The sequence below is a fragment of the Panicum virgatum genome, chromosome 4K (assembly GCF_016808335.1).
Source record: "Panicum virgatum strain AP13 chromosome 4K, P.virgatum_v5, whole genome shotgun sequence".
In the NCBI taxonomy this organism is placed as follows: Eukaryota; Viridiplantae; Streptophyta; class Magnoliopsida; order Poales; family Poaceae; genus Panicum; species Panicum virgatum.
This window is the reverse complement of record NC_053139.1, coordinates 5,683,053-5,823,323: the sequence shown is the minus strand read 5'-3', so window position 1 is coordinate 5,823,323 and position 140,271 is coordinate 5,683,053. Positions and strand designations below refer to the sequence as shown.

Genomic DNA, 140,271 nt, shown 5'->3' with positions numbered 1-140,271 from the left:
AAGCAAGGGATGGGAGAATGGATCAGAGATGCATCAGAAGTACTAGTAGTCTAGTAGAAGGTAATCTAGAGGAGGAAGAACAGTAGAGGAGGAGGAGGGTTGGGGAAGGAGGAGACGTATTCGTATGTTCAGTGTTGTATATATCGAATTATCGATGGATCGTTTCCTAACTGATTTTTTGTTTTGTTTTTTTGAGAATTTCCTCACTGATGACGATCTCGGCTCAGTGCTCCACCATTCATGTATTCTGTCCGTGTCCAGGAAAGCCAGCCCACTAGTCCAGTCTCGCAAATAGCCCACGGCCCAATGAGTTCCAGGTTCGTTTTGTTGGCAAGTCGGCACACGTACGTAGTTGTTGATGCCTTGATGATGATGATTCTCGCAACACGGTGGTGGCATGTGAGGAATTTTTGCAAAGATTAATTGCATGCTGTGCTTCAATTGTAACCAACACCTGTGCTGTGAAACCTATAGGCAGTAACTCAGAGTGTGTAGTTCTGCTTTTGAAACTGCTTTTGTTTTTTTTAAAAGTCAAAAGCCAACCAAACATTCTGAATTTTAAAAAATATTTTTTTTGCTAAAGCTGCTTTTCTTCTAGTACAAAATTGAAAGCAGTTCTCCCCTTGCTTTTTATTTGCTGTGGAGGTATGCAATTTCGAAAAAATTACCTATCCACCACCTTTAAAAAATTAATGGCTTCTGAACTTTTTCACTTATTACAGCTAATAATAATTTTTTTAAAAGTCATAACTCAACCAAACACATCCTCAATTATGTCCCTCTCCTCGATAGCTAAACTAGTTTGAGATGTGCACGGTGGAGGGAGGCCAAGACGACGACAGCCGGAGAGGAGCCGCGTGGAAACGTGCCATGAGGCACGAGCACGAACAGTGTGTTCCCGTGCTCCGTACCAGCCCAAAAGTAGCTGGGCGAAACGTGATTCAAGTCCATGGGCTATAGACCGTTTAGACTGCACGCGATCCTCTTACCTGACCGATCCTTGCGACTCCGGAGATGTTCAGGTCGGAGATCTTCAGAGCACAGTGAATCTTCAGCTCTCCGTCGAACAAACCCAACCTAAGGCCGAAGTTACCCGGGCCCAATGAAAGAACAAGAAATTTAAGGGGCTGATTGGTTACCTGCACGCGGACATACCAGGCTCGCTAGATGCAGAGCGCCTATGTTTGGATACCTGATCAAGGGATAGAGCCTGGCCCCAGAGATGCAGTGGAGGCCTCCCAGCCAGGCCCACGGGAGAAGCTCAAATCGGCCGTTTCTTGAGAGTCTGGCTGGGCGGGTGCGAGTTGCGTGCGCATGGGAGCTGCGAGCAGAAACAGCTCATGCACCCAAGCAACCAATCAGTTTCATGCTCGACCACCCTACATACGCACAGACAACCAAATGGTGAGCATTTGCATGTGCAGAACCTGCCTCACTGGTGCGAGCCTGGCTCGCGTGGGAAGACGACCAATCGGACCCAGATGGGATCCGGATGCCGGGAAACAAACGCTGGATGAGCAGCAGGCCGGGAGCCAAGCACAAGCAGAAAGGCTGGTGCAGCCGTGCAGGTGATTGGTCATATCTCCCTCCACTCATGCGCTGTCTGTCAACTGCTTCACCTTCCGGCCTTCTGGGCTGGGCGCTCATCATTGCAAGGCCCACAGGCAGCGACAGAAAGCTTCCTCTGCCGCCTGAGCCTGCGGCCACGCATCCGCGCACGCTCCGTCGTCCATCCGCAACGGGTCCCACCTGCCAGGACCCTGGACGCCCGCGCCGCGACGGCCCGTGCGCGCTCGCCCTGTCGCCGGGCCCTGGGCCCTCGACCTGCAGCCGCACGCCGCGGGCCCACGCGCAGCCCAGTGGCTCGTCCTCTCGGAGGTGAAAACATCATCTCGGATGTTTTTGACAGTTTGGGGTTGATCCGTACCGAAGTTAACTTAGCTGTGTTTAGATCCGTAAAATGGTGGTAAAAAAAGTCACTTTGGACATTGTAGCACACTGTAGCATTTTCGTTTGTTTGTGGTAATTATTGTCCTACCATGAACTAATTAGACTCAAAAAATTCGTCTCATCGTGTACATCAAAACTATACAATTAGTTTTTTTATTTACCTACATTTTATGCTCCATGCATGAGGCAAAAAAATTGATGTGACAGATGAATAGCGAAGTTTGAAAAGAGAAATTTTGGAACTTGGCTGTGTTTAGTTTCAAAATTTCTCTCTCTCCAAACTTCACTATTCATCTATCACATCAAATCTTTTGCCTCATGCATGGAGTATTAAATGTAGGTAAATAAAAAAACTAATTGTATAGTTTTGATGTACACGACGAGACGAATATTTTAAGCATAGTTAGGTCATGGTAGGACAATAATTACCAAAAGCAAACAAAAAAATGTTACAGTGTCCGATGTAATCCTTTTACCATCATTTTACGGATCTAAACACAGTCCTTATGGCTGTGCAAAGTAGAGAGCAGTGCAAGCGAGACCAGGGTCTCGCCGCCATGGTTTTTCACTGTGCGCGCTGTGCAAATGCAATGGCGAGCTTGACAAAAACAGGCAGACAGCAAGTTTTTTTAGCGAACGTGCCTGAGCACGTATTTTATTAAGAGAAGAGGAATAAAGAGGATACAATGACGAGATCATGAACCGCAGTTCATGACAGGCTAAGAGTTCAGTAGTAGGCAATTACAAAACAATTGTTAAGTGACCTACAAGCTGGGTAGGAATGATGTCACAACAAAAAAAGAAAAGGTTCCAGAGAAGCCTGCGTGCCGCCAGGACAAGGCTTCCTCAAAAATTAAGCTAACAACCTCATTCACCGAGCGAGAAGTATGATCAAAAGTTCGGCGATTCCGCTCTTTCCAAATAATCCAGAAAATGAGGATCACCAAACTGTCAGAGGTTGTTCGGCTTATCTAGGCTTGGCTTGTTTCGGTTTGTCTCCACTTATTTTCTCTCACAGGATACTATTTATTCTACCAACCTTACACTATTTATGCGGTCAGCCAAACAGGCTCAAAGCATTTACAATTTTGCCAAAAAAATTTGCGACTTGTCGACCACCGAAGATGGTGGCCGGGTGCTGTGGCGACACCGAATGCCACTGACCGCGCAGGACTCTGTACCACACTTGCCTTGAGAACGAGCAACCAACCAATAGATGTGAAATGGTTTCGGCAGACAGCAAGCTCATTTAGAGCTTGTTCGGTATGGATGGGATTGAGAGGGATTGGAGGTAGTACTCCGTAGTTAGGAGGAATAAAATCCCTAATAAAATTCCCCTCAATCCACTCCAATCCCTTCTAATTCTCTTGCGGAGGAGATTAGTTTTTGAGCTCTGAACATTGTGATGTTATTTTTTTTAGTTCTTTTCAGAAAAAATATATATCGAAAGGAATTAACAGTTGTCGATCTAGAAAGTACAATCGGCAAACTTAGTACTATGATCCGTGGGGTCAGCAATTTGATTGCACAATCTTGCCCCTCCATCTCCATCTCCACACACACACGCGTGTTACTGCAAGTCTGCAATAATTGAACTATATGATATGCGTGCGCTCAGCTAAGAGCTACTAGTAATCACTGTAGTAAACATACAGTGTGCTATGCTTCTAGATCCTAACCTGCCACTAACCCTAGCTCGCCACCTGCCACAGTGCTCCACTATAGTGCACTGCTCTTCAGGGTGTGACAAGATGCATCCACCCACGCGCGGAACCAGCAGGCCTCGGACACACACACACAGACAACCATCGCCATCAGATCGCAGGCCGAAGGACTGTTCAGGGGTAAAAGCGAACCGGCCCTGCCCGGCCGGCCATTGTCAACTGCTTGCCGCAGCTGGTGCGCAAGACAGGCAAGCAGGAAGGCCACACGCAAAGCCAAGCGCGGCAGCGCGCGGCCGGCAGCTGGCAGCGGCCGCGCGGCAGGCCGGGAAAAGAACAATCACTGGGAACGGCATGCGCCGCGTGGCTATTTAAGGAAGCCCCCTTGACCTCGCCGGCGTGCTGCCGCGCTGGGGTTGATTGGCGGCGGGTGTGCTGAAGTGGGGAGCGGCGCTCCGCCTCCACTCCGGGCACGCGGCTTCGCGAATGGAAATCCCATCGCCTGGGCAGGTGGGGTGGCCGGCCTTTGCTTAATTGCTTTGCTTGGCCGGGGACTGGACGCGGTGGTAGGGCAGTGTTTACAGCGAAGAAAGGAGGGAGAGCCAGCCGGTGCTGCAAAGTACTGGTACTGTGATTTGAGGCTTCAGGGCTCTTTGGCAGCGCCTTTTCATTTCGCCAGCAAAAGATCTACTCATTGCACCCCCTCCAGCAGCAGCTTTCGCTGGGCCACCTTTTCAATCACAGGCTGTTTAGTTCCCAAAATAAAATTTTTGGATGTTAAATCGACTATTTGATCAGATGTTGAGAGGGTTTTTTGGACACTAATTAAAAAAAACTAATTTCAGAACCCACCTGGAAATCGTGAGACGAATTTTTTGAGGCCTTTGACCGCATCATTAGTACATGTGGGTTACTGTAGCACTTATGGCTAATTATGCACTAATTAGGCTCAAAAGATTAGTCCCGTCATGTACATTCAAACTGTACAATTAGTTTTATTTTTTTAACTATATTTAATACTACATGCATGTGTTCGTGGTAAAAGGAGAGATAAAAATTTTTGGATGAAAATTTTTGGTAACTACGGGCTCTCAGTTTTCTTTTCGTTCAGAAAGCTGGGCTCTCTCCCTCTCTCACCCCCTCCCTACAGGGAAAACTGTAATAGTAATTGGCTGAGTTTTAAACAGACACTGCAAGAATGAAAAACATGATCGAGCAGTTAGTAAAATATATGGCACTGCAGGTACTTTGTGTTTTTCAAAAAGAAAGTCAAGAAAATATATGTGTAGAATCTTGAGTAATCTAGTCAGTCCATGCGTTATCGAGTGACAATAGTGTAGATATATTATGAAAAGAAGGAGCATGAACTACCCTTTAGTGGTAATATACATGATGAGTCTCAAAATAAGGTCAAGAAATAGGCTGTAGATTAGCAGTAAACAAATACAGAAAGAAGGGGAAACAGCAGCAATAGTAATATACTAACATGCTGCAAGCCTGCAAGCACCGTGTATTTAAAAAAACACAAATCTTGAAAAATTGAATTCAATATATGTGAAATCTTGAGTAATCTAGCCTGTCAATGCATTATCAAGTAAACATTTGATTGAGGAAAAAGGAGAATGGACACTGCCTTCACATAGACAGTGACCGGTGAGGGGGGCTACCTTAAGGATTTCTTTGAACTTCGAAATTTGTGAATGTTTTGTTGGTCCTCGTGGTCTAATTGCTCGATCTCAACCTATACATGGTTCAGCTAGTGCGTGGTGGCGTGATTTTCACACCGGAGTTGATTAAGCAGGTGTGCCTTTTCACTGAAACTCCCTATGGGAGGATCTTAAAATTGAACTGAATTTAGCGCCTGCTTTTTTGCTTTAGTTAAAACCTTCTTCCTGTCTTAAATAATGGCAAGCAAATCTCACTCTGGTTGAAGGTTTCCAAAAAAAAATGTGTCACTGCTCCCAACAAGAGAGAGAGAGAAATAACTTCTTGTAGGAAAATAAACAGAAGAACATGAACGTACTTCTCGATACTATTTGAGCATGAATTACACAGAGTAAAACTTAGAGGGAAAACCCCCATTATCAAAAGAAAATGTTAAACTGAAACACTGCCGGTTCCCCTGAAAAAATTAAAGATGCAGAAGAAACATCAAAGCATGGAGGAAAGCAAGCCATGGCAGGAGAGTACACATAGATCTTGCCTATTACCGAATTGGAGATAGACAAGATACCTCTCTATCGGTGCGTATACCTTCCCATGCAAGAGGCGGATCTATATTCTTCTCCGGGCACCGTGCATCTACAAGCGGAAAGGGTGCTCCACCGGCGACGCTGCTCAATTGGCCTCTCTCTGCAGTTTCCCACAGCTTTATTGAACTGCACGTGTTCATGCAAGTAGAAGGCGCATCCCTTTGCAGATGCAGTTCAAGAAAGCTGTGGAAGATCACAGAGGAGGCCATTCAGTGCTAGAGGAAGAAGAAGCAACACTGCCTTCTTGTAGTGTCAAGTGGGTGGAGGAGGAAGAGGGGGAGAGCAAGGGCTATTTATACAGGAAGAAAGATGGTGAGAGAGAGGAGCCCGGGGGGGGGGGGGGGGTGACTGGTAAGAGCAAGAGCAGGCCGGGGTTTGGTTGGGTTGGTGCGAGAGGCTAAGGACCCCAATCCCAAGAAGAATATAGAACCTGAACACTACTCCAAGCCAGCCACGCTGTGTGTGTGGACCCAGGAGCTGAGGGAGACTTTTGGGGCAGATCAATCCAAGGAGCTTTGTTCATGGCCGGGGAGACAAAGGGCAAATTCTTTAATCAACACTTGTAGCAAACGCACCAGTGTGCTTAGGCTTTAGTGTTGGTGGTGGCTTTGCGATTTTTCACGCACAAAAACATGCTTGTTCTGCGGTTAGGGACGATGATGCCAAAAGCGGTGGAAAGACGGAGCTTTTTATTCCAAATTCCCCCCGGTGGTCGATCAGCAGCGGCAGCGGCGAGTGGGATACAGTTCGGCTGCGTGGAGTGACCCGATCGACGGGACAGCGTTTCCACTGGCAATTCTAAAGCGAGATTTCTGCATGGGGCCTCGGCCGCGATCTTGCTGGGCCGGAGGGCCCGGGTGAGACCTTGCTTGGTTATACGGGATTTTTACTGGACTAGGAATAATAGGTATAACAAAAAGAACATGATAGGTGCAATAAAAGATCAGATTGATTCCACGCTCCTCGACTTATGGATTATTTCCGATTTTTATTGTACTATTATGAGTCTACTTTGTTGTGATTAGTTCTCAACTCGAAATAAATTCCGATCTCTTATTATATTTATTATATTTTTTGTATTTTACCTATTATCTGGAATAAATTTCATACAACCGAGCAAGCCTAGGAAAGCTCCCTCCTCCCGGAATGGCTGTGGCTTGGCTTGGCTTGTTCGTTTCCGGCAGCCGGGAGGAGTGTGGGGGTGGGTGGGTGGGTCGAGATTGAATGTTCAGCTTGTTTCCCGGGAAAGGCCACGAAGAGACGCCCCGCTGCCGGCCACATCGATCCTCCTCCTCGGGGATGCCAGCCTCAAAAGGAGCATGCTCTTGGGGATCGGCCACCAACGCGATCGATCGCGATCTTCGTCTCGGCGTCGCCCCCCCCCCCCCCCCCCCCCCCCCCAGCCATTGACTCGTCTAAACGTCCGATGCAATCGTTGATATCTTCTCCTCGATGACTCGATCGTTTTAGAGGGAGGAGTAGGTGCAGGATCTATCCTGACCTAATTCTAACCTTTTTATCCCTAATTCTTGTTCCTTTTAGCCTTGTGGCTTGTGTTGTTACGATCTGAAATCCGATAGCTCATCCGAGAAGCTGAATAGCTGGTTTCCTTGGCTCTCTTTGAGAACAGGTATTATATAGCCGGCGGGGAGTCGGCGAGATACCAGGTGGCGGGGAGAAAAATCAAGAGAGAGAAGAGAGCGAGTGAGTTGGGAGGCGCCGGCTTGAGCGGGCGAAGTGCACTGTCCGCTGTTGCTATTGGCTGACAGAGCTGTAGGGCATTAAATCTTCATGAGACCCGCCACCACATGCGCCGCCTTACCCCTCAGCCCGCTGCCGGCTGGATCATAAAACTTGCTCGGATGTGTGTTGTCCGGGTGGACCAGCTAGCGGCGAGAACCTAGAGAATAGCACCAGGATGCATGCATGCGGACGCGCCGCGTCGGTCCAACCGTGCTGCTGCTGCTGCGCGCTCGGAGAGCGCCGCCCCGCGAAACTTGGCTGCTCTCGGGCAGGGTTTACCTTTTCGTTTTTTTTTTCGAATCCCGCCGTTTGCCGGAAACGAAATTTCGGCCGAAATTTCGCCGAATTTCGCTAATTCCGAACGGAAAGAGAATTCAAATTCAAAAAACGAAATTTCGGTGAATTCCGACCGAAATTTCGGTGATTTCGACCGGGAAATGATGTCCGTTGTGATTTTCGTACGGTTCCCGAGGTCAAATGAAAAACTTTTGAATACCAACTTTGTTCAGTTTTTCGAGATCTACAACTTTTGTTTCAGGAACTTTTTCATTTGAGCAATGGTTTGAAAGTTATTTAATTATTTCAAAAACTACCAATTAAAAGTCTTGTCATTTCATGTGACAACTTTCATTTTCTCTCTTAGGCCTCAACTGGACTTATTATTCTTGTTATGGCGTATATTCCTATAAATTTTTAGGGACATTAGTTGATCCAATTGAAAGTTGTTTTAAATCCAGGACAAACATGATTTGAATTGGTTATCAATTCATGTGACAGTGTTTGAATTTTTTGTTTGATTCAATTTGTATAGAGAATTGTTAAAGCATTCTGAAAGGTGTGTTTTCCGGCAGTTTTCCAACGGAAAGTTTTTCCCTGCTCTATAGATGGTGACAATTCTCTTGTGGCCTAAGATTTTGGTCACATGCATGCTGTGGATGCAAGAATTTGATCTTCTCTTCTTATCCTCGGGACTGGAATGGCGTCGGAGGAAATTCACTGGAATCAAGGTTACAGTCACCGACCTACTATTGCAATGCAAAGCTTTCTTCCACGAAGTGGGGGCAGATCAAATGCCACAACTGACTTAATCTGCAGTTGCCAATGGAGAAGAATTACCAATGGAATTTAACACGTATCAGCAATGGCCACAACTTCAAAAAAAAAAACTCCCAAGTCTCCACAGTTACCGGCTACAAAGCTAGAAGAAGAGCCAGATCGAGGGCTGGTTAAGAATAATAGACTACAGCAGACAGAGGGCTTTAGCTGCCATCTCATTCGATCTCACCGCTACATACAAAAGAAAAGAGCTGCTAGATGATAATATAAAAGCAGATGCAAAAGGCAAAAGCGAAGCAAGATTGACGACGAGCCTAATTGGACAGCACGAGGAAACCAGATCTACTAGTCTACTGATGAGAGTATAGTCCACCCGGGCCGGCCGATGGATCATCATCCTAGTTGTAGGTATGCATATGAAATTGAATAGGTACCTCACCAATATCATGATAAACCAAAGTCTAGTTGAAGTCGAGGGGAGAAAACAAATTTTTGCACATGAAATGACGAGTCATTCAAATTACGGTTTCAAATGTTAATTTTAGCCTAGCAAATGATCTTAGATTTGAGTGTGTTCTAGTCCTATTTATTAGAAAAACACCTAATTTTTTATCATATTTTTTACATATTTTTTTACAAATTTTTTTGAATTTTTGAATTTTGAAACGAAATTTACCGAAATTTACCGAAATTCCACTTCCCAGTAACTACCGAAAACAAAAAAAATACCGAAATTTCGCCGAAATTTCACCGAAATTTTGAACCCTGCTCTCGGGGCATCGATCAGAGCGGCGAGCTCGTCCGGCCGGCTGCATGGGGCGCGGGCGCGTGCGCGATCGGGCTTCTTCCTCCCCATCCCCCGCCGGCCCCCTCCCCGTTCCGAGGCCGGTGGCAGCACGGTGTCAGAGCCGGCGGGGCGATCGGGCGGGCGCGCGGCCTCGATCGGGAACGCAGCGTGCGGACCGGAGTGTCCGGCCAGCGGCCATGGCGCGCGCGCCCGGATCAGACGCCGGCCGGCGCGCCGCGCGGGCCGGTGCCTCATCTGCCCGCACGGGCCGCTGCAGTATACTACTATTAGTAGTCGTCGGTCAGGCGGCCTGTCAGCCTTGTCAGCTAACTTACGTTGTTTGGAAGCAAGTTAGCCGGACAGTCGTGTCAGGCCGCCATCGTCGTCCGTGCGCGCGCGCATGGCCACTGACACGCAGCGTTTGCTTCTATACCGCAGGCCGGTCGCAGCAGAGGAGGCGTCTTTTGTTTAATTCAACCAATTATCCTCGCTCGGGCTCCAAGCGTGTCAGCTTAATAATCGGATGATACGTACCCATGGAGTGTTTGTACCCGTGACAGGGCGCGCGGTACACGGTTCCACGGCGACGGGCAGGGCAGGACCCACATGGGCACGGCTCGCGTGCTCGGCGCGCGGTGGTGCTGCCCACCCAAAGTCCACGTGATGTGATTGGGCAACCGAAAATGGGGGGCGTGGGGGTCTCGTTTCGTCCGTGTCCGACGCGAGGGAGTAGTCAGGGCAAGCAGGGGGGGATGGACTGGACGGCCGGCCGCGCACGCGCCGACGCGCGGGCAGCAGGAGGGATCGCGGTGGGTGGGGGAGCAGGCCGACCCCGCCCGCCCGTGCGACCAATCTTGGCCGCTTGCGGGCGTTGGGTTGTCCAGCGTGGGCGTGCTGGCATGGAGCGAGCGCGCGGCGACGGCGAGTGCGATGCCTGGCGCGGCCTGTGACAGAATCGTCAAGTTAAACAGTTTAATTAAGCATAATGGTCATCATTTAAACGCATCAGACGTATTAGCTTAATTAAGTGTAACCTGACAGCTTGTTTCCAACCCACAGGCCGATCGAAACACACCAGAAGTCTCGCGCGACGGCGAGCACAGACGGTACCAGCATAATATAATTTCACAAAAATAGATAATAACATAAATATTTACAAAACAACTTTAAATTTAGAATTTACATAAAATAAATGACAGCAGCGGAAGATAATATGACCTGAGAGAAGGAAATTTAATTGAGAACCAATAAAACAAAACGATAACTATGAACACGTGAGGACGTCACATCGAGCCCACTGATGCGAATCCCGATTAGGTTCTATACCTGAAACATGGTAAACAACAAACCCTGAGTATACTAATACTCAGCAAGACTTACCCGACTTTTGGGTATACTTAGCCCACATATCTAGACATGCAAAGTTTTCTGGCGGGTGGATTTATTTGCAGAAAAGCATCTAAGGGTAGATCCTTAATTTCAAAATTTTAGCTCCAAATTATAGTTATAAAGTTGCTACACATCTATGATTTGCAGATCTATAACAATCAATGTGAAAACATAATTGATTAAATAACATCAACATGTATCATATCATTTCGTTTCGTTTACTTACTACGATGTGACTCGGAGATCAAGGTGCCCATGTCCGAGAGCGTCTGACGGCGAATCGATCCGATTTAACCTTGCAAGGTGGACCTAACCAACACGGCACGTATTAGCCCCGTCGGACCATACGGACCAACCATTCCCCTCCCCGCCTCGAACTACAGAACCGCCCCACCTACATATAGTCAACCGGGCTCAACGAGAGACCACCAAAAGTAAACATATGCATCCCAATTCTCCGCGACTACCCGACTCGCCCTAAGGGGTGGTGATGAAGTTCCGTACTTTCGAAATGAGGCAGTACTAGGCTTACCGGTTTCGACTACCTCCTACTCTCGGTATGCAGTTAGTACAATTCAAACATGATCAGCAGGGCCAACAACGGTACGGTCCTCAATCGACACAGACGAGGCTAAGACACCAGAAACCCTGTCCTGTTGCCATACCTATATCTTATCATCATTCCCCCGTCCGGTCTCAAATTTCCAATCATTCCATATTGTATTCCATATCTCATATACTGGAATATAAAGATAACTATAAATCTCGCGAGTAACCGGAAATTACTCGACTTTTGCCCTATAACTCGCGAGTGACAGGAAATCACTCGACTTATAAATATCCTATATCTCGCGAGTAACCGGAAATTACTCGACTTCTAAGTATCCTATATCTCGCGAGTGCAAAAAGTCACTCGACTTCTATCGAGAAGTATTAAGCATAGCATTTCTATCGTCCTATACATACTAGTATAATTCAGGAAAACCTAGGGATCATGCAACTAGGATTCCAATCAACTCCTGAAACGTAATGCACAAGTAATAAATACATATATAGGTGTCATAATTTCAAATAATAGGATGTGCACCGGGGCTTGCCTAGGATTAACACTAAGTCAGTGTTAGTTAGATGATACTCGCTTGGCGAGCATCTTCCTTTGGTCATGCACATCGGGTTCCATCCATCCGTCTTCGGGATATGTCCACCATTCACCGTCTTGTGGTTCGGTTCCGTCAGCACGTGCCTCACATCCACGCATTGTATATCTAGCGTACCTAAATGATATGCAATGATACGAGTGCATGAATATAAGAAAAACAACACATGATGCAATGCAATGCGACTAATAGAAAAGATATGACTGGACAATTATTTACCGAGTAAACATAACAAACGACCTCACAAGGCAAATGGGTTGGGGCTGCAATACAAGAATTCATTCAACTTATTTTAACCTGAAGTGTTTCCTTCAAAAAGTATTACTAAACTTGCTTAGAACGACAAAGCAAATACACAGAGCAAGACGGGTAACTAGAGATTTTTATTCAACTAAAAAGCACATAAGACCAAGTGACATGAAAGTAACCCACAATCTGATCTTAGGAATTAACTTCAATTATGCAAGATCAATATAAATTATTGAAATTAAATCTGCAGAAAAAGATTGACTAGCAACAAGTATAACAGGAAAGCTAAGACTAGCAACTAATCAAAAGCAGAAACATGACTTACAGCTTTAAACTTGTAACCAAATTTTACCAACATGATATGCTACTGAGAAGGAGTGTAAAAATAATTAACCAACATTTTTTGATAACATAAAGTATTTATTTTATCCTCGACAAGACAAACTGAACAAAAATAGATTTACACACCATGTGCATAGCTTCCGGACATGAAATTTTTACAGTGAACTAAGCATGCAGATAATAAGCTACTACATAAATTTTATAATTTTTCAACATCCAAAACTGCAGATATTAAATAGACAAGCGTAAACAAGCATTAACCATGATTAAATCAATACATCATGAAAACCTTAAACAAACAGAAGGTTAAATATTTTTCCTAAGTTCTACATGCCAAATCAAAGCTAATCCAACTAGTTTTACATTTTTACCATTTTTCTACTATTTACTATGCATTTTCAAAGCTTGCAACCACTTAAACTAACATTTAAACTAGAGCAAAAACTATTTAGAAAATGAAGATAAACCTGTAAGGAAAGTTGTAGATCTTAGGACAAAGAATCCAACAAATTTTAGTTTGCATTTTTCTGATTTTTCTATGATTTACTATGATTTTTCAAAGTTTCAGCCAATTATTGCAAAACAACTCTTCGCAACACTATTCACCTGAGTCATGGACTTCGCAAAAAGGCCCCTGCACTTCTCTCTATTGTTGCCTGGGGTCCCTAGCCACGATTTTTGGAACAGAGGAGGCCCAGGGAGCTCGGTTCCGGCGAGCTCGCTCACCGGCGGCGAGAGCTAGGTGGGGGAGGAGCAAGAGGAGGTCACGGGCTACCTTGGGGTGGTCTTAGCTCGGCGGAGGGCGGCCGGAAGCGTGCTGTCCACGGGAGCAGTGCACGGCGGCGGTCGGCGACGGCGTGTGGCGGCGCTTCGGTGAGTGGCTGGCGACGGGGCGGCCATGGGAGGGTTCAGCAGGGCCGGACGAAGTGTGGGCGCTCGGCGGCGCGGTACAGAGGCGCGTGCGCGCGGCTTGCGGCGAGCAGCAGCATGCTGGCGGCGGCATGGCTCGGGAACGAGCGCGGAAATTCGCGGAACGCGCTGGAACGAGGAGAGCATGAGCATTAGTGCCTCACCTAGCTTCGATTTGAGCCGCTGGACGAAGAAAACGGTGGCCGGATGATGGAGTTCGACGTCGAGGTGGGGCTCGATGGCCATGGATGGCCGGTGGCCAGAGGATCCGTGATTCTCGGCTATACGGCGGTCGGAGCTCAGATCCAAGGGGCTGGGGAGGGAGCTAGGGAGGTGAGGGAGTTTCGGGTGCGAGTGATTTGAAGAGGATGGAGCGGAGGCCAGGGATTTGGCCGGCGGAACGCGAGCTGCTCGAGCTCGTTCGAGCTCTGCTCGAGGAAGAAGAAAGGGAGAGGAAGGAGAGGGCGTTGGCAGCTCGGATGAGGATGGCGAAGGAGGCAGTGCGGCATGGGCGGGGACACGCGTCGCGCACGGCGTTAGCGGGCGGCGTTCGTGGCGAACTTGGACACGGCTTGGTCTGTGTGTGTGGATGATTCCACCATTAGTGGTAATGATTATATCAATCTCTCAGTTAATCCTAATCAAGGTAATTATTACATGGGTTGTTACACGTCCGCTCGCGTCCCATCGCGCCGCGCCGCGCGCCCTGGCATGGCGCGCACGGGCGCCTGCTCCTCCGATCGGGGGCACACGGTCGCCGCGGGGGATCGGCGATCCTGGAACGTGTCCGCGGCGACCGGGGCAGACCCCTGATCCTGGGTGCTTTGTTCATCCACGAACAAATCAGAGACGTCTGCATCGCCTCGAAGACGCGGACTTCTCCCTGCCCCGGCAAGTTTGGTGCACACAGTGGCCTAGTGTCTGCGCCTCAGTGTGGCGTCGACGATACCCGGGGGGCCCGTGCGGAGCGAGCGAGATTTGCTAGTAGGAAGGATGGAAGGAATCGCTTCAATTTCCTGTTGAGAGGGGGAGACATATCCTGTGCAATCAAGTTTATAGTACAATCACCGTGCAATCCAACTAAAAAAGTCTCAAAAAATTCTGAAAAAAATCTTGAATGTGCATCTCAACCTACTTCATCTATATATATAATTTTAGGGTCAAATTCGTCCTCCTCTGAAAGTTACAAAAAAGACAAATTTAGGTTGCATTTGAACTATTACTTTTGTCAGAAAATTTGTCTTTTTTGTAACTTTCAGAGGAGGACGAATTTGACCCTGAAATTGTATATATAGATGAAGTAGGTTGAGATGCACATTCAAGATTTTTTTCAGAATTTTTTGAGACTTTTTTTAGTTGGATTGCACGGTGATTGCACCATAAGCTTGATTGCAGGATATGTCTCCTTGGGAGGGTGAGCGTGTAGAAAAAAATTCTGTCGCGGCTCGAAGCTGCTCGTACAGAGGACAGGAAAAAAATTCGCAAGAACGTTCTAACAGAGATGGGCCCAATACATTCGTAAACCCAAATGAGCCCACTACCGGGCCTAATACAGTTTTTTTTTTGAGCGGAGATCGGGGTATACAGTTGAACGGTAGACAGAAGGCACAAAACGGGAAAGAAAATGTGCGCACGCTATAAATTGTTTGCGGAAGGTCACTGAACCGAATATTTATCAACATTCAACAGAACGATTATTTTGCGCCTGACTATTCAGATGTATGATGGATGCCTCCAGTAAACTAGTGTGCTTAAAGTACACTCGACAAGGGACGTTTTGCTCCCGAAGGATTGTACTCCCTCCATTCTCTTTTGATAGTTCTATTTTTAAAACTCAAATATTTACAAATGATAGTCCTATTTACTATTGATAAGAGCCACGGCAATATAGCACCAGTAACGAGGAATTTCTAGTAAAGATATTGGAAGACTAGCAAAAAACCTTGTGCTATATTAATTAGATAATTAGCAAGATTGCTTTGCCTTGGTCGTTGTGTTAAGGTGAAATATAACTATCAATAGGAATGGAGGGAGTATTTAGATGTATGATGATAACTCAAGAAAATATGGTGCTTTGAGTTACACAGTGGATTGTATTTCAGTAAGGCACAAGAACAAGCCTGCGTCAGTCTGGCAAGGCGAGTGTGTATGTGTGTGTGTGTGTTTGTTTGTTTGTTTTGGCATCGACAGGCAAAGTTCCCGCAGGATCTAAGAACACGAGCTTTGTGACAACTAAATCCAGGACACCTATCTAAAAGAGAGCACGATAGCTTGATTTCTTCCGGGATTCGAACTAGGAGCTTGAAAAGCTTCAACAACTCGACGCAAAAGCAGCTTTCATTAGCACGGCAACAGAGTGCAGCGTTGTATCCAGTGATAGCAACGCAAAAGCAGATTTCATTAGCACTGCAAACAAGACTGAAAATAAACTGCTGTGCTTAATTTCAAAAGACATTCATGCCACCAGAAATTAAGTAAAACCATGCTATGCATGATGCTGCTGAATAGAAATTGCAAATTTGCAATGCATTGAGTACATATATAAGCACCAGGTTAAGAGAAGGATTACAGAAAGGCAAATGGAATGGCACTTATAACAACCACCTTCACATTAATCACATTTCACAACGTTCGACTGCCAAAGTCAAATTTACACTGTCCAACTATTTTTTTATTTTTGTCGTTAAAATGGCATTCATCGCCTCATAAGTCATAACACAACCGGGTTAGGGACGCACGCTGTGATTGGTGATCACTTCAAACTCAGAACAGAAAGTTTGCAAAGCTACTTGAGAGGAGTGATAAAACTCAACTCCTTGGATTCCAATAAGTTTGATCAATAGCAGAATCAAATTTCCAACAGCTGACAAGGCGCAAAAAGATACTCATATGCCAAAACATTTCCTGATTGCCATACTATTGTGCCCAATTTCAAATCACACAAGAGGAAGCTGGGACCTCATGTCATTTATGCTACAGAGGGAATGATGGAATGGCACAAGCAACAAGCTAGACAAGAATACATAATCAAGCAAGAACAAGCAAGAACACACCATAATTTCGCAACTCGACATTCCAATTACATTTCACACTGATTGACAGTCACAAGTTATTTTTACACACTAGACCAAGACTTCACCAGAACAATAATTTCAACAGAATAGTAGGCTCGGTTTCCCGATTACTGGGACTAGTACAAAAGTATCGAACGATATAGAAACTCTACCTATATGCCACACTGATTGACTGCCACATGTGTTTTTGACACTCTAGAACAGGACTACAATGGAACACAATAGTTTCAACAGAATAGTAGGCTGGGTTTCACCATAACCAAGACAAGTTCAGAAATACAGAACCATTTGGCAACTGCAACATTTCATACTTTGATCAGGATGCTTCGAAAACGCCTAAGGCAAACGGCCGCTTGCCGGTTTCCAGTAAGAGTGGAATCATAGAAGTAATGACATGTACAAAACTAACAGCATATAGAATTAAATTGATGATTCACAAAGAAACATGACAAGGCGGAGTGGCACATACCAAAACGCGCAGCACCATAAAGTTATGGGATCATATCATCATATCTCAAAATCTTAAACGGGGTACAGATACCATCTCAAGTTCCCATCTCATCACACGAACAACGAAACTGAAACTACAAAAGGTTCTTCCTTTGCTTGCACAACGAAACTACTACCGACAAGAGCATAAGCATACTGAGAACGGAATAGAGGAACCGGGGCGGGTCGAGCCGGCGGCTGCGCGGCGCGGCGCCTACTTCTCGGATGAGTTGGGCCCGCGCTTCTTGCCGAAGCCGACGACGGCGGTGACGAATCGGCGGTTGTACTGCATCCTCTTGTGCGCGCGGCCGCGGGGCTTCTTCTTCTTGTCCTGCTTCGCCACCTTGGGCGTCTGGCCCCGGACCTTCCCGGCACGGGCCAGCGATCCGTGCACCTTACCTGCGCAAGGCCACACGATAAACCCCGATCAGCGCGTCACTACACGATGAAGCAACAGCCGGAGAAGAGGGGGAGAGGGGAAGAGATGGTGGTTACCCATGGCTGAGGAAGCGGCGGCGACGGAGGCGCGGAGGGTGGGAGATGCGGCGGCGGCGGCGGCTGTAGGGAGGGAAGAGGAAACCCTAGGTGAGGGGGCTGGAATTTATAGGCGTGAGGAATTTTTTGCGTGCGGGAGTGTGGGGCTGACGGGTGGGCCGTGAGGAGATTAATGGGCCTTTCCACTCTAGGCCGTGAGGGAGGACCGGGCGTTTTTTTATTTTTATATTTTTTAAATCGTTTTTTACAAAAATATATTTTTGCTTTCATAATTTACAGATTTATACCCCTACCGCCCGACTGCGGGGCGGCCGGCCCCCTGCCGGGCGGTAGGGACCTTAATATAAATAAAATTTATTTTTAATCGCATTTTGGTCTCTGGGGGAGGCTGTCGCCCAGTGGTGGGGCCTACCCGCCGCCCGGCAGGGGCGGCAGGCCCCTCCCGCATGTTAAACATTGACCGGCAGTGCGGCATTAGATGTGGTTTTAAATATTTTGGATAGAAATAAAAACCGTTAGTAAAGTAGATGAATATGAAAAGTATAACTTAGCAATTCATACACATACGCAACTGAGAACGAAATTCATACACACACCTACCCTACAAACTACGTCCACGTACAGCGTAAAAGAGGTCGATATGGCCGGGGTGAATAGGAGGTGCTTCTAGTTGTTTCTTTTTTTTGTTATGGAAATGTCGTCATGTTATACTTATTTTGTTCTCATGCATCACCTATTTCGTTCTCAGTTGCGTATGTGTTTGAATTGCTAAGTTATACTTTTCATATTCATCTACTTTACTAACGGTTTTTATTTCTATTCAAAATATTTAAAACCACATCTAATACCGCACTGCACGGTAAAGGTTTAACCTCCGCCTGCCACCCCTCTGCCGGGCGGCGGGTAGGCCTACCGCCCCGCCACCGGGCGACGGGTACCAAAATACGATTAAAAATAAATTTTATTTACATTAAGTTCCCTACCGCCCGGCAGGAGGGCGGCTGCCCTGCAGCCGGGCGGTAGGGGTATAAATCTGTAAATTATGAAATCGAAAATATATTCATGTAAAAAACAATTATGAAAAATATAAAAATAAAAAAACGCGTGGACCGGACCATAAGGACAGACGCTGAACCTAAAAAGTCCTCACGGCCTTTTTTTTTTGAAACCCTACCTATAAAAGTTTCTCTTAGTAGGCCTCACCATTTCTGCGGGCTGTATTATTTTAGTCGTATGGGCCTAGTTGCATTCGGCCTTCTTAACAAAGTGGGACGACCTGCGTGCTCTCTCCGTTCCTCTGCTGCACCTCCATTGAGAATTCTAGTGCTCTTCCAGTTTCAGATGAAGTGCCCTCCCGTTGTGAGGTGAGCAAGTAGGAAAGGCTTTCAGGATTCAGATTCAGAGTGGATCAGATAGGACTGACTACCCACAAGTTCCGTCCGCGAGGGAAGAGCAGAGCTTACAGTTCCTGCTCCGATCGATCCGTTCCCCCTCGTCGTCAGCGACTCAACGCAAACATGAAGCACCTGGCACTGGCAGGCTACCAGGAACACGTCGCCGTTCCACCAGAAATCATCAGCTTCCAACGAGGGGAATCACAGTGAAGCTAGCACGGTACAGACTTGTCAGGACATCAGCTGATTCGACAAGATGCAGTTCCTCAGAGCAGGTATTATGGAGCCACGTGGGCGGGCGGTATGAGCCTCCACGTCAGAAAAATATGTGCTGACAGAAAGAGAAACGGAGAGAGACAAGGGAACGGGCGCTCCGTCACTCGCCCGGCTGAATCATCGCTCCCGAGGGGAAAAAAGCCCGCTCCTAGCCCGTCCCAGGCGAAGAAGTCGCCGCCGCCGATCCCGTGCTCCTCCCTACACTCCTCCTTCCACTGCGCGCCAAATCGGCCTTCCCTCCCACCAAATCGGCCTCCCGTGACTCAAATCGATCCATCCCGCGCCAAATCAGAGATAAATCCACCCCAAAATCGCCCCCAAATTCCCAATCCCCAAACCCTAGACGTCGTCCCCAAGACGCGAGATGAGCTGCCAGTCGAAGAGGATGCGTGCGCCGCCGCCGCCGGAGGTCCCATCGCCGGCGACTCAGTTCGTCATGCCACCACCGCCACCCCATCGAGTCCCGCCACCACCCTTCCCTTCCATCTACTGACCTGCTGCCTGGTTCCCCCCAAGAACACTGCAATCCATGGCGCACCCTCCTCGGCACCAAGTTGGTTCGCTGGTGTATAGCAACCTGGCATGGTGGCTCAAGGTCCCTGGTGGCCACCTGCGAACCCTGGTGCATCCGCAAGTCCTACCCCACCTACTGAGAATGCTAAGGAACTTGATCTGCAAGCATGGTATATCCTTCCCCCATTTCTATTTGCTTGGTGCATATTCGATTGATGTCATATTGATTTGCTAAAGGCTTGAACCTGATCTGTAACATGTTAGAATTAATATGCATTTCAGCCTTGTAAGGTACCGAATTGTGGTTTCTAATTAAACTAACAAGTTCCGTGAACCGGAGATTTGTCTCTCTTAATTTCTTGTATGTTCGTTGGCCGGATGAGTTTATTTGTATGTTCATGTATTATGTTGTTTGATGAATGGCCACAAAGATATAGTCGACAAAAGATTTGTATGCACATGCAAGCATTAACTACTTGCTTCTTTATTGCAGCAACTCTCTTAGCCAAGCTAAAAGCCGATCCATTATATGAGGTAGCTGTTTAGTTGGCTGGGAATGATATGGCACTTGTATTTAGCCAGCATAAGGTTGAGTTATAAAACTTGCTCTCATTCAGATGCCATGTCGATGTTCACTGCACAGACAGCAAGGAACGAACTGGTAATCTGTGCGCACAGAACAGCTTGTCCTTGGAAGACATCACAAGCAGATGTCACCTGAAAAACATATGGACCCTCCATCTCCTCTCCAATTGATGTCCCAACGATCCCTATCCCACCCCACTGATGCAGTCGCATCCCAATTCCCAACAAGCATTTCATTTCTTTTCTTTCTCTTCTCTTTCTTCTCTTCTCTTCTTTCCTTGACGCCTCAGGATGGGATCGAACCATGCTCCCTCCACTTGCCTTGGAATCCAGCACCGAGTGCGGCGGAGATGCGCTCCTCTGTCCCCGTGCTACCATTCTGAGGCGCCCATTTCGCGATTGATGCCGAGCACATGCCTGATGCTTCTCCTGTGTCGCACGCCCGTCGCGAATCTCGCTGTTCCTCCACGGCTGTCTCAGTCTCAGAAAATGCTGTGTCAGTGAGCTGCTAATCAGCCAAATCTGGGGCTTTAGTTATTTCAAGCTTACCTTACTCCATATCATCCATCTCAAGATTTATAGGAGTATAAATAAAGTTTGGTAGAAAGTCAGATCATCTTAACATCGCCTAACATCAGTGGCTGTCCACTAGTGAATTTAACCAAGGAGTAGCGTGGAACTGTGGAATACCCAACGATTTCTACCAAATCACTGATCCATTTGGCAACCATGTAGGCACCAGCTTGTTACAAACAACAGAGCATCATGAGTCCAGTTGCATCGTCCGAGGTGTGGCAATAGGACAATGCTTCTAGGGTGGAGTTACAAAGGGACTGCGATGCGCCCGTCGCCTACGGAGCTTTGGTGGTTCCGGTGATCTCTCGAAGGACGCGGTATTCGTATTTGTGTGTAGTTGTAAGTGTGATTGTACACGTGTGGGTGTGGGTGTGGGTGTGGTGTGCGTGTATAGGGTGGTGCGTGCATGCGTGTATGAACAGATACTACAGTTGTATCCAGATGAGAGACGTAAAAAAAAAGGGACAATGCTTCGGTCGGCTAATGACGCCACATGGTAACCAGCTGCTTCGATTGGTGTCATGAGCTTGTCATCTTCAGACATGGACGGTTCGTACTTATTGTCTATCTGCGTCAGATCGCATGGCCCGGATCCATGAACGGGATTCTTAAACTGTGCGGAGATCTGAAGATGGGAGTAAAACAAGTTTCAGTGCAAATAAGAGAGAAGGCTATTAAAAATGGTGAAACTAATAGCGATGACTTAGGAAACGGACGCTCGCGTCGCCCCCGCGCGGGCGACTCGAGCGGCTCAGGCTCCCTCGCCGCCGCCACCCACCGTCGCGTCGTCCTGCCGCGCCGCCGCCCGAGCGAGCTGCCGGAAGCCCGTGCGACCTGTGAGGAGGGCGGCGGCAGGGCCCTTTCCTCTTCCTTCAGCGGATCCGGACGGGCGCGGCCGTCAGGGCCTCCGTGGTGGTTCGCCGGCGGGAGCTGCCCTCCGCGGCGAGGGTGGCCGGGGGGCCACAGATCTAGCTTGCCGGCGGCCGGATCCGTGGCTGTGCGCGGGCGGGGCTTCTCTTCGTGGCTTGGGCCGGCCATGGCGTGGGCGGTGCCGGCCGCTGGCTTCCCGGCGCAGATCCACCGGCCGGCGCGGAAGGGGATGAGCTCGAAGTAGTTCCCGCGCGGGTCCCGCCGGGGTGGAAGCGCTCGGGGCGGAGCTCGAGCGGCGCCTCCCACGCGGCCGGGTCCCGGCCGATGGCCCAGAGATGAGCAGACGGGTGTTGGCTGGGACGCGGTAGCCCTCGACATCGTCGCAGGCGTCGAAGGAGAAGCGCGGTAGGCTGAGCGGCGTCGATGGGTGCAACCGCATTGCCTCCTTGGTGACGGCCTGCAGGTGCGGGGGCGTGCAGCGGCATGGGGGCGTCCTGCGCTGGCCGTGCTTCGGCCGCGGCCGAGGTCGCGGCGCCGGCTGCTGCGGCGAGGAGGGCGGCGCCGAGTGCAATGGCGCGCAGTGGTGCGCGTGACGAGGGACGTCCGCGGGTTCTGGCGGTGGCGTGGTGCTACGGCCGGGCATGGCCGATACCGGCAAATCTGGAGGCCCTGTGCGAAATTATTAATTGAGCACTATTAATTGGGCCCTAGTGCCGTTGCTGTGGCCTGCTAGTGGCCAGTGAAGTACGGAAGGTGGAAGTGCAGATGTCACGATCGTGCCTGGCGAGCGGTGACGGTGGAAGCGGAAAAGATTGCACTGCGGCCTGCGGATTCGATCGAAAGACAAATCGAGCGACATATTTCCTCTTCTATGACATATTTGAGCTACAGTTTGCTTGGTATTGGGCCAAAAGATAACTAAAACAAAGCCTACTATATAACTATTCCTAGTATACTAACTAAAACAAAGCCTACTATATAATAATTCCTAGTATACTCATTATATTTTGAGCCCCCTGAAATTTGGGGGCCCTGTGCGGTCGCACGGGCCGCACAGGCCTAGATACGGCTCTGCGGCCGGGGATGGCATGCCCGTGGCCTCCCCGACGGTGCTATTGAGGTGCGGCTGGCGGCGGCATGCTGGCCGGCAGTGGAGGGTGGCTGCGTGGAGGCAACGTGTTGAAGCGAGATGGCTGCGGCGCAGGGTGGCACGGCGGCAAACGCTGGCCCCGAGATTGCTACTGTGCTTTGCCAAGATGTGGGCACGCAACTGGGGCGGGATTCTCCGGGCGAAAGCCTGCCGGCGGCGATGACGACGGCGTCGTTCCCCTGTTGGAGGCGTCATCTTGGAGCCTGTCCCTGCGGCGTTGTTTCTCTGGGTGAAAACCCTGTCCATTTGTGGGACGAGCGACGACGGCGCCATTGGCGTCGCTACCTTCTTGGAGGCGTCGTTGGAGACCCATCTTGGCTAGCCGGTGGATACAATGGCTTGGCGGGGCGGCTCGTTGCAAGTGGCAAGCTCAATGGGGTTTGTTGAATTCAGCGGTGGCGACTGAAATCATGTTAGAGATCAGGGGTTGTCGTATGCGCGTTGGTTTTGGGCTGCTTGCAGCGGACCGCGGCGGCTGGCATTGCCTGGCAATCGTCAGTTCGGCGTGGAACTGCGTCGAAGGATGGCGCTTGCGGCACCAACGTCATGGGACAACTTGGCTTGCAGCGGACTACGGCGGGTTGTTCAGCCTTGCTCGGCGACTCCGGTGTGGTACATCGTCAGAAGACGGCGCTAGCGACAACTTAGTTTGCTACCATGGCGGCGGTGGCTGATACGCGGGCTTCGCAACGAGATGCTGTCGTCCGGAGGGTGTGGTTTAGCTGTTGACGGGGATCGTGGAAGCGGGGCATCAATGTTCTTCATCCTGGTGGCGACATTATAAACGAATCCGTGACTCGGAGTACTGTGGCGGAAGTGGCGAGGCCCCCGCGTGCGGTGTCTTCGGCGAGGCGATGAGAGTGAGGAGTCCAACAGCGGATGTGGCAAGGCCCCCGCGTGTTGTGTTTTCGTGGCGACGACTGCGAGGCGGCCTGCGTGCGGTCCGGGTTCGATGGTTTCCACCCTGCTAGATGATGTACGATGCTGCAATGGCACTATGGCGGCAGGTCCTGCATGGCGGTGGTCTTCTCGGTACGGTGCTGTCCGTGGCTCTCGTTTCCCTATCGACTAAGGGCCATGACTCGACGGCGACTTCAGAAGATGAGAAAGGCTGTTAGCCGCAGCGGCTATGCTTCTTTTTTGCCTCCGTTGCCCAGTGTGTTGTCCGTGTCGATGCCACAATCCGACCGGACTGAGTTGTCTCATTTGAGACGTGGTGTGGCTTGTGTCGACGGCCCAATCCGACCAGCCTGAGTTTGAGTCGAGTTGAGTTTGGCGTGTGTTGATGCCCCAATCCAACCCGTTGAGTTGTTACCGTGACGTTTTTTCTTTTTCCTGATTATGGCCTTCCAGGGACATAATCTTGTATTTTTTCTGTTATATCAATAGAAACGCACTCGTCGAGTGAGTGTTGTTCTGTTATATCAATAGAAACGCACTCGTCGAGTGAGTGTTGTTCGTAAAAAAAAACAAGTTTCAGTGCCGTTTCAAAATGCCATCTTCATTGACCTGGCGCAGTCTAACGGGGTATGGGGGTCAGAACGAGACAAGGCTGAGGTTTCTGAAAACTGTAGTGTCGGTCTCCTCGCGCTATGGTTTACTCTGACTGACTTCTGATAGTGGAAGGATAGCGTATGGAGCTTGCAAGTTGCAGGTACAAGCCAACTGCTGCATACAAATATTCAGACTTCAGAGCAACAGCAATGCGCCAACCCCAGCCGTGTACACTAGACCGTCAGCTTTCAAAAAAGAAAAATTCTTTTCTTGGAATCACATTCAGCAAAAGTTTATTTCAGAAGGGAACCAGAGGAAATTTTTTGCTCCACAGGAATTTGTTTACTGTCATTTGAAAGTTACTGCTTGGAAATTCAGGACTTCTCTGACCAGGTAAAAGTAGGACTAGCACGGCAAACACAACATCAAATCTTTGTCCACTGAATTTGTCAAACATCCCAGCACGAACTGGAACACGTATGAAAGCACGCCACGAAAATCCACGCGACCTGCTCAGTCTGGGTCTTCAGGAACGGTGCAAAAAAGACATGCCTTGTCCACGACGGCAATAACTTTCTGTGTGTTTTTGTTACTTCATGAACAGGGAACCTTACAATACGTCAATACAAACCAGAAACCAGAACAGAGTTGAACTGTCAAAGTTTTTTATAAAAAAAATAAAAACTGTCAAAGTTTGGTCGCAGAAAGCATGGCACAAGAATTGTTCGATTGCACGTCAGTAATTCAAAAACGAATTTGCTTAAAAAAGGGAATCTCAAAGACAAAACACAAAATGAACAAAGTCATATTCGTTGGGATTTCCATTCATCCTGTTGTTCTTTTTCCACAGATCAACCTGACAGCGAGCAAGAACTAATATTTACATACATGTCTGATGCTTGTCAGTCAAAACAGTAACCAGAACTAAAAGGAAGTACTATGAAATAATTAGACCGGAAAGGGGGAGGAGGAAGTGATGAAAATTCAAGAACAGGGGAGAGAAACACAGAACGAGAAGCTACTCCAGCTTTCAACTCCCCATAAACAAATACGAGCTCCTGGTGTTAATTGATCGCGCTTCTACCAACAACACGATGAATCTGTTCCGATCCAAGAACAAAATAACGTTACTTGCCTTTGCAAATAAATCCGCTCCAAGTTTTGGTTATACTCCGCGTTTGATCTGTGAGAAGAAGAGGAGGAGGAGCTTTAGGCCTTGACGACGGTCATCATGCGCTTGAACTCCTCGAAGCTGACCATGCCGTCGCCGTCGCTGTCGACGAGGCGTATCATGTCGCGGCACTCGGCGACGGCGGGCCTGCCGGCGCTGGCGCCGGCGCGGCGCAGGCCTAGGGAGCCCAGCACGGTGCCGAGCTCCTCGGCGGAGATGAGCCCGTCCTTGTTGCCGTCGAAGACGTCGAACGCCTCCCGCAGGTCCCTCTCCTCCTCCTCCTCCGCGGCCTCTTCTTCCTCCTCCGCGTCCTCCACGGGGACCTCCCTCGCGGCGCCGAGATCGGCGGCGGGGTGCTGGTGCTTCCGCTTCTTGGGTATGGAGTCGTAGAGCTCCCGGAACTCGTGGATGTCGATGAGCGCGTCGCTGTTGGCGTCGACGCGCGCCACCATGGCGGCGGCCTCGTCGGCGGACACGGCGATGCCGAGGCGGCGCAGCGACTCCTCCAGCTCGACCGCCGTGATGAAGCCGTCGCCGTCGTGGTCGAACGTGGAGAAGACGATGCCCAGGTCCGCCTCCGGGTCGGGCCGCGCCTGCTTCCTCGCCCCCTCCCGCCGCGCCGCCTCCTCCCCCTCGCCGCCTGCGCCCTTGACGTCGCAGCACTTCTTGGCGGCGCCGGCGCGCGAGGAGGCGGTGAGGGAGAAGAGGGCGCAGAGGCCGCCGAGGAGGAAGAGCAGGAGCAGAGGCGCCATGGGTGGGTGTGCTTTGCTTGCGCCTTGGGGTCTCTCAGCGCGCGCGCGCGATGCGAGTGTGTGTGAACGGGGGAGAGGGAGGGAGATCTGGAGGCTGGTGGAGGGAAGACAGAGGGGCGCGGCTGGTGGAGTCGGAGTATATGAGGGGAGCAGGAGGCGCCGACGGCGGCGGGCGGAGCGTGGTGGTGGTGCCGGGGGAGGAGGCAGTTGCGTTTGCGTTGCCGAACGCCGATCGTGCGGTGACCTGGTGGATCGTGGGTGGTTAAGATCGATCCATTTCCCTTTAAAACTAGAACAAGTTTGCACTTGCGCCCCTCAACAGATCCGATGCGCTGCAAATAGAACTTCACGGAATTGTGCGTGCCTGCGTGGGTAACGTTGCGAAACTACGATGTAGCAGACAAGGGCCTTGGCAGGATTTCGGGGGTGTTCGTGGGCGCGCGCGCAAAAGGGCGCATCACTGGCGAGCGGCAGAGAATGGGGGGTGGGGGCGTGATGGCGACCGGTGGTGATGTGGTGGAAGCGCGTCGGGCGCCACCGAAAACCGCGTGGAGCCCCGGCCCCGGCGCCATAAACAAAGTACACGCCGGACGGGTGGGCGGGGCCATGCCATGCCATGCCTGCTGCACGGCTGCACGGGTGGGCGCAGGCACGCGACGCGCCCGGCACAGCCACGTACAATTCGCAGGCCGGTTTTCTTAAATATCCGGCGGCACCTAACGGTTGGGCGCGCGGGCAGGCCGCGCCCGCGGCCAACGGCACTGTCTCGCCGGCCTCGTACTCCGGCGCCGGCTGCATGCCGCTGGCGCGCCTGTGCCCGCTCGTCTGTGAGAGCTGAGGGGAGCGCGCGCGCGAGCGGCGGCGTCGTGTGTTGTCTGGACAGGGTCGGTCGGTGCCGCGCGCGGCGGCGAGGCGCGAGAGAGGACGAGCTCTTGGCCATAATCCATGTTTTGAGTATATCTCTATCTCTACTACTTTTATAATTCAAGCTTTGAATATCTCTCTATCTGTATCTCTACTATACTTCTTTAATCTAAGCTTTGGATATATCTCTATTTTTATTTCTACACTTTTACTCCATCCGTTCCAAATTATAAGTCATTCTAAGAATCTTGAAAAATCAAACCATCTCAAAATTTGACCAAAATTATAGAGAGAAATATAAATATTTATGACATCAAATAGGTGCACTATGAAAATATAGCTAACAAAAAATCTAATGATACTTAATTAGGAACATATCAGGTGCAACCCAACCTCTCCGTGCAAACTATGGAAATTTCAATCTGGGTCATCAGATCAACATCCAAGGGGAGGGGCGCAGAGAGGTGGGAGGGGGATTTGCAGAAGTGTGATTGCCCAATCCAATGACGGGTCCAGATTGCACCTGATACGTTCCCTACTTAATTGGTATCATAAATGTTATTATCTTGTTATATAAATTTGGTCAAATTTGAACAACTTTAAATCTCCAAAAATTTTGGACTGACTTATAATTTGGAACGGATGAAGTATAATCCAAGCTTTGGATCTATCTCTATCTCTACTACTTCTATAATTCAAGCTTTGGATATATCTCTATCTCTACTACTTTTATAATTCAAAGTTTGGTCTATCTCTACTGCTTCTAAAGTAAGCAATGTTTTCTTAGTCCCTCGACTCGTAGATAATCATGTTCAAATGGCTGCAAACGGGCTACATAATTCTAATAGGAGTTTCCTTGGTCCGTTAATCAAAATACTAATTGAAGTCCAGATAAATCAATCAGGTAATCGGAACTCGAACAAATTAATCGGAATCCAATCGAAACACGGATAATCAATGTCTCCTACAATCATAGTACGGTCTGTGCACGGAGGGAATGAACACAAAGTTGATGTTATCACGTAGGTCTCATAGCAACGTACCAAACTATGCTTGTAAAGCCAAAAAAATAAAGAAAATATCCCCTGATACGGTCCTCGCTAGACGATAAGACTAGTCGTGCCGTCGTGTGGCGTATGGCCAGAGGGATTGGCTTGACGACGAGCCTCGAGGCTCGACGCTCCCCGGTCGTCGCTCGCGCACAATGTACGAGCAGCCTCGACCTCCATGGCCCAAGTACAGGACACAAAACCAGCAGCTCCTGCAGAACATTCCTGTGGCCTGTCTGAACGCCCAGCAACAGGCCCGCGTCTAGCCCCGTGCCCGTCTGGTTGGGGCTCTCGCCTCTCGGACGACAAGTAGACGCCGGACAGCGACAGCGTCACAGCGACCCCAGCGGGCCGGGCGACTCGTGCGTTCACGCTCTCCGACCGCTTCTCGGACTCGAAGCCGCTATGCAATGCGGTTTCCGATCTTCTGGGAGGAGACCTGGCCGCAGGACTGGGGCTTGGGTCTGCTGCCAATGGCGGGCGTGCTGCCTGGGAAGAACGAGTCCGTGCTCGGTAGGAGCAGGTAGGTGGTTCGTCAGTCAGTGGCATGAATTTCACTTTCCTGACCAGTTCGTCGCCGTCCTGAATAGTAAATAACCTAAGATTCTTGCTTAAAAAAAATAACCTAAGATTCAGACGTTGACAGGCAAGGGCGTGATGGTCTTCTATTTTGACTGTGTTTAGTTCCTCCAAAGTTTCCAAATTTTCCGTCATATCGAAATCACATCGAAACATTAAATCACTACTGGACACATGCTGTTTGCCGTGTGCCAAGGCACACGGCAAAAGCCCAGATACACACGGCAAAAAAATTGCCGTGTGTAACACACGTCAAACAGCTCACGGCATAGATCGGCCGGCAAATAAGACATTTGCCGTGTGTCCTTTATCGGATACTCGGCAAATCTTTTGCCGTGTGTCTTTCCCAGCTCACGGAAAAAAACGGCCATCTCAGGACTGCATACCACATGGCATATTTGTCGTGTGTTGTAACTGACACTCGGCAAAGATTTTCAAAAAATATAAAAAAAGCACCGACACGCGCTCAACCGGCACCCTCACGTCACCGCCACTGCCGCCGCCGCCACCACCACCATGCCGCCGCCTCCCCTTGACTGCCGCCACGCTTGTCGCCGCGGCTGCTGCACAGGCCGGACGCGCGCCCCCTCGCCGACTCTGCTACGCGCCCTCGCCATGGCCGCTGCGCGGGCTGGCGGCGCGCCCCCTAGCCGCTCTGCCTCTGCACGGCCGGGCCACCGACGCACGTCGCCCCCGCACGCCACCGCGCCGCCCCCGCGCGTCGCACCCCGCGCGTCGCCGCTGGGCACCCGCGCGTCGCTGCTCCGCCCATGCACGTCGCCCCGGCACGCCGCCACTCAGAACACGCGTGTCGCCCCCGCGAGCCGCTGCTGCTCCTCTTCCGCTCGCACGCCGCCGCGCCGCGTGCCGCCTTGCTAGTTGGCCGCGGCCACCGCTCCTCGCCCCGCCGCCCCTCCTCACCGGTCAATCTATTCCGGTGAGGGGTGAGCGGAGGGGGGAGGAGAGGAGCCGCGAGAGGGAGAGGGCCGGGGAGGGAGGTGGTCGGGGAGGAGCTCTCTCCGGCCTGGGGCTCGACGCCGCCGGTTCCGTCGCCGTCGTCGAGAGAGAGAGAGTGAGAGAGAGAAGAGGAAGAGGCCGGCGGAATAGGAGGCTGCCCGGGAGAGATGACTTTTTTTTATGAGCAACGCCTGTGAGAGATGACTTGCGAGAGAGAGGAGGGGGGGGAATCCGGCTCATGAAGTCTGGACCAATGGCAGAGCTGCAGTTTAAAGACTTGGATTGATGACGTGGCGTGTTTCTTTAACTGACTTCTAATGCATTTTAATACAAGTAAATGAGTTCAAATGAAAATGTTGTAAACTACAAAGTTTTAGATCTCGTCGAGATCTACAACTTTAGTATAGAACTTATTTACATCCGAAGCCATTTAGAAGTTCTAAAATTTATAATTTCAAATTAGATAACTTATAATGAGATTCTGAAGTATTAAACAATCTCAAATATAAAAGTTGAAAATACAAAATTTTATATTTTATCAAGTTGTACGACTTTAGTATAAAGTTTCTTCATATGAGTTCATATAAAAAAGTTTGTGTTCAAAAAATGCATTCACTAACTCTCTCCCATACAAGCACACATATACTTCTTGTGAGATGTTTCGATTTTGTAAACGTCGTTATGACAAAATATGCTAAATCTTCTCAACTTTTTATCACAACCTCCACATGTGATGCCATCATATCATGACAAATCTCATAATTTTCAGACTTTATTTGCATTTTTTAGAATTTAAAAATCATTCGGACACATGTTAGTTGTCATATTTCTTGAACAAGATATTCGAAATTTCTTTTAATTTCATGAGTAAGGCCTCAAACTGGGCTAAATAACATGAATATAATTTTTCTACTCATTGTATTCCATTATTTGAATCAATTGCATTTCAAATTTGACTTAATTTAAAAATTGTATGAAATGTAGTTAATAAATTAAATATAGCAAACAAATATAAAAATGTACCAAATTTTAACATGGAGTAACACATGTTGTATGTGGAGAGTAGAAAATTTTTTCAGGTTGAAAGTGGGAAAATTTTTAATTCTTTGCCGAGTGTAAAAAAAACACTCGGCGAATCATAATCTTTGCCGAGTGCCAAAAATAATACACTCGGCAAATATTTATCTTTGCCGAGTGCCAAAAATAGTACACTCGGCAAAGAACTGTTTGCCGAGTGTATTTATTTTGCCGAGTGTTTTTTGTGGGACACTCGGCAAAGACCTTATTTGCCGAGTGCCCGAAACAATACACTCGGCAAAGGTTGAGCTCGGCAAACTTCAAGTTTCCCGTAGTGAATATAGCAAATGACGCATGCATGGAACACTAAATGTGGGTAAACAAAACAACTTATTGCACAGTTTGAATGTACGTTGCGAGATGAATCTTTTGAGGCTATTTAGCCCATGATAGGACAATATTTACCACATACAAACGAAAAGTGCTGCAGTGCTTTTCAGGTTCACTTTTCGCAAACTTTTCGCATCTAAACACAGCCAAAGAAAAAAGAGAGATGTCTTCTAAACATTCTTGCACAAACTTGCTTGCCTTTTCTTTTCAGGAAAAAAACACTTGCTTGCTTTTTCTGGAATCCTGGTTACTGTAGCTGCATCCCCTATCAGGGCAGAGGGTTGCGGCCTGTGGGTGACTACTTTTGGTTCCTTTCCTTTTTCTGCTTTTCTATGGGTTAAGAATACTGAAATGATATGCATAATGGTCATTTTTTAGCTACTACTTTTGTTGCTTGTTGCAAGGAAAAGTTGGAGCTGTGTGCCAATAATATACCATTACCATGATTTGTGATAACAAAATCGTTGTACTTGGCCTTATTTGGGAGCGATAAAACTGAGCCACCTGCCCTTATCAACGCCTGCGAGCATCAGGACGTACTAACATAAAATTTAATACTAGTTGTTTAAGAGTCCTTTTGGCTTAACTAATCTTTGGCTGTTGAGCTAAAATAATATACCTGCTCACTAAAAGTCACTGAAAAAGCTGGCGCCGCTAGTAGTGGGACACGGCTGCGCTTATACTGAATTGAAACCTTAAGTAGCCTGGCCTTTCAGCTGATTTTCTGTTTGTTATGCAAAAGTAATCCTCACCACGTTAGTGTTCATTCCAATAAGGAAAAAAAAATGCAGTAAACTGATGAAAAAAGATCTACCAAATCTAACTTGGAATCGCATGAGATTAAAGTGAGCTTGACCAAAATTGAGAGAGAAATATTTTAAAACTGACAGCAGCCAACGGCAGTGCTACAAGTCCAGGTGTTCCGTCAGAATCTCTCTAGCTTCCCTTCCCAGCAAGAGAGGGAACAGGAGGGTGGATCAGATGCTTGCGCGGCCACCTTTGCGTTTGCTTCCCGCAACAGCCCGGGTCTCCTCCGGCGGCCCCCATGGCCCCATCTTCTCCGGGAAGTCACGGACGGAAGGCGACAAAACGCAGTGGACTGACTGACCGGCTGGCTGACTAGCTGGCTGATGAGTGGTGAACAGGCTCGCCGGCGAACCGCTGGGGAAGAAGGAAATGTTCGGTGCCCTGCGGTCGCCTGCTGCTGCGTCCAAATGGAGGTCTCGGCTCGGGGCCACCGGTTGATCATAGGCACGGTCCAGTCCAAGTCACGGTTAGGGATTCCTCCACAAATCATTGAACCATCCCATCCACTCCGTCCAAGAACATTTCTTTTTTTAAAGGAGTTCAAGAACATTTCTTAAAGAGGTATTCCACTGTACAATCTGGCGTATTCTTCTCACTTTCGACTCCAGATGGATGTCGATTTGGACATCGACATGGTCTCTAAAGGGGACCAATCTCGCCGGCAACCTTTACATTTCGCCATGTATTTCGAAAGTGTATTGCAAGAAAGTGATCACCAATCTGCAAATAATCGTGCAATATCCACATGTTTTTCATCTTCTGATTGAACAAAAGGTGTCAGAATATGTCACATTACACCTAGAAAAAGCTCGTTTCTCCTTTTTACTACAGTGGATAGCTCACTACATGGCCTGCATTCTATCAGGAATCTTGCAAGTAACAGTTGTTTTGGAGAACTTTTAAGAAGTTGAATTATCCTCAACGGCAGATCTCCATCTCCTGCATCTGATCTGTGCACGCACGGTCTCATGGACACTAGCATTAGAAATCTCCCCACTAAGGCCTTATTTAGTTCCCAAAAAAATTTCTACAGTGCCCGTCACATCGAATTTTTTGACACATGCATGAAACATTAAATACAGTTAAAAAAATAACTAATTACACAGTCTAACTGATTAGCACGAGATGAATCTTTTAAGCATAATTAGTCTATGATTAGATATTATTTGTCAAGTAACAACAAAATATGCTACAGTACCAAAATCCAAACTTTTTCGCGAACTAAACACAGCCTAAGCCAGGTATTCAAGGTTTTCTGTATGTGGTCATGATAGCTCCCGTTCATTTTAGCTAGCCAGGTTGCAGCAGCTGCTGTCTGTACCACCACCGACAACCCAGAGACTCAGACTGGCATGGTAACTTATGCACAGCATCCAGTGCCTCTCTGATTCTTGTGGGCTGCCTTCTTTGTGAAAGTTGGGAGATTCTGGGGCTCATCATAAGGGGTCCTAGACAGTACGAAAGCAACAAGTGACTTTGAAAACGAGCTGCTCGCCTAACATAATTGGCTACTCCAGCACAGCGCCAATCTGCCAACATCCGATGACTGGTTTTGGAACGAAGCAAACCCCATAAGAAGTGAGACCCTGAAATCGGGAAGGTGCAGAGTACATTAGAAAAACAAGAAATTTGAAAGGATTTAGGGTTCACAGTTTCATTTTAGAGATGTTCATGCAGTTATATTAACAGTATGGATCAAAATTCAGGCATATCACAGAGTTCATGAGACAAAGTACCAGCAGGAGCAGCAAATGAACCGAGATGAGGCTACACAAATCTGGACACATTGTCAGATGTGTACTAGCAAGAGCGCAGAAGCAGGAACTGATGAGGCTGCTCAATGAAACTGGCTTTGGGTTGGGTAGCTCAGATGCACAGATGCGAGACCAGAACAGCACTGAATAATGGATGAACACATACAGTAGCACCACATGATCAGAGAATCCAGATGAAATTTTGGGGAACGTAGATGAGCTTACAAATAACTCATGTGTCATGTCTTGATGTTAAATTGTTAGTATATCTGTTTTGCAGTAGACATAAAGGCCAAGAAGATCCTCAAGCGCACTGTAGTCACCTCTGTCAGCGCACGCAGCAAGCGATCAGAAAGATTAACGTCAAGGCCCTCAGGCTCAGGCGGGTCTCTGACGAACTGTCGATCCGGGATGCCAGAGGACGGCCTCCACCGCCTCCATGGCTCCATCGAGGCCTCCGGGGGGGCATGGTCCGGATCTCCGTGCCATACGCACGCAGGGACGGAGATGATCGAGCACGTGCCCGGCGATCCAGGACGTCTCGGACTCGTGGGCTCGTCGCCGATGGCCTCCGCCGACGGGAATCACCGACAAGCGAGGGGAGGGAACGGAAGGCCTCGCCCCACGGCGTCGTTTTACACAGATGGCACGGCGTTGCGGCTTCCGGCGTGGGGTGCTCGCTGCGTGGAAGACAGCATCGGAAATCTATGGCCGGCGCGGCGGCGCCATCTCTCTCTTCTCCAGCCCTCTTCTCATTCCGGCGTGGTAGGCTTTCGGGGTGCCGGAAACGGCGCTCCGGCTGGCGGCTCAGGCGTGGAGTGCAGCCAGCACAACCGCCAAAGAACCGGGGCGGGTGACCGGAGCCGCCATGGCGCGAGCGCGGCCGGCGGCCATGGGGAATATAATGGCAGGATTCATGCATGCCTGTAAAAAATTTATCTGACATAGACTGGTTCCACATTGTTGGAAAGAGTAGCAGAAAGAAGTCAGATCCTGGGATGCTTTTGTGATGACAACTATGGTAATCTATCATTGATTATTTTGAGCTCACGTAGGTACCGAACAGCATCGCCAATTTCTTTAAGGACCATTTCATCATCGTAGTGCATGACACCTTGGTTGGTTTGCACCAGTGTGTCTATCAGGTGAAGGACATCCCACATTTCTGCCAAGCACCATTGAATTTTGGAAAGCTTTTGTGTTCATGCACCATTAAGGTCCCAGCTAGTACCAGAAGCAAGTGGCCTTGAAAACAAGCTACTCGCCTACCTCAGTCCAGTGCCAAACAGCCAACATCTGACCACTTCTGGAATAAAGCAAACCCTGGAAAATGGAAAGGACCCACCTGCATTGTGAATACCAGAAAGCAGAAATGGTTCACTTCTAGTAGCAACCTGCATTAGGAAAGTCAGAAAGCACAAATGATTCACTTTTGCAGCTACAACCTAACATGATCATCAGATAATTACAGTAAGAGTGGCAGATACATGAACCAGGATCCATGGTTTTGCTTTTGACAGCTAAGATGCACAGATTCAGATCATCACCGAATAAAGAATTAGATACAACACCATATGATCCTATTATTGATAAGGATTGGGTTTTAGAATATATTATGCAAAAAAAGGTACAAACAAACATCATGAATGTAAGCCACAAAAAATCACAATTAATGAAAGCTTTGTTTCTGTGTGTTTCATCTTTCCAGCAAAGTGTTGGGTTCAGTTAGTATAAACTTCAAAACAAGAATCACCTGCAGTCGATTCATGAGTAACAACATTGCTTTTTCAATCCCTATAGTTGCAATTGACAACTGTGACGGAACCGCCAAATTAAAACTCTAATTAAGCGTAATGGCCGTCATTTGAACACATCGGGCGCATTAGCTTAATAGTCTAATTTGGCGATTCTTTCTCAACCCACGGCCCGATCGAAACAACACCGGAAGTCCCACGCGAAGGCGGGCGCAGATGGTACAAGCACGACAAATACTTGAAATTATGGGACAAAACGACATAAGGCGATAAAACATAATTTTTACAACATGAGTTTAGATACATTAGTTTTACAAAGCGGGTTCAAATACATACATAATTTACCAGTTTTACAACCGTAGAGATCCGAGATTGAATAAAAGGAAAAAGAGGCGACACTTCACTACTTCTACACTTTTGCCTATGCACAACCGGTCAGACCGGTCCATACAACCGGTCAAACCGGCCTGCATGAACCCCCTGCTTGAATACCGGTCTGACCGGTCCACAGACCGGTCAGACCAGTCCAACAAAAACTGAGGGGCCACACTCCCCTCCCTCAACCGTGCAACCCGCCGACTCCCTGATCTAAGGGTCTCGATCCACCACTTCCCACCCCTCCGCATCTCTGCGGATGAATTTGACGCAGTAGGGGCAGAAATCAGTGTCCGGGTGTCCTGAAATAAATTTGGTGGCAACAAACCCTGAGCAACTAATACTCAGCAAGACTTACTCGACCAGTGGGTATAACCTAGCCCACATATCTGGACATGCAAGGCATTTGGCTGGTGGTTATTTTGCAGAAAAAGCAACTAAAGTAAATCCTTACTTTCATTATTTTAGCTCCAGATTATATATATGTATTAACTGTAATCTATTATTTGCATAAACCATCTATAGCAACATGGTGATGCAATCAATCATAATTCAGTGTGTGCAACATTATATATATATATATATATATATATATATATATATATATATATATATATAACATTTTGCTACGATGCAGCAAAGATATCAAGGCTCTCATAACCGCGAGACACAGCGAATCGATCCGATTTAACATTGCAAGGTGGATATAACCAACACGGCACGTAAAAACCCCGTCGGACCCCTCGCGCCGACCTTTACCCTCCCCGCCTCGAACTACAGGACCACCCCACCATCATATGGTCAGCCGAGCTCAACGTGAGACCACCAAAAGTAATATATACATCCCCGTTTCTCCGCGACTACTCGACCACCCCAGGAGGTGAGATGGAGTCCTGTACTTTCGAAACAAGGCAGTACTCGGCTTACCGGTTTCGACTACCTCCTACTCCTGGCATGCGGTTAGTACAATTCAATCCCCGAGCAGCACTGCCGACAACGACCGGTCCTTAATCGACACAGACGGGACTAAAACACCCAAGAACCCTGTCCTGTTGCCATTCCTATGTATCCTCATCATTTCCCGCCCGGTCTAAATTCTCCATTTATTCCATGTTAAATTCAACATCTCATGTACTAGAATATATTTATATCTCATATCTCGCGAGTAACCGGAAATTACTCGACTTCTAAACATCATATATCTCGCGAGTGCAAGAGATCACTCGTCTTCTACCGGAAAACCATTAAGTATAGCACTTCTATCGTCCTATACATAATAGTATAACTCAGGGAATCCTAGGGATCATGCAACTAGGGTTCCAAACAATTCCTAAACCTAATGCACAAGTAATAGTTACGTATATAGGTGTCATAATTTAAAATAATAGGATGTGCACCGGGGCTTGACTTGCGTCTGCTGCTCAGTGCTAGGGTGAATTGGGCCTTGGGCCGGCTCCTCACGATCCTCCTGCTGCGGGGCTTGCCCCTGTGGCTCCTGTGGATCCGCAACCACCTCGTATACAACCTCCTCCGCCGCGATTGCTACACATGCGCATATGCATATGATATGAGATAATGCATGCATGATTTACAAAAATTACAAGTAACCAATAACCAATTTAATTTCTAACTAATTGCACCAACAAACCCTGATTTAACCCCTCTCAGCCACTGCCACACCGGTCAAACCGGTCCCTCCGACCGGTCAGACTGGTCCAACTCAGACCAAAAGCTAGAATCCTTGGCGCGGCGAAAATCACCCACCAATTTCAAAACCCATCTAGGCTCTAAATCTGGGATGCAAATGGATGTGTTTGACCAAAGGGAATCGCTTATAGCCATCTAGAACAAGAGATCGAGTAAACACAAGCTAAAACACCTAGAATGAGCCCCCCCCACAAGAACTTGACCCCACTGCACAAACCTATCTAGGCTCTAGCTTAGAAATGTAAATAAAGATGATTGACCGGAGGAAATCGATTTAAACCAACTAGAACAAGGGACTTGCCAAACCCTAGCTTATTTACCTTGGGGGTGAGCTCTTCCTTGCACCAAGAGCTTGAACCCAAGCCGCCCAGGGAAGGGGCACGCGGGATAGATGATTCACCACCCAATTGAAGCTCCCTTGGGCCTTGGATCAAGGGTAGAGGGAGGGTTTTGAGTCTCTAGGGTTTGGGGTGAGAGAGAGCACGGGAGAGAGTGAGAGAGAGCTGGGGCGACGGGAAAGAGTGAGAGTAAGTGAGAGTGGAGAGAGTGTAGTTTAAATGATGTGGGGCCACTTAGCCCCATTTCAACCGGTTCAACCAGTCTGACCGGTCGCTCTGACCGGTCGGACCGGTCCGGCTGAGCCAGCCAAAGATTGTTAGAAAATTTTTCTTGGTGATTTGTTCCGTCGATTTAAACCTTAATGACCATAATTAGCTTAAATGAAAGGTAATTAACACCCGAGGTGTTACAACAACCCACCTTTTACTTGCAGTTGGATTTGAACTTCCTTGCGTAAATCTGTAGCAGTTTCCATAACTACAATTTTAAATAACGAGTGAAAACAAGGAACATAATTTCATTACAAACAACTCGCTACAAAAGCTTCACAGTGTCACATCTGTGAATTTTTTTAAATTCCCCATGTGATAGAGGTTATGAACAACTCCATCAGGATCATTTTAGTTCACATATATGGAACCCAACACCATGGGAAGAGAGCATTAGGAGATCATCTATGATGCTGGAAACTCCATAACGCCAAGAAATTTTCCTATGCTAGAGCTGTATTAATTGAACAGTTACTAATTGGATCATAACCATTAAAAGTGTGGTTGATTTATTTAGGACATCAAAATAATTAGTCCCTTATTCAAACCAAAGAAAGGCCGATCCAGACAGCACCTTTGAAGCCATTGTTGTAACAGGGTGCAGACGCGCCTGTGGCGCGATGGTTGAGGCCGCCTGCTGCAGCGCCTCCCTGCCCAGGCTCGAAGCCTGGGTGCTGCATGGTCGTGTGCCCCCCTCCAAAAATATAGTAACCGTGCAGATGGGTCCGCGGCCGCCACGAAGCGTGCGCGCGTGAGGTTCCTGCTGGCTATTGAGGTTCGGGGGGTCCCTACCTTAAGGACTATGTCGAGGGGACGTCTCTCCCCTTGATCGAGTCTTTTTTTTATTGTTGTAACAGGGTCAAGGAGAATCCCCTTTCAGAAGAATTCCTTGGACCATCCGTATTCTCTTTCTAGTTTCTATGCATGACAATGATAGCAACAATGTTAGGTGACCAAAGGATCACTTAGAGTAATGTAATTTCCTAGAATTGAAAGATGAAACACTAAAAACATCTTTGCACCAGTCAATATTACAAGTCATGTACAGTTGCATCAACACATCAAGTCACAACAGCATATCAGAATCTAACCAGTTTCACCAGCATCGTCCCCCTTGCTTCTAAAACATGTCCATTATTCTTATATCACCAAAATTTTCTTCTATCTTCTCCAGAAACTTTTCATTGATGGCATGCCCCACCCAGTACCATTAGTAGCTTAGCTGTGCTAAGATGTCCATTATTACAAGTCATGATAGCAACAATGTTAGGTGACCAAAGGATCACTTAGAGTAATGTAATTTCCTAGAATTGAAAGATGAAACACTAAAAACATCTTTGCACCAGTCAACATTACAAGTCATGTACAGTTGCATCAACACATCAAGTCACAACAGCATATCAGAATCTAACCAGTTTCACCAGCATCGTCCCCCTTGCTTCTAAAACATGTCCATTATTCTTCTATCACCAAAATTTTCTTCTATCTTCTCCAGAAACTTTTCATTGATGGCATGCCCCACCCAGTACCATTAGTAGCTTAGCTGTGCTAAGATGTTCCCAGATAGCTCTGCTACTGAAATTGTAAAACTGAATTTTCATGTGCTCCTTGTAAACAATCGCCATCATGGGGCATATAATAAGAATGTTTGATTCAGTAGCATTCAAGACAACAATTCATGATATCAGAGGAATGTTTGATTCAGTAGCATTCAGTAACTCATGATGCGGAGGGCAGGTGAGATAAATGCATCTATGTAAACCAAGGCTCTGTAAGATTGATTCCACTTCCTTGAAAATTGCAGATAAAAGCCACTACTTCAATGAGCACCTTCTGTATTCACACCTATGTATCATCTGTAACTCGCCCATCTTTAAGATCACGTAGATACTGAACACGACGATCATCAATCCCTTTGACAAGAAACCATTTGATCATTGTGGTGCAAGTCACTTTGTCTGGTTTGCATCGATGCTCCTTCATTAAATCAAGAACATCCCACATCTCTGCCAAGCAACCCACCCTCCCATATGCATCCACCAAACAGTTGAAGAACACAATATCCAATGTTATGTCTGAATTCTCAACAATTCTCAATACTGTCTTTATTTTCTTAACTTCCTCAGCCCTTCCATATGCTCTAACCAGTGAACAGAGTGTAACACAATTGGGTTTTATGCGCTCGGATTTCATTAGTCTAAATATATATTCCATCTGTTCTAGGTCTCCTGCCCTTCCAAATGCATCAATAACTACGTTGTATGTGACTATTGTCCAGGAGTAGTAATACTTCTGCATGTACTCCATCACAGCTCCCATCTTCTCATACATTTTAGCTTTACCATATGAGTCGAGTAAAATATTGTAGGTCTTAATGTTTGGGGAGATACCAGAGGCCTGGAACTTTTCATAGCAGCTCTCCATAGTTTCAATCTGACCACTGCTGCCAAAAGCTCTAAGAGTAGAATTCATTGTCCATACATCAGGCTTGCAATTTTGTGACAACATTTTCAGAAGAGTTGATTCCATCTCAGCAAACCTGAAAAACAAAGCAGCATTAACTAAACTAGCTTGTTGTTACACGTTTAGATTATAAATAAAAAGCACAGGTTGTTGCTATCACTTACTTTCCTGCTTTCCCATACGCATCAATCAATGTATTGTACGTGACTGTATTGGGGCGGATACCCGCACGCGCCATATCCACCATCAAACTCTTCACCTTCTCAAAATCATAGGCGTGCAAGCAGGATTTGATGAGAATAGAGTACGTCTGCACATCCGGCCGGCAACCAGGGGTGTCCTTCATCCGATCCAGCAATTCAAACGCCTCACGGAAGCGACCGCTCCTGCTGTACGCGGACACGAGGGCGGTGTAGGACTCGAGGTTGGGGGCGCAGCCCTCGTCGATCATCGCCTGGAACAGCTCGTGCGCCTTCTCCGGCTGCTTGCACTTGCCGAGCATGGTGATGAGCTTGATGTATACACCGATGTGCGGCCTGTACCACACCTGGTCCCGCATTAGCTCGAACACCTGCGCGACAATGGGTGCCGCGGGATTAAGCAACGTTTCAACCGGATAAGAAGGTCTGCCGCAACTGCAACAGAGGAGGTGGTCTGGGGTCTCGAAGGGAGCAGGACCTTGAGGGCGGAGTCCCAGCGGAGGGCGGCGACGCGGTCGTGGAGGGCCTCGAGGACGGTGCGGGGGAGGAGGCGGCGGGTGCCCTTGCCGGGCTTTCGCTTGTCGAGGACGGCCTTGGTGGCCTCGCGCCGGAGGATGACGGAGAGCGCCTTCCGGGACGCGATCTTCCGGTTCACCTCCTCCTTCCGCCGCCTCTCCGCCTCCTCGTCATCCGCCTCCGCCTCCTTCCCGCGCCGCGCCCTCTCCTCCGCGCCGGCCGCTCCCCACGCGCGCGGCGGCTCGCGGGCCGCGGCGGAGGCGGCCGCCGGCGGGAGCGCCCGGTGACGGCGCGCGGAGGGGACCGCGATGGAGGAGGGCGCGGCCACCGGCCCCGCGGCCATTGGCGAGCTTGGAACTGGAGGGACCGAGGGAGCCTTGCTGCGGCTGAACTGCCGAGTGGGAGGGATTTTGTCTTCGCCGTGAGGGCCGACCCGGCGGAGAGGACAGGATGAGATTCCGAGCTCGAGTGCCGTCGTCCGGGAAGGATATTCGTCGCGCGCGCGAGCTGCCAGCACTGCGTCGCAGAGGCGGATGCGGCAGCTCACGTGTCTTGATTTCCGTGTATTTCAAACTAAAAAAATATTTTATCTTATAAACGGGTTATCTAAATTACATTTCAATTGCATCGTTGTATTTTTTACGATGAGATTTTCAAAATTAGACTACACTTGATTATATTTCGATGATATTTTTTTAAAACATTTTTATTTGTTCCGAAAAAAATTCTATCTTAAGAATAATTTTTTTTTCTTATTTCGAAACAATTTATTTAGTTCCGGAACAATTTCTATTTTTGGGATATTTTTATTTTATTTCGGAACATTTTATTTTGTTTTGAAACAATTTAAATCTCTGGAACATTTTAACTCTAACGAACTTGTGCGATGGTTTGATGACTAGTTGCACATGCTATGAATAGACGCCCCCACCGTCGTCTGCCGTGGCAGCAAGCGGGCAATGCGCAGTGCAGGGGCTCCGGCGGCAGTTGGATGACGACTCAACGGTCGATATCTCCCAGACTGTTAGCACTTCATCATTAATTGAGAATCAGACTACTCTGAGTATCCAACGTCAGTTCAAAAAAAAAAAAGGTGAGACGTTTGATCTTGTTTTAAATTAAATATCTCTTACTTCAAAATATATACTCTTTCCGCTCTAAAATGTAGGTCGTTTTGGCTTTTCTAGATTCATAGTGTTTGCTAAGTATCTAGATATATCATATGTCTAGACACATAACAAAATATATAAATCTAGAAATATCAAAACGACCTACGTTTTGAAATGGAGGGAGTATTGATTTTATAGGCTTGATGCTGACACACCTTTCAATAAATAAATACATATGTTTAAAATTAGAAAAGTTAGGCTTAGAAAAGAACATATATTGCGAAATGAAAGTAGTAGCAGCTATGCCCAGGAATTTTTTTTTGGTTTTTAGTAACCACGCGCGAACATGCGTTAGGCCTTAGGAATTGGTCGAGACAACCTATATTTTCGGATTCTAGAGTCTGAAACTAACCGCGCAAGCATACATTGCTCATAATCTCATATAGGCATATGTTCAGACAGTACCGGTCCTTGACATTGTGCTTCAACTACAAAACTATTTACACGGCGGACTCGCCCGAGCCTCAACTCGCCGTACACCATGGGCCACCATGGGCCTGCGCACGAGAACAGGCAGATACATTCCCTGAACCGCACACCAGAACCGGCACTGAGAGCAGTGACGGATAGCCAGCACCAGACAGACAACTCCAGATATTTCAGTTCTTCACACGTACGAGTCAAGATAGTTGAACGCATGGGCCATCCTGTACTGCATCAAGCTGGCGTAGACGCGGTCGCACACCCCAACGAACAGAGACTCATCGTCGGGGCTGAGCGTGATCCCAGACACCTCACCAAAGAAGTCGATCTCCTGCCGCTTCTTGTAGTCCGCGGCAGCGCTATACACGTGCACGAAGTCGGCAGGCTCTGAGAACACCAGGAACCTCCCATCGGAGGAGTAGCGGATGCACCGGATCGCACCAATGTTGCCCCGAAGGACTGCAAGGGAGGTCGACAGGTTGCGCATGTCCCAGACGCGGCAGGTTTTATCCTGGTTCCCTGTTGCGAAGGTGCGCCCATCTGGGTGCCATGCCGTTGCGAATGAGTAGTCCAGATGGCCGACTAGGGTAGAGGTTACCTGCAAAGCACCGTTTACTCAGTATTTCAGCCCTCACGTTTCTTTTCAGTAAGAAAACAGGAACATAATGCCTCCAAACTGGGCCTTGTCATTGATACTGAAATATTGTGATGGCAAAAGACAGATGAACAAAGTCTTCCATACAAAAAGAGGTAGTCCTATTGTATTAAAGATACAGCAGAATAAGAAAGCTCACTTTACTATTGCAATGACAGAATGGCGGTAAAACAACAATGGTTGTGAATAAACCAATTTAGCTCAATACCTTCCCGTTTCGTGAATCCACAAGAAGTGCGTCCCGATCATCTCCAACCACCGCCAGAAGTTTCCTATCCGGACTCACAGATGTGTGCTGTTTTATTAAGAAAGCAATTCCAAACAGTCATATATGGATGATGAAACAACAAGAAATAGCTATTATGGTCCAAATGAACTGAACTTACATTCACCGGCCAGTTATAACGGAAGTGATTCAAGAGCTGAAATCTTTCCATGTCATATTCACGGACACCACAATCATTATTGGATACTGTAATGCACAAGCTTCCACTGCAAAGCAATTTGGGAACCTTCAGTTTTTAATGACAATGTACATCTTCATATCAATTGTGAAAAGTTGTTTTTTTCTTTTACCTTGTAGATCTGTGTATATCTATGGAATTCGTTATAGCATTGTCGCTCAAAGTTGTCCTTGTACAGAATTTCACATTGCGGTCTGCTAAACCCTGTAACAACACAAAAAATGTTGCTGAGCAAGCAAGCAACGCTTCCATTTTTTAAACTCGATCAGCACCAAGATTATTAATAAAAAAAGAAAGCCTGCTGGCAGTGAACACATAAGAAATACAGAGTATAAAAATCCTTCAACTTTCATCTTCCATTTTAGATCTTTAATATATGGAATACTATTGTATATAGGAAAAACTGAAAAGAAAATGAACGTTTAAAAATTACATCTTAGTTGGAAAAGGGAACTCACTAATAAATACTCCCTCCATTCCAAATTATAGGTCGTTTTGTTTTTTCTAGATACATAATTTAGGTTATGTATCTAGACATAGTGTACATCTAGGTGCATAGCAAAAAGCTGTGTTACCCGGACACCCGTGTCTTAATTTTTTTGCCGAGTCGGATACCCCGCACCCGTGTCGGATTCCGACACCCGTGTCGGATTCCAAGTGTTATTTGCCGTGTCCCCAAAAATTCTAACGAATCGGACACCCGCACCCGAGTCGGACACCGACACCCGCACCCGTGTCCATGTAACACTGGCAAAAAGTATGTATCTAGAAAAACCAAAACAACCTATAACTTGGGATGGAGGGAGTAAACCTAGGCAAATATTCAACCATGTCTTAATTGGTGCCTTACCTTGCAAATTAGTTCTCCTTGAAAACCACCAGCTACCAATAAACCCTCATTCACAGCAAGTGTGCTGACTTGAACCCCAGAGAACCCTTCTAGTAAACTGCCAGGATGCTTCTGGTGAAAAAAAAACAGAGGACCAGACTTGCATTAGCAATGATAACTGTTTAACTTTAGAGACGAAGACATTGAAAAATAAAAATGAATATTCGATCACAAGGTTGCAAGCAGGAAGGGAATACCTCTGTTGGAGCAACGTGCCCTGAGAAGTCGAGAACCATTGACAATTTGTGAGACAGTGATGACCAGTGGCCTACTGTGGACTCCGACATAAAATAGACATCATGCTTTGAGGTTGCCCATAACAAATTCCTAAGCTGCAGAAGAAATAGTTAGTCAGTATTGAGCAGCAATAGGGGTCATATGACAAGACTGCAGACAACACATTAAATAGTCCATTTCGTAGCAGAGAATCAAACTGATTACGCTTTTATGCCTGTTATTATCCTTTTATACCTATCCTCTTTGTTTGCGGCTCATGGGTACATTTATTACCTGAGAAAAGTACTTTATGACTAGGCTTTGTTGTTATTGTTGGATTTACTTGTCATTATGCATTTGTTTGTCAAATTCATGTAAAAATTGTTACCAAATAAAGCATATAAATTATGACAAGAAAGAAGGAAAAATGATAGTTCATAGCAACTTGTTCTCGAAAAGATAGATTACAAATAATTACTGCATATCCTGCACTCGAAGGAAGTCACAATGAATCACCTGAAAATGGAGAATTGATGGCTTCACTGATCTAGTGTTGTGCTGAAACTCGTAATACCTGCTGCTCGGCTCCACTTGCTTGCATAACTAAGAAAATTAATTTTAAATAATTAGGAAATTAGAACCATTGAAATAATAAAAACAAATTTTGATAAGTAAGCATGGATGTTAGTGAGGATACCTTATCCATGAGCTCTCCAGATTGAGGGAAGTTTTCATAGTTCTTATACTGTTCCAACCTAGCTTTTCTGTAGTCCTGCCTGGTTATGTTTAGCCCCTCCCATGGAATACCTTGTATATCCTTTCCTGTCCTTGCTTCAGCTGCTGATGTGTCACTTACCCTAGTGACCTGCAGAAACATTGCCAAATATCAATAGGTTATAAACACTATATTAACAACGAGGTCTGAATAATCTTAGGGCTTAAATTCATCATGCCTCAATTTGTGTATCAAAAATCTAGAAATAATCCTACAAGTAAATCAAATGATTTTTTAAATCATTGATTATCTCCCCCTCCCCCCCCACCCCCACCAAAAAAAAGAAAACACTAAGTGACCAGTTAATTCGAAAGGTGAATAATCCTTAGCTCCAATAAAAAGGATAAGACAAAAGTCTTATCTACCAATTGGAATCCACTTTTAATGCTCTTTAGTCTAAGGCAATTCAAACAGCAGTGAACGAATGCATCTGCAACACCGTGTCATGTTGGGCATAGAAAATTATGCAACAAATGCATTGTACGAAAGCGACCTATCAGAGCAGATGGTACTCCAAGTCATTATTGGCTGAAGATAAGCACACCCAAAAAAAAGATAGCAATCTAGAGCTACATGATTGGCCAAAACAAATCTGCTCCACAAGCCTACTTGACATCAAGTCCTCCTTATCCCATAAATAATTCAGCAACCAAGGACTAATAGAGGAAAGTTCAACACTGCAATTCAGCCAGCAAAATAAAGTAGCTATTTTCACATGTTCGTGTATATCACTCAACTAAGGTTTCTTTGCAATTTGGCAAACACTTTGAAATTTAGTAGAATTACTGCTTACTATAAGCTAATTTGTTTGTCTGGTGGCAAGTAACATTTTCTACTTTGTCCTTCTCCACGTGTGCTTTGCCACGCGGTTGACCCCAATGTTAGCAGCACACCCACTTCACAAAACTAACCATAAATTAATAGCATGTAGACTTGTATCCTGATAGAACTAAACCTAGTACGGGTGAAGATCTATCAATGAGCAATTTCAACGATCCAGCACAGACATGTAAAGCGACATGCCCTGAACTGAAGGAGGTGCTGCCGCACCCAGGAAAAAATTCGTAATCCCTTGTCATCTTCAAATTTTCACCATATTTCATTGAGTATTATAGATATATTATGAAGTGCGCCCCCCCCCCTCTCAATTCTTCTATAGCCCCGCCCCTGCAAGGATCTCGAGCTCGATTTTCGCAGGCGGGCAGGAACCTTAGGCAATCATCAATCCAGAGCCAGCCTCCTCAGATTTGCGAGGTCCAAAGCAACAGAGACACCCACCCACATCGCCGCTGCCAGCACAGTGGTAATACTCACCAGCGAGTACGCATCGCGCCCGTGGTCCTCGCCGCCCGCCTCGTCCGCGCCGCCATCCCTCCGGTCGGCATCGCGCCCGTGGTCCTCGCCGCCCGCCTCCATCTCCATGTCCACCTCGTCGTCCGACGCCCAACCGTCGTGGTAGTCCGCCACTCGCCCCGCCGAAACCTCGCGCCTCACGGGGCGCGACAATCTGGGGACGAGCTGGCGCCCGCGCTCCTTACCGCAGAGGACAACAATAGCCGCGCCGCGCGGCACCCCCGCTCGCTCGTTCGCTCCCGGCGCCGCCTCGCCCGCGCCGCCTGGTGATGAAGGAGCGGGGCTGGCTGGCTGGCTGCTTGGTCGGTCGGCCTCGTCCGCGGCGAGGGCTGCGAGGGGAAGGGGGACGGTGCTGTGTCGGCGGCGGCGGCCGCGGCGGCTTGTGGATCGGGGAGGCGGAAACGTGTGGAGGGGATGAGAGCGCGCGGGGGGGAGGGGGGGCGCGGCCGGGCTTTTTTGTGCCGTGCGGCGAAGCGAGGCTCGAGAGAGAGGCGGGCGAGCTCGATCCGGCAACGCGATGGGGTGTGGGATAGCGACGGGGAAAGGGAATAATTACGCACGGCACAGTGCGGGGGGTTAACGGCGTTTTCTAGAAGACGTGACAGCGGGGGCGCGTGGACGGGATATTTTTTGCAAGGGCCACGCACGTTTGCGTGGGGCCCTGTGTGGCGTAGTTATCGTGTCCGTTAATTACTCGGGACGTCGATTGATTTTTAAGTGTATCAGTTGTAGTAATAAATTTGGCAAAGAGTAGTTGATTTATTTCTGTATCGTATTACTCCTCCGTTCTACTAAGATACAATTTATAGAGTTTAAAATTTATCATAAAATATAGCTAAGTGAGCTGCCAAACTTGGCTGAGTGGATGGAGGACAAAAAAGTAACCTTCTATCAATTAATTTTCAAGAGATGGGGGGGAGTATCAAATAGTGTATTTGAATGGAGGCGCCGGTGAGGGAGGAGGATGGAGGACGCGCGCGCCGTCGGGCTCGTTCCCTGCCGCCGCTGCCGGGCTTGTCCCACGCCGCCGCCGCAAGCAGAGGTGGGCGAGGCCGGCGAAGAGGGGGCCCTGCAGAACGGGTAGGACAAGGAGCTCGCGGCCGCCCGTCCCAGCTCGCCATGGCCGGCGCGAGCGGAGGGAGGGAGGGATCAATTAATTTTCTAGAGATGGGGAAGTATCAAATGCTAGTGTATTTAAATAGAGGTTGCTAATGTTGCGTTGCATCGTGTTTTTGTGGCTATTATATGCACATAAATTTTCCATACATGGTGTTTAACTATGACATAATGCTACAGTGTATTTGCACATTTTTTTATGTTGTATACCAAACGGCTAATCTCATATGGCTACTATTGAGCTACTAAGCACAGTAGTGATGAGTGCTATATATCTTTTTTGTAGTTGGTGTTGTTAAATTGTAGTTGCAATATCAAAGTTAATGGCCTCTACCATTTGTGAAAAGGTTAATATGTGAGAACGACAATCTACCTTACTTTTTTTTTTCTCGTGTAGATGTATAGTTTGCTAAATCTTTTTAATGTCTCCGGTGATTTTTTTTTGCTATTAATATTAATATTCCCGTTACTTGTACCAAAAACTCATTCTAAGACTAACGAGGAGCAATGCTAATTTTACTTCCACTTGCGTTACGTATGTAGAATTGTAGATAAAAAATATTCCCAACTATATAAAACACAAACAAAAGTGTAACTTGCAGATCTACTGCTACTTGAAAAATGACCATTACCCGTCCCGTCTTAGTAAAAAACAGTGTGAAAACTGAGGAACGGAATCATCTGAGCTGGCTTTGGTAAGCTCCAGGGTGCACTCCAGTACCCCACCAGGCCACCACCCCCCTGCCCACTGCACCATCAAAACCGCTGCTACCCGCGGCGGCGGGAAAACGCCAGAAGCCCAACCCGCGCGTTCACACCGCGGCCCGCAAAGCCCGCGCCGCGACGCCGACGCGACCACCGACCAGTTCGCTCCAGCAGCCCTCGCCTCGCGCCGCACCAGCCCAAGGAAAGGAGCGCCCATTCCTTCCCGCTCCCGCCCCCCGGTCGCGCGCCGCCACCTCTGCGCCTCCCCAGCGGCCATGCTCACCGGGCGGGAGAGCCTGGTCCGCCTCATCGGCCGGCGCCGCCGCTCCCCTCTCCCGGCCTCGCTCGCCGCCGTCCTATCCCCTTCCTCACCGTTCCCTGCCGCATCCACCGCTCAGGTTGAAAGTCAAACCCCGCCGCCCCGAACCCCGTTCGCTGGATATTGACATTGAGGGCTCAAAGGCTGGAGCTTCTGTCTCATCACCTGGTTGTTTGAATGGCTCACTTGGCATTTCTAAGATGATTGGTACCTATGTACCTTCAAATACTCTCTTGCCAAATGTTAAGGATGCTGTAAGTAACGTTCCAGTGGAACCCTGCTCTTCTAGCATGCTTCCAACAGTGGCAACCTCTTGCAGTATTGATGCATGTGCAGAATTGGATTCTAGCACCATTATAGCAGTTGACACCGTCATAGTTGGCCGGAGGTTCCATGAGAACATTGAATTGAGAGAAGATGCAGGCATTACTTTTCAGAGAGATCCTCAGAATGCTAAGGACTCTGATGCTATAAAGGTTTCCATCTTTTCCAACTAAAAAAATATATGGTAATACCCTCCATGTAGTGCATTTTTCTTAATATCATCAGTAGGTTCTTTATGCAGCGTCTGAATGCAAGGAGATGCTTGGATATTTGCCTCGAGAGCTTGCTAAAGTTTTGGCTCCTCTAATGGACAGACAGTATGTTGAATGCGAGGTGAAGTTCTCTTATTATTTTGCTAGAATGTTGTAGGATAGCCTGCTGCCACTAGTTTTTGTTGTTGATTAGACATATGCAGGCGGCTTTTAATACTTAATGCACTGCACTATGCTGACAAAACTCCATCTATTACTATCTCTTGAAACTTCCTTTTAGTTAACAAAGTAAACATTTAGGGAACATATTAGGTGCAAACCAACTCCTTTGCGCAAACCGTGCAAACTTCAATTTGGGCCACCGGATCAACATCCAAGGGGGTGCGCATAGTAGTTTCTCTGTAAGATCTCACCCAATGCAATCTGAACGGATGCTAGCTGATGGTACTGAACACAATTAATCAATTTTCAATAATCCTCTGTGAATTATCATTTAAGTGCTGCATTCACAGGCTGATCACCTCTAAACTCCAGTAATATTACTTTATATATTTGTGCCAGGCACTTTTGGCTACTTCTAAGACCCAACAGTTGTACAAAAAAAAGATATAGGACAGTTACTGTGCTTCATCTTTGTAAATGCAAGCAATGATCCACTTGATTGTATCGATAATTATGTGAGATGACGGGATCAATGACTATAATTTCTTTATGCTTATTTGGTTTAGTGGTATGTTTGATAGTAGAGCAGTTTAGTGAGTTTCTTTCAAACTAGAGAGCATTAGTGTTGGTGTATATGTGAACCCATGTATAGAGGCCCATCTAGAGGCCCATGTATAGGATCTATATATCCTACCCTTATAGGATTTGGAGGAATACAAGTCATTATTCTCTCCTACATGGTATCAGCTCGCTCCTCCTCTCTACCTCTCTTCCTCTAGCCGCTGCCGCCGCCGGCACCATGGCCAGCCGGCCGCCGGCGCCGCCCCTCCCTTCCCTCTCCTCCTTCCCTCCCCTTTCTTCCTTTCCCGGCGGCAAATCCCCTGCCTCTGCGTGGATCCCGGCCGCCGACTGCTCCTCTGTTCTGGGCGCCCCCTCCTCTGCTCTGGGAGCCCCGCAGGCGCTCTACGCCGCCGTCGCGCTGGCTCCAGCCGCGGGCGGGCTCCCTCTCGGCGCGGGTCCTGCCTCCTCTGCTCCAGCCTGGGATCAGGGCGCCGCCACCCCCTACGTTGCCGGCGCAGACTCTGTGCGGCCGCACTACGCCGTTGCGCTAGCTGCCGCCACCAGCGCGGGTCCGGCCGGCGCGGGCGCCCTCGCGTCTCCTGCGCCCCCTGCGATCTTCGCGGTCACCGCCCCTGCGACTCCCGCGGGCACGGCCGGCGCAGCCCCCGCGGCCCCTGCGCCCCACGCGACCTTCGCGGAAGCGGCTTGCGCGGGCGCGGGTGTGGCCGGCGCGGCCTGCCCCGCGGCCTTCGCGGCCCCGCCCTTGCGGCTCCCGCGGGCGCCCCCGTGGCCCCTGCGCCTCCCACGGATCCCGCGGTCCTTGCGGCCCCCGCGTCGCATCCCGCGGCCGCCCCCGTGGACCCTGCGGCTGCTGCCACTGCCGCCGCTGCCTATGCGCGCGCGGCTGGCGCATGTAGCCCTCCTCCTCCCTGGCGCGGCGTGCCCCCTGCGGCACCCGCGGCCGGTGCGGGCGTGTTGCCGCTGCTGCCGCTGCCGCAGCTGTCCATGCGCGCGCGGCTGGCGCAGGTGGCCCTCCTCCTCCCCGGCGCGGACTGGGTATGCCCCCCGGCGGACGCGCCGTTCGCCGCCGCCGCCCTCCGCAGAAAGGAGCCCCTCGTCGCCGCCGCGACCCTCCTCGCCGCCAAGTCCGAGGCTGTGGCGGCCCAGGAGCGGGTCCGCGCGGCTGCCCTTGCTTGGAGCGCGAGCGCTCCGCTCCGCGGCCGATGCTCTCACTCGTCGGGTCGCCGAGGCGGTTGTCCCGCCCGTCGTCCCCTTCACCGAGCACGCGCACCTCAATGCCTACGAGCGCGCGCAGGAGGTGCTGCGGGACCTCGAGACCAAGCTTGTCCAGGCCGCGCGGGCGCAGGCCGCCGTCGCGCCCGCAGCGCACGCCTCGCAGGCTGTCGCACCCGCCGCGCACGACGCGTAGGCCGCGCGCGCCGCCGCCTCCCTTGCCGCCGCGCAGGCCGTCGCTCCTAGGGACCCCGCGCGGGCCGCTGCCTCTGCTGTGCCGCCCCTTCCTGCGCCCGCGACGGCCGCGCTGGTCACGGTGCGCGTGCCCGCACCCGCGTGGCCTGTGTTCGGTATGCCCCCCTGCGGTCGCGCCGTTCTGGACCCCGCCCGCTCAGCCCAGCCAGCAGCCGACCTGGCCTGGGGGTGGGACCAGGCCGCACTGGCGCAGTCCTTTAGCGCCATGGGGCGGACGCCGCCGGTCAGCACCGAGTGGATCGCCGACTCAGGTGCCTCCTTCCACATCCCCCCAGATGCCGGTTTTCTCTCTTCTGTCCGACCTCCACACCCCTCTTGTCCTTCTTACATCATGGTTGGTGATGGGTCTTGCCTTCCTGTCACCGCCGTGGGTTCTGCTCCTGGCTCTTTTCGTCTTCCCAATGTCCTTGTTGCTCCTCAGATGATTCATAACCTTCTTTCCATTCGTCAGTTTACAGCTAACAATTCTTGTTCCATCGAGTTTGATTCTTCTGGCCTCACTGTAAAGAATTCGGTCTTCCGTCGTCCGCTACTCCGGTGTGACAGCACGGGGCCCCTTTACACCCTTCGCCTTCCTTCTTCCGCTGCACCACTCTCGCCTTCTTCTTCGCCCTGGCCGTCTTGGTCTGCCGCTTTTGCCGCGACGCCGTCTTCCACCACCTGGCACCGCCGTCTTGGTCACCCTGGCCGCGACGTTCTGGTTCAGCTCAGTCGTAGTACCGATGTTCCTGGTACTAGGGCTCCTGCTGAGCCCCTCTGCCATGCGTGCCAGCTCGGTCGTCATGTTCGGCTCCCTTTTTCTTCTTCTTCGCATGCGATGCATGCATTTGATCTTGTTCACTGTGACCTGTGGACCTCTCCTGTTCTTAGTCTTTCTGGCTATAAGTACTATCTGGTGGTGGTCGATGATTTCTCGCACTACTCTTCGACGTTTCCTTTGCGCGCCAAGTCTGAGACCTTTCCCACCCTCCTCCACTTCTTTGCCTGGGTGTCCACTCAGTTCGGCCTCACCGTTAAGGCTGTCCAGTGTGACAACGGGCGGGAGTTCGACAACTCCACCTCCCGTTCTTTCTTCCTCTCTCGGGGTGTTCAGCTGCGTATGTCTTGTCCGTATACCTCTCCTTAGAATGGCAAGGCTGGGCGGATGATTCGCACGACAAACGATGTCGTGCGCACCCTTCTGATTCAGGCCTCTCTGCCCCCGCGCTTCTGGGCTGAGAGCCTCCACACCGCCACCTACTTGCTCAATCGTCTTCCGTCCACTGCTTCTCCTGCTCCCACTCCACACCACGCGCTTTTCGGTACCCCTCCTCGCTACGATCACCTTCGGGTCTCCGGGTGTGCGTGTTACCCTAACACCTCCGCCACTGCTCCTCACAAGCTGGCGCCCCGCTCGATTCGTTGTGTGTTCTTTGGTTACTCCCCTGACCACAAGGGGTACCGATGCTTTAACCTCACCTCTCACCGCGTCCTGATCTCCCGACACGTCGTGTTTGACGAGTCGGATTTCCCTTACTCCACCTCCTCCACACCTTCTCCTGACCCCGAGCTGGAGTATGTGTTTCCGACTGACCCGGTGGTTCAACCACCTTTTTCTGTCTGTCCTTTCCCTGCAGGTTTTCCCGGTACACCGGCACCGTTCCCGGTGATCCCTGCGGCGCTGAGCGCGGACCCGGTGCCCGCAGTCGCGCCACGCGTGGCCCCCAGACCTCTGATCGTGCCGCGCGCGGACCCGGTGTCTCCTGCTGCGCCGCGCGCAGCCTCGGTGTCTCCTGCTACGCCACGTGCGGCCCTGGTGCCTTCCCCTGCACCTGCGCGGTACGCTCAGCCGGTGCAGGTGTACCGGCGTCGTTCGGCGCCGACACCGGCGCCGCCGCGGTACGCTGAGCCGGTGCAGGTATACCGGCGTCGTTCGATGCCGACACCGACGCCGCCTCCTGCTCCGGAGGCTCCTGCGACGCCTCCACCGGAGCCGTCGCCGCCGCCGCCTCCACCGGCTCCCTCCTACATGGTGACTCGGCGGATGGCGTCTCAGGCTGTGACTCTCTCCGCCATCGAGGGAGAGCCGCGGGTCTCTCCGGTACCCTCCTCTGTCCGCGACGCCTTGGCGGGGGCGTCGCACGATGGAAGAGGAGTACGTGGCTCTTCTTGCCAACCAGACGTGGGACCTCGTGCCGCGTCCGTCTGGTTGCAATGTGGTGACTGGCAAGTGGATCTGGACGCATAAGCGTCGGGCTGATGGCACACTGGAGCGCTACAAGGCTTGCTGGGTTCTCCAGGGGTTCACTCAGCGAACTGATGTGGATTATGTTGAGACCTTTAGCCCAATGGTGAAGCCTGCTACTGTGCGCACGGTCCTTTCGCTTGCGCTCTCGCGCTCCTGGCCTGTGCACCAGCTGGACGTGAAGAATGTATTTCTTCACGGCACTCTGTCTACTGCTCTCAGCCAGCGGGATTTGTGGATTCGAGTCGTCCGAATATGGTCTGCCGACTCAACAAGTCTCTATATGGTCTGAAGTAGGCTCCTCGGACTTAGTACTCTCGGTTCGCCACGTTCTTGCTGACATTGGGGTTCACCGAGGCCAAGTCTGACACGTCTCTCTTCATCTACAGCCGTGGGGATGAGACTGCATATCTGCTGTTCTATGTCGATGACATTGTGCTCACAACCTCCAGTCAGCAGTTGCTTCAGAGTGTCATCTCCTCTCTGCAGCAGGAGTTTGCTATGAAGGATCTGGGTCAACCCCACCACTTCTTGGGCGTCACTGTTGAGCCTCGCTCGTCTTGTCTTCTCCTTCACCAGCGGCAGTATGCACTCGATATTCTGGAGCGGGCTGGGATGACTGATTGCAAGCCCTGCTCCACTCCTGTCGACACTCAGGCGAAGCTGTCTGCTGATCTGGGTGATCCGGTGGCTGATCCTACTGCCTACCGGAGTTTGGCTGGCGCTTTGCAGTACCTCACCTTCACCAGGCCGGACCTCACCTACGCTGTTCGGTAGGTCTGTCTCCATATGCATGATCCCCGGGAGTCACACCTTACTGCGCTGAAGCGTCTCCTCCGCTACGTCCGTGGCACTGTGGACCTCGGCCTGGTGCTTCACCGCTCGTCCTCTGCTGAGCTGGTGGTCTACACTGACGCTGACTGGGCTGGCTTCCCGGACTCTCGTCGCTCCACTTCCGGCTACGCCGTCTTCTTGGGTGGCAACCTAGTCTCCTGGTCATCCAAGCGGCAGCCGGTTGTCTCCCGCTCCAGTGCTGAGGCGGAGTACCGGGCTGTCGCTAACGGCGTGGCGGAGGCGTCCTGACTACGACAGCTCTTGGCGGAGCTCCACAGCCCGCTCGCCAAGAGCACGCTCGTCTACTGCGACAACGTCAGCGCCGTGTATCTCTCCACCAACCCCATCCAACATTAGCGGACGAAGCATGTGGAGATCGACCTACACTTCGTGCGCGACAGAGTCGCCATCGGCGATGTTCGGGTACTACATGTCCCGACTACCTCCCAATTTGCTGACATCTTCACCAAGGGACTGTCCTCCTCGACCTTCTCGGAGTTTCGCTTCAGCCTCAACGTAGCCGGTGGCTAGTTGTGGTTGCGGGGGGGGGGGGGGGGGTATTTGCCCTTTGTACTCTATTTTTACTCTCTTCTTGTCCAGTCTTGAACACCGCTGCGCCGGTAGTTCAGACTGCGGGGGGCGGGGGGGGGGTGTTGGCTTTCTTGTTGTCCAGTCTTGAACACCGCTGTGCCGATTGTTCAGACTGCGTGGGGGGGTGTTGGTGTATATGTGCGCCCATGTATAGAGGTCCATGTATATGATTTATATATCCCACCCTTCTAGGGTTTGGAGGAATACAAGCCATTATTCTCTCCTGCAATTAGATCTGCCCTGTCTCAGTTAACAGACCATAAAAAAACTTATATACCAGCTTTTCTGATGATATTAATCACTCAGCCTGCTATAGGAAAGATGTAAGATTTCTGCTCCAACTTTGCCTAGGTCTTTGATTATCCATTTCTATTTTGCAGATAGGATTTTCATAGTAAGTAAACAGCCATTCAGCTGCTGACGCTTCGTTATGTTTTCTTATTAGGGATATGTGGTTGGTTTGCCTGAACAACAGCTTGGCAATGTTCCCATCCAGATTACTGTCCAGAAATATCAGAGAAATGATGATCCAAAGTATTTGCAATCCTTATGGGAAAAGTTTATCAGCACCATTAAAAGTGAAAATTTTCAGCAACCTACAAGTGCAAGATACCAGAAAAATTTTAATTTGATGATATCGGATGTCATTGCCAACCATACGCATGTTTTTAGTGATATAGAGAAATCATTTTTAGGTTGTTTATTTTTTCTTCCTCTCTCACTTAGTTCTTTAATTTCTCATTGAAAATGTCTTAATTGATTACTATATACTATGTCATTTAACAGCTTCTTTTAAGTCGTTGTCAGATGACGGGCAATGCCTTTTTGTAAGGATTTACACTCGAAAAGGTTAGCTTTCCTGCCAAACAGTGATAGGTAAAATTTTGATTGGTTCCTTTCTTCACCTTGCATATGCTCATACCTCAAAGTAGATTCTTATTAAATGCACTTGAGCAAGTATAGGGGATGAACGACATACAATCAGCAGCACTAATTTATCAAAGGGAACCTTCCTCCACTTAATTTTCCCATTCTGGGCATTTTTGGAAAGAACATTCCCATCCCTGCACTCTCAAATATTTTCTACATCTTATTTTATTCTCATTGAAGTGATAAGGTTGTCAAGATTGATTCATAGGACTCAGGGCTTTCACATTTGAGATGCCACTGCTTGTCTGCTGGGCGTCGCAATGATGTCCTGACTTTGTTACAAGTTCTTTAACAGAAGCGATTCATAATCAAGTAATCAACTGATCAAGCTTAGGGCATGTGTAGCTTTAGTAGCTTGACTAAAATTATTAAAATGGAGCCTCTTACTGAAGAAATATTTTTGAAATAAGACTTACTGAACAACTAACCTTGCACTTACCTAACTAATTTTTTCACAGGGCCATGGTTCCGAAAGAGCACCATCTCGTATCGTGAGATATTAGATCAGGAGCATGCCGCAATGGAGCTGAATTGTAATAACCTGGCATCTAAATTTTGCTTGCTATTGTGCCTTTAGCTTGTCGAATTGAGAAACTGTTTCTCTATACAGTGGCAGGTTATATCGACATGCTTTCTTGCACAGTTGATTCATCAGAATATGATATGGAGGAGATTCTTGATGTTTTAAGTGTTCCTGAAATAAAAGAAATTCTAAAGGAGTTTCAGAAGGTTTACAATCCCGTCTTCAATACCTTTTATCATCACTACCCGTACACTGTTTGCCTCTTGATTAAATAGTCATATCCAGGATTTCTGAAGTGGCATTCTTATGCTATTAGCCTATTACTTTGATCAGTCGATATATTGTTTGTCTGAGGTTTCAGCCGCTGCCCAAGCATTGGCCCCCCTGAAAGGTTGTTTTGAAGAATCACCATTTGTTCATAAGTTATCACTTTGGAAGCGCCTGAAACCTTATAACTTAGGATTTCATATTAGCACATATTTTTTGAATACTTATGAACAAATGTATCCTAAGCGCCTGAGGTATTCAAATTTGGATGAACTGGAAACCTTAAGCACACTAGAATTCTTTTTCCCTTAGGGTTGTGTTGACATGCCTTCTGGCTCGTGCTACATATTGGGATGCTTTAGTGATGTATCTGGTAGATATATGAGCATTTGACACAAGCACAAGTACAAATGGCAGTTGGTTGTGCATACATTTTTCTGTTAAAGGGATCATCAAGTTCTTTCTCCAGAAAGCATCTTGGCCATTTTGTTATTCTCTGGGGATCTGGACTTCATGCCAACTGAAATTTATAGGTATGAAGATGCAATCAGGATTCTAAAGATACTACTCAGTAAAATTGCTTGTGATAGACGGCGAGGGTATTGGACACTGAGGCTGTCTGTTGATTTGGAGCATATGGGTCGTCCAAATGAGAGCCTTTCCATAGCTGGAGGAGGAGTAATTGATCCATGGGTTCGTGCTGGTTCAAAGTTCGCGCTGCAAAGGAGAGTGCTGCGTTTAAGCAAACCTCCACGATGCTGGAAAATTCCCAGTTATGCCGATTATGTCAAAAGAAATATAAAAGAGGTACATATCACCCTGATTGTCATCAATGGCAAATTTCACCTTTTGGTCCACTTTATTTTTCATGCTAAACGATCTATGCTTGTTATGCTTCTATTATTAGGTGAATATTGAAGGAAGGCCATTAAATTGTGAGACAGGAACAAAGAATTTATTTTATGGTTATGATGGGGAACTTTGTGGGGTTGAGCAGTTGGCTTTACAATATTATGCTGATGAAGGTGGTGCTTGGCAAGGTACCCATTCAGAAGGTGGCATTTGGATGACTATCTTTGGCCTTCTGATGTGGGATGTAATGTTTTCGGACATACAAGATGTTTTCCAGTCTAAATTCCAGGTATATGAACTATGAACAACGCTTTTGTTTGTTGCCTTGCTGGTGGTGCACAATCATATTTTCTGCAAAGTCATCAGAACCTTGTAGTGGATTCTCATTAAATCCCTATTGATTTTGTGATAGATTGTTGAACCTTATCATAATCTTCTACATGTTCCTTATGCCACATTTCGGTGACTTGATTTGTGCATTCTTTTGCAGATGGCTCCCCTTGATCTGGAAACAGATGATTTCTACAAATCAAGAAAGGACCTTGCAGAATCCCAGCTGAAGAAGATACAAGATGGGATGGCTGAAGAGATGCTTATCAGTTCCTGGGAGCTGCATCAGGGGACATCCTGCCACGGCGTTAATTGGGACCGTCATTCCTTAACTGACTTACGGGCTGTTGTTGCATGCATTGGCGGCCATAGCTTGGCGTTGCTCCTCCGCCATCTAGCTGTTGATTACGGAAGCTGGTCTAGTGGAATGCCTGATCTACTGCTATGGCGTTTCCTTGATGAAAGAGGGGGAGGTGAGGTTAAACTTGTGGAGGTCAAAGGACCAAGGGACCAGCTGTCAGAGCAACAGCGTGCATGGATTCTTCTTCTCATGGATTTTGGATTTGATGTGGAAGTTTGCAAAGTAAGCCCAGTTGTTAAGCGGAGATAGCTCCCCTTTCAAAGTTGCACTTAGTGTAACAATTTCAATTTATTGATCATTTATGCATCAGATAAGCCTTTGATTAATTAGAAGAGCAAAACTGTAACATGTTAACAGTGACATTGTTTTTTTAATGTCAACAGTGACATTGTTTTTTTTAAATGTCAACAGTAACATTGTTGTGATGTGGTACAGAAGTAAAAACATTCTGGTCACTTATGTGGGCAGGGACGTTCTAACAAAGCTCTAGTTGGAAAGATTGGAACTATCAGTTTTCTTCAGGTTCTTATGGTAAGCTACCTGCTTATATGTTCTGAGATCTGTAACTGAGAACTGAGATCATTGGAAGCTGGCAATTGGTTACAGAGCAATTGCCTTGTTAGAATCTACCAAAACTATCCTGTATATGAGCTTTTGAAGTATTTCATAAACCAGCAGTTGCAACAGGCCACAAGATTTGATTCCACTAAATTCTAAAAAAAACATCAGACGAACAAAAAAAAGGTTCGAGAGGTGGCAAGGATAGTAAAGCATATCCTGTCCTTACGAAGGAACAGTTACAAGTTGGACTGCCACGATGACCTGAGACTGACAAGGTACAACAATATGCAAATTCCCAGCTTGCAAAGAAAGTAAGCTTTTGCAACCGCAAGTTTGCTTGATACTGATATATGAACTTCACTACCCACAGCGAGAACTCGATAAACAAAAGATGATAAAATTACAGATCATCCAATGTCGTGTACTGTTCAAAGGCCATCTTAAATATACTGGCTTTCGACCAGGCCTGGTGCTGCCTTTGGATCAGATCTAGAGGAATATGGCACTAAACGCCTCCTCCATTGCTCTCCTCTTACTCAATTCAATAGTCCATCCGCCTGCTCGTGCTGCTCTCTCCGCACGTAGTCTCCTGGTCTCCTCATCGTCTCCTTGAAGAGGATCTGACCGACCTCCGATTGGTTGGGGAGCCATACCCATGGGACGAGGCTGAGCCAGCCCGCCAGGGACAGCAGCAGGCGCATACTCGCCCTGAACTCCAGTCCCACCACTAATACCCTGGGAACTCCCAGCAGCCTGTTATATATTTCAAGAGCACCAAGTGTTGTCATTTATACCATAGCAATCTGTTTTTTTATCAGAATACCACAGCAATGTAAGCACAAAAAAAAGTTTAACCACACCAAATCAATGCAAACTTCTCTTTTTAAAGAAAAATAACAAAAGGAAAAATATAGCTTGCAGTAATTCTTTTACATGGGCATCAAACCAGATGAAACTGAACACGGCCATAAGGATGCAAAGTGAAGATGACAATAACATCCCTTTTGAAAACTTCATCTGTTGTCATGACACATGGTCAGAGAAATTACGCAGGCAAGGCAGTATCTAAAGATGCATGACATCGATGCAAACATGTACTATCCAAGGAGATAAAACACACATAATGAAGGTGGAGTGCAATTTCATACTTGGCTGAAACATAGTACCAAAGGATTCAGTTTGCTAATCACCAAATCATCCTCCAGCACAGGTAATAATTTTTCATCTAGACTAAACCATGCAGTCAATATTTGATTATACTAGCAATTACCAGAAAACATGTTGGTAGGATGCCAAGGTGATAAAATCTTAAAGTTAGCACTTCAGCAGTTATACCTTTTAATCACTACAATTTTCTGATGGCGTTTACTAGAAGTTTGCCTAGTTGAGCCATTAATGGTAGTGCCTGAATATTCTCCGTACAGGCAGCCCTCCTATGGGTAATAGGGGTGGTAACGGATCATATCCCTAGTGGTCTCTTTTGGCCCTTATATATTTTTAGCTCACAATTGTATAAGATTAGAGTCTGGCCCTTTTAAGGCCTGACCCTTTACCACCTCTACGGATTGCTGATGTAAGCACAATATCAGATATTCAGACCCCTAAGTTGAAGAAGACAATACATACTTTCAACAACAACAACAACAACATAGCCTTTTTTTCCCAAGCAAGTTGGGGTAGGCTAGAGATGAAACCCAAAAGAAATAAAGGTCATGATTCAGGCACATTGATAGATAGTCTCCAAGCGCTCCTATCCAAAGCTATCTCTTTAGAGATATTCCACAACCTCAAAATATTATTTCTCAGGAAACATATAATTTGAAAAATATATACTGACCGTATCATCAGCGTCGGTCTTTACAGGGTTCATTCTGCTTGCTTTTAGTGCAGCTGCAAGATCTTCAGCCTATAAATTGGCCATAAAGATAAACTGTTCTCAGTTAAGATATATCAATATGTTGAAGGCTAGAGTAAGAAATTTCAACTGGAATTCTGCTGCCTCCAGAGGATCATGGCAAATAAGAACACACCCTTTTCGCTCGGGACAAGAATATCTGCTCTGCATTTTCCTTCTGGTATCTTGCAATTTTAGCTTCAATCGCTTCGACATCTATCCCTTCGATCAGGTTGAAAGCTTCAAAAGGAAAATCAAGCCCTGCTAAGTTTTCCCAAATAGGTATGATTCACGAATGACAAATTTACAAATAGGACAAACAACCCACTCATATCCTCAACTTCTTCCAGATAATCGTTGTAGTCCTTCAGAGTAGGGAAATGATCCCGCGTCTTGTTGAATCTGAACCCAAATCCATACAAATAATCCGAGTTAGCAGCTTGAAAGAAAAAAAATCCATTTCTCCTTTGATATAGAGAACGGGAATTTTCCAGGCTATGGCGCGCACATGCTGGCTATCCTGCGGCGGATGGTCATCTCCTTTGCCCACGCGTTCCCCCCGCCGCCGGACACCACCACCATCTCTTCTCCGCCGCCTTGACCGCAGGATCAGCTGCCCCAATTCCCAAATGCCGAGGACTCGCGCCGCGGTGGGTTCGAGCTGGGAAGTGAGCAGGGTGGCTAGGGTTCGAGGGGGAGAGGAAGGGGAAGAAGCGTAGGCCTTGAACGGCAATTTGGGAGAAACGAAGAGGGTCTTCCGACAAATAACTTGTTTCAGTCGATCTGAGCCGTCTGGTGCCGATCGAACGGTTAATAGTTTCCACGAGTGGGTTTAGACCTTGTTGTCCCTTTGCTTCCAGAGCACGTGACGAACGCCATGGCGCTGGCGATCCGCCTCCTCGGCCGCCGCCGGTTCCTCCAGCCACCGCTCGCCGCCGCCGTTGCCCACCTCTCCGCCGCTACCCAGAACCCCAGACACCATCACCACAACCTCCCTCTTCATACTCCCACTCTCCCGTTGCCCCCTCGCGAGATCCCCCCTTTCGCTCTCCAATCGCGAAGCTTCTCGTGGTACTCCCGCTCTAGCTCCGGGTCGGGCCCCAGTCCGGGAACCCCTGCCGCGGACACTCCCGGAGAGGAAGCGTACACTGAGAAGGAAAGCGTATTCTTGGACAACGCGCATATCTTTGATGGCGAGGAAAATGTCGCCAGCGCGGCGGGCGCTGCAGCGGATGCCGTGGGAGGTGCCGGCGGCGCCACGGCCGAAGGTGTTGGAGGAGTGTCAGAACTGGCTGTCAGCACAATGTCGGAGCTCATGGACGGGTTCCATAACCTCACTGGACTGCCGTGGTAGGTTCCTTGCAGCGGGAAAAGCTATCCATTTCCCGTTATTTTTTGGCAACGCGTTTTCTTCTGGCAATTTGAGGCCTTGCTTGGGCTTTTGTATGAGTCTTGTTTGTCGTACTTTTGCACGTCTTGTGAATTATCCCCTGTCATCGAGGCCGTGAGTCTAGTTTAAGTGTAACTGTTGATGTTCATTACAGGTGGATAGCGATCTCCCTTTCAACTGTGGCCATGAGACTGTTGATACTTCCTACCCTCATAGTACAGCTTCAGAAGACTGCTAAAATTGGTCAAATAATGCAAAAATGTAAGCAGTACTGTTCTGCAAACTTCTCATTACCTGGTGATGCAGCGATGCATCAGATATCAGGCTCCTGTTAAATTATTTGATCAATATTGTTCTTCACCTACCAAAATTTGAGTAGAAACCCATTCTAAATTCCCAATGGGTTTATTTATATGTAGTACCATCCAGTACAGACAACTAATGGTCAATACCCCCCCCCCCCTCTTCTGATGTAGTAACACAGTAATAGCATGGTAGTGCCTACTGCTTAGTATATTATTTATCTCAAAATACTTAACTTACAGGTGCCTTAATTTCAAACATGCATTTGTAAAGTTGGATTTATATTGTGCATTTCATCATGTGTTTCTGATTTGATTCTCATATATCTTCTTTTTAAGTGTCCTCTTCATTACCCCCTCCTCAGCCGGGAAGTAACTTCCGTGAACAGTACCTTCTGTTCCGGAGGAAAAGGGAGGAGCTTGGCTGTCCCTCCTTTTTATGGAATTTTGCCTATTTTTCAGTACAGGTAAATACTATGATAAGATGTCCTGACTTGTGTCCTTAACATAGTTTAGTGTAGTTGTGGATCTTATGATTGATGCTACGATTAATTTTGGAGTCTATATTGTGGTGTTCCTAATCTATCTTTTCCCGTATGGCATAGCATTTGAAAGTTGAAACCGAACTAGCTACTTTGGAACTTCTCCTCTGTAATTACTCAACTATGTAAATTGTTTCTTTGGCAATAAAGTTCAGGCAACCCCTGGGTCGCCATAGTTTCCCTAAAAAAACGAACTAGATTAATGTTATGTTGTGATCTCTTCTGCCCTCTCTACTTATGTTGCAGTTCCCTTGCTTTATTCTTTGGATGATGAGCATTCGGAGTATGTGCTTGAATCATCACCCAGGATTTGATAATGTATGTTCAAGGTATCTCTGTACTTAATTCTCGTCTATTCATTTTACTATTCTCAAGTTTTCTGCAGAGAGTTATGATGTCTTAAGGTCATAATGCTAGCAACCATATTTGTTATTCATATTTTTTGTATTTTATATGTACTCATGTTCTTTGTTTGTTGTATTGTTCTGCATTTGACAGCTGATGTCTAACATTAAAGCATTCATTTGTCAGTTGCACTTATGACACAACTTATTGCAAGTATAAGAAAACAATCATATTGATCAGATTTCAGTCCTAGAATTACTATGTCGCTGTTGGCCGATTGGATAGAGTTTAATGCAGTTATTTGTACTTCACCTAGCTCTGAGAAGGAAAAAAAAAGAAAAGAAAAAAAGATGTCAAAGTGTGAACTACTATAGTACATGATTGGTACATGCGACCCACGAAGTTTTAGGGCACTATTGAGCTACTAGAGATATCTTGCGTGCATACTGTTAAGTTGGTCCTGTTTGGTTTGTGCTGCGCTAGGAACTGCAGCAACTTTGACCATTAATTAGATGTACTAAATAAAGACAGTTTGTAAAACTAACTCCACAACCCCTGCATTACTTCGCGGGACGTATCTAATGAGGCCTTCGACTGCACGGTTAGAGGATGTTACTGTAGCACTACTGTATCCAATCATGGATTAATTACCGTCATTAGATTCGCCGCGCAAAGTTGCATCCATCTGTAAAAACGTTTTGCAAATACACTCCGTTTAGTACTCCATGCATGCAAGATTCTTTTTGTAGCGCAACGGAACCAAACGGGCCGTTGCATATCTGTAGGTTGCAGCAGTTACATTGGAGATTTGGAAGTGTTGAAAATTTTGGGCTGGTGGTGGAACTGTATATGTGGGGGCCATGGTGTGGTGCTTTAAGAGATTGTGGGCTGGATTCAGCTGAAGTTAGTAAGCCAACGGTACCGACATCAAGGGATCCACAAAGAATATGGATGGCTGGGGTTTGATACTGCAAGGCTCGGATGCCATGTTGGCATTCAATCAATAAGGAAACCTGGTATATATACAAGAAAACAAACGGATGTATGGGCAACACTTAGACTTGGTGGGCTAAAAAGCCAAAAACAAAAACATATCAAGCTATACGCTAGTATTGGTAGTACTATAGTTACCGTTTTTTCCAGATATATATTGTCTAATAGCATGTGTATCCTGTTTATGAAGCATATATTCATATTTGCAATTATTTTTATTATTATGCTGCATAGTTAACTTCATTTTTCTTTAATGTAAATTTAACAGTTCCTACTGTTTATTTCTGGACTACTAAACAGGGTGGTATTCTGTGGTTCCATGACTTGACTGAGTTTCCACATGGCACTCTAGGTCCTATCTTTCCTATCTTAGTTGCTGGTCTCCATTATTTAAATGTTCAGGTACTTTTCTAGCCGATTTCTATTTTAAAAGCTTTTGTTTACTAGTTTTCCTTTCCTACCGTGTTTCGTTTTGCTCTTTAAGTCTAGTCTCTAGTACTGGGACAACGCACACAGTGTAGCAAGTTAAAATTCGTGGCTGAGTTAATTTTTCCTTTGGTATGTTATGTGATTATTAATTTAAATTTTCATATATAATTTTTGGTTAATAATCATGCAAGCAAGTTGGTATGACCAATCATAAGTTGGTGGTGATTTTGATTTCTGTCTATTGTTGGTCCTATGGATGGAAAGGTTCAAGAGATATTTCCATCTCATGAGTAAACATAGAGGGGAATGCAATATGTTTGGCCGTGCTCTGATAAAACCTTTTCAATGAAATCTAGAACATTCTCAGTTCCTTTTGTCACTAAGCGGCTCAGAAATGATAGTTTGCAATTTTATGAAGTTGGGTGAAAGTCACATCCCTCAAAAGGCTCAAAGTGGTCAGGCCAGGATGCTCACACATACACACACGAACACAGTAGGATAAATTGGTTTTGGTGCTGCCGATTGCTGGCAGCTTTTCTGGTTTCTCCACTATATATTACTGAATTAGAGCTGCAATAAAGCTTGCTAATATCATTTAATGCAGAAAATAACTACTATAATCTGCAAAATACTCATGCTGAAAATTAGCTAGCTCTAAAGACTATGCATCTAGACACTAGCATGGACCTGGACACAGGATTATTTTCCAGCACTGGGATGAGGAACTTGTTTGTGCTAAATTGTCTGTGAGACTGACTCCTTGATCTGTTTCCTCAGATTTCTTTTCAGGGGTCCCAGATCAAACATCTTCCAGGAATTTTCGGCTTGCTGTTAAAGGTATGATCCATAAAACCAGTCACAGGGATACATGTAGCTAGTTGACTAGCTGTCACAAATTCTTAATAAGTTATCAATATGAGTGACCCATTACTCAGATTTCATTGTGAAGAACATGGATGGTTCGTCCATCGATCATTAAATCAAGTGTTTTTCTTTGTTCAAGTGTATGTGTTGTGTGTACCGCACTTGGGCAGTTGGCCTTATGAAATATGGCCCATATAGTGTTATTAGCTTACTTTGTCCATGTGGGTATCTACACTTTGATGGAATGAAGTGGTGGACATGGTCCACACTGCAGTATGATGTCGTGTGAAGTAAATATTGGACTAATGACGATGAACTATATACTTGTATGGTGGCAACCAGTTGAGGTCAATGTAATACTTGTAGGTTTTTTTGAAAACCAATACTTGTAGGTTTTGGAATTATACTAGCATTACAACGATGTTCCACAGGTCTTCTTTGTGTTCTTGTATTGCACTGGATCCACCACTGCCAGATGGCATTGATATTGCATTTATATGATGGATGTTACACTGATGCGAAGAATTTTGGCTAAAATGCCTGTGCTGACTGGTTGCTATACTGACTTTTTGATATGATACAATCAAGCTATGGTTGGTACATTGACCCCTTTGGTAGGGTCCATTGTGTAGAAGGGTAGAGAGAGATGGGAAACACTGCACACCCTAATCGCGGGGGGGGGGGGGGGGGGGACCTTCATTATATAGCGCCAATATGGCTTAGAGTACAAGATGTAGATGCCCAATGGGCCTGCATGCCCGATACGGGTCATGTGTACACATACACAACTATACATGCCCAATACATTGAAATAACTGTGAATTAATATTAGACTGACCGTTTACTTTGCACATGTCTCCTTCTCCCTCCCTACTTTTTATATGTAAATCTGCCCTGTTCTAAAAATAGTTCTACTTTGCACATGTTTCCTTCTCCCTCCTTACTTTTTATATGTAAATCTGCCCTGTTCTAAAAATAATTCTTTCTTGTTTGCAGTACTATAGAATATACTTGGATGTGCTGACTATCCCTTTGTTTCTTATCGCGTATGTGATCCCTCAGGTCAGCTACTTGCATATTCCCTATGTTCTTATTATCATATGTGATTCCTCAGGTTAGATTAGGTTTTATTTGGTTAGGAATGAATGCTGTGTACAACATGTTTGAAATCTATTGTCAAGTTTGGCAGTCCGAGATTAATTAAAGTAATTTGGCATAACTATTATGGTGGATCCATTTCATTAAGAAGTGTGATTTTTTAATTACTGCAGATACTTAGTATTTACAATTGTTTCCAGCAACATGCTCTATTTGGCAGAGTGTTCCACGGTCAGATTACAATCCTTTGTCACAATAATGACAGATGGATGCTACCTATTACTGCATGTGCTGTCACAAAGTTAACAGAAGTTAACAGACTTGGATGAATTTAGATGTTGCAGCTTGAGGGGAAAGCAGGTTCTGCAAAACTGTGGCAGACTTGATTTGGAAAACAGTTTTGTTTTCTCAAACACGCAGGAGAGTTGTGTATCATTGCATCAATAGCAGAAGGGAAAACATACAATACACACCCACACACCCCACAGAGATCAGGTTTGGGTGCAGGGTTACAAACTAAAAGCATTGTACTCTTATATTATGATATGATGTATACTAATTTGCACTGAAGTGTTTAGTCAATGATGTTTTTGCTACCCCCAATCAAAAGCATGTAGTCTAATAACACTTGTTTGCTACTTCTGTTTTAATAGAATAGTAATTCAGATTCCGGAACCTGATTATTTACAATCTTTGATTGGCAGGGAAGCCTGGTGTACTGGACTACAAATGGTTTATTTTCTGTAGCTCAGGTTAGAGCAATTGTTTCTTTTACTTGTATTATGAAGTCATTTCAGTTTGGGATATTGTGAGAATCTTGTATTCTTTTTCTAGTAACTCTATGCCTAAATCTGAATATGATTGTATAGTAAAGTAATAATACACCTCAACAACAACAACATAGCCTTTTTTCCCAAGCAAGTTGGGGTAGGCTAGAGATGAAACCCGAAAGAAATAAGTTCAAGGTTCAGGCACATTGATAGCTAGTCTCCAAGCGCTCCTATCCAAAGCTATCTCTTTAGAGATATTCCAATCCTTAAGGTCTCTCTTAACCGACTCATCCCACGTCAGTTTAGGTCTACCTCTACCCCTCTTTACATTATCGACCCGCTCAAGAACCCCATTACGCACCGGCGCCTCAGGAGACCTTCGTTGGACATGTCCAAACCATCTCAGCCGATGCTGGGTAAGTTTCTCCTCAATTGGTGCCACTCCGACCCTATCCCGAATAACTTCGTTCCGGACTCTATCCCTCCTTGTGTGCCCGCAAAACCACCGCAACATCCGCATCTCTGCTACACTCAGTTATTGGACATGTCGCCTTTTTGTAGGCCAACATTCAGCACCGTATAGCATCGCCGGACGAATTGCTGTCCTATAGAATTTGCCTTTTAGCTTTTGTGGCACCCTCTTGTCACAAAGGATGCCAGAAGCTTGCCGCCATTTCAACCAGCCAGCTGAAATTCTATGCCTACAATCTTCATCAATGTCGCCATCCTTTTGTAGCACCGATCCTAAATACCGAAAAGTATCCTTCTGAACCACCACTTGTCCATCTAGACTAACGTCTCCCCCCTCATGCCTAGTCGCACTGAAATCGCACATCATGTACTCGGTCTTGGTCCTACTAAGTCTGAACCCTTTCGACTCTAACGTGTGTCTCCACAGCTCTAACTTCATATTAACCCCTGCCCTACTCTCGTCAACTAGCACCACATCATCAGCAAAGAGCATACACCAATGGATCTCACCTTGTATATCTCTTGTGACCTCATCCATCACTAAAGCAAATAAATAAGGGCTCAATGCTGACCCCTGGTGTAGGCCTATGTTAATAGGAAAGTCAGTGGTGTTGCCATCACATGTCCAGACAAACGTCGTCGCATTCTTGTACATATCCTTAATGAGGGTAATGTACTTAGTTGGGACGTTGTGCTTCTCCAAGGCCCACCACATGACATTTCTCGGTACTTTGTCATATGCCTTCTCAAGGTCAATGAAGACCATGTGCAAATTCTTCTTCTGTTCCCTATATCTCTCCATCAATTGTCGTATTAAGAAAATCGCCTCCATGGTTGACCTTCCAGGCATGAACCCAAATTGGTTTTGGGTCACACTTGTCACTCTTCTTAGGCGATGCTCGATAACCCTCTCCCAAAGCTTCATCGTATGGCTCATCAGCTTAATCCCACGGTAGTTAGTACAACTTTGAACATCACCTTTGTTTTTGAAGATAGGTACTAATATACTTCTCCTCCATTCTTCCGGCATCTTGTTTGACCGAAAAATGAGATTAAAAAGCTTAGTTAACTATACTATTGCTCTATCTCCTAGGCATCTCCACACCTCAATGGGGATACCATCAGGGCCCATCGATTTACCTCCCTTCATCCTCTTCAAAGCCTCTCCGATCTCTACCTCCTGAATTCTCCTCACAAAACGTCTATTGGTATCGTCAAAAGTGTCATCTAACTCAAGGGTAGGGCCCTCACTCTCCCCATTAAACAACTTGTCGAAGTACTCTCTCCATCTATCCATGATCTCTTCATCCTTCACTAGCAGTCGATCTGTCCCATCCTTAATGCATTTGATTTGGTTGATGTCCCTTGTCTTCCGCTCGCGGATCCTAGCCATCCTATAAATGTCCTTTTCCCCTTCTTTCGTGCCTAGCCGCTGATACAGGTCATCATACGCCTTACACTTTGCTACATTCACAGCTCGCTTTGCAACCCTCTTCGCTAATTTATAGCCCTCGATGTTGGCTGCACTCTTGTCAAGGTGGAGGCGCTTGAAACACTCCTTCTCCTTAATAGCCCTTTGCACCTCGTCATTCCACCACCAGGTGTCTTTCCCCTCCTGTTTGCCTCCCCTACTCACGCCAAACACCTCTGAGGCCACCTTCCGAACACATGTTGCCATCTTTAGCCACATATCATCTGCGTCTTCTCCTTCTTCCCAAGGCCCCTCACCTAGCATCCTTTCCTTAAACGCTTGTGCCGCTTCCCCTCTAAGCTTCCACCACTTTGTTCTCGCAATCTTGGCACGTTTGTCCCGGTGGACACGTACCCGAAGACGAAAGTCCGCCACCACAAGCTTGTGTTGAGGGACAACACACTCCCCAGGTATTACCTTACAATCTAAGCAATCACGTCTATCCTCCCTCCTAGCAAGGATAAAGTCGATCTGGCTCGAGTGTTGTCCACTACGAAACGTCACAAGATGAGATTCTCTCTTCTTAAACACGGTATTCGCTATCAACAAGTCGTAGGCTAACGCAAAGTTCAACACATCCTCCCCCTCTTGACTCCTGCTACCATACCCAAAACCCCCGTGCACTCACTCGAACCCTACATTAGTCGCACCCACATGGCCGTTGAGATCTCCTCCTATGAAAAGTTTCTCGCTGGTAGGCACGGTACTAACCATGCTATCTAGATCTTCCCAGAACTGCATCTTGGTACTCTCATTAAGGCCTACCTGAGGGGCATAGGCACTGATCACATTCAAAACCGAATCTCCAACTACCAACCGGATTAGGATAATCCGGTCGCCTTGCCTTCTAACCTCTACGACTCCATCCTTAAGGCTCCTATCAATCAAGATGCCTACACCATTCCTACCCGGAGTTGTTCCCGTGTACCAAAGCTTGAAGCCAGTATCCTCAGCCTCCTTCGCCTTCTGGCCCTTCCATTTAGTCTCCTGAACGCATAGAATATTTACACGCCTCCTAATTGCTACATCAACTAGCTCTCGCAACTTACCCGTTAGGGACCCTACGTTCCAGCTACCTATACAAATCCTAATTGGCTCGGCTAGCTTCCTTACCCTTCGCACCCGTCGAGGGAAGTGCGAAAACCCTTGCTCATTTTTCACTACACCCGGGCGTAGATGTAGCGCGCCATTTAGGTGACGACCCGACCCTTGCTCACTTATCATCGTACCCAGGTCATGATACGACGCGCCCTTGGGGGGATGACGACCCGGCCCTTGCCCATTTATCACCACACCCGGGTTCCGATGTAGCGCGTCGCTGAGAGGGTTACGCCCCAACGAGTTTCTTGTGGGTTTCAAATCCATTAGAATGGCTATTTTTATGCTGGTTTGTCAAAACCTAACGCAACCCTCCTTTATCCGGGCTTGGGACCGGCTATGCTGAGCCGACTCAGGAGAGAGTCTTCCAGTCAGCATAGGCGGAGTTAAAGTAATAATACACCTCATCGAAAAAATAGGGAAGACGAGGTCACATGCCCTGGTAGAATTATCTCATTCCTTTTCTTTTTCCGGGTTTGCCATTAGTCAAATATCGATCAGTAGGCATGTGTTGCAACACCTTTTTTATGCTTATGTTGCAATAATCAATAAGTAAAGGCTAAAGTAGACTAAGTATGGCCTGAATGATCATAAGAACACCTTGAAAGAGATATTAAATAACCTAGAGCAGATGGTATCATAATGCAGGGGTTGTCAAGAATCCAGAAGAAGTTGCTTAGAACAGATAGATGAATCCCAATCTCTATTGCTCTTACGTAAAGCTCTGACAGAAAAAAAATGCTTATGAATTCCCCTTTTTGTTTGTAATTTCCTGTTTTTTATCCTTTGAGCATACCTTCCATGTATTTTGATTTGAACAAGCTTGATATGATGAAGCCAACATTATGTACTTGATGTTAAATTCTAATTTTATGATTAAAGTGCAGCAATTGTCCCTAAGAAATGGTGCTGTACGCAAGCTATTGGGATTGCCATATATTAGAGCTCAGGTTGGTAGCAGAGCAGAAAAGTCTCCTCTTGAGGGCTCTAAGACGATGCAGGTACAGCCATCTACTTTACATGTCCTAGTTATTTGCATTATGTGCAATTGAATCATGATGCTCCACACTCCCCACTCCCACACCACAAACCCAACCACTCACTCACCGTCACCACAATACCAGACACTGAGGAATGCCCTCCTTTTTTTTTCCTTCATTCATTCTCTTATCACACATGAATTTACAGCGGTCACTTCTTGAAGATGCTGACTTGCAAAAGGAATTGACACCTTCTGATAATGGAACTGCCATTGAGAGTACAACGTCTAATTTTGTACTGGAAAGTATGGAAGAAAATATATCCATGTCCAGTTCACCTGAAGAGCTACTTGAAGTACGAATATTTACATTTTTTTTTATCTTGGAATGTCATTCCTGAATGAATTCTGAACCGTATACCTATATGTTTATCATTAGCAAGCATTACAGTATCTGGGAACTGGTCGGCGAGATCAAGCTATTCCACTGATCAGGTAAGTTTGTGTTAAGGTTTGTCTGTTCGCTTGTTGGGTACCATCTCCATTTGCAAACAAGAGAAGTTGAACAATGTTACCCACAGGACAGCAGTAGAGAGAAACCCAGATCTGTCTACAGCGTTGATTGGAATGGGACAAACCCTGTTCTCAAACAGATTGTTTCCTGAAGCCTCAGAATGTTTTAAACATGCTATAGAAAAGGTCTGTTGTTACCTCAGGTGGTTTTCAGCACTTCAAAATTATGATCTGAGGCAGAAATTTCAGACTTAATGCTGCCCCTTGTGTAGATTCAAGAAGATGACCCTCTTCTTGTACTTGCACTTTTCGGGGCAGGTCTTTCACATGAGCGGCAGGTAGAGTGTGCTACATTTGGATTTAGTTTATAAGAACATAGGAATAACTGTGAACAGCATAAGCATCATGACGTTTACCAATGTAGGGGGATAATGAGATGGCAATCAAGCTCCTTCGGAGAATAGCAGAGCTCAAGGAACCGGAAAAGCCCATCAACAAAACGTGCTACTTCCAAGGGATGGTTATTTTGGGAAGGTAATAGTCCTTTTCGTTTGGGGTAGAACATTGGTGTGACGCCTGACAGCTACCAACAGCCTACAATTAGTTATGATAGGGGTCCTCTTGGGTCCACACACAACTACATAAATGTTGTAATTCAAGTCCATTACTGATTTTTATTTATGCAGCCCTGCTTTCTTATAATGTTGGATAGTTTTTGAAGCTGCTGACATTCGTTTTTGCAGTATATTATCCAAAGAAGGCCGGAACTCTGAGGCTGCCAAATATTTGCAGATGGCTATTGCTTACGATCCTTCTGTAGAAAGACTTCTGAAGGAATGTGAGGAAGGAATGGATGATCAACCGAAGTCAGAGGAAAAATGACATGCTGGACCTGAAAAGATCATAGTAACAGAGATAGCATACGTATACCGCCTATTGTTTTTGGACACAAGTTTGTTTGACATGAAACACTGGAATGGCAGCCAGCAAATCCTAGACCATACTTGATCATAGAAGAAATAGAGAAACCAGAGGGTGGCAATGGCACAATTGGATTGCACGCCTTTGAAGTCTGAAGATACCTCACGTAAATCTGCTGTCCATTTCACACCACCCAGTGTGCTTGAGCCCTTAAGTCCCAACACATGCAGTTATTACTTCTGTACTTGTGTAGAATATAGTCGCTTCAAATTTTGTAAAGTAAAATGCAGCAGGAATCCCAGTGATTGACTTAGGGAAATATCAAAAATTTCCATACACGTAATCTCAGTTTACCGAACAATTTTGCCATTTGATTGATCAAAAGGTTATTTCATAGTCCAATTTATTGGCTGGCGTAAGCCATCACATGTCTTGAGAACTGTTTTAACATTCACCCCTTACATAATATTTTTTAGTAGTGCTATTGCTCAATTGATAATAATTGGAATTACTGTTCTTGCATAGCAGCATCTCTAGCTGCATTCAAACTGTTACAAAGATAGCTCAAATAAGCCAATGGCTCCTAAACTGAGAATAACAGCTAATCGTGTGGGAAACAATCTTCTCAAACCCACCTCCACAAGGTCAGCACTATGTAAGGTTGGACCTTGAGTCAAGCCTCACAAACACCAGTCAACTGTTACATCCATTTTGCTAGTACACAGGGAAATCAGGATCAACATCTTGTCCCCATGCCTGCAACCCACCTATGATATCCTTCGCAGAGGCAAACCCATTGTCATGGAGAAGCTGGACGGCTCTCTGAGAGTCGTTGCCCCTTCTGCACAGAACAACCAAGGCAGGCTCTTTACCCGAGGCTGATGCTGCTCCTGTTTCCTTCAGCAAGGTTTTGAGTGTGGGCAGCTTCTCTTCCAACATGGAGAGTGGGATGTTCAGAGAACGAGAAATCGAAGCGATCTGGAAGTGATGCGTGGGGCGTACGTCCAATAACAGATGAGGTTCGCCATTATTAACCAATCTTTTGTAATCTCTACTAGTGATCCGGGCGTTCTCGGGGAGCAGATTCACACTTGGCGCTGTCTGCAGTAAATGTAACAGTAGATGAGGCAACAAAAATTCAAGATCATTCTTGATATGATGCGCATTGCATCCATTCACATTACCTTATCGGACATTGGTGATTGCGTGAAGTGCTCATAGTCAAACTTCTGAAAATCTTGTTCTGTGAAAACTGAATTTTCGCCACAAATGGTGCAATCTGGCAAGCTTCCACGAAGCTTAACCTGCAAAGATACATAGAGTCTGACTTGATAATGAGCTATATTAAGATACTGAATTGTATAGATCAACCAACACAAACAAATTCTAAGGTTATTTTTCCAATCCTTTGGTCACTACTTAACAATTAAACTCTCTTTGAAGTTAAAAAAGGTTTGTAAGAATAAGAAACAGTGGAATTTGACTACTAGGAATAACCAAAAATTTACTACTAGGAATAGGCAAGCTATCAGCTCTCAGCAATGGTTCTGAAAACATTAAAAGGGAAGTCTTGAAACCCTGCGAACAATTGCTATGTTCCCAGAATTTCAATTGTTAATCAATAGCAAAAAACTAAAATGCAAACACAACCAAGACATGACCATCGCAAAGATACCACAGATTAGAATGTAAAGGTTCTTCCAACAAGAACAAGAAGAGTCAATGTTTCTCATTAATGTTGAGAATAATCCTGTAAAAATTACATTCCAGTCAGGACCAATTTTCATTCTTTTATGCTCAAACATGATTGGCAACATGAGTACATGACGAATTGACGCTATACTACTATTGTAATTCATGCTACTGGCTCTGTGGTAAATATACTAAAAAGAATTTAAAAAAAATACTAAAAAGAACGTGCAAGTTAAACGTAGATCGGAATAGGTGGATGCAACATTGGTGCCATCCCCCACATGGTGCAAGGAGTGGGATGCATCACAGTGTTGGACTGTTGTGATTTTATGAAAACTAATTTAGAATAAGTCATATATCACATACAATTCTAATACGAGCAGAAAGTGCGTCAAAGAGTAGCATCCTTCCACAGAGGGGTTCACCAACGGCAGTTGCAACCTTTATAGCCTCCAGAGCTTGTAGACAGCCAATTACTCCCGGAACTAGTCAACAAAAGAGTAGTTAGTCGACCAGTGTGAAACTATGTCTAAGAAAGTAATTGACAAGGTGCTAATTACAATAACTAGCAGCTAACTATATAAACTAAGAATGAGGCGTTTACACTGATCTGTTGTAAATGCACAGTAATATCACAATATTTATTAAGAACATCTTGAAGATAAACCCACTGTAGGAGTTACATCATTGAGTTAACCTACCAAAACATGTAGTCATTTATTAGTTAAGGATGAATATGGACATGAAAAAAAGAATAAATTACAAAACATTGGAGCCCTTACTCATGATTTAATTTCCTATTTAGGTTGAAGTCGACATCATAAAAACAAACAAGTTTGTGTATGAATTTGAAGAAGGTTGACAAAAAATATTCTAATTCATATTTGTCTGCTGCAAAGTATATGTTATGGCCATGAAGGGCGCTTACAGAGTCACCTACCAACCCCAAGAACACCACTGTCTGAGCATCTCTGGCAGGCTGCCACAGGTGGTGGACTTGGAAAGAGGCACCGATAGCATGGACTTCCATTGTGATGATAAACAGTCAACTGTTAGAGAAGTCAATTAATGAATTAAAATATAAGGTGAAGTTAAAAAGTACAATATCTTTTTTTTAGACAAAAAAAGTACAATAACTTTGATAAGGAAGATGTTTACCTGCCCTTCTAAACCTAATGCTGCACCGGATACAAGTGGCTGCAAAAAATAGGTAAAATCCCAGTGCCATGAAATCAACAACAGGCTAACATGACTGAGGACAGAATTCCATATCAAAGTATAGCATGCATTACTCACAAAAACAAAAAAGAAAGTTACCTTGTTCAGTAGAACACAACAATCACTGATCATATACCTAGTAGGAAGGTTGTCAGTTGCATCAACAACTATATCATATCTGTAGTTGTTTAGTTAATGCTGAAAGCAAGATGATATCATTTCAGAAAAAAAAATCATATGTCATGTCACTAATATCAGACTCTGTAAGGATACTTCCGCACAATCTCCAAAGCGTTGCACGGCTTCAGAGTATGGTGATGGTCTACCACCTTGATAAAGGAATTAATCCTGATTTAAGGAAACATATGTGGTAATAGTGAAATAATAGCATCAAATATTACAACATTTGCTTGGTAATCAATGTAGAGAAACAGCAGAAAGGATAGACTCTTACTCACGGCAAGCATCAGCTGCTGACTTTACTTTTGGTTGTCCAAGATATGCTTCTTTGTGGATTATCTGAGAGTAAGAACAGAAACCAAGATTAGCATTGATACGCCATATGACTGTTACAGATTGAAATTACCAATTTTCATTGTGAATTATTTTCAAGATTGTTTTCTCCCAATTGACTACATTTGTCGCTTATGATTGCACGCATAGATTTCCCTTATAATTCTGTTCCCAATAAGTATGCATCATTCAGATAATTCAGACATCAGAATAACCCAAGAAACTGAGAACACTAGATAAGGGGGAGAAAAAACACGCAAAATTATTTCTACCTGTCGATGAAGGTTATTCAGTTCAACATCATCGCCATCCACAATGCCCAAGCAACCTAATAAGATAACAAATGCATTGCACATGCAAAAATATCCGGGTTGAGCCCAATAACATGTTCAATTTACATATAAGCTACATAAAGCAGTCTCCTCCGAAAAAGGAGATGAGTGACGCCTAAGAATCAACTTCGAGTTTCAGAAATCTAACTGCTTCTTTGTGAAACTAAAGTTAAAGTGTTATAAACACAACTTCACAGCAGAGGTGAACATTACCGACACCACAGGCTGCTAGGTACAATGCCACGGGAGAGCCCAAACCTCCGGCGCCGACCACTAAAATCGAAGACTGTGACAGCTTCCGCTGGCCTGCCAGATAGATGACAACGCATCAGAGGATCAGTCGAAGCGAGCTTACTGCACTGCACCTTTTTTTAGCAATACACCGCACCATTGAACTGAGCACACGAGTTTGTGAATTGTGATAATACATCCGAAGCATAAGGAGGCAAGTTCTTGAAGTAACCAGGCAGCCATACTAATGGAAGCAAGTCAACATTGGAAACGAAACAGCTGACCTTCGACCCCGAAGTCCGGGAGGAGGAGGTGACGGCTGTACCGGTAGATCATGTCCGCCGGGAGACCACCGTCCGGCGCAAACCCGTTCGCGCTGCGTCGCCGGCACGCGACGCCTCCGTCGCACGAGCCGTCCACTGCTCCTTCCACCGCCGCCGCACCGTCCACTCCCTCAGGCCCTACCTCGAGCTGCGATTCCAGCAGCCGTATCCGTCCGTCGAGCTCCTCCCGCTCCGCCCGTAGCTTATTCAGCTCCTTCTCTATCGCCTCCCTCCTCCCGCCGCCGCGGCGGCCGCCGTCCATCCCGCCGCACCTGGACGCTTCGCTCACCGCTGCCGTGTCGCCTCAGCCGGCGAAATTGTGTCGCCAGCCAAGACAGCCACAGCCGCCGAAATTAACCAACCGCGCGTGGGCCGGCCCACGTAGGCACATACGCAAAGCACGGCCCACGTAGACGCTTACGTAAGCAAAGGCCTGGCGAGGCCGACGTGTCTTAAAGCCCGGCCCAGTAAGAGACCACTTGGGTTAAGAGGCGAGGTATCCAAGCCTGCTAGTGATAACGCGTCGTCAATTCGGGGTCTCGTCTTCCTGCGTCGGCCCCTTCCCCTCGTACCTCTCGGCTTCTCGGCGGCGGCGGCGGAGAGCAGGAGGGGTGATGGCGCACCGGCTGCTGCGGGACGCGCAGGCGGACGGGTGGGAGCGGTCGGACTTCCCCATCATCTGCGAGTCATGCCTCGGCGACAACCCCTACGTCCGGATGGTAACGCATCAAACCCTAACCCTACCTGATCGGTTCGTGTGCCTTACCGTTGCCGCTGCGGGGGCGTCGTGATGCGGTGTGCGCCGCGGCGGGGGCGTCGTGATGCGGTGTGCGCCGCGGCGGGGGCGTCGTGATGTGGTGTGCGCCGCGGCGGCATGCTTGATTCGGTTGCGCCTCTGCTTAGGTGTCGCGTTTTCTGAACGCGTGGCGTCAGCTGTTTTCGCTTGTAGTTGAAGTTGCTGCTGCTCTGTACTAGTTAGCTTCGATCGATGTGATGAGGAATTTGTGAATAGATGGCGATGGAGGCAGGTACTAGCTTTGGGAGTGTGCTTGCACGTTTTAATCAATAATTTGACTAGGTACCATCATGTAGGCTGTTTGTTTCATCTTGGAATGTGGTATTGCTTTTACAATCACAAGCTGAAACAAACAAGGAGCTTCTCTACCTGGGTTGTAACAAACTAACAATCGACAGGTCAGATTGTTACAATCCAACAATATGCTGCACCCTAGCTTGTGGATTGTTAGAACCCACAAGCTGAAAGGCTGAAACAAACAGGGGCATAGTTAGCAAGATGAGACCTTAGATTTAAGGAATTTATAGTAGGTAGCAAAGCAAGGATAAATTGAGATGTATGAAGTGAGGCCCAGGGTAGAGGATTGAGCAAAAAAAAACATGGATGGGCATACCCTTGCTTGGAACATTCAGTAATTTGCATTTTGTTGTTTTCTTTCGTATAGTATTTCATGTAAATATTTGATTAAGTGTCTTACAGGATCTTGTTTTACTGTCAGTTAAGAGCAGAATATGACAAAGAGTGCAAAATATGTGCACGCCCTTTTACTGTCTTCCGCTGGAGACCTGGCCGGGATGCAAGGTACAAGAAAACAGAGATCTGCCAGACATGTTGCAAGCTGAAAAATGTCTGCCAGGTCTGCCTGCTAGATCTTGAGTATGGTCTACCAGTTCAGGTCCGGGATACAGCACTCGCTATCAATTCGAACGATGCAATTCCAAGGAGTGATGTCAATCGTGAATATTTTGCAGAAGAGCATGATCGAAGGGTATGCTTTGTTTTTTCATCATTGAAACTTGAATGCTGGGATCCAAATACTGTATTTCTTAGGATTTTTTTTCATTTAATACTGAAGTTATCGTATGTATTCAAAAACTGTTTCTATGAGTAAATAAATTGACCGATCTGCGATTTCTTTAATGCCCTATTTTTTATATGTAACTTGCCTGATCTGCGATATTTGAAATATCTTGTAATTATTCTCTGCTTATATGGTCCAGTGTTAAACTTATTCTTGCTAATTCCTCTTTTATCTATGAGTAGCTATTCCTGACTAGAGTAAGTTTATAAATGTGTAGGCCAGAGCTGGCATAGACTATGATTCTTCCTATGGGAAGGCCCGTCCAAATGATACCATTCTGAAGCTTCAGAGGACAGCACCATATTACAAGAGGAACAGGGCTCACGTTTGCAGTTTCTATGTGCGTGGTGAATGTACTAGAGGTGCTGAGTGCCCATATCGACATGAGATGCCTGAAACCGGGGAGTTATCTCAGCAGAACATCAAAGATCGTTACTATGGGTATGTGATGGTGACAGAATTGATTTATTTTGTTGTTATGATCTTGGCTCTGGTTGAGCGCTTGCCAAGTGTTACATTGTGTCATACTTTTATTTAACTCTAATGCTTCTAATTACTATATCACTGTATGAGTGTATGTTCATCTAGCAGAAGCTAGCAGATTGTTATCTATTATGTGATGCTCTGCCTGTCTTATACTTGATTGTAGATTGCATGTCCAAATATGCATGTTACCTTTTGTTTTTTCTCTGTTATAGTCAAGGTTCTAAAAAACGCTAGACGCTAGGCGAACGCTTGCCTATGGTTTAGAGTTTTTTGTGATTAAATGTAGATTGAACATGATTAAACGTGTGTTGTGATTAAACGACACTGTGATTAAACGCAACGCTTGGCCACCGTTCAGCGTTTAATCAAGATTAAATGACGTTTAAAAACGTTTTTTAGAACACTAGTTATAGTTTTTACTTTAGTTTATCGTGACTGCACCAAAATTAAGTTACTCTATATTCCGGTGATCAGACAGCATTTGCACAGTTAGCTTTCACCTGAATCGGTTCTCACATCATTTTCCTTCAAAGCAGTTTCTAGTTAAGCTGAACTCTGATGCTTTTTTTAGATTGAGTTAATGAGCTGAACTGAAATACCTTTTTACATACTGTTGGGTGAATATCTGTTTACTTTCCTTAATCTTCCCTCTGCCTTGGTTTCTGACAGTCTCTTCTTACTATCTGCAGAGTTAATGATCCAGTTGCAATGAAACTTTTGAGTAAGGCAGGTGAGATGCCATCCCTGACACCACCAGATGATGAGACTATAAGGACACTATATATTGGTGGACTCGATAGCAGAGTAACTGAACAGGATTTGAGGGACCAGTTTTATGCCCATGGTGAGATCGAGTCCATAAGGATGGTGCTTCAGCGTGCATGTGCATTTGTGACATACACTACAAGAGAAGGCGCTGAGAAGGCTGCAGAGGAGCTTGCTAACAAACTAGTTATCAAGGGTGTGCGACTGAAGCTCATGTGGGGCAAGCCTCAGGCTCCAAAGCCTGAAGAGGATGAATCGGGAAGGCAGGGGCAGGTTTCCCATGGAGGACTGCTCCCTAGGGCTGTCATATCTCAGCAGCAGGGCAGCGACCAGCCTCAACCTCCTGGGATGGAGGGCCAGCATCAGCCACAAGCACCAGCTTCATACTACTTTAACATTCCAGCTCCACCGGCAGCAGAGCGGACTCTGTACCCGTCCATGGATCCTCAGAGGATGGGTGCTGTAGTTAAGTCACAGGATGGCGAAGGCAAACCAGGGCCGCAGCAAGCTGGACAAGCTCAGCCATCAAGCAGTTCAGGACAGGGCGGCTATCCTGCGCCACCACCATACTACCATGGTCAGTACCCACCATACTATCCACCTCCACCATATGGAAGCTACATGCATCCACCTCGCATGCCCTACCCACCCCAGTATCCACCATACCAGCCAATGCTAGCACCACCAGCACAAGCTCACGCAAGCTCATCTCAGCAACCAGCGCAAGCAGGACAGCAGCCACCTCATGGCCCTCCGGCTCAGGCACAGCAGCCGGCGCCTGGCCCTTCAGCACAGCAGCAGCCATCCCAGAACTGAAGTACTTGCAAGATATTGGATGTACTGTTGTAATTCCTCTCCGCAAGAGAATGTAACCCTCGTCAGTCGCCAGCTTTTGTAATTTCTTAATCTGTGATTAACAGTAACACATCGTGGTATTGCTTATCTGACTTTGAAAACGGAGATATACTGGATCTATCCAGCGGACGCCGTTTCATTTGTGACGCCTGTTACCAATAGCCTCATATGATTATTCGATGAAAAGCACAACCCCAGTGCTGGCCGCGGAAGCAGGAGCTGACAAATTTGCAAGGCTATGTCCAACTAGCTATGACTATGAGGCTAGTTATGTTTATTCACAGCCTTAAAAGAAAATGTTTCATAATGTCACAACAATTGAGGATATTAAGAGGTACTCCCTCAGTTCCAAGTTATAGATCGTTTTACCTTTTCCAAATACATAACATGTGCTATATTTCTAGATAAATATTATGTCTATATGCATAGAAAAGATGATGTACCTAGAAAATCCAAAACAACCTGTAAGTTGGACATTTGGAACAGAGGGAGTAGTTTGTAATTTCCACTCCGTACCCTAATTACTTGTTTTCAAAGAAAATAAGATGTATCATTATATTTAATAATTACGGAAAGGTATACTTGTCCTGATTAAGTTTTTCAAGTTGAAAATATAATATTACTATTATATGAGTATAATGTCCCTAGCAAATATACATGATTTCGTGTCTTGCAGCGAAGGTATATTTTTACTCTTCCTTCTGTTCCAAATTATAAGATATTCCAACAATCTTGGAGAGTCAAAAATTTTTATGTTTGATCAAATTTATATAATAGAATAATAACATTTATTATATAAATTAAGTATCATTGGATTCTTTATTAGTTATATTTTTATTTTTTTGAAAAACACTTAGTTATATTTTTATAGTACATCAATTTGATATCATAAATTTTTATATTTCTCTTTATAATTTTGGTCAAATTTGAGATTGTTTTAACTCTCAAAGATTCTTAGGATGTTTATAATTATAATTTAGAACGGAGGGAGTAGTTGTAAAACCATCTTTTAACGTGTCGTCATGCAGCTAATAATATTTCGATTCAATAGGACAACGCTAATGGTGCGTCATGGCAGCGGCTGGAGGAAGACGAAGAGGGGTGAAAGGTCCGCGGCGCAGCGAAGCGGCCACGGACGCCGCCGCTCGCTCGCGCTGGTGGCATCCGTGGAACCATCCAGGCCCAGCAGCAAGGTAAGCGGGTCAGAGCGCTCCCATCCCATGTCTCCCATCTCTCGGCGCCCTTGGTGTGATGTGAATGTGTGAAGTGTGTGATGCAGCACGGATCGAAACGGTCAGCCGATTAGGAGCGTCAGCGCGATTGATCCTCCGATTAGAGTCTCGTGCTAAACTGTAGCATTCCGCGTTGACCTAGCTTTTCAATTTGCGGCTTCCGAGCGAGTGTGACTGCCTCTTAAGAAATTTTCGCCATTGACCCTTTCACTGCACTCAGTAGTCCATAGTTTGGCTCCTATGGTAAGCAAATGCCGGCCTCTTTTCAGATCCAGTCAAATGCAGAGTATATAGCTGGATGAAAGGTGTTACTCTTTTGCTAGTTGCGATTTTTATTTCTTCAATGCATCGAATAAAAACCAATTTTTTTTCGGAGAGTTAGCTAAAATGTCAATGTCAGGATTCACAGGCTTAACTCAAAACAATATGTACTGATACACGGTGCAAGTTTCAGTTTGGCAGAAACAGCCATATGGAGGAGCAGCAGCAGAACCCGTGTGTTTGGCCTAGTCGTTCAGAAATTGTCAAATTCATTACCTAATCTGCATAGAAAATTCAGCATGCTAACAGACTTTAAGGGGCCAACTGATGTATATAGATGCTCAGATGTGCGCACATCAATACAGAAAGTTCTACAGCAAACTCTCTGTCGAGTGTCGACTACTCCTATAGTCTTATGGCCTACCATAAAATGCTCCCCATGCATCTGCTGTTGTTCTCCATCTTTGCGATTGTATTGCAGTCTGTGGTCAGGGGTGCTTCGTCGTTGCCCCACCCTGATTGCCCGGACAAGTGTGGCGACGTCGACATAGTGTACCCGTTTGGGATTGGCCCTGGCTGTGCGATGGAAGGATTTGAGCTTCACGGCAACAAGTCTCAGGATGTCCACAGGAATGTGACCTACTTCTCTAACCTGCCGGTGGCTGACATATCTCTGCTCCAAGGCCATGTTCGGGTGATGAGTCACATTGCTTCCATGTGCCATAACTTTTCAACCACATACCTCCTGGACTTCCGTGGCACGCCGTTCACGGTCTCAGAGAAGAACTTGTTCACAGTTATTGGAGCTGAGACACTCGCTCTCATGGCTGGCTCAAGGCAATCTGCCATCGTGAGCGACCCCCCTCCTCTCTCACACTCGTACACTATGTTATTGTTGGGTTCAGGTCATCTTCAAAACACATGGTTCTATTTCCAGTTCCCAAAAGATAGATTTCAATGTGATGCACTAAAATAATTTTATACAATACATTGTTAACAACTCAGTTGTACTTTCCTGATTATGCAGCATGTGATCGGGTGCTTGACGCAGTCCTTACCTTACAAAAACCTCGCAGCACAAGAGGGTTTGTGCACTGGCATTGGCTGCTGCCAGGTTGCACTCAGTAGCAGCCTGTCCTACCACAATATTTCCTTCAGCGGTGATAGTGCATCTGACGGGAATGCAAGTGGCATGGATGGCGAAAGGCAGTGCAGATATGCCATGGTGGTGGAGGCCAACAAATTTAGTTTCCACACAGCATATCTGAACGCGACAACCTTCTGGGATGAGCACAGAGGTGAAGTCCCGATGATTCTAAACTGGTCCGTTGGCAATGAGACTTGCGATGTTGCCAAGAACGATACGGCTTCCTATGCCTGCCGTAGTAGCAACAGTTACTGCATCAATTCAACCAGTCGTTCTGGTTATCTCTGCAACTGCTCTGAAGGCTACCAAGGCAATCCTTACCTTCCTGGTGATGGCGGATGTCAAGTTATGTATTACTAACATTACTGGTCCATACATAACTCAATCTCTGTGGAGCTAATTGAATTGTTGATTTCTTAGATTATGCTAACCCTATTATGATTTTCACAGACATCAATGAGTGTGCCCTTAGTACACCTCCATGCCCTGGGCGTTGCATCAACACACAAGGTGGTTTCTACTGCCAGAACACAAAGAATAAAAGCTTCTCCCAATCTGGCGCAGCGATAATATCTGTTGGTAAATCCCTCTTGTGCACTGGGCTTATTGATTTTCTCTTACACAGAAAATGTATCATATTAACAATCTGAAAACATGCAGGCCTAAGTGTTACAGTTGTCACACTGGTCATTGCTATCACCTGCTCGTATTTGATCCGTGAAAGGAGGAAACTGGCCAACATCAAGGAGAAATACTTCCGACAACATGGGGGCCTGCTACTGCTGGAGCAGATAAGCTCAGGGCAAGGCACTACATTCACAATCTTCACAGAAGTAGAGCTCATGGAGGCAACAGAATAGTTTGATGATAACAATGTCCTTGGCCGTGGTGACCATGGGACTGTCTACAAAGGCACTCTCAAGAATGGCAGTGCAGTTGCGATCAAACGGTGCATATCTATGACTGATGAACAGCGCAAGAAAGAGTTCGGCAAGGAGATGCTCATTCTATCCCAGGTCAACCACAAGAACATCGTCAAGCTCCTTGGCTGCTGCCTCGAAGTAGAGGTGCCAATGCTAGTCTATGAGTTCATCCCCAACGGCACACTGTTTCACTTCATCCATGGCAGCAATGGCAGCCATAACATTTCTTTCTCCACTCGTTTAAGGATTGCACATGAATCTGCCCTAGCCTTGGATTACCTACACTCATGTGCGTCTCCGCCAATCCTTCATGGCGATGTGAAATCCTCCAACATACTTCTTGACGATAATTACTCCGCTAAGGTATCAGACTTCGGAGCATCGATAGTGGCACCAACTGATGAGTCCCAATTTGTCACTCTAGTGCAAGGGACCTGTGGGTACCTGGACCCTGAGTACATGCAGACGTGCCAACTGACAGATAAGAGCGACGTCTACAGCTTCGGCGTCATTCTCCTGGAGCTGATTACGGGCAAGAAGGCTCTCAACCTAGAAGGGCCCGAGAGCGAGAGGAGCCTTTCCATGAGGTTCTTGTGCGCTATGAAGGAGGGAAGGCTCATGGACGTGATAGATGATCACATCAAGGGTGAGGAGAACAATGGGCTGCTCGAGGAGGTCGCCGACCTTGCGAGGCAGTGCCTGGAGATGGCTGGTGAGAACCGCCCGGCAATGAGAGAAGTCGCTGAGAGGCTTCACAGGTTAAGGAAAGTGATGCAGCACCCGTGGATGCAGCGTGACCCCGAGGAGATGGAGAGCTTGCTTGGAGTCAGGGTGCCGTCGGTGGCCGGCGTGGAGATGGTCAGCACTATGTTTGTCACCATGGAGAAGTGCGTTGGTTTACTGGAGTTTGGGTGGTAAACTTGAGCCCATCAAATTTTGTTGATCATCCATTGCCTTTCGAAGGCAAAAGTGTCTGTTTCGGTTTGCCTGGTTAGTCTAGTTTTGTTCTTTCACTCTTTCAAGGAGAAATATGTGTAGCCCAATCTTATTAGCTTTTTGCTGGACTTCATGTCCTCTTGTTGGCTTGTTCTTTATATTCTCTCTGTTTCAAATTATAGATTGTTTAACTTTTTTATCCCAAGTTTGACCACTCGTTGTATTCAAAATTTTGTGCAAAATATCAATTCTTTTGTTGTGGGTTGCTTTATCAATACAAGTTCTTCAAGAATGACTTAAATTTAGCAATGTTTTCTATAATTTTTTTTGAATAAGACGAGTGGTCAAACTTAGGGTCAAAAAAGTCAAACGAACTACAATTTGAACAGAGGTAGTATATAGTAAGCCTGAACAAATACTGCGAAAGCGCAATGCATAGATGATGTCTCACATAACTTCACTTTGTCTTGTTTCTCTTTTATATCTACAAAGTGTAATTTTCTTTTTCTGAGGGCGGGGAGTTGTGTAATTTCCTTTTTCTTCCAAAAAACACTTGGCATGCAGGAGTTTTTTATTGGGTTAATTGGATTGGTGTCATTACAATTGTCCAAGTTCGGAGTTATGCCATTACAATTCGTCTATTCGGAAACATGCCATTACAATTTTCACTCTACCGGGCTCATGCCATTTTCTAGTCCTGAACATACGCCGGGCCCAGTTTCAGGCCGTTGTATACCATACGGTAAATCGTATGGGCGATTTTGCCCTTGGCTCCAACGGATAAGGGCTAGCCGAGCGCTTGACTCGTTGACTCACTCGCTCAGTCGATCGTCTTCCTCCCGACGAACCCTAGCCTCCCGACGAACCCTAACCCTGGCGGCGTGCCGGCGACGAGCAGGCGAACCTACCGCGGCCGAGGAGGATCTGAGAGGGAAGGCGATGCAGGCAAGCTGAAGCAGATGGCGAGTCCCCCGGCGCGGAACCCCCAGCTGAAGCTCCCCCAACTGGGGCGGCGATGGAGGTCGACGGCATCGAGTGCAGGTATGTGTAGATCCCTAGATCTTTCTCCAATCCGACTTAAGGACATTGAAATCGTAGGTTGTCTCTTAGAACATGTGGATTTCTTCTTCTTTATAGGCTTGATTTATTCGCACTAGAGATTATGGTCGAAGGATTACTCACTGTGGATTCAGTGGGTAGGAAAGTTTACTCTAAGGGTCGAGTGATTAAGTGGGATGTGGAGATTGGGTCTTTTACAGTTGAGTTGCTGATGAAAAGTCTGGAAACAGAGGTTAAATGGGTAGCAAACCAGTCGCCCACTGTCTGGTTCTTTCACAAGAGATTGGGTGAGGATATCAGGTTGTCAGAAGAGTTTCAAATGTGTGAGTTGTTTGAAATGTATAAGGCAGAGATGCGTTGCCATTTAATTGTAGCCATTGTTGAGAATTCCAAAATTCAAGAAGTTGTGCTAACTGATGAATTAGAGCCTTTGTGTATGGTGCCACTTGATGATTGGGTACCTGCTAACCAAACTGGAGTGACTGCTAACCAATCTGGAGCGTCTGCATCCAAAGTGGCAGATTCACAAGGGACTGCAGCTAAGGAGGCAGATGCTGTAGAGCCAGACTTGTTTGATAATGAAGAGGAATATGTTGGTATAGATGATGAGCAAATATACACACCTGTGCCACCATCTTCAGAAGCAGGCACTGATAATAGTCCTGCTCAGCCAACAGCAGCACATGAACAAGCACCTGAATCATCTAATGCACATGGCACTTCTTCATGCCCTGAATCTAATCAAAATGGGCCTGCTGCTGAAGAGGGTGTGCCTCTTGAGGCAGAAGTCAATGATGCAGATCCACAGGAGTTCAATGTGATTCATGATCCTGAACATCCAAATATCGAGAAAGGTGCTTTGTTTCCTGATATTGTGACATTCAGGAAAACAATCAGGCACTACGCTGTTCAGAGGGGGTTTGAATTCACAGATCTTAAGACAGATAAGACCAGATTTATTGCCAAGTGTACTCATTAGGGATGCCCATGGCGTATACATGCTTCACATATTTGGGACAAGAAGACAATTGAGGTAACCAACAATGTTTCAGTTGTTTGATGGTTCCATAGTTTACATGTTTCAGCTGTGTATGCTTGCATTATTTACATATTTGAATTGGTTGTGCAGATTAAAGTCCTTCCTGCAGAGCACAATTTTCCAAGTACCAAGCTTAGGGAGAGCAAGATGACCACTCAGGGCTGGGTTGCTGACAGGTTGTCTAATTGGGTCAAGAAAAATCCTAGCAAAGGTGCAAAGGATGCAAAGGAGAAGGTGGAGGGAGATTATGGAATCAAGCTGAAGTACTCAAAGGCTTGATCAGATTTGAAACTTGCACTAGAGCAAGTTCATGGTAAATATGAGGAGAGCTTTCAACTATTGTTCAACTGGAAAGCTCAGATGAAAATCAGTTCACCTAGTACTATAGTAGAAATTGATGTAGAGAGGAAGAATAAGAAGATGCGCTTCAAGAGAATTTTTGTGGCACTGAAGCCATGTGTAGATGGTTTTTTAGCTGGCTGTAGACCATATGTAGGGGTAGATGTCACAAAATTGAATGGTAAATACACTGGTCAGTTGGCATCTGCGACTGGTATGGATGGCCACAACTGATTGTATCACTTAGCATATGCTGTATTTGATTCAGAGACAGAGGAAAACTGGACATGGTTTATGGTACAGTTACAGAGAGCTATAGGGACCCCAGGAGGTTTGGTCATATGTACAGATGCTTGCAAAGGCCTTGAAACAGCAGTTGGTGTAGTCTTTCCAACAGCTGAGTACAGAGAATGCATGAGGCATTTGTATGGCAACTTCATGAAGCATTTTCAAGGAGATGTTTTCACTGACCACTTGTATCCAGCTGCCAGAAGCTACACTGAGTACATGTTCAAGTGGCACATGCATAAAATATTTGCTGCTGCTCCAGATGCTATAGAATATCTTGAGCAACACCATAACAGGATTTGGTACATATGTGGATTTTCAGAAGCTAGCAAGTGTGATTATTTGACCAACAATGTATCTGAGAGTTTCAACGCACAGATAAAGCACTTGAAAGATCTGCTGCTTCATGAATTGGTAGATGGATTGAGAGCTGATCATGGAGAAACGATATCTCAGGAGAAAGATTGGAAGACAGATGGAGGATAGAATATTGCCAAATGTGACTAAGGAATTGAACACAATAAGCAAGAGCTTGCAGGTTGTCAAGATTACTATCAGTGATGATGACATTGCAGAAGTGACACTCATTGACAGGTGGAATAATACTAGAAGGAACTCAGTGGATCTAAAGAACCACAATTGTTCATGCAGAGAGTGGCAAATAACTAGCAAACCCTGCAGACATGCCTTGGCATGGATTTTGTCCAACAGAGGGCTGAAAATTGATGATTATGTGCATGAATATTATTCAGTTGCAAGGTTCAGGGCTGCTTATGAAGGTAGAGTTGAAGCATTGCCAGATAGGTCACAGTGGCCAGTAGTTGACCTTGGCTACAAAGTCTACCCTCCATTGCTGGGAAGATCAGCAGGCAGGCCAAGAAAAGTTAGGATCAGGGGATGCCTGGAAAAGAATGCAACCAAAAAGAAGGTGAAATGCAGCAGATGCAAAAAATATGGTCACTTTACTAAGACATGCCAGCTTCCAGTGGTTGGAGAAGATGGAGAAACTTGTAGCGCATCTAGGCCGATAGATGCTAATGGTAAGTTTCGGTGATTAATGACAACCGTATGCGACTAACGTGTGTTTTAAAGGAAAGCTCAATAACTGGATTAGTCTCATATGAAATATGAAAGGAGACCCCTCAATTCGAAACAATCATGCGTACCAAGGACTCAATTTGAAAGATTAAGGACCTTTCTAGTCTCAAGTGTCACAAGGAGTTGAAGGACACTTGTTTTAGTTAGGTTTTATAGTTTCTAGTTCTTGATCGTACTATTAAGAGGGGTTCATGAGTTAGTAGCTTGATCAAACTTGAGTTGGCCTTAGAAATCTTGCACACTCACTCAAAAACAGCAAAAGATGGTCAATAGAAGTCAACATAACTCTTGGAAGAAGAAACAATCAAAGTCACATTCGAATCCAAGTCAAAACAGCTGAAAACAAAGAAAATCAGTAGCACCGGTTGAACCGGTGCCCAAGCATCGGAGCATCCGATGCATGGCGGAAGGACCGATGCCCTGTCGGTCTATCTTCTCTGGATAAAGGCAGAAATCAAGTTTAGCACCGGTTGAACCGATGGTCAAAAAGATAAGCACCGGTGCAATGAAAGTCCTTTGTTCCAGAGAGCATGTTTTGGAGGACTTCAACCTCTCTTCAGCACCAGTTGAACCGACGCTCCGAAATCAAAGCACCGGTGCAATGAAAGTCTTTTGTTCCAGGGAGCATATTTTGGTGGACTCCAACTTCTCTTCAGCACCGGTTGAACCGACGGTTCAGAATCAAAGCACCGGTGCATTGGATGTACTTTGTTCCAGAACGCTTGTTTGAGTTGATCAGTGAACCTCTTCAGCACCGGTTGATCCGATGCCCCTACGGAGCATGCACCGGTGCAATGACGCAAGCGTGGATACTGTGTCAGAACTCCAACGGCTACTTCTTTGACACAGAGAGACCGGTTGAACCGATGCCCATATTTTCTATGCCGTCGGTTCTTCCGGTGGTCACGGCTTTTCTGCAGAAAACTTCCAACGGCTATGTGACCTCCTCCACTCTATATAAGGGTACCCCCTGGCTCATTTCAGTTGCCTTTGACACCTTGAAAACCTGAGGCCACCCTTGAGAAAAAGAGAAAGAGCTTTGAGCAAAAGAGAGAAGATCTAGTGCTTAGTTTGTGCTTCAACCTTGAAGAACTCATCCTTTGCAAGTGTAGCAAGTGTGCTTGAGCTAGGGCCAACTGAGTGTAGGTCAAGTGAAGGCTTAGGAGCTTGTTACTCTTGGTGTTTGGCAGCACCTAGACGATCTTGGTGATCGAAGTGTTTCTCGCGGAGCTTGCCAAGGATTGTGGGAGCCCGGAGAAGAAGATTGTACGTGGCTTGAGCTCCACCACGCCGGGATGGTGAACGGAGACTCTTAGTGAGCGCCCAAGTCTCGGTGACATGGGAGGTGACAAGACTCTTAGTGAGTGTCACAACGTGGATTAGGGGTGTGTGCCAACACATCGACACCACGGGAAAAATCCGGTTGTCTCTTGCACTCTCTTTCATTTCAAGCACTTACTTTCATGCATTCTTTCATGTGCTTGACCTTAGAGATCATAGCTTAGCTCTACCTTGCTTAGTTTCACATCTTTGTTAGCTTGTGTAGTTTGCTTTGTTTAGCCGGTTGGTGAATTGAGCCTTACTAGCATTGCATAGGTTAAGGTTGTTTTATCTATCTTAGAAATTTGAAAAAGGCCCAATTCACCCCCCCTCTTGGTCCATCGATCCTTACAAAACTGCAACACCAAAGAGGTACTAATCTGTCCTACATGTATTTTGTGTTATACATTTGATAGGTATTTACTAATATGTCCTACTTGTCTTATTTGCAGGAAGAGGCCTGCTGCTGAAGACATTGCTGGGTCATCCAAGAAGAAACAGAAGTCCCCCAAGAAGAAGCCCCCCAAGAAGAAAAAGTCCCCCAAGAAGAAGGAGACTCCATCCAAGAAGAAGCAAAAGCAAGCTGAAGCTGCTCCTGCTGCAAGTGTTGTGAGGAGCCTGAAAGATTGGCTGAACACATCAGCTGGATGATCTGGGCCTTAAAGCCATGTCGTGTGCTCCCTTTTGTTTTTGTAATGGAATGATTCTATAATGGAACTTGTTGTCAACCTGGGAAGTTGATTGTGAGCCTAGCTCGTTGTGAACTACTTCTTATGTCTAAGTCTGTTAAGTTGTGAACCTGACTTGTTATGTTAAGTTCTGAACCTGGCAAATGATCTGAGTTGTTATGAATCATTGTCTAGCTGAGTTCTTGTGAATCATTGTATATCTAAGTTGTGAAATTCTGCCAAATATCAGAACAATGCTGCCAAATTACACAAAAATGCTGCCAAATTACACAAAAATGCTATCAAATTTCACAGGTGCACACAAATATTTTCACAAGCAATGCTGCGACATTTCATAAACATTTCACAACACATTGCTCACACATTTGACAACCAGTTCATCCACATCCACATGTCATTGCCATTACCTACCATCTAGGCTAACCTAGCATCTATTTACACTGCATTATTGCAGCAAAAGCATCCAAACTACATTGTTCCAGCAAAAGCATCCAAAATCATCAAAAGCCATCAAGTCATCTACTCAAGATCACTTCCACAGCATTGTCGCTACCATCCCAAGCAGAGCACCTACACAAACAACTGGTACTAGTGAGCCCCCAATGTCGAAAATTTTCTTCCCCTCAAGTAGCTGTTCCTTCACCCCACAAATCTGCAGCTTCAAGTCCCAAATGTCAGCTAAATCACGGTCACCTTGCAGCTTCATCTCTTCAAATTCGTTCTTGAACTCATCAAATTGGTTCTTCAGCTGACCAAGCTGATCCTTCAACTCAGATACAACTCCTTGGCTCCTGTCTTCTGCAACATCATCGATTTCTTGTTGCTTATGAGCATCCAGCACAGGCAAGTGTGTCTCGTACTGATGCTCAGACATGATAAATCCACATGTCCTTGGATCTCCCTATCACGGTGGCCAAACCCTAGCATTGTCACTTACCAAAAATTTGGGATGCTACACAAAACCAAAGCAAATAAGGGTAGGCCAACTCACCTTCACGTTGTTCGGACACTTGAAGAACAACTCGTTAAACGTATCCGGTTGCATGCTCCGGATACAGATCAGGCGACACTGGCAGTGGGGGCAATCCACCAGGCGGAGCTGATTCCCCTAGCTGCCGCTAACAGCCGACGCGGATCCGGACCCGGACGAGGCTCCGAACAGGCTTCCAGCGTCCCTCATCGTGGCCTAGCAGCCGGCGCCGGAGAAGAAGGAGGGGAGGCGGCAGCGACGCCGGACAGGAATGGAGGACGGCCGCATGCGAGAGGAAGAGAGAGGACGGTCAGGCCTGGCTCGGCTCGCCCTTATCCGCTGGAGCCAGGGGCAAAATCGCCCATACGATTTACCATATGGTATACGGCGGTCTGAAACTGGGCCCGGCGTATGTTCAGGAGTAGAAAATAGCATGAGCCCAGTAGAGTGGAAATTGTAATGACATGTTTACGAATAGACGAATTGTAATGACATAACTCTGAACTTGGACAATTATAATGGCACCAATCCAATTAACATTTTTTTTATTTGGAGATCGTGCAGGAGTTAATCACACACTGGTCTGGATAAACCTTTTCTTTTTTTCTTTTTTTTTGTGAAAATGCTGGGATTCGATAGGGTGACAGGAAGCCCGATAGAAAATTGTCTCTGGCTGAAGCCGCACGGCCAAAAAATTATTGGGCAGCCCAACCAGAGGCCCAGAGCTCAGCCCGAATCTGCTTCCGACTATGAGTAAGTCGACGGCGGTGACTCGGTGAGGGCTCGCGCAAGCGCGCAACACGGCGGTCGCGAGGCCGAGGAGGCGGCCAATATCCGCGCAGGGGGACGGCGACAAGCTGGTAGGGTTCAAAGTGTGCGTCCGGAGGCGACCGCTGGCCGGACGGCGGTGACCATGGCGACCGCTGCTCACGATGACGGGGGGCGGCGGCGATGGGAAGTGCGAGGTTAGTCCGGCTCTATTCCCAAATCCCAGTCTCCGGTTGTACTCACAAATCCAAATCTACCGCAATCTTCCATCGTTTGCTACTTTGCTCCCTGTTCGAAAAAAAAAAACAGTTTCTGTACTCTCTTGTCAATCCTAATTTCCAGATAAATGTAACCGGTCGAAATGGGACGGTTCTGCTTCTTGTTGCAGATTTTGATTAGTTGTTCAATGAGTGTAGGGATATTTTGGGAGAAGCGACTAAAATATTTGTCGCCAGGCGCTGACTTAACCGTAGACTTGTGGTCTTCAGTCTTCACGACGTAAACATGCGTGGCCTATATTTAGGTGAAAGTTTCCACGATGATACTTCCAACGCCATCACTGTAGGTTTCACCGCCTAGAGCTATGGCCAAGATGGGAGGTTCGCCGCCTCACTTCGAGGGCAAGAACTTTGCCTATTGGAAAGTTCGTATGGCCGCATACCTTGATGCGATTGCCCCCGAAGTGTGGTTGGCAACAAAGACCGGATTCACCGGAACTCCCACCACGGAGCAATTAAAATGGAATGCAAAGGCTAGAAATGCAATTTTCGAAGCCATTAGTGAGGAAGTCTTTGCTAGAGTAAATGGCATGGACTTAGCAAGTGATATATGGAAAGAGCTAATTGAAATTCATGAAGGCTCCACAAAAGTCCGTGAACAAAAATATCACTTGTTTAGAGCAAAATATGATTCTTTTAAAATGCTTGCTCATGAAAATTGCAATGATATGTATTCCCGCTTGAATGTCATTGTCAAGTACATTAATGCTCTTGAAGTTTCCAAAATTGACAGTGGCTCCATCAACCGCAAGATTCTCATGCTCCTTCCGAAGCCCAAGTACAACATTATCAATGCTATGCTTCAAAAGGAGAATCTTGATACAATGGAAGTGGGAGAGCTTGTGGGCGAAATTCGCGCTCATGAAATGAGTATCCTTGGTATGACCGAAGAGCCAACAACAAGCAAGTCAATCGCTCTCAAAACCAAGGCCAACAAGCACCGCAAGCTCAAGATGGTCAAGCAAGATTCAAGCTCAAGCAATGAAGAAGAAGATCATCATGAGAGCTCATCCGATGAAGAAGATGATGGAGAACTTGCTCTCATGATGAGAAAATTCACACGCCTGAATGACAAGATCAACAAGAAGGGTTTCAACTTTGACCCCAAAAGAAGAATGTTCCGGCCATGGGGAGACGTCAAGAACAAAACTTGCTATAATTGTGGAGAAAAAGGCCACATCTCTCCCGATTGCCCCAAGCCGGACAAAAGAAAGAAGGACAAAAAGGCAAACATCGCCATGACTCAAGTGATGATGAAAAAGATGAGAAGAAGAACAAGAAGCTTGGGAAAAAGAAGAACCATGACAAGAAGACCAAGCTCTTCCCAAAGAAGAAAGGGCACACCAAGAGAAGCTTCTTGGTGGAAAAATAAGAATGGGTGACCGATGTCTCATCAAGCGAAAATTCAAGTGATGAAGAAGACATCGTCACCATCGCCCTCACCAATGAAGAACCACCACTACCTCCGCCTCCTATGTGCCTAATGGCAAAAGGTAACACCAAGGTATGTGAGGTAGATAGTGAAGATGATAGTGATGAAGAGCTTGATCCTTATGAATTCACTAACCTCATTAATGAGTATACATCCGTCATCAAGAGGGAAAAGGGCAAAGTCAAAGTTCTTGAGAGCACTCATGCCAAGTTAGAGCTTGCCCACTCCGATTTGCTTGGCAAGTACAATGACTTGCTCAAAAAGCACAATGAGTCACTTGTACTTGCTAAGCAAGTTGAAGAGAGCCACAAAAAGCTTAAACAAGAACATAGGGAGTTGGCTCACAAATATCAAGAACTTGAATTTGCCTATGAAGCAATTGACCCAAGTCTTGAGAACTTTGCTCATGAAACTATTGAAAAGGTCAATGCTTCTACCTCATGTGATGACCTACTCATTAATGCAAATGCCACTAATATTGTGTCCAAGCTTGCTCCTTCTAGGAAAAAGGAGTTGATGGATCAAGTGGCAAGCCTCAAGAGTAGTGTGGAGAAGCTCTCAAGAGGAGAATACATCCACAAGGAAATTCTTTTCAACAATGCACGTGACTATGGCAAGAGAGGTCTTGGTTCATTTCCGGAGCCAAATCAAGGCACTACTCCTTCTCCGGAGATCAAGATTAGCTTCATCAAGGAAGTTGGTTCATATTGCCAACATTGCCAAGTCACCGGGCACCACACTAGGGAGTGCACCTTACCATCACGCCCTCTTCCCACTTTACCTAAGAATTACTCATCAATGTTTCAAAATAACTATTTTCTCTTGAGTAAAGTGAAGGGCAAGGTGAAGGCCAAATTTATTGGCAAAATTGCTAAGGAGTCAAAGAAGAAGCTCCCCAAGCAACTTTGGGTCCCAAAAGCTCTTGTCACACATGTGCAAGGCCCGAAGCTTGTTTGGGTTCCTAAAACTCAAAAGTGAATTCTCATGTGTGTAGGTGAACTACAAAGCCGGTGGAAAACATTGGGTACTTGATAGCGGTTGCTCTCAACACATGACCGGCAATGATAGCATGTTCACCTCTCTTGAAGACCCCGGCGATCATGAACATGTCACCTATGGTGATAACTCAAGGGGGAAAGTCTTAGGTTTGGGTAGAATAGCTATCTCTAAAGATTTATCTATTTCTAATATCTTGTTTGTAGAAGCACTTAGTTTTAATCTCATTTCTATTGCTCAATTGTGTAATCTTGGACTAACGTGTACCTTTGACAAAAATGGTGTTGTAGTAACTCTTGAAGAAGACAAGTCAATGGTATTCACGGGGTTTAGGCATGGCAACATCTATTTAGTGGACTTCTCTTCAAAGCAAACAAGCACCATGACATGCCTCTTCACCAAGTATTTTCTTGGGTGGCTTTGGCATAGAAGAATTGCTCATATTGGCATGAGCAACCTCAAGAAAGCCCACAAGAGAGGGATGATCACCGGCTTGAAGGATGTCACGTTTGACAAGAACAAACTATGTAAAGCATGTCAAGCCGGGAAGCAAGTCGCAACACATCATCCCATCAAGACGATGTTGTCTACCTCCAAGCCGCTCGAGCTACTTCACATGGATCTCTTTGGTCCAACTACATACAAGAGCATTGGTGGTAACCTCTATTGCCTAGTAATTGTTGATGATTTTTCACGTTACACTTGGGTTATGTTTCTAGGCGATAAGGGTGAAACTCCGGAACTCTTCAAGACATTTGCAAGAAGAGCTCAAAGGGAGTACAACTCCCCAATTGTGAAGATCTGGAGTGACAACGGCACCGAGTTCAAAAATATGAAGATTGAAGAATGGTGCGATGAAGAGGGCATTAAGCATGAGTTTTCCGCCACCTACACGCCTCAACAAAATGGAGTGGTGGAAAGAAAGAACAAGACACTCATCACCCTAGCAAGAGCAATGTTGGATGATTATGGCACGTCCGAGAAGTTTTGGGCGGAAGCAATCAACACGGCGTGTCATGCATCCAACCGAGTGTATCCTCACCGACTCCTCAAGAAAACTCCATATGAGCTCATCAAGGGGGAGGACCTTCCTCATCTACACCAAGCACCTCCACGGCGCCCCAAGTGGATGGAGATCAAGAAAAAGATGATCCACTACCTCAAAAAGATGTGCCAACACCAACACCCCAAGTCCAAGAACAAGAAGAGCAAAGTGTTCCACAACAAGCACAAGTCACACAAGATCCACCCCAACAAGCATCCACGCAAATACAGCTAGTGAAGCATGGTCGCATCTCCAAGGATCATCCAATTGGTCAAATCATTGGTAGTCCTTCAAAGGGAGTAAGAACTCGCTCTAAGCATGCTTCATTTTGTGAACATCACTCGTTTGTTTCTTGTATTGAACCAACTAGCATAGAGGAAGCGCTTGAGGACTCGGATTGGGTGATGGCCATGCAAGAAGAATTGAACAACTTCACCCGCAATGAAGTTTGGGTCCTCGAAGCTCCTCCAAAAGACAAGAACATCATCGGCACCAAGTGGGTCTTTCGAAACAAGCAAGATGAAAATAGGGTGGTGATACGCAACAAAGCAAGACTTGTGGCAAAAGGGTTTTCTCAAGTCGAAGGTTTGGATTTTGGTGAAACCTTTGCTCCGGTCGCAAGACTTGAAGCTATCCGCATCCTTCTTGCTTACTCTTCACATCATAACATTAAGTTGTATCAAATGGATGTGAAAAGTGCATTCTTAAATGGCGTTATTAACGAACTTGTTTATGTTGAGCAACCTCCCGGGTTTGAAGATCCGAGGAATCCTAACCATGTTTATAGATTGCACAAGACACTCTATGGACTCAAACAAGCTCCAAGGGCTTGGTATGAGAGGCTTCGTGACTTCCTAATCATGCAAGGCTTCAAGATCGGGAGGGTGGACACCACATTGTTCACAAAAGACGTCAATGGGAATCTTTTCATTTGTCAAATTTATGTTGACGATATTATCTTTGGCTCAACTAATGATTCACTAAGCCATGAGTTTGCTACCATGATGTCTAGGGAATTTGAGATGTCCATGATTGGCGAATTGACCTTCTTCCTTGGTTTTCAAGTCAAACAAATGAAGGAAGGGACATTCATCCATCAAGAAAAATATACTAAAGATATCTTGAAGAAGTTCAAGATGGATGAGTGCAAGCCAATCAAGACACCCATGGCAACCAATGGGCATCTCGACTTGGATGTGGACGGTAAATCGGTTAATCAATCCCTCTATCGTTCTATGATAGGGTCTTTGCTTTACCTTACCGCATCTAGGCCCGATATAATGTTTAGTGTGTGCTTGTGTGCCCGCTTTCAAGCAAACCCAAAGGAATCACACCTCTCGGCTGTGAATAGGATTCTTCGGTATCTCAAGCACACCCCAAGCATAGTCTTGTGGTACCCCAAAGGCGCTAGCTTAGATCTCTTGGGATACTCGGATTCGGATTTTGCCGGAAGCCGTGTGGATCGCAAGAGTACCTCCGGGGGTTGCCACTTGCTTGGGCGTTCTCTAGTTTCTTGGTCGAGTAAGAAGCAAAATTTTGTGGCTTTGTCCACCGCGGAAGCGGAATATATAGCGGCCGGTGCATGTTGTGCCCAAATCCTATATATGAAGCAAACCCTTTTGGACTTTGGTGTGAAACTAGATAGGATCCCGCTCCTTTGTGACAATGAAAGTGCCAGTAAAAATTGCCAAAAATCCGGTTCAACACTCTCGCACAAAGCACATTGATATTCGCCATCACTTATTGCGTGATCACGAAGCCAAAGGAGATATATCTCTTCAAGGTGTGAGATCCGAGGAGCAATTGGCGGATATTTTCACAAAACCTTTAGACGAGAGTACTTTTGTTAGGCTAAGGAGTGAGCTTAACGTTCTAGATGCTTCTAACGTCATATATTTGCCTTGTCATATAGATGCATTTCATATGTAAATTTGCTAGGGGCTTGTCTAACCTTGTCAAGATAGTGATGAACATGTGTCTTGCATGAGCCGGTGGTCTTGGTTTCGCTCATGGCATGAAGAATGGTTCATCATGAAGAAGTTTGACGAGGGTTCAAACTTGACAAGATAGATTTAAATTTTGCAATGCATGTGCTTGTCATATAGAATGCATCCATGTTTAATTTTCTCGCTTTGCATTGGCATTGCATCACGTTAGTAGCATCACAAGGGAGCAAATCACACTTCGAGAAAGATATTCATGCTAAATATGATATATCATCTCTACAAGGGTGATAAGATCAATGTTGTGCTTTCATGCCTATTGAGTCACGTCCTATCGAACTTAAAGTTTCAATCTATAAGTTCATAGGCAAAATGGCTCATACATTTGGTTTTTGTGTTTAAACCTCGCTTGGTTCTCAATTTGTCTATGTTCATATAAAAGCTTGCGAGCACTTAGTATGAGTGTTTGAGGGGTGAGGTTGTCTCTCGAAAATGATCCAAATTGAGTGTTTATGGCTTTGGTTTTGAGAATTTGGATCAGAAGTAGAGTTTGTAGCTCAGCAGAAATTTTTCCTTAACCACCGGTTAAACCGACGCCCTGTGTTTATCCATCATCGGTTCAACTGGTGCTTAAGTCTTCGTGGCTCGGTTTCTGCTTTGGAACAATCTCCGCCCGTTACTCCGATGGCCACCGGTGCATCCGATGGTTGGCGGATGAACCGACGCCTAAGCATCGGTTCAACCGGTGCTACTGTGTGGAGTTTTGGCCCGTGCAGTGTCTCTGGACCTTACTCCTGCCGTTGCACCGACGCCCATCGGATGTTCCGATGCCCCAGTAACGGTTCTTCCGGTGCCCTTTTGACCACGTTTTCCTCTCAAATCAGATCTGGTCAAAGTTACACCGGTAATTACACCGACGGTCTTTTCTCCAAACCATCGGACTTTCCGGCGCTTAGGGTTGGCGGGCCCGCTCGTTCTGTTTTCTCTTAACTCTTCCGCGGGTCCCACGCGTCAGTCTCACACGTTTGTTTCTTCCTCCTCGCGAAACCGTCGCCCCTGCACCCGCGCCCGTACACCACTCCGCCGCCGCCGCTCACGCGCCGCCTGCTCGCCACTCCAAGCCGCCGCCGCGCCCGAGCTCTCCACTGCGCCGCCGCCCGCGCGCGACCCCACCTCTCCTGCGCTGCTGCTCCGCAGTCGCTCGCGCGCCCGCGCCGTGCCTGCGCCACCTGTGCGCCGCTGACCACCAGGCCGCCGCCATCCAAGTCCTGCGCCGCCGCCTGCAGCGCCAGCACGCACTCTCCACACACGCGCAGCCTCCCCTGCTCCGATCAGCCTCCCACGCTCAAGCATTCAAGATCGATTTGATCCCTCCACCCTTTGCTTAGGCGCCCTCAAGGTGTTCGAGGAATTGACTCTTAGGCTTTTCTTCGCTTTCTTCCCTGTTTTGCAAGGGTATGGCCTTTACACCTTGTTGCAAAGTGAAATTCCTTTGATACATCATCCTTTTGCACACATGTTTACATATATCCTTGCCTTGATCACACATACAAGAATCTTGTCACTTATCTTTGCACATGCTCACATAGATAATTTTTTAAATCTTTTAGCGTGTCTTCGATATTAAGGCTGCTATCCACTAGATTTCACGTCATAGGCTCAAATCAAATCTTTGTTTTGACTCTCTATGACAGATGGCTGGTGACAAGAAAGGCAAGAGCAAGATGGTTGTGCAGAAGAAGAAGAAGCGCACCCGTGAGGACCGCGAGCGAGAGCAGGCTGAGGCAGTGGCAGACGCAGCTGACAGGCAGGGCTCACTCAGGATCAGGGATCCTCATTCTCAGGGGGAGCCACAGCAGCAGTTACGTCGTTCAGGACGTACTCAGACAGCTCAGGCCACACCTGAGTCCCGCTCACGTCCACGGACTCGAGGTGGTGGCACTCAGAGGGGAGCAGGCCATGCACAGCAGCAGCAGCACACTGGCAGTGACACTCAGATAGGAGGTCAGGACAGTGGTGAGGAGCTGCCCGAGGTTGAGTTGTTTGATCTCAGGGGGATACCAGGACCTAGAGTCAAGAGACTGAGATATGTCACCCCAGAGCAGTGGTTTCCCGAGCAGAGAGACGTTGGAGTTGATCGTCGCTTTTACACTCTGCTCCAGGAGTCTTTCTACCACACCTACTGCCAGTTGGACATCAAGATTAGTGAGCACAAGATGCTTCACTGGGTAGCTATGCGTGTAGCAGCAGGTGGGACTCCAGTGCTTCCTCTCTTTGAGAGATATGTTGGATTGCCTGCTCTACTCAGTGAGAGGTCCAGGTACATTCGAGAGTGGGTTCGAGTTTTCTACGCCACTCTGTTTATTGAGGAGGACCGGCAGTTTATAGACTTCATGTTCCAGGAAAGGCACTATCGTTTGACCCGAGCACGACTGGCTACCTTTCTTGGAGTTCAGATTGCCGAGGAGCCACACTTCATACACTATCAGGCTTATGGCAGCACAGTACCTCCTCGACGTCCTCATGAGTCTCACGTCCCGTCTGACGAGGAGATCAGTGTTCTTTTTCAGCAGCCCTTCCTGTCTGGCACACCGAGGACTCCGGACAGGCTGACTCCCATGGCGCACTCTATCCACCTAGCTCTTAGGAAGAGTCTGTTGTTCCGGATTGGATACAACGAGGGGATTACAGCTCTGCAGCAGTGGCTCTTATTGTATATCATGACAGGACGAGACTTTGACCTCGTTGACTTCTTTATCTGCGAGCTTGAGGACGTGATTCTAGATGGAATGACCGTTCACCGTCGTCATCCGTTTGCTCATTGGATCTGTTGGATTCTGGCTCAGCTAAGTCAGAATGAGCATATGGATGAGCTGGAGCACTCGAGGACGCACTTCAGTTTTTACTCACCTGCTACTCCTCGAGACGGTCGTCGTGGCTCGAGAGGCCAGCGCCGAGCACAGCGGGTTCTGGATGAGCATTTCTTGGCTGAGGGCAGAGTTGCAGATGATCCGACAGCAGCCGAGGACGCTTCACTAGCAGCAGCAGAGGCCCAGCTCCCACACTACCTGATCACAGACTCGGAGGATGACGAGGACTTCATTCCTACTGTTACCGTCCCTCGAGGAGCTCATGATGATGAGGCAGGATCTTCTGGTGCAGCACGAGCCCCCGCTCCTCCAGTCTCCACTGCTCAGGTCACTCAGCCCGATGCACTCGCTACCATTCTTACTCGGCTATCAGATCAGCAGGACAGATTTGCTGCAGCTCAGCTGAGCATGCAGGCCGAGCAGGCTCGTCAGCAGGAGGCCCAGACACTTGTTCTTGAGGGCATTCGGCAGCAGCAGGAGGCCATGAGGCTACAGCTACAGCAGCAGTCCCAGATACAGCAGCAGATGTTCACCTTCTTCTCGGGATGCTTCGGTCAGCTGTACCGACACACTGGACTGCCTGAGCCTCAGCTCCCTACACCCCAGCAGCTCCAGTTCGACCCCACTGCTCCCCCTCCACCTGTTGGCGGATTTGTGCAGACACCCTTGTCATCTTTCCCGATGTCACCACTTCTTCAGACCGGGTTGTTTGCCAGTCCTGTTCCTACTGCTACTCCGGCTCCTGCTCCACAGCCTAGTGTCTGGACAGCCGAGCAGCGTGCAGAGTTTCATAGACAGCAGCAGATCCTACACCAGCTCCAGCACCCCTCAGCTCAGTCACTCACGTTTGACTCTCCTTCTCAGCCTGAGGTGCTCCGTCCATCCGTCATGCGCGTCACTTAGCCAGACCTGACTCCCGTCACGTCTGCTCCTCCGACGGACTCCACGGTCGTCGCCGCGCCAGCTTCTACCGCTACACCAGCTACTTCTGCCGCTCCGACGACTCCGGTCGAGCAGAAGTCCTCTTCGGTCGACGACGACTGGACGGACGACGACGTCGACGACTCCGCCGCTCAGTTCTCCACCGGACCCAGCCGGAAGACCCCGCCTTCTCCAGCTCAGGATTAGATCGCCTTCCTTTTTGGTGCTTTGTTGCCAAAGGGGGAGATAGATAGGGGGAGTAGAGATAGGGGAAGCTTGGTGGTTTGTGGCGTGATTGGATCTTCATGGATTTTGTGTATGGACATGTTATTTGGATATTGTGTTTGCTCTGTGTTGACATGTCCCTACATGTGTTTTATTTCAAGTAATGCATGCTTGTTTATCTCTTTCATTTTCTTATAGTATGTATCTCTACTTTGTGTTGTCATCTATCACCAAAAAGGGGGAGATTGTAGCGCATCTAGGCCGATAGATGCTAATGGTAAGTTTCGGTGATTAATGACAACCGTATGCGACTAACGTGTGTTTTAAAGGAAAGCTCAATAACTGGATTAGTCTCATATGAAATATGAAAGGAGACCCCTCAATTCGAAATAATCATGCGTACCAAGGACTCAATTTGAAAGATTAAGGACCTTTCTAGTCTCAAGTGTCACAAGGAGTTGAAGGACACTTGTTTTAGTTAGGTTTTATAGTTTCTAGTTCTTGATCGTACTATTAAGAGGGGTTCATGAGTTAGTAGCTTGATCAAACTTGAGTTGGCCTTAGAAATCTTGCACACTCACTCAAAAACAGCAAAAGATGGTCAATAGAAGTCAACATAACTCTTGGAAGAAGAAACAATCAAAGTCACATTCGAATCCAAGTCAAAACAGCTGAAAACAAAGAAAATCAGTAGCACCGGTTGAACCGGTGCCCAAGCATCGGAGCATCCGATGCATGGCGGAAGGACCGATGCCCTGTCGGTCTATCTTCTCTGGATAAAGGCAGAAATCAAGTTTAGCACCGGTTGAACCGATGGTCAAAAAGATAAGCACCGGTGCAATGAAAGTCCTTTGTTCCAGAGAGCATGTTTTGGAGGGCTTCAACCTCTCTTCAGCACCGGTTGAACCGACGCTCCGAAATCAAAGCACCGGTGCAATGAAAGTCTTTTGTTACAGGGAGCATATTTTGGTGGACTCCAACTTCTCTTCAGCACCGGTTGAACCGACGGTTCAGAATCAAAGCACCGGTGCATTGGATGTACTTTGTTCCAGAACGCTTGTTTGAGTTGATCAGTGAACCTCTTCAGCACCGGTTGATCCGATGCCCCTACGGAGCATGCACCGGTGCAATGACGCAAGCGTGGATACTGTGTCAGAACTCCAACGGCTACTTCTTTGACACAGAGAGACCGGTTGAACCGATGCCCATATTTTCTATGCCGTCGGTTCTTCCGGTGGTCACGGCTTTTCTGCAGAAAACTTCCAACGGCTATGTGACCTCCTCCACTCTATATAAGGGTACCCCCTGGCTCATTTCAGTTGCCTTTGACACCTTGAAAACCTGAGGCCACCCTTGAGAAAAAGAGAAAGAGCTTTGAGCAAAAGAGAGAAGATCTAGTGCTTAGTTTGTGCTTCAACTTTGAAGAACTCATCCTTTGCAAGTGTAGCAAGTGTGCTTGAGCTAGGGCCAACTGAGTGTAGGTCAAGTGAAGGCTTAGGAGCTTGTTACTCTTGGTGTTTGGCAGCACCTAGACGATCTTGGTGATCGAAGTGTTTCTCGCGGAGCTTGCCAAGGATTGTGGGAGCCCGGAGAAGAAGATTGTACGTGGCTTGAGCTCCACCACGCCGGGATGGTGAACGGAGACTCTTAGTGAGCGCCCAAGTCTCGGTGACATGGGAGGTGACAAGACTCTTAGTGAGTGTCACAACGTGGATTAGGGGTGTGTGCCAACACATCGACACCACGGGAAAAATCCGGTTGTCTCTTGCACTCTCTTTCATTTCAAGCACTTACTTTCATGCATTCTTTCATGTGCTTGACCTTAGAGATCATAGCTTAGCTCTACCTTGCTTAGTTTCACATCTTTGTTAGCTTGTGTAGTTTGCTTTGTTTAGCCGGTTGGTGAATTGAGCCTTACTAGCATTGCATAGGTTAAGGTTGTTTTATCTATCTTAGAAATTTGAAAAAGGCCCAATTCACCCCCCCTCTTGGTCCATCGATCCTTACAAAACTGCAACACCAAAGAGGTACTAATCTGTCCTACATGTATTTTGTGTTATACATTTGATAGGTATTTACTAATATGTCCTACTTGTCTTATTTGCAGGAAGAGGCCTGCTGCTGAAGACATTGCTGGGTCATCCAAGAAGAAACAGAAGTCCCCCAAGAAGAAGCCCCCCAAGAAGAAAAAGTCCCCCAAGAAGAAGGAGACTCCATCCAAGAAGAAGCAAAAGCAAGCTGAAGCTGCTCCTGCTGCAAGTGTTGTGAGGAGCCTGAAAGATTGGCTGAACACATTAGCTGGATGATCTGGGCCTTAAAGCCATGTCGTGTGCTCCCTTTTGTTTCTGTAATGGAATGATTCTATAATGGAACTTGTTGTCAACCTGGGAAGTTGATTGTGAGCCTAGCTCGTTGTGAACTACTTCTTATGTCTAAGTCTGTTAAGTTGTGAACCTGACTTGTTATGTTAAGTTCTGAACCTGGCAAATGATCTGAGTTGTTATGAATCATTGTCTAGCTGAGTTCTTGTGAATCATTGTATATCTAAGTTGTGAAATTCTGCCAAATATCAGAACAATGCTGCCAAATTACACAAAAATGCTGCCAAATTACACAAAAATGCTATCAAATTTCACAGGTGCACACAAATATTTTCACAAGCAATGCTGCGACATTTCATAAACATTTCACAACACATTGCTCACACATTTGACAACCAGTTCATCCACATCCACATGTCATTGCCATTACCTACCATCTAGGCTAACCTAGCATCTATTTACACTGCATTATTGCAGCAAAAGCATCCAAACTACATTGTTCCAGCAAAAGCATCCAAAATCATCAAAAGCCATCAAGTCATCTACTCAAGATCACTTCCACAGCATTGTCGCTACCATCCCAAGCAGAGCACCTACACAAACAACTGGTACTAGTGAGCCCCCAATGTCGAAAATTTTCTTCCCCTCAAGTAGCTGTTCCTTCACCCCACAAATCTGCAGCTTCAAGTCCCAAATGTCAGCTAAATCACGGTCACCTTGTAGCTTCATCTCTTCAAATTCGTTCTTGAACTCATCAAATTGGTTCTTCAGCTGACCAAGCTGATCCTTCAACTCAGATACAACTCCTTGGCTCCTGTCTTCTGCAACATCATCGATTTCTTGTTGCTTATGAGCATCCAGCACAGGCAAGTGTGTCTCGTACTGATGCTCAGACATGATAAATCCACATGTCCTTGGATCTCCCTATCACGGTGGCCAAACCCTAGCATTGTCACTTACCAAAAATTTGGGATGCTACACAAAACCAAAGCAAATAAGGGTAGGCCAACTCACCTTCACGTTGTTCGGACACTTGAAGAACAACTCGTTAAACGTATCCGGTTGCATGCTCTGGATACAGATCAGGCGACACCGGCAGTGGGGGCAATCCACCAGGCGGAGCTGATTCCCCTAGCTGCCGCTAACAGCCGACGCGGATCCGGACCCGGACGAGGCTCCGAACAGGCTTCCAGCGTCCCTCATCGTGGCCTAGCAGCCGGCGCCGGAGAAGAAGGAGGGGAGGCGGCAGCGACGCCGGACAGGAATGGAGGACGGCCGCATGCGAGAGGAAGAGAGAGGACGGTCAGGCCTGGCTCGGCTCGCCCTTATCCGCTGGAGCCAGGGGCAAAATCGCCCATACGATTTACCATATGGTATACGGCGGTCTGAAACTGGGCCCGGCGTATGTTCAGGAGTAGAAAATAGCATGAGCCCGGTAGAGTGGAAATTGTAATGACATGTTTACGAATAGACGAATTGTAATGACATAACTCTGAACTTGGACAATTATAATGGCACCAATCCAATTAACATTTTTTTATTTGGAGATCGTGCAGGAGTTAATCACACACTGGACTGGATAAACCTTTTCTTTTTTCTTTTTTTTTGTGAAAATGCTGGGATTCGATAGGGTGACAGGAAGCCCGATAGAAAATTGTCTCTGGCTGAAGCCGCACAGGCCAAAAAATTATTGGGCAGCCCAACCAGAGGCCCAGAGCTCAGCCCGAATCTGCTTCCGACTATGAGTAAGTCGACGGCGGTGACTCGGTGAGGGCTCGCGCAAGCGCGCAACACGGCGGTCGCGAGGCCGAGGAGGCGGCCAATATCCGCGCAGGGGGACGGCGACAAGCTGGTAGGGTTCAAAGTGTGCGTCCGGAGGCGACCGCTGGCCGGACGGCGGTGACCATGGCGACCGCTGCTCACGATGACGGGGGGCGGCGGCGATGGGAAGTGCGAGGTTAGTCCGGCTCTATTCCCAAATCCCAGTCTCCGGTTGTACTCACAAATCCAAATCTACCGCAATCTTCCATCGTTTGCTACTTTGCTCCCTGTTCGAAAAAAAAAACAGTTTCTGTACTCTCTTGTCAATCCTAATTTCCAGATAAATGTAACCGGTCGAAATGGGACGGTTCTGCTTCTTGTTGCAGATTTTGATTAGTTGTTCAATGAGTGTAGGGATATTTTGGGAGAAGCGACTAAAATATTTGTCGCCAGGCGCTGACTTAACCGTAGACTTGTGGTCTTCAGTCTTCACGACGTAAACATGCGTGGCCTATATTTAGGTGAAAGTTTCCACGATGATACTTCCAACGCCATCACTGTAGGTTTGTAGCATCCAGCTGTTTGATCTCTAGCGGTAACTTTCAATAATTTGTCCTGAGATGGAATTTGGAATTGGAGGGTGGCAGGATGCTTCACTGATTGGAAATAGCCATGACCCTGTCTTTTTTTTTTTTGAAAAGATTATAGCCATGACCCTGTCGAAGAGTCCAAAACAGTAGAATGTACTTAGTGGAGACCAAATAATCATCCCATTTTTTTGTAAAAAAAAGTAAAAGCTAGCTTCATTGACAAATTAAACGCTAGACTAGTGTATATAGTGACTAATTACGTGTCCTATGTGCCGTTGAATTCACCATATACTTCGCGTCTTCGTGAGTTAAACATGTGTGGCCTATATTTAGGTGCAAGTTTCCCCGAAGATACTTCCATCAACATCCATGATGACGACATTGCCAGTAGCCACACGCCATAGCACACCATGTAGTACCATTACAAGAACCATCAATTTGTTTGGTTCTCTAGAAGAATTGTCCAATATTTTGTCCTGAGTTGAATGCTAGAACTGGAAGATGCTTCACGAAAATACGGAATAGAAACAACCATGCACGACCCTGTCGAAGGGTCCAAAACCGAAGCATGTATTCAGCTGGAGACCAAATAACAATCTCATTTTGCAGTAAAAACTAAAGAAGGCTGGCTGTTTGACAATGTAAACGACGAATTATTATAAATATACACTAATGTATCATATGTGCTCATGAATCAAAGCTGACATTGCAACAACCATAGCATACTATGTACTACTATTACAGAACCGCCTTGTTGTTTGATTCTCTAGAAAGATTGTCCAATATTTTGTTCTGAATTGGAAGTTGGAACTGGAGGATGCTTCACTCAACCAAAACAACCATGCTCTGTCAAAGGATTCAACATCTTGCGTTTGATGGAGACATAATAGTCATCCCATTTTTCAGAAAATATGTAAAAAGCTGGCTTATAAAATAAAGCAAACGCTGGGCTAGTGTATATATAGGCTGCTGTGTCACATGTGCTAGCTCATTGATCTAAGCACATATTCTGACACATAGGAAACTATGTACTACTACCACAAGAACTCCACTGATACAGTACCTATGCTTCTACTGCTACTCTTCAGCCTCACATGTGCTTTGCAATTTCAAGCCAAGACAGTGGCTTTGCCAAGCGCCAGCTGCCCAGAGACCTGCGGTGATGTTAAAATTGTGTACCCATTTGGGATTGGTGCTGGCTGTGCAATGAAGGGATTTGATCTTGAGTGCAACAAGACCAAAGCCAGCAGTGCCAATGTGACATATCTTGGCAGCATGCCATTGCTGAATATATCACTTCTCCATGGTGAGATTCGGGTAAAGCACCGCATCTCATCCATGTGTTACAACAGCTCAAGCAGGGACATCACCTATAGGAATGGGGGCATGACACTTGACAACCCACCATTCACATTCTCGGAGCAGCGCAACAGGTTCACAGTTGTCGGCGTCAATGTACTCGCGTACATGATCGGCTCTACTGTGAGTTGTTTCTACTCTCTAATAATTAAGATGGGCAGACTATGAGACATACACAAAGAAAACTTGTGGATAACGATTCATTGCTAGCTGCATATTCTAATATTTTAGTACCATGGACTGGGGATTTTTATTCTGACGATAAAGTGGAATGTTCTTATTATGCAGAATGTGCTTGGGTGTCGGACACAATCCAATATACTCACGGCACGAAATGGGTTTTGCGATGGCGATGGCTGCTGCCAGGTTGCACTCACCAGCAACATGTCCGACTATGACGTGAATTTCAATCCAATGGACAACACTACGGAATACTATACCAATGGAAGCAGCACAGATGGTGCAGAGTACTGTGGCTATGCGGTGATGATGGAGGCCACTGCATTCCAGTTTCGCACAGCATATCTTAACACAACTTTGTTCTGGGACGAAAACACTGGCCGTGTCCCAGTGATCTTGAACTGGGTAGTAGGCGATGAGACATGCGATGCTGCCAGCAAGAAAGTGGACTCCTATGCTTGCCGCAGCAATAATAGCAAGTGCATAGATTCGAGCAATGGCATAGGTTACCTCTGCAACTGCACTGACGGCTACGATGGCAATCCTTACCTTACTGATGGATGCCAAGGTGCATCTTGCAAATATATCATGATCGATCCATATATGTATAATAAACCATGTCATGTCATCTTATTCGATCCTTGCAGAGACGAGCTCTAAGAATCATATTGTGTTTGCAGATATTGATGAGTGTGCTGTCAACGTTCCACGTCCATGTCCTGGGCACTGCACCAACATGCCTGGGAATTATTCTTGCCCAGATGAAAAGCCTCCAAGTTATTCTGGCACTGTGGTACTAGTAGTTGGTAAACAATCTTTCCCTCCTTTACTTTCATATGAATCATGTTTACACATGATTGAGTTTTAATATAAAACTACACACAGGTCTAAGCACCGGGGTTGTAATCGTAGTCATATCCATCACCTGCACATACTTGATCCTTGAAAGGAAGAAGCTGGCGAATATCAAGCACAAGAATTTCCAGCAACACGGCGGGATGCTACTGCTGCAGGAGATAAGCTTAAAGCAAGGCACCGGGTTTTCGATCTTCAGAGAAGCCGAGCTCATTGAGGCAACAGACAAGTTCAGTGACAAGAACATCCTTGGCCGTGGTGGCCATGGCACTGTCTACAAAGGCACGCTCAAGGATGGCAGTATGATCGCAATCAAACGGTGTGTATCAATGGCCAATGAGCAGCAGAAGAAAGAGTTTGGCAAAGAGATGCTCATCCTGTCTCAGATCAACCACAAGAATATTGTCAAGCTACTGGGATGCTGCCTTGAGGTAGAGGTTCCAATGCTAGTCTACGAGTTCATCCCCAATGGAACGCTATTTCAGTTCATCCATGGTGACAATGGCTGCTACAACATCCCCTTCTCGACTCGGTTACACATTGCCCTTGAGTCTGCTCAGGCTTTAGCTTACCTGCATTCATGGGCTTCGCCTCCAATCCTCCACGGTGATGTCAAATCTTCCAATATACTTCTTGACGAGAACTTCGCTGCAACGGTATCAGACTTTGGGGCATCAATACTAGCGCCGGCTGACAAGTCTCAGTTCATGACTTTGGTACAAGGGACTTGTGGGTATCTAGACCCTGAATACATGCAGACTTGCCACCTGACAGATAAGAGTGACGTGTACAGCTTTGGTGTTGTCCTCCTAGAGCTGCTCACTGGCAAGGCAGCCTTTAACCTTGAAGGTCCGGAGAATGAGAGGAGCCTTTCACTTCGCTTCTTGAACGCTATGAAGGAGGACAGAGTTATGGATGTTATAGATGACCAGATCAAGAGTGACAGCGACACCGGGTTGCTTGAAGAGGTTGCAGAGCTGGCGAAGCAGTGCCTGGAGATGGTTGGCGAGAGGCGGCCGTCAATGAGCGATGTCGCCGAAAAGCTGGACAGGCTGAGCAAGGTCATGCAGCACCTGTGGGTGCCGGCGCAACGTGACCCTGAAGAGATGGAGAGCCTGCTTGGGGAGTCTTCGGTGGCCAGCTTGGAGATGATCAGCACCGGGAATTTCAGCATGGAGAGGAGGATTGTGCAAGGGCTCCTGGAGTCTGAACGTTAAGAGTTGGCCCCATCATGCCACGGATTCACAGTGATCATCTTAATTCTTATGGTCATTTTTAGTATGTATGTATGTATGTATGTATGTATGTATGTATGTATGTATGTATGTACTTATTTTTCTGTTGGCTGGTAATGTATGTTACGTATACATACAATATGTCGGGATTCACATGTAGCTCCTTTGTTACTTTGCTTTGGGAGGATTGGTGATTTGATTTGCTTGGATACATGTATATAATAGCTCATGGCATGGTTGAGTTCACTCACTATTGGAGTGTGGCACCTTTTTGTCTTGTAAAGCCTCTGTCGAATTTTTACCATTTGCCAATCTCAAAAAAAAAATCCCATTTGCCGCATTGGCTGATTGGCATGCTTTTTTTTTGCGCGGAAAAATAATTTTCCATTAACTTAGAGGCTCAGCCATGTCGCTGGCCACCAGGTCCACAATACAAGACGGAGTACTATCCCAAACTTGGATAGACTCATTCACACACGACCGCCCAACAGCTGCTAGTGCATGAGCAACTTTATTACAGACTCTAGGGACGTGCTTAACGACACAAGACAACTTCCGTCGATGATCTGTTTCAGTTCGTATAGGGTTCCGCCCACCGTGGAGAGCCGATATGAATTATCCGACAACGCTTGCTTCAGAATAAGTGAGTCAGTCTCAAGAACAACCATGCCGATTCCCAGCTGCTCCGCGGCCTTCACCCCCTCATAGCACGCTCGCACTTCCGCCTGCAGACCATCCCTCAGAAAGGACAATTTTCCTGCAGCTGCATGGACCACCGAACCCCCCTCATCCCTGATCACAAAACCCCATCCTCCTTCCATCGTTTGTGTGATGAATGAACCATCCGAATTCACTTTCAAGTAGCCAGGCGGTGGCTTACACCACCTGTTCAGAGGACTCCTTTCTGACTTCTCCATCTGTTTATTCAGCTTTGTGAACTCCTCTGCAGATTTAAGCATCACAAAAGCGAGATCTTGCTCGTTTCGCCTTTTTTCACCCTCCCTCACTCTGTTTCTTTCATTCCACCACTGCCATAAGACCACAACTTTTAACTGTACTTCAGCTTCCATCAGCAGTATATGCTGCATAACCTCGCCTGCCGACCTGCATTCAGCCAGCCGGTGACACTCAGCGCTTAAACCCACTGCCTCCCAAATTCGTTCTGCGAGCTTGCATTTAAAAAAGAGATGTGCCCCATTCTCATCCTGTGCATTATACATCACACATCTTGTGTCAATGTCCATCCCTCGACGCTGCAAGTTTTTCCTCAGTGCTAGACTGTCATGGGCAAACCTCCATAAGAAATGACGAATTTTCCCTGGGCATCCCATCTTCCACAACACCTTCCACTGAACGCAACCAGCAACATTGCCCTCCGAAGAAGAAGCACCTCCATGGCTACTAGTCCTTCTCTCATGGTCGCGTTGGACCCTATACGCCGAGCGGACAGAGAACATGCCCTTGCTGTCAAAATGCCAGGCTAAGGCGTCCTCCAAGTTGACGTGAACCGGTGTAGATAGGATTAACTCCACATCCTCCGGCCAGAACACATCACGTATTAGCTCCTCATCCCACCATTCAGTAACTGGGTCTATCAGCTCGTCCACCACTCCACCATCGTTAGAACGTTCTGTCCTTTTGGTGTAATGGGTAACCTCGACCAGAACCTTGATAGCCACGGATCACGCCAAATGTTAATGCTCCTGCCATTACCCACTCTCCAAATTATCCCACTATTCGGCACTTCGATTCCTTTCAAAATACTCCTCCAAGTATACGAAGGATTATTGCCAGCTCGCGCCTTCAGCACGTCGCCATTTGGATAATATTTCGCTTTCAGGATTCTTGCACATAGAGATTCAGGATTCTGTGCTAGTCTCCACCCTTGCTTGGCGAGCATCGCGAGATTGAAAGCATGAATATCCCGGAAACCCAAACCTCCCTCTTCCTTCGACTCCGTTAATTTCTTCCAGTTGATCCAATGCATCTTCTTCTCATTATCCTGACAGCTCCACCAGTAGCGGCATATCATGGAACTCATCTCATCACACAGTTCCTTTGTGATGTCAAAGCATCCCATGGCAAAAGTTGGAATAGCCTGTGCAACTGCTTTGATCAGAATCTCTTTGCCAGCTCTCGACAGCATTTTCTCCTTCCATCCCTGTATTCTAGCCCAAACTCGGTCCTTCAGGTATGAGAACACATTCTTTCTATTATGCCCCACAAATACTGGCAGCCCAAGATACTTCTCGTTCATCGTTTCACGCTGAATATTCAGTGCTTGCATCACCTCCTCTCGGCATTCAGTGCTCGTATTTGGACTGAACAGGACAGCAGACTTATCTCTGTTAATCTTTTGACCAGAGCCTTCCTCATACATATCAAGGATACTCTGTTAATTTAGTCCTCATACACAGAATTAGGGAATCGTCTGCAAACAGCAGGTGTGACACGCTTGGAGCGCCCTGGCACACTTTAGCCCCCTGCAATCTCCCATCCGCTTCAGCTTGATTCAGCAAGGCAGAGAAACCCTCCGCACACAGCAAAAAGAGGTATGCTGGATGAAGGATTTAGGAAACAAAACGGCCCTGGCCTCATTATGCTTGACAAAGTGTGTTTCCTGGGCCCAAAATAAATTGTGCCAGAAATAATCGGGTGGCCCAACTAGAGCTCAGCCAGTGAGCGAGCCCAGACACGAACTTTGCAGGCCCGCTATGCTTCCGACGGAGGTTTCCGTCTCCCACTCTCCCTGTGCGGCCGTGTCCATCGAACAGAGCGCGGCGATGCTCCCGACGGTGAGCGGAACGCGGCCGCGGAGCACGGCACGCGCCGTAGTCCGCGAGGGCATGCCCGCTCGACTTGCGATGGCCGCGGGTTGGCGACGACGCAGAAGCCTAGAGGGCATGACGGCGCTCGACGGGGAGGGACAGCGCCGGGGAGCGCCAGGTTAGGCTGCTTCTACTGCAAAATCTCAATGCCGCAATCTTCTATCAGCTGCTCCCGTTACGAGACACCTCTTGATCCCCGAATACCAGTGACCAGACCACCAAGGATTGTTGAATTAAGCTGCTTCCGGGCGGGGAAATCGGGGGATCTAACTGTTCCTAGTGTCTTAGTCCCCTGGCAGTCCACATTATGTGTTGAATTATTAAGGTAGGCGTGAACGTTACAGTTCTTGACCTGGACAAAGGAATCCATATCACATCAAATTTGGGGAGCGGCAGCGCAGGTTGTTTTCACAACAGTTTTGATCAATTCATGTGCGTCACTGCTGTTTCTTTTGTTCGGCGTTTGTGTTAATCCCAGTCTGAACAATTTCAACGGTTTAAGTTCTTTCTTCCATGGGTGTCGCATTAGCTGATTAGCAGCACTTGTGGGAGGAACAGTCTGTGTCAGACTGTCAGTTAAGTTTTGGGTGAAAGCGAAGCAGTTTTCAGTCAGGAAAATCAAGTCCCCCTGTTCTAGTTGGTCCACCAATTGAGGCGTGAACCCTACAGTTCTTCAACTAGCCAAAATAATCCACATCAAATCAAATTTCGAGAATTTGACTTCCTTTCTCACTTCATAAAATTCTCCAAAGACCTCGTGCAAGGCCACGATCTACAAAAAGTGCTGTTTGTGGTGTTTGATTTACCTTTTCCCCTGGAGTAGGAAGTCAGGAAGGAACAAGAAGATACTTCACTGAGTAGAAATGGCCATAGCCCTGTTGAAGGGTTCAGAAACCTACCATGTAATGTAATGTCATAAAAAAATGAGCTAATGATCATCTAATTAGTAGCCAATTCAAACCACAATCTGCATTGAGTTAGGCACCTAACAACACGGTTACATTCACTTATTGAGCTCCAGCAGTGGCGATGAAAATGTCACTAGGAAATTTTCACCTGCATGTATGGCTATTGCACATGTGCAAACATTTAATTTATGTAATTTTGGTACCAAACTCCTAGTTGAGGGCATTGTTAACTTTCCCAATGTTGTACAACCTTTTGTCTTGTAAAGCAATCTGTCGAATTTGCCATCGGCTTGCTGGGATAAACTGCTAGAAACACGCTGGTCAAAGGATTAATTACGAAGCAAACTGGGCCTGGCCTCATTAAGCTCGATATGCATTTTTACTGGGCCCAAAGTAAATTGTGGGAGAAATAATCGGATGGCCCAACTAGAGCTTAGCCCAGTGAGTCCAGACGCAAACTTTGCAGGCCCCGCAATGCTTCCGACGGAGGCCAGTGTCCCGTCTCCCCATGCTCACCGTCGAATACACGGCGGCGATGGTCCCGACGGTGAGCGAAACACGGCCGCGGGGCACGGGACGCGCCGAAGCTCGCGGGGGCAGTGGGCACGCCGCTCGAGTGCGATGGCCGCGGGTGGACGACGACGTCTAAGCTTGAAGGGCGGGCTCGGCGTCCGTAGGCGACGACTGGCCGGACGCGAGCAGCCATGGCGGCCACGGCGCGCGACGGTGTGGGGGCAGCGACGGTCAGCGCCAGGTTAGGCTGATTTCTACTCCCAAATCTCAATACCGCGGTCCTTCTATCAGTTGCTTCTCGTACGAAGCAGGAAACACCCTCTCAATCTCCCCAAATACCAATCCACCGAGGACTAAATTAAGCTGCTTTTTCGTTTCAAAAAAAAAAGCTGCTTTCTGTCGGCAAAATCAAAGGATTGAAAATTGAAATGTTCCCCGTCTCCTAGTCCCCAAGGACTCCACATTCTGTTGTATTAGTTAAAGTGAGGCGTGACACCTACAGGCTACAGTTCTTGACCTAGCCAAGCTAATCCACAACGGTTTTGTTCAATTCATGCACGTCACTGATGTTTCTTTTGTTTGGCTCTTGTGTAGTTCCGAACAAGTGCAACCGTTGTTTTCTTAGGCGAAAGTTTTTCCTCCCACTGAGGTCACAGTAGCAGCATTTGTCGGATGTTTTTTTTTTTTGAAAAGCATTTGTTGGATGATTCAGTGCGCCCGGGGAACAAGTCTGGTTAGTGTAACAATCTAGTTGGAGACTTGGATGCTAGTGTTTAGTTGCTGCTGCTGTTGTGTGTATGTGTGTCTTTATGGGGGAAAGTCAAGTGTGTTATCTAGGAATATCACTCATTAGCTTCTGTGAAGAACCTTCAGCAAGGTCATGGCGGAACAAAATTTGGCAGCTGAACTGCCAGTGTCTCATTTCATAAAATTATCTGAAGAACCGTTAGCAAGGCCGTGTTTACTATGTGTCATTGATTGGCCTTTTGCCCTGGAGAAGGAAGTCTGGGAGTAACAGGAAGATGCTTCGCTGGCGCTGAGTAGAAACCGTCATGTCCCTTGAGGGGTTCAGAACTTTACCGTATGTAGACAATTCAGACCGCATTCTTTATCGAATCCGATACCTAACACGAATAGGCGCATTGTAGTAGATGTGGAACTGCACTGACTTTCTTTTTACAATGGAAACTTGGACAGCAACATCCTAACAACACAAGTTACATGCATTAATGTGCTCCAGCGGTGGTGATTTTGGTCACTTGGAAAACTTTCTTTTACCTATATAGATGCCTATTGCAGATGTGTGACCTTTAATCTATGTAATTTGTATACCAAATAAGTCCTAGTCGATGGAATTTCTTGTCCAATCCAAATAAATTTAGGAAACGCGCCCAAATGAAATGCTTTCTAATTCCAATTTTTGTTTGCTCAATGAGAAGTGAACAATATTTTAGAAGAGTCCAGTTACTTCACCATAGACTTCACGAGTTATACAGCACATTGTTAACTTTTTATATAAAGGTTGAGCATGTAGAGCTGCCAGTTATTGTTGAATGTTTCTGCGATGACCCTTCCATCACCATCGCTGTAGCATCTAATTGTTTGACTCATCACTTGAAGGAGTTTTCAATATTTATTTCTGATTTAGAAGTTGGAGCTGTAAGATGCTTCACTGAATTAGACAGCCGCGACCCTGTCAAAGTGCCCAAAACCGTGGCATGCATTTGATGGACACCATATAATAACAGCATTTTGCAGCAAAAATAAAAAGGGTGGCTGATTGGGAAAGTTTTTTTTAAAAAAAAAAACGCAGAAGAGCTGCGCTTCGTTGGGAAAGTAAACACCAGACTAGTATATATAGAGACCAATTACCCATATTTGCTCATCAACCAAAGCAGAAATTGTGACACAATATAGCACACACTATGTACCACTACACTACTACTACTACAAGACCCCTGTTACGAATGAGAAAGGGAGAATGGATCAGTTGTATTGAGGCCCATAGGGGTGCATATATAGAGAGTACATGAGGGAACCCTAGACTATAGGAAATGACTCTAATACCCTTAACACCCCCCCTCAAATGCAACGTGAATACAATGGCGTTGCATTTGAAGAGTGGTACTAAGTACATGAGTTGAAAGAGAATAAGAAAAACACTAATACATGACTAATACATCCAAAGTCCTAAAACAACAAGGATGTCGTTGAAGCGTGCAGCTCCTGAACATGTCTTGTAGAACGATCTCCTCCACAAGTGGTGAACCAACCAAGTCTTCACAAACCAGTACATCGACTCTTCGACGGGAAGCTTGCTTTGGAGACTTTCAACTTGACAATGTGTGAGATGCGTCAAATCGAACCAAATGGATGATGCATAAGCCACTGCTGCAAGACGGCAAGCAGTGCACTGCTGCAAAACGGCAGGCAGTGAGACGATGTCATGATGACGACAAATATGGCCTTTGGTCATGACGTGTAGCAAGACGGCTACGAAAGAGACCAAGAGGCAAGGTCGCATCAAGAACGATAAGATTAGCTAAATCGACGTGACTTAGCCAACCATAATATGAAGGATAATTGGTCAATTGACAAAGATTATGTGGACTGGCACAGCTTCTATGAATTTTGAGCATGAAATTGGACTTGGATGAACCCTAGACTTTGACACAGATGCAATGGGAAGGAAATGGACCTCAACACACTAGATGTGATAGCAGCAGCAGCGAAATATGGTGTAGACTATAGATGATAGCAGCAGCAAGCAGGGGAACAAAAAAAAAAGGGGGCACCATGCGCTCGCCCGTCTCCTCTGCTCCAGCCTCTCCCACACGGGCAGCAACGAGCTGCAGACCGCGCTGGAGGGGAGGACGGCGACGAGAGGCGGAGGAGACGGCGGGAGGAGGCGCGTGGACGATGGACGGCGCACGGACAACGGAGGAGGCCGCCGGCCGGAGGAGGACGGGCGACAGGCGACGGGCGACGGACGCGGCGCGGCCGGACGGACGGCGACGGGCCGCCATGGCCGAGATCCGCCCCCCCACGGGACGGATCCAGCTCGGGAAGGGCCGGATCTGACCCGAGGAGCCGGCGGCGGCTGCCATGGCGGAGGAGGTAGTGCGCGGCCGCGACTGGCGGCGCGCGGACGGGGACGGGGACGAGGAGGCCGCGACGGGCGAGGATGAGGGAGCGGCGACGACGACTGCTGCTGCTGAAGAAGGCGGCGCGGAGAACGGGCGCACGGCGGGCTGCTGGTGCTTACGACGATGGAAGGGGGAAAAAAAGTGGAGATCGATGCTGCCCCTCGGGAGATGGAGATCCTCCCGGGGGCAGCGCAGCAACGGGAAGGGTGGAGGCTCTCGATCTAAACCTGCTCTGTTACCATGTTACGAATGAGAAAGGGAGAATGGATCAGTTGTATTGAGGCCCATAGGGGTGCATATATAGAGAGTACATGAGGGAACCCTAGACTATAGGAAATGACTCTAATACCCTTAACAACCCCCACTGACGACCCCCACTGACAGAATCCCTATGCTTTTGCTGCTACTCTTCAGTTCCACAGTTGCTCTGCAATTCCAAACCAAGGCGATGACTCTGCCAGGACCCAGCTGCCTGAAGCGGTGTGGTGATGTGAACATTTCATATCCATTTGGGATTGGTGCCGGCTGCGCAATGGAAGGATTTGAGCTCAGTTGCAGCAAGATGGATGGCCACAGCATCTTGAAATTCTTTGGAGAAATTCCGGTGCAGACTATATTTCTGTCCGAAGGTCAGGTTCGGATCATGAAACACATCTCAACCATGTCCTACAACCCGTTGAGCAAGGAGATCGACCAGGATATATGGGGCAGGAATCTCTCCAACACGCCATTTCTCTATTCAGGGAAGTCCAACATGTTTACGGTTATCGGTGTCAACACTCTCGCATACATGACAGACAATGTTGTGAGTAAGCTCTGTGTACAACAAAAATTCATTTATGGTTATATATGGTTATCTTCATGTTTTAATTCTTCTGTACCATGGATTGGTACTTTTTAGGCTGCTAATAAGTTAAATCTTCATGTTTATGCAGCATGTGATTATTGGGTGTGTCTCGGTCCTCACCCTACAACAACCTTATGGCACAAGATGGGATGTGCCGTGGTGCCGGCTGCTGCCGTGTTGCACTCACTGAGGACATGTCCAACGATGGTGTGTATTTCAATCCACTGTACAACACTACAGATTAATATACAAATAGAAGCATCACAGGCAGGGCAGAGTACCGGGGCTATGCTGTGCTTATGGAGTCTAACTCATTTCGGTTCAACACAACATATCTGAACACCACAGCTTTTTTCGATGAGCACGCTGGTCGAGTCCCAGTGACCTTGAACTGGGCAGTGGGTAACGAGACGTGTGATGTTGCGAGGAAGAAAAATGATTCATATGCTTGCCTCAGCACTAGCAGCATGTGTGTTGATTCCAGCAGAGGCTCAGGTTACCTCTGTAACTGCATCAAAGGATACAAGGGTAATCCTTATCTTCCTCATGGATGCCAAGGTCAGTATTGCAAGTATACCTTTTGATTGGTGTGTGTATTTACAATAAATAATTCCTCACAAGAATTTCATAAAGCATTTTACATGCTAACTTATTCAATCGTTGGAGAACATAGCTCTAACTCTTGAAGTATCATACTGTGTACGCAGATATCGATGAGTGTGCTGCCAACAAACCTCCATGCGCCGGCTGCATCAACGTACCTGGTGGTTTCTCTTGTCCATCGCGAAGATCCTTGAATGTCGTGGCACTAGCTGTGGGTAAACACAATCTATTTTATCTAGATCCATGTTTGCACATTATTAAAATTTGTACTAATAGTAAGTTAGTAACTATCTGAAAACTTCACAGGTTCAAGTATCGGGGCTGCAACTGTGGTCATAGCCATCACCTGCACGTACTTGTTCCATGAAAGGAAGAAGTTGGCCAAGATCAAGCAGAAGTATTTCCAACAGCATGGCGGGATGCTTCTGCTGCAGGAGATAAGCTTAAAGCAAGGAATTGCCTTCTCCCTCTTCACTGAAGCAGAACTCATTGAGGCAACAGATAAGTTCGACAACAAGAACATCCTTGGCCGTGATGGCCATGGCACAGTCTACAAGGGCACACTCAAGGAAGGCAGTCTGATCGCAGTCAAACGGTGTGTATCGATGACCAGTGAGCAGCAAAAGGAGGAGTTTGGCAAAGAGATGATCATCCTTTCCCAGATTAACCACAGGAACATCGTTAAGCTACTGGGCTGCTGTCTTGAAGTAGAGGTTCCAATGCTGGTCTATGAGTTCATCCCCAACGGCACACTGTTTCAGTTCGTCCATGGTGACAATGGCTGCCATAACATCCCCTTCTCGACTCGGTTACACATTGCCCTTGAGTCTGCTCTAGCCTTAGCTTACCTGCATTCATGGGCTTCACCTCCAATCCTTCATGGTGATGTCAAATCATCGAATATACTCCTCGATGAGAACTACAGCTAAGGTATCAGACTTTGGGGCCTCGATACTGGCACCAACTGATGAATCTCAGTTTGTCACACTAGTGCAAGGGACTTGTGGGTACCTAGACCCAGAGTATATGCAGACGTGCCAGCTGACAGATAAGAGCGATGTCTACAGTTTTGGTGGTGTTCTCTTGGAGCTTCTCACCGGCAAGAAGGCGCTCAACCTTGAAGGTCCTGAAAATGAGAGGAGCCTTGCACTACACTTCTTATGCGCCGTGAAGGAGGGCAGACTCGTGGACATCATTGACAGCCGCATCAAGAATGAGAACGACATCGAGCTGCTGGAGGAGGTTGCAGAGCTTGCGAGGCAGTGCCTGGACATGGTTGGCGATAGGCGTCCACCAATGAGAGATGTCGCCGAGAAGCTGGACAGGCTGAGCAAGGTCGTGCAGCACCCGTGGGTGCCTGCGCAACATAACCCTGAAGAGATGGAGAGCCTGCTTGGGGGGGGAATCTTCCGTGGCCAGCTTGGAGATGATCGGCTCCGGTAATTTCAGCATGGAGAAGAGGATCGTGCAGGGGCTTCTGGAGTCCGGGCGTTAAATTCGGTCTCATCAAGCAGTCATGGCGATCACAGATACAGATAGTGTGTAAGCATGTTGCTTTGGGAGAAGTCAGTTGTGCGATTTGTTTGAATTCCACTGACTACGTATCAGTATCTGTTTTTGGTAAATAGAATTGACTGCTGCCGCTTTTTATGTTCCTGGAAGAAAATTTCCTCTATAGGCACCTCTTTTCATTAGCTGTTCTTTTTCTCCTGCTCTCCGCTGGAACAGTGAATCCAGAATGCTGGACAAAAAGAGAACATCTTTGTTTGGTGAGCTCTTTTCAGACCGCCCAGGCTCAAAACGCACTTGTGGTTGCCACACTGGGCTGGACTGGTATTTGGGTATCTATTATCTATTATTTTAATACAATAGTGTTAAAAGAAGCCACCACGTTCGTCGAGAGAGTCTAGAAATTCTCGCGTTAATCTAAAAAAGAGAAGAATTTGCACCGTTGGATTTTATGAAGATCTAACGGTACAGAGTAGTCCTAAGAATCCATATCAACTACAACTCCCTTATTCAGTCTTCATATTATAGAGTAGTCCTAAGAATCCATATCAACTACAACTCCCTTATTCAGTCTTCATATTATAGAGTAGTCCTAAGAATCCATATCAACTACAACTCCCTCATTTAGTCTCCATATTAATATGATTCTCTCTTAAATCCAATGACACACCAATGTAATTCAGCCACCCACCTATATCACGGGAGAAAAAAAAAAGATCACGGGAGTCTAAAGCATCTATTTACTTGCCCTCGCTGTCCTCCAAAAGTATTAAAATTTAAGCCCCGTGTTTACGTGAAGAAATCATGGAAGCCAATAGACGATCACGGCCATAGAGTCGTGATAATTCTGGACTATCCTTCTGACATTGGAGCCAAGTAACACGTTATCAGGTGACTAGCGACAAAAGCAGCTCCCAACCTCCGTGAGCATGCAGGCATCAGGTGGCCACGCAACAAGTGCAGCGTTCCTGCACACAATAACAAATGCAGCTGAGATGGAGCGCGTGACAGTTTTGCAATAGTCATCTATGTTGTACTCCCTCCGTTCCAAACTATAAGACATTCCAACAATCTTAGAGAGTCAAAGTTTTTTATGTTTGACCAAATTTATATAATAGAATAATAACATTTATTATATAAACTAAGTACTATTAGATTCTTTATTAGTTATATTTTATAGTACATCAATTTGATATCATAAATCTTTATATTTCTCTCTATAATCTTGATCAAACTTGAGATTGCTTTGACTTTCAAAGATTCTCGGGATGTCTTATAATTTGGAATGGAGGGAGTAGTGATCTGAGGTACCAACACTAATGACATATGAAGATCCGACTATCTCCAAGAAGAATCAACATTTAAAACGCCATGGAGCTACCATTGTGATGAAGAAGATGCACATGATCAATAGTAGTAGCTTTTTGACAATATAAAAGAATCTGCATTACTCTTTTGGGATCATTACATTAAGTTGATACGACAGTTTTGAAAAAAAAATCCGGACCTACCTCTGCATATCACCGACCCAAAATAAAATATATACTATCTATTATATTAATTAATTAAAGAGTGTTAAAAAAAACTGCCATGTTCTTCGAAAGATTCTACAAATTCTCACGTTAATCTAAAATAGAGAGAAATTTACATTTGAATTTTATAAAGATCTAGCCATCTAAACTAACACATAGAGTTCATATCAAATACAATTAATAATTTAAAAGTTCTTACCGAATATGATTAGTAACTGGCTAAATTTAGAATTTGAAAAATAAAAAAAAATCATCAAAGAGTACATGACAAATACGATTAGAATACCTAAATTCAAAATAAAAAAAAAAGAAAAAATAGACAGTGATAAAACAGTACATATTGAATATGATTAGTTAACGGTCTAGATTAACTCAAGAGTCCATATCAAATACAATTAATAAATAGCTAAGTTTAGAACTAAAAAATAAAAAAATAGAATATGGTAAAAAAGTCCATACCAAGCAAAATTAGTAAAAAATAAATTTAGAATTAGAAAATAAGGAAACTCAAGAATCCATATAAAATACAATTAATAAATAGCTAAGTTTGTAATAAAAAATTAAGAAAGTTAGAATATGACAAAAAAGTCCATGCCAAATACGATTAGTAAATAGATAAATTTGATCTGCGTTTAATAAAAACTCCATAAAAGTAAAGATTAGACAACACTTAATTGTAGCAAAGCATAATTATATGATAGGGGAAGCATAACCGGTAGACTCAGTTGTAACCTCGGCAGACTATGACAAGAAATCAACTAAGAGTGGACTGAATGCATTATGCCATTTTTTAATAAAACAAATAAATTTATAATATATATTTTAGAAGTTGTAGTCTTACAAAAAGGCGCCCCTAAAGAGGAGCCTATTACAAACTAGGTCCAAATGGCTAGACACATGGAAACACCTCCACGCATCACAGAAGCGCGACCTCACAAGAATCCACGTGCAAGCTGCAAAACACCATCATCACTTCCATGAAGCTCGCCGGCGAAAGCCACAAGAGGCATGGGCATCCAAAGGGGCCCATAATGATGCTTGGAGCAAGTGGGGAGAAGCCTGCTAGGAGGCTGGAAGAGGAACAAGATCCCATTGTTGAAGAACAACACCTCCAACCCAAGGATGCAAATGAAAGTGGCGCCAGCGAGTAGAAAAGTGGACTCCTCAAATTCGGGGAAGGCTTGCAACACAACAAAGGCTCTAAGGGGTTCTAGAGAGATAAAAGCTTAAAGCTGCTTCAATAGAAAAGGTGGCGGGGAAACAGCTGAAGCAAACTAGAATCACAATGAAAATCAGCAAGCAAAGACCGCACAAATTCACTCTTGCGAAAAACACAAGCAAATTCGCTTCACGAGTAAGCAGATCTACCATGACTCTAACCAAAATTAAAACTTAAACAAGCAGATTCAAGTAGAAACCTTGAAGCAAGAGAAAGGAGGGTGAAAAGAGGAAGGAGGAAGTGGAGGAGCCAAACCACATGACAGAGAAAATGGAGAAAGGGGAGAGATTTGGTCGGGCGGAGCAAAAGGAAGAAAAAGAGGGAGGGAAGGAACCTTTATTCGGGTTTGACCTGCAGCTACCATAATGGAGATGGCGATGAGGACTGCGATGGCACCAGCAATAGCTGCAACAGCAGGGAGTGGCGGCGCAGCCGGCGAGCATCCATATGAGTACAACAGGTCATAGATAATATACCATAATATACAGAGAAAAAGGGGACTGGCTCGCCTCCCTCTCACCACCGACGAGACTGTAACACCCTAGGATTAAATTCTAGTGCTAATCATGTGTTTAGTCGCTAATCAGGGTTAATTAAGGTCATTAGCGCTAATCGAGTTTGCATAGTAATTCTCAACTTAGCTGAGTTCGAGTACATTTTTCTCCTAGATCCAAGCTCCGAATCAACTTTCGCCCAAAACCAAAGTTGTAGATCTTCTTGTCCTCTACAACTTCTATTTTGGCCAAATTTCTAGTGCCAATATGAAATTTGGAGATTTTGATGGTCAAAATCTGTTAAAAAATTGTTGACTGTGTGTCACTGTGCTGCGCGCCGCCCATACCGGCGACAGTGGCCGGTGGCGAGCCCTCCACGCGTCGCTGCGCCGACGTCCACACCGCCGCTTAAGCCTTCTACGACGTTCTACAGGCCAACTTCGTTTTCCCATCTTCCTCTCCTTCGTTCTTGAGCTCGTGCTGAGCCGAGCCCGTGCAGTTCGTCGCCGCTCGCCGCGCCGGCCATAGTTCATCGTCCCTCGCCATTTCCTTGCGCCAAAACCTTCCTAGCCCTGCCCCACACCTGTTCTGCCCCTCCACGAGCTCGATTGAGCCGTTCCCCGGCCGAATCGCGCTCGCCATCGCCGGCCGCCATTGTTGACCGCCGGAGCTCTGCCCCTCTCCGTCGATCTCCTACCTCCGGCCACCCTCCACCCAAATCGAGCCCGCGGTGAGCTCGGACGCGACCCCCTCGTGCTCCCCATCCTTTTCCCCCTCCGGTTCCGGCGCCACCGCCGCCGGGAACGCGCCACGCCGCTGCGGCCGCCCAGGCGCCGCCGCGAGCCGCTCTGCGCGGGGCCTGCAAGCCGCTGCCGTGCGCCTCGAGGCCGCCGGGCTCCCCTGGCCGCAGGGCTGCTCCGCCCGCCGCCGGCCGGCCTCGCCGCCGGCGGGGCAAGCCGCGCCGCCGCCGCGCCAGCCATGGCTGGCCGTGCGCGCGTGTGCGGGTAAAGCAGGGGAGGGCGCTGGGGGCTGGGCCTTCCACTGACGGGTGGGGCCCTGTAACGGCCCAGGTTTTTAAATAGCCAATTTAGGGTAATTAGAACCAAATCATGCATCATGTGCTTGAATTGCTTGAAAAAGGATCTTTTTGTAATTATAAAAGGTTATGTGTGTAATTATGATTTTATGCAAGGTCCTTTCTGTAGTTATATAGAATAGGGTGTGCTATTATAGCTTTATGGAGGGTGTTTTTGCAAAATTCAGTGCATTTATTGCTTGGCAAGAAACTTTTCAAATCAGCCCATATTTGAAGTGAAATTGCTTGAAAAAGAAAAAAATTCCTAGAACTCAAATTCCCTTCTATGTTTTAAAAATTAGCTCTTGAATCTTTGGTCAAATAAATTTTTGCACAACGTCAAAGTTGTAGATCTTGAAAAGTTGAACAACTTTCATGTTGGGCACTTTTTCATTTGAGCCCTAGATTAATAGTTATCAATGTTTTACAGTTAGGTCCCTGAAATTTTGGAAATTCTGTTTAGGTCCCTGTCTTCTTCCCCAGCCTGCCTGCTCTGCTTCCCGCGCCGACCGACGGTGCCACGCCGCCCGCCGCCGCTCTGGGCCGGCCGGAGGCCAACTCCAGTTTCGCCGCCGCCCCACGCGTCACCCCTTGACCCCTGGACCCACTTTCCCCGCGCGCTGGAGCTCCCTCCCTTCGCCACGCCGCCCAGAACCATCTCGCGGTCGCCACCTCGCCGTCGCCGTGGCCCGGCCAAGACACACCCCCAGAGCTCGATTTCTCGTGCGCAGCCGCAATACAAGTACCCCAGAGAGCTTCATCCCTCGTTCTTTTGCCAATTCCCCACTCCCAGAGCTCGGAACGCTGCTGCCGCCCATATCCACGCCGACGAGCTCACCCTCGCCGTCGAACCGCGCCTCCGCAGCTCCTCCGCCCGCGCTAACCCCCTAACGAGCTCCGACGTGAGCCCGTGCAGCTGCTCGACCGCTTTTCCTCGCCCAAACCCCACGGGAACCACCCCGCCGCCGTGCTCCGAGCCCTCACTGCCGCCGCTCGCCGTGGACCGACGTCCTCCGACCACCTCCTCACCAGCCAAGGGTGCCCAGAGGTCCGCGTTGGCCTGCTCGTCGTTTCTCCCAACCCCAACCCCGCCGCCGGCGACTCCTTTCGCCGGATTTGGGCCGGCCATCCTCTCTCTGTTCTTTTCCCCACGGCCAGGGACCCCGAGTTAGAATTGGGAAAAGCCCAGGGGGCTGTCTGCGAAGCTCTAGACTCAGAGGAATAGTGCTTCAAGGACCTCCTTGTAATTTCTAGCAGTGATTTTTGAAATTCCATAGAAAATCGTAGGAAATTCATAAAATAGCAAATCTTGATGTTTTGGAATCCTTGTGTAAAGCTCTTTGCAGTAGAACCATAATATGGTAGGTGTTTGTTGCAAGTTTTTGCTGTGCAAATGATTTTGTGTCACTAGTTAAATAAATACTAGTTCTTTAATCTTTTTCTTATCTGATGCTTTAAAGCTTGTATTGCTCTGAAATTTTTGTGTTAGTTTACTCATGTAACACTTGTTTTGCTATAAAAATTTCATGGTCAGTTCCCTTGTGTAGCTATTTATTTGATTTAATCCTTGTTTAGTAGGCTTTAATTATGGTAAATAGTTTCTGTTCATAATAAATCATGAAAATATTTCTGCATGTTCTTCTTGATTATCTTAGCTTGTCCAGGAGGTTTTAGCCTCAGTTCATGGCTAGAACAGGAGCTAAAAATGAATCTTGATAATCTGTTGTTCTGTCTTGTTTATTTTCTCATAATTAATTCTCTGTAGATAAAATCATGAAAATTTCACAGTAGCTAGTCCTTTTCTGTGTCAACCTCCTGTTAAATTTTGAGTCTCTACTTTGCTCTAGTTTGACATGTATAATTCAAGCTTGATCTAGGTGTTATTTGAATGAAAGAATTGTTGTGATTAATTGGCTACATGTCTTGGCATGATTTTTGCAGGGTAGATTAGTCTGTTCATTTTATGTTTAGGGTAATTGTTGCTAAATTTATTGCTATTTGTGATCTGAGTTGTTTATTTAATTAGCAAACCTTGAGTTAAATGCTATAGGAATCAACCACCACTCATTTTATGAAGTTAGTATAACTTGCTTGTGCTGTTGATCATGATGCCTTGTGTAGTTAAATTTGTTATTTAACTACTCTATAAACGATTGCCCATGTATGTTTATAATGTTGTTCTTGCATTACATATAGACACGACTGCCTTATCGGACGGAACGTACGAGCTGATCCGGGAATCTGACGGAGGTGATCTCGAAGCTCAAGTGAACACTGCGGAACTAACTGAAGCCCCGAACCAAAGTTCGAAAGAGCCTAGTGCTGAAATAGTTAGCAATTACCGAGAAGGCAAGCCCCGGACATAACCTATACTTCAAAATTAATTTCATTTACTGTATTATTTTACTTGTGCATTTACAGTTCATAGGAGTTGAATTGAAACTCTAGATGCATGATCCTAGGAACCTATGTACTGAACACTAGACTTGAGTTCGAATAATTGCTAAGCTTATAGGACCGGTAAAAGTCGAGTGATTGCCTGTCACTCGCGAGCTTTATAGGAATTTTCTGTTTACTTTCTGTTATCAATATAAGGACTACGGACGGGGTTGTGTTCGATATCATGACCTTATGTGATACCCCGTCTGTGTTGATGAACTTGCTAAGGTCGCGGTGTGTGGTAGTGCTGGTTAAGTTTTTGAAAGTACTAGTCACATGCCGTAAATATGGTACGCGGCAAGCCTAGTAGCCGATTGGACCGGGGAGTGGATATACCTGACACTCTCTCTTAGAGATAGATTTTATTTTATGTTGCGCAACACCACGACTTCTAGGGACAAGGGTGGACCGAGCACGGGTGGACCTTGGAGCCCTGTAGTCGGGGAGAGTGTTCCTATCCACAAGCCGGAAAGAAAGGTTAACGGTTGTTTGGGAATGACCCGACGGTATTCCAGACGTGTGTGCTAGGTTACCCTTGCAAGGTTGAATTTCGATTCAGAATCGTCCGCCTCTCACGATGAAATGAGACTGCTTGATCTCTTTGCCACACAGAGTAATAAGAGCAACAATATTCTTATTAATCTTGATGTTTGCTTAGAAGTTCCACCATGTTTGGTTAGTAGATGCTTACATAGAATGGTTAATCAACTAGAATCTCGAAGCTAAAACTTGAAAGTAAGGACCTACTCTTTATTGCTTTTCAGCAAAGGAAAACCAGAGCCTTACAAAGCCTTGCATAGTCTAGCTTAGGTGGGCTACTTATACCCGTTGTCGGTTAAGTCTTGCTGAGTATTAGAATACTCAGCCTTGCTGTTGAAACCCTTTTTCAGGTATGACTTTTGAGGATCAGGTCGCTAGCTTGACCTATCCTTGCTCGTTGCCTCCTGGCTGGTCCGTAGAATGGGATACGTCTTCGGCCGGCAATGACTATGACGAGTGAGACCATGCCTGGGCTAGCCTGGTATCCTTCTTGCGACGTGTTGTAGCCGTCGTGTTTTATCTTCCGCTGTTTTAAACTCTGATTCTACACTTATGTTTTGTATAACTGTTTTACTTAAGTTGGTTTGTAATAATCTTTTGAACTGGTTTGTAATCTTTAATATGCCTGTGTTGTAAAATTGTGGTTGTAATATCTCTGGACTCGCCTTCGTGCGAGGTATGCTTGTTCGATCCGAGAATCGGTGGTTGTATCGGGACGTTACCCGACAGACCAAAAATTGTTCCGTTTGAAGTGCGTTTAAGCTAATGTTGCCTTTATGGTGATGGTTTACGCACTTGAGCCGGGATAATTTAGGCGGTTCTGCCACAGCTGGCATCAGAGCTACAAGCATATACCAGAGGTGTTGGAACCTTAAAAATCGTTTTCCATATAAAATTGGAACCATAAAGAATTTCGGAAAACTACGTTGGATTCGTTAAGAGTTGTGTTTAGAACGTAAAGTCCTAGGGAATTTATGGGAATTACTAGGTGGTTATTTTTTTGTATGGTTTATGTTATCTGACTTCCAGCACTTTACATTTTGTCAAACCATACTCACAAGCAACTCTTAATTCTTGTAACGACGCACCTACGTGAGGTAAGATGGTAAGGATCCTCAGTCAGCTGAGGGAGTCTGACCTTCCCGTCGGTGATGCGAGCCGAACGCTGCCCTCAAGCAGTGGCTTACTTGAGGTGCTTCCAATATATCGACTATTAGTTGACTATATTGGAGGTAAAGTGTACTCAGTCAGCTGAGGGAGTCTGACCTTCCCGTCGGCGATGCGAACCGAACGCTGCGCTCAAGCAGTGACTTACTTGAGCTGCTGCCAATATACCGATCTCGGTCGACTATATTGGGAGTAAAGGAACTCGTGAATACGCCACTAAGTAGCGTATGTTAACGTTGGCCATACGGCGGAAATTGTATGGCTGCCGCTTCTATAGTGAGCGGTAATGTTTGGGAACGCTTTCATGAGTGCTGGCATGAAAGGTTCATTGGATATATATATATATGTTTTGTCAATCTTCTGCAGGTACACTAACCACGATTCGATAAGTTAAGAACGGTTAGAATGTATCGACTAGCTATATAGGGAGAGCCGTATTTATGTATGCCATCGTGCTAACCACGTAAGCCCAACGATAGTTGGCAATTGTTTATCTTGTGAGGACGGTTAGGACGTGCATGCATATTGGTTGATGTTTACTTTGGTTCCTAGTCTGTGAAGTTGTTACATAAGCTTTGTAAGGAATTTCTAGTATGAATCCTCATAGATAAATGTTAGTGTGCCTAAAACATGAGTGAGTGAAATTTTGATTTTTGGAGCATGCTTGTTAAATGCTTAGACTTTCTTGGTTGAAAAAGATGGTTTTTAGTCATGCCTTCATCTAAAGCCCCATCTTGATGTCTAGTGATCTTTTCATTCCTTAGAATCTCAAATGATGAAACAGTACCACTTGGACTACCAGTTTGGAAGATCTTAATCCTTTTCTACTTGCCAAATCTCTTTATTTGTACATTTCTACGCTATTTGATGAATACTAAAAATGTTGCAAATTTTGTGACATGGGTGCTCATCAAATTTTAGCCTATTGAATCTGTGAGACTATATTTTTAGTCCAATCACTTCTTTGATCTCTGCTGATTAGCAGCGTAGCACCAGAACCCTGTCTATTCGATCGCCTAAGATCTATCTAGAAATCTGCCTTTCTATTGTATCTGGGAAAAACAAAATTATTTGGCCTAGTATGGGATCTGATCTATAGTTGATCATGTGGAAAGTTTTGTTCGAAAACGTGTTCTCTAGCTTTTATTAAAGTTTTCCCTAGTTAATGAAAGAATTACGCATTGCAGATGGTGCAAGGGTCACCCAATGCTCCTGCAGGGTTGAGAAGTGCTTGTGATAGCGGACAGCCACTACTGTCCAACCTGGTTGAACTCGTGGCTACTCAGACCAAACTACTCCAGCAACTTGCTCAGAGACAGCAAGAGATTTATCAACTCCTACAGCAACAACACCAGCTAGGGGAAGGGTATGATGTCCCCCAAACTCTGGTTGCAGAATCTCAAGAGCTCAATGAAGGAATAAAGGAGATGAGGGATGTTTACTTAGACTCCCTAACGCCACCATCGCGACCTCCGATGGAACTTAAGGCTCGACAAGCAAAGCGTCGAACTCTCAAGCATGACCAAAGCGACATAGACTTGACTGGGTGGGAAATTACCTGCACGGATTTCATCCCACGTGGTGGTTCAGGCAAAATAAAACGTTGCTTCAATTGTGGGAATCCTAACCACTTCGCTCGACACTGCTCCCAGCCTAGACGACCAAAACGGGGTCAAGATTCTATGCAGAACAACAAAAATAAGGGAAAGAGACAGGATAGTTTACAAGGAAAGGTTGGAGGTACCTCACTATCCGATCTTCTTAAAGATACACCGGTTATGACGGGTATATTCTCTATTCTCAAACCGTCTAGCCCTTACTTTGCATATCAAAGGGAAATCTCATTACCCTCCTTGCTCGTATAACTCTCCTTGAAGACTAAACAGAGTGGCAATCAAGAATACTAGAATAACACGCAGGCTCATTACTAGCATGGTTGTTGCATGGCCATTATTTAAACATGTGCATCAGGGGGCTCAATTACAATTAACATCATATGCATCTGGGAAGGGTTTTGCGTTTATCACCTAACCCTCCGTCTTTCGTTCTAGCCATGCACATTATTTAGGTTGCTATATTTTTACCATGTCGTGGTGTCTGTCACTGACCAATGGTGCCGCGACGGGATCTAGGGCCTCGTGTGTGCTGCAGCCATATGTTTGTGCCACTAGAAGCGCGCTGGTATCTTGGTACGTGTAAGCAATACCCCGACAATCCATTTTTTCGCGACCTGAATATTGTGTTAACTTGGGGTTTTGATTCGGCCAACAAAAACTGTGAGTTTTGGTATATCCTTCTGGGTCACTAACCAGCATTGTAATCATACATCTTGAGGATGCATCATTCTCATGGTCATCGAGCATATGCATCTCGCATCATAATGTTTAATTTAATCAACAGTTTGAGAAAGAATGTCCTTGAGCAAAAACTCACCTTGATATCTTTTCTATCGGGTTTCACCACCAAATTGAGACCTTGATTCTACCAGAACTTAGGTCCTCTCTTCTTTACAAAAATCCTACTATATGTTAGTACTAGAATAGTCCACCAGTCTTTTCCAGCCAACTTGCTGGTGATTGTGATCTCATATTTTATCCACCGACTCTTGCTGCAAAGAATGAAATCCTAGAGCATTTAGTGTGGAAAAACAATTGATTAGTTCACACAATCGCACAGTAATTCCTCTCGCTCATAAATTCATACCTTGTTTCTTGAACTTTATCTAAGTTCTCAATCCTTATCTACAAAAGATCATATCGTCAACATCAACCTTCTTTATTGTGACTTTGTCCTGTTGGCTTTGGTGGTTAGTCTACTCCTCTTCCCTTGAGAGTTTTTCGTTCGGAATCTCGGGACGAGATTCTTTTTAAGGGGGGTAGGCTGTAACGGCCCAGGTTTTTAAATAGCCAATTTAGGGTAATTAGAACCAAATCATGCATCATGTGCTTGAATTGCTTGAAAAAGGATCTTTTTGTAATTATAAAAGGTTATGTGTGTAATTATGATTTTATGCAAGGTCCTTTCTGTAGTTATATAGAATAGGGTGTGCTATTATAGCTTTATGGAGGGTGTTTTTGCAAAATTCAGTGCATTTATTGCTTGGCAAGAAACTTTTCAAATCAGCCCATATTTGAAGTGAAATTGCTTGAAAAAGAAAAAAATTCCTAGAACTCAAATTCCCTTCTATGTTTTAAAAATTAGCTCTTGAATCTTTGGTCAAATAAATTTTTGCACAACGTCAAAGTTGTAGATCTTGAAAAGTTGAACAACTTTCATGTTGGGCACTTTTTCATTTGAGCCCTAGATTAATAGTTATCAATGTTTTACAGTTAGGTCCCTGAAATTTTGGAAATTCTGTTTAGGTCCCTGTCTTCTTCCCCAGCCTGCCTGCTCTGCTTCCCGCGCCGACCGACGGTGCCACGCCGCCCGCCGCCGCTCTGGGCCGGCCGGAGGCCAACTCCAGTTTCGCCGCCGCCCCACGCGTCACCCCTTGACCCCTGGACCCACTTTCCCCGCGCGCTGGAGCTCCCTCCCTTCGCCACGCCGCCCAGAACCATCTCGCGGTCGCCACCTCGCCGTCGCCGTGGCCCGGCCAAGACACACCCCCAGAGCTCGATTTCTCGTGCGCAGCCGCAATACAAGTACCCCAGAGAGCTTCATCCCTCGTTCTTTTGCCAATTCCCCACTCCCAGAGCTCGGAACGCTGCTGCCGCCCATATCCACGCCGACGAGCTCACCCTCGCCGTCGAACCGCGCCTCCGCAGCTCCTCCGCCCGCGCTAACCCCCTAACGAGCTCCGACGTGAGCCCGTGCAGCTGCTCGACCGCTTTTCCTCGCCCAAACCCCACGGGAACCACCCCGCCGCCGTGCTCCGAGCCCTCACTGCCGCCGCTCGCCGTGGACCGACGTCCTCCGACCACCTCCTCACCAGCCAAGGGTGCCCAGAGGTCCGCGTTGGCCTGCTCGTCGTTTCCCCCAACCCCAACCCCGCCGCCGGCGACTCCTTTCGCCGGATTTGGGCCGGCCATCCTCTCTCTGTTCTTTTCCCCACGGCCAGGGACCCCGAGTTAGAATTGGGAAAAGCCCAGGGGGCTGTCTGCGAAGCTCTAGACTCAGAGGAATAGTGCTTCAAGGACCTCCTTGTAATTTCTAGCAGTGATTTTTGAAATTCCATAGAAAATCGTAGGAAATTCATAAAATAGCAAATCTTGATGTTTTGGAATCCTTGTGTAAAGCTCTTTGCAGTAGAACCATAATATGGTAGGTGTTTGTTGCAAGTTTTTGCTGTGCAAATGATTTTGTGTCACTAGTTAAATAAATACTAGTTCTTTAATCTTTTTCTTATCTGATGCTTTAAAGCTTGTATTGCTCTGAAATTTTTGTGTTAGTTTACTCATGTAACACTTGTTTTGCTATAAAAATTTCATGGTCAGTTCCCTTGTGTAGCTATTTATTTGATTTAATCCTTGTTTAGTAGGATTTAATTATGGTAAATAGTTTCTGTTCATAATAAATCATGAAAATATTTCTGCATGTTCTTCTTGATTATCTTAGCTTGTCCAGGAGGTTTTAGCCTCAGTTCATGGCTAGAACAGGAGCTAAAAATGAATCTTGATAATCTGTTGTTCTGTCTTGTTTATTTTCTCATAATTAATTCTCTGTAGATAAAATCATGAAAATTTCACAGTAGCTAGTCCTTTTCTGTGTCAACCTCCTGTTAAATTTTGAGTCTCTACTTTGCTCTAGTTTGACATGTATAATTCAAGCTTGATCTATGTGTTATTTGAATGAAAGAATTGTTGTGATTAATTGGCTACATGTCTTGGCATGATTTTTGCAGGGTAGATTAGTCTGTTCATTTTATGTTTAGGGTAATTGTTGCTAAATTTATTGCTATTTGTGATCTGAGTTGTTTATTTAATTAGCAAACCTTGAGTTAAATGCTATAGGAATCAACCACCACTCATTTTATGAAGTTAGTATAACTTGCTTGTGCTGTTGATCATGATGCCTTGTGTAGTTAAATTTGTTATTTAACTACTCTATAAACGATTGCCCATGTATGTTTATAATGTTGTTCTTGCATTACATATAGACACGACTGCCTTATCGGACGGAACGTACGAGCTGATCCGGGAATCTGACGGAGGTGATCTCGAAGCTCAAGTGAACACTGCGGAACTAACTGAAGCCCCGAACCAAAGTTCGGAAGAGCCTAGTGCTGAAATAGTTAGCAATTACCGAGAAGGCAAGCCCCGGACATAACCTATACTTCAAAATTAATTTCATTTACTGTATTATTTTACTTGTGCATTTACAGTTCATAGGAGTTGAATTGAAACTCTAGATGCATGATCCTAGGAACCTATGTACTGAACACTAGACTTGAGTTCGAATAATTGCTAAGCTTATAGGACCGGTAAAAGTCGAGTGATTGCCTGTCACTCGCGAGCTTTATAGGAATTTTCTGTTTACTTTCTGTTATCAATATAAGGACTACGGACGGGGTTGTGTTCGATATCATGACCTTATGTGATACCCCGTCTGTGTTGATGAACTTGCTAAGGTCGCGGTGTGTGGTAGTGCTGGTTAAGTTTTTGAAAGTACTAGTCACATGCCGTAAATATGGTACGCGGCAAGCCTAGTAGCCGATTGGACCGGGGAGTGGATATACCTGACACTCTCTCTTAGAGATAGATTTTATTTTATGTTGCGCAACACCACGACTTCTAGGGACAAGGGTGGACCGAGCACGGGTGGACCTTGGAGCCCTGTAGTCGGGGAGAGTGTTCCTATCCACAAGCCGGAAAGAAAGGTTAACGGTTGTTTGGGAATGACCCGACGGTATTCCAGACGTGTGTGCTAGGTTACCCTTGCAAGGTTGAATTTCGATTCAGAATCGTCCGCCTCTCACGATGAAATGAGACTGCTTGATCTCTTTGCCACACAGAGTAATAAGAGCAACAATATTCTTATTAATCTTGATGTTTGCTTAGAAGTTCCACCATGTTTGGTTAGTAGATGCTTACATAGAATGGTTAATCAACTAGAATCTCGAAGCTAAAACTTGAAAGTAAGGACCTACTCTTTATTGCTTTTCAGCAAAGGAAAACCAGAGCCTTACAAAGCCTTGCATAGTCTAGCTTAGGTGGGCTACTTATACCCGTTGTCGGTTAAGTCTTGCTGAGTATTAGAATACTCAGCCTTGCTGTTGAAACCCTTTTTCAGGTATGACTTTTGAGGATCAGGTCGCTAGCTTGACCTATCCTTGCTCGTTGCCTCCTGGCTGGTCCGTAGAATGGGATACGTCTTCGGCCGGCAATGACTATGACGAGTGAGACCATGCCTGGGCTAGCCTGGTATCCTTCTTGCGACGTGTTGTAGCCGTCGTGTTTTATCTTCCGCTGTTTTAAACTCTGATTCTACACTTATGTTTTGTATAATTGTTTTACTTAAGTTGGTTTGTAATAATCTTTTGAACTGGTTTGTAATCTTTAATATGCCTGTGTTGTAAAATTGTGGTTGTAATATCTCTGGACTCGCCTTCGTGCGAGGTATGCTTGTTCGATCCGAGAATCGGTGGTTGTATCGGGACGTTACCCGACAGACCAAAAATTGTTCCGTTTGAAGTGCGTTTAAGCTAATGTTGCCTTTATGGTGATGGTTTACGCACTTGAGCCGGGATAATTTAGGCGGTTCTGCCACAGGCCCAGTCGTCAGCCCTTCTTTTTAGGTTTTGTTTTCAAATTCCATTTATTTAATTGGCTGAAAATTTTGAAAATTCTTAGATAATTCTAGAAAAAATCTTAAAAAGGCAAAACCAGTTGCATTAGCTTCCTAATTTCATGCTCTATCTAATAGAACCATGTAATGGTTAGTTTATTCACTGTTGCTAGATGGTTTTGCTTGTGCTTATCTACTAGTAGATAAACCCTTGGACACATTCTTTCGGCCCTAGAGCTGAGCCTGATTTAATCGAGGGTATTCTCCAGTCTTCTTATTGGAGACACTTCAGGCTAAAAGACTTTAGTAGCTAAGAACCCATTTCAGCACTGATCCATCCCTTGAAACATAGCGAAGGCTACTGTTTATCAGTTTATTCTTTCATTTTGTTTTAGTGCTGCATTGCATTGCATTGCATCTTTTTATGCATCTCATGCATGGCATATTTTACTCGTGTAGCCGCTGACACCGAAGTCGCCTACGAGCTGGTTGCCGAGCCGATCCAAGAGCCACCAGCAGGAGAGCAGCAGACCGAGGAAGCCGTTGAACCAGCGTCAGAAGAAGTTGCTAACCCAGCTGACCTGCAAGGCAAGCCCCGGAGCATAACCCTTAATTTCAGTATTCAATATTATTATTTAAGTATTGTGTATTTATGTTGTTAGGAATTGTATGGAACCCTAGTCATGTTTCTCCCTAGGTACCTATGAGTTTCTACTAGTATATAGGTGTCGTTAGAAATGCTTTGCTAAGTAGGAACTCGGTAAAAGTCGAGTGATTTTCTGTTATATAGGTACCTATGAGTTACTTATGGAAATGTTACTTATGCTTTACTAGTATATAGGTACCTATGAGTTACTTATATAGGTACCTATGAGTTACTTATGCTTTACTAGTATATAGGTGCCTATGAGTTACTTATGGAAATGTTACTGGAGAATGAATTAATGAGGAAAGGAAATAGAGACCAGGCGGAGGAAAGTTGGACATGATTATGGATTAAAGGAAAGTTGAGTCTCTGCCTGTGTCGATTGAGGACCGTTCCGTTGTTGGCCCTTTGACTGAGGATTGAACAGTACTAACCACATGCCGGAAGTAGGAGGTAGTCGAAACCGGTAAGCTAATTACCTAAATTGCATCGGAATCTGAGTCTCGACCTGCGGTGCTGGGTAGGGATGACGGATGGTGAAGTCGTCCACAGGTTCACCGGGTGTTCGCATGTGCGGGGCTCATCATCCGGGTGTTTGCGGGCTTGATTCAGACTTCGAGGTAATTATGAGAACAGTTGCTTGGTGTGACTCGATGGGGTTGCACTTGGCGTGTGAGTTAGGTCCACCTTGCAAGGTTAAATTGGATCGATTCGCCGTGACTCGTGGATATGAGAGGTTTGGTCAATGCGTCGCATCGTAGTAAGGATTGAAAGGACAGAAAGATAAAAGGTGGATGTATGGTTATATTCTTGAAAAGATAATATGATCAACCATGTGTGTATTAGCTATTCAGGCAAATCTAGTATTATTTATCAAATTTATTGGAGCTAAAATATTGAAATTAAGGATCCAGTACTAGTGGTTTTTCCGCAAAAGAACTCCAGAGCCAAAAGCCTTGCATATTTAGGAGTCGGCTAAGTATATACCAATAGTCGGGTAACCCTTGCTGAGTATTAAAGTACTCAGGGTTTGGTTGTAACCCTTCTGAGCAGGCTGTGTTCCAGAAGACTTCGAGGAGATCTGTGCGTCTTGGATTGGTCAGTCTCTCCCTCCAGGTTGGACGGTCGAGTGGGTCCCGTCTTCTCCGTGAAGTGCAGGCAGGTGAGCCTCACATCAGTGGGCAAGATGTGAAGCTCTTCTTTTGTCATCGACGTTATCTACCGTACTGTATTTTGAAGCTTGTTTCAAACTGGTTGTATTTTCCGCTGTGTTTGAACTCTGTATACGAAATGTAACCCTGGCTTGTAAAACTTTATTGTAAATTAATTTGGAGACTTTTGTTTAACTCTAGTTGTAAGTTAAGTTTGAAAACTTTTGTTGTTTGTAATCAACTGTGCTCGTCTTTTGGCGAGAGTTCCCGTGTAATCTATTCTGGTTATAGCAGGCAGTCTGGGTGTACTGGTGGAGTGCAGTAGCGAAGGATTAAATTTAAATGGTTGATAAGTGCACTTGATCGGTATTATTTGGACTGTTCTATGACAGAGACACAAAGGAGAAGAGGAAGGGGCCGGAAGCGATGGGAGAAGCTTCGCGCACAAGAAAAATTTGGATTCCTACAATATCTGTGTTTTTTATGAAAATGCATATAAATATCTCAATCTATATGAACCAAATGATCTATGAGAAAATATTTTGGTTGATTAGATCTTGAAATCAGAAACATATGAACTACAAATAGATCTATTGATCGAGCGAAGTTAGACTATACAACATTTGATAAAAATTGATCATGCGGATGAGATATTCATTGAGTACAACAAATAAATATAAATAAGTTTTAAATATTAAGAGGGTTTAGAAATTACCACGTAGTTGAATAAAATAAAATAATAAATAGCGCTAATGTTTATGATGATTTAATGGCCTTGATTATCCTGTGAGGTTACCCTAG

The 140,271-nt window shown here is 46.4% G+C and overlaps 9 protein-coding genes, 1 long non-coding RNA gene and 3 pseudogenes across 14 annotated transcripts; 6 read left to right on the top strand and 7 right to left on the bottom strand.

Annotated features, from left to right (window-relative positions):
- Positions 1-4,021: 4,021 nt before the first annotated feature.
- Positions 4,022-6,188, bottom strand: LOC120702762. Its single transcript, XR_005686517.1, has 2 exons — positions 5,845-6,188; positions 4,022-5,733 (listed from the first exon to the last, which is right to left on the bottom strand). It is a non-coding gene; the product is annotated as an uncharacterized LOC120702762 (long non-coding RNA).
- A 10,827-nt stretch (positions 6,189-17,015) lies between these two features.
- Positions 17,016-17,700, bottom strand: LOC120702761 (40S ribosomal protein S30). Its single transcript, XM_039986686.1, has 2 exons — positions 17,554-17,700; positions 17,016-17,457 (listed from the first exon to the last, which is right to left on the bottom strand). Exons 1-2 carry the CDS (start codon positions 17,555-17,557, stop codon positions 17,273-17,275), a joined length of 189 nt encoding a protein of 62 aa, XP_039842620.1. The 5' UTR covers positions 17,558-17,700; the 3' UTR covers positions 17,016-17,272.
- A 7,502-nt stretch (positions 17,701-25,202) lies between these two features.
- On the bottom strand, positions 25,203-26,601 carry LOC120702760 (probable calcium-binding protein CML30). Its single transcript, XM_039986685.1, has one exon. The coding sequence runs from the start codon at positions 26,332-26,334 to the stop codon at positions 25,621-25,623; it is 714 nt and encodes a 237-aa protein (XP_039842619.1). The 5' UTR covers positions 26,335-26,601; the 3' UTR covers positions 25,203-25,620.
- A 12,591-nt stretch (positions 26,602-39,192) lies between these two features.
- Positions 39,193-41,819, bottom strand: LOC120702759 (pentatricopeptide repeat-containing protein At5g48730, chloroplastic-like). Its single transcript, XM_039986684.1, has 3 exons — positions 41,337-41,819; positions 40,823-41,229; positions 39,193-40,734 (listed from the first exon to the last, which is right to left on the bottom strand). Exons 1-3 carry the CDS (start codon positions 41,715-41,717, stop codon positions 40,041-40,043), a joined length of 1,482 nt encoding a protein of 493 aa, XP_039842618.1. The 5' UTR covers positions 41,718-41,819; the 3' UTR covers positions 39,193-40,040.
- A 1,061-nt stretch (positions 41,820-42,880) lies between these two features.
- LOC120702758 (uncharacterized WD repeat-containing protein C2A9.03-like) lies at positions 42,881-47,878 on the bottom strand. The gene is made up of 9 exons (XM_039986683.1): positions 47,280-47,878; positions 45,888-46,055; positions 45,707-45,793; positions 45,172-45,306; positions 44,936-45,046; positions 44,198-44,289; positions 44,008-44,113; positions 43,830-43,916; positions 42,881-43,564 (listed from the first exon to the last, which is right to left on the bottom strand). The coding sequence occupies exons 1-9, from the start codon at positions 47,385-47,387 to the stop codon at positions 43,151-43,153; spliced, it is 1,308 nt and encodes a 435-aa protein (XP_039842617.1). The 5' UTR covers positions 47,388-47,878; the 3' UTR covers positions 42,881-43,150.
- A 1,403-nt stretch (positions 47,879-49,281) lies between these two features.
- On the top strand, positions 49,282-59,519 carry LOC120701810 (annotated as a pseudogene). Its single transcript, XR_005686283.1, has 9 exons — positions 49,282-49,934; positions 50,011-50,115; positions 56,300-56,549; positions 56,641-56,703; positions 57,243-57,317; positions 57,395-57,633; positions 58,019-58,381; positions 58,482-58,715; positions 58,917-59,519. The product of XR_005686283.1 is annotated as a fanconi-associated nuclease 1 homolog (transcript).
- Positions 59,520-59,779: 260 nt separating this feature from the next.
- LOC120702757 lies at positions 59,780-62,317 on the bottom strand. The gene is made up of 5 exons (XM_039986682.1): positions 62,081-62,317; positions 61,901-61,974; positions 61,709-61,812; positions 61,516-61,584; positions 59,780-60,431 (listed from the first exon to the last, which is right to left on the bottom strand). Exons 1-5 carry the CDS (start codon positions 62,152-62,154, stop codon positions 60,168-60,170), a joined length of 585 nt encoding a protein of 194 aa, XP_039842616.1. The 5' UTR covers positions 62,155-62,317; the 3' UTR covers positions 59,780-60,167.
- Positions 62,318-62,392: 75 nt separating this feature from the next.
- On the top strand, positions 62,393-74,119 carry LOC120702755 (ALBINO3-like protein 2, chloroplastic). 2 transcript variants are annotated; one of them, XR_005686516.1, is made up of 15 exons: positions 62,393-62,922; positions 63,117-63,223; positions 63,604-63,731; positions 64,053-64,124; positions 65,445-65,546; positions 66,351-66,410; positions 67,434-67,499; positions 68,240-68,287; positions 72,233-72,346; positions 72,534-72,680; positions 72,764-72,819; positions 72,911-73,023; positions 73,110-73,175; positions 73,262-73,371; positions 73,581-74,119. XR_005686516.1 is itself a non-coding variant. In XM_039986678.1 (15 exons), the coding sequence occupies exons 1-15, from the start codon at positions 62,450-62,452 to the stop codon at positions 73,717-73,719; spliced, it is 1,806 nt and encodes a 601-aa protein (XP_039842612.1). In that variant the 5' UTR covers positions 62,408-62,449; the 3' UTR covers positions 73,720-74,119. The 2 variants fall into 2 exon arrangements, 1 of the variants encoding a protein (XP_039842612.1); XM_039986678.1 differs by having other exon boundaries at positions 62,408-62,922; positions 72,906-73,023.
- Positions 74,120-74,132: 13 nt separating this feature from the next.
- Positions 74,133-78,394, bottom strand: LOC120702756 (adenylyltransferase and sulfurtransferase MOCS3-1-like). Its single transcript, XM_039986681.1, has 11 exons — positions 78,029-78,394; positions 77,727-77,819; positions 77,454-77,509; positions 77,123-77,187; positions 76,942-77,016; positions 76,768-76,846; positions 76,609-76,647; positions 76,391-76,499; positions 75,817-75,935; positions 74,943-75,062; positions 74,133-74,859 (listed from the first exon to the last, which is right to left on the bottom strand). Exons 1-11 carry the CDS (start codon positions 78,327-78,329, stop codon positions 74,473-74,475), a joined length of 1,443 nt encoding a protein of 480 aa, XP_039842615.1. The 5' UTR covers positions 78,330-78,394; the 3' UTR covers positions 74,133-74,472.
- A 172-nt stretch (positions 78,395-78,566) lies between these two features.
- Positions 78,567-82,200, top strand: LOC120702754 (zinc finger CCCH domain-containing protein 49). Its single transcript, XM_039986677.1, has 4 exons — positions 78,567-78,786; positions 79,582-79,851; positions 80,162-80,385; positions 81,120-82,200. Exons 1-4 carry the CDS (start codon positions 78,682-78,684, stop codon positions 82,009-82,011), a joined length of 1,491 nt encoding a protein of 496 aa, XP_039842611.1. The 5' UTR covers positions 78,567-78,681; the 3' UTR covers positions 82,012-82,200.
- A 47-nt stretch (positions 82,201-82,247) lies between these two features.
- LOC120702752 lies at positions 82,248-87,002 on the top strand (annotated as a pseudogene).
- Positions 87,003-94,105: 7,103 nt separating this feature from the next.
- LOC120702751 (putative wall-associated receptor kinase-like 16) lies at positions 94,106-112,380 on the top strand. 3 transcript variants are annotated; one of them, XM_039986676.1, is made up of 6 exons: positions 94,106-94,316; positions 94,536-94,684; positions 108,475-109,983; positions 110,149-110,608; positions 110,721-110,846; positions 110,926-112,380. In XM_039986676.1, the coding sequence occupies exons 3-6, from the start codon at positions 109,528-109,530 to the stop codon at positions 112,110-112,112; spliced, it is 2,229 nt and encodes a 742-aa protein (XP_039842610.1). In that variant the 5' UTR covers positions 94,106-94,316; positions 94,536-94,684; positions 108,475-109,527; the 3' UTR covers positions 112,113-112,380. The 3 variants fall into 3 exon arrangements, with proteins under 3 accessions (XP_039842610.1, XP_039842608.1, XP_039842609.1); XM_039986674.1 differs by having other exon boundaries at positions 94,106-94,684; XM_039986675.1 differs by lacking the exons at positions 94,106-94,316; positions 94,536-94,684 and adding an exon at positions 107,873-108,107 and having other exon boundaries at positions 108,326-109,983.
- Positions 112,381-116,347: 3,967 nt separating this feature from the next.
- Positions 116,348-122,727, top strand: LOC120702750 (annotated as a pseudogene).
- Positions 122,728-140,271: the final 17,544 nt, after the last annotated feature.

What these genes read in the sequence shown, in the direction of transcription:
- LOC120702756 (XM_039986681.1), bottom strand. Translation starts at nt 78,329, where the DNA reads ATGGACGGCGGCCGCCGCGGCGGCGGGAGGAGGGAGGCGATAGAGAAG. An exon ending in GTTGTGTTCTACTGAACAAG is followed by an intron (nt 76,648 to 76,767) that starts GTAACTTTCTTT and finishes TATTTTTTGCAG; the next exon opens with CCACTTGTATCCGGTGCAGC. An exon ending in CAGTGGTGTTCTTGGGGTTG is followed by an intron (nt 75,936 to 76,390) that starts GTAGGTGACTCT and finishes TTTGTTGACTAG; the next exon opens with TTCCGGGAGTAATTGGCTGT.
- LOC120702758 (XM_039986683.1), bottom strand. Translation starts at nt 47,387, where the DNA reads ATGGAGATGGAGGCGGGCGGCGAGGACCACGGGCGCGATGCCGACCGG. An exon ending in GGCGCGATGCGTACTCGCTG is followed by an intron (nt 46,056 to 47,279) that starts GTGAGTATTACC and finishes ATGTTTCTGCAG; the next exon opens with GTCACTAGGGTAAGTGACAC. An exon ending in CATCAATTCTCCATTTTCAG is followed by an intron (nt 45,307 to 45,706) that starts GTGATTCATTGT and finishes TTTCTTCTGCAG; the next exon opens with CTTAGGAATTTGTTATGGGC.
- LOC120702754 (XM_039986677.1), top strand. Translation starts at nt 78,682, where the DNA reads ATGGCGCACCGGCTGCTGCGGGACGCGCAGGCGGACGGGTGGGAGCGG. An exon ending in ACAACCCCTACGTCCGGATG is followed by an intron (nt 78,787 to 79,581) that starts GTAACGCATCAA and finishes TTTTACTGTCAG; the next exon opens with TTAAGAGCAGAATATGACAA. An exon ending in CAGAAGAGCATGATCGAAGG is followed by an intron (nt 79,852 to 80,161) that starts GTATGCTTTGTT and finishes ATAAATGTGTAG; the next exon opens with GCCAGAGCTGGCATAGACTA.
- LOC120702755 (XM_039986678.1), top strand. Translation starts at nt 62,450, where the DNA reads ATGGCGCTGGCGATCCGCCTCCTCGGCCGCCGCCGGTTCCTCCAGCCA. An exon ending in TGGTCAAATAATGCAAAAAT is followed by an intron (nt 63,224 to 63,603) that starts GTAAGCAGTACT and finishes CTTCTTTTTAAG; the next exon opens with TGTCCTCTTCATTACCCCCT. An exon ending in AGGGCTCTAAGACGATGCAG is followed by an intron (nt 72,347 to 72,533) that starts GTACAGCCATCT and finishes ATGAATTTACAG; the next exon opens with CGGTCACTTCTTGAAGATGC.
- LOC120702757 (XM_039986682.1), bottom strand. Translation starts at nt 62,154, where the DNA reads ATGGTGGTGGTGTCCGGCGGCGGGGGGAACGCGTGGGCAAAGGAGATG. An exon ending in CGCCGCAGGATAGCCAGCAT is followed by an intron (nt 61,975 to 62,080) that starts GTGCGCGCCATA and finishes ATTTGGGTTCAG; the next exon opens with ATTCAACAAGACGCGGGATC. An exon ending in AGACCGACGCTGATGATACG is followed by an intron (nt 60,432 to 61,515) that starts GTCAGTATATAT and finishes AATATATAACAG; the next exon opens with GCTGCTGGGAGTTCCCAGGG.
- LOC120702760 (XM_039986685.1), bottom strand. Translation starts at nt 26,334, where the DNA reads ATGGCGCCTCTGCTCCTGCTCTTCCTCCTCGGCGGCCTCTGCGCCCTC.
- LOC120702759 (XM_039986684.1), bottom strand. Translation starts at nt 41,717, where the DNA reads ATGGCCGCGGGGCCGGTGGCCGCGCCCTCCTCCATCGCGGTCCCCTCC. An exon ending in GCTGGGACTCCGCCCTCAAG is followed by an intron (nt 41,230 to 41,336) that starts GTCCTGCTCCCT and finishes ATTGTCGCGCAG; the next exon opens with GTGTTCGAGCTAATGCGGGA. An exon ending in GCGTATGGGAAAGCAGGAAA is followed by an intron (nt 40,735 to 40,822) that starts GTAAGTGATAGC and finishes TTTGTTTTTCAG; the next exon opens with GTTTGCTGAGATGGAATCAA.
- LOC120702751 (XM_039986676.1), top strand. Translation starts at nt 109,528, where the DNA reads ATGTACTACTACCACAAGAACTCCACTGATACAGTACCTATGCTTCTA. An exon ending in CGTACATGATCGGCTCTACT is followed by an intron (nt 109,984 to 110,148) that starts GTGAGTTGTTTC and finishes CTTATTATGCAG; the next exon opens with AATGTGCTTGGGTGTCGGAC. An exon ending in CCTTACTGATGGATGCCAAG is followed by an intron (nt 110,609 to 110,720) that starts GTGCATCTTGCA and finishes TTGTGTTTGCAG; the next exon opens with ATATTGATGAGTGTGCTGTC.